This window comes from Mytilus galloprovincialis, chromosome 6 (genome assembly GCF_965363235.1).
Source record: "Mytilus galloprovincialis chromosome 6, xbMytGall1.hap1.1, whole genome shotgun sequence".
Classification (NCBI taxonomy): Eukaryota; Metazoa; Mollusca; class Bivalvia; order Mytilida; family Mytilidae; genus Mytilus; species Mytilus galloprovincialis.
In genome coordinates, this window is record NC_134843.1 from 48,756,021 (window position 1) to 48,900,199 (window position 144,179).

A 144,179-nucleotide genomic window follows, 5' to 3' on the forward strand; every position below is an offset into this window, starting at 1 on the left:
GTTGTATTTTAAAAGACAAATGTATCAACTAGCTAATTAGCATCAGTTAATGATCTTGTCTGCATTGATTCAACTTAAAACTATTGTCTGATCGGTTGTCAGGTGGAATTTTTGAAAATTCATTAACATTTAAAAAAAATCTAGTGAAATATTTCGTGGAAGGGTAGACTAGATTTTTTTAGTGGTTGAAGACTATAAACCCTAGTTTTCACACACAAAAAATTATAATTTTTCGAAGATATGCTTTTTCATTATCCAACTTGAAAGACTGTCGTAAAGTACTTTCAGTAAAAAAATAGCTATTCGAACACACCTACTCTGTTTTTGTGATTCATTAGATAGGTATTTCACTTGACCCATATATTTCATCTTTTAGTACTGTGATCTTTTTATGTTATAAAGTCAACCTGTAGCTTTTATATATAAAAATGATAGAATCTGAAGCGAGACGATGTATGAAATATTCTTGCTTTGTACGATATCAAGACAAAATATTCAACTCAAACACGCCCTAACATAAAAAGGTGCACTCGATTTTCTCTTTTCGATACAATTGTTACCCATTTTTTTTGAATTTTTTCTTGAGTCACATAATGGAAGGGCAGACACGAAAATTACTGAACTAATAGATTGATATGTTTTCCGTCCGTGGTAATTTTTTTAAAAAAAAATCGGATTTATGCATTTTCTACATCCAACTTGAAAGATACCCATGTCGTCGACTTGATATCTAATTGTTCTGTTTCACTATGTACTAAATAAATTAAACTTATGCAAATGGTGTTTTTAAAATAAAACACGTCGTAATTGAGAAGAAAATTGTAATTTTGTTTGTTTCTATTAACTTTTAAAATTTTTGTCACTATAGTAATCATTACAGTAAGCATTTATCGCCTTCTCCAACAAAGAGCTTCGATTCTTTTGTTCTATTTCAACCGGGTTTCCGACTGTACCAATAACCATCGGACAAAGTTAAAGAATAGATTTCGATAAACATAGTTAGACAACAATGATTCCGTTGCAGGATTTTCTGGTGTGTTTCTTGTTTTAGTTTGTTTGAAAATTAATGTTTTTTTTACCGTTTACTTATATCATCTGTTAGATTGATCAACATTCATTTATATTTTATAGAAGAACAGATAACTACGTATAATGTTTGTACAAATAATAAATTATCATCAAAAGTTTGGTTAAACTTACGGAATAACGTATTTGACGCTGTGACCCTTATCGGTATATCATTTATCAAAGACCTCTGGATTCCCTACAACTCACTAGTAGATTGGCAAAGATTAGTTTGATTGCATTCCTTATGACATTAAGCAATAGAGATAGCATTACAATTGACATACTCTGTACGCTAGATGCAACCATTAAGATATTGCGAGAATAAACAAGCGAATATTGAGTTAACAGCATACGAGTGAAAATGAACTCTGAACAAATCTCAATAATAACATTAACGGTACCAATTTTCCTGCACCAGGTGCACATTTCAACAATACATGTCTCTTCAGTGATGCCTGGGCCAAAATATTTGAAAGTAAGGTTCCTTATACTGTACTTACATAGCATTTTCAATACATATTAAAGTCTAAACGGTTATAAGAATCGTTAGGATAATGTCCCATTCACGTATGCCTTTTCACTCTGTTATTCTAATTAAACGTGTATGATACCTATTTTCGTCATTAGTGGCAATTGATCAACGAAACTGACACTGTGAGGAACACTTAGTGAAGGACATCAGGGCAAAGGTCTGTGTAAATCTTTATGAGAGTGCTCAAAAGAAAATGATGAACAAAGAGTACTTTGATATATTTACTAATATCCCAAGGGTTTGTTTTCTTATGTGCAATATACGATTCCGATTCAGTGCATAAGAAACATGCACCTTGAACAGGTACCTGTCCACTTTAATAAAACTCTAATGTTGGGAAGCATATATATTGAAAATTCTTAAAACAGTATCAAAACAAAAGAAAATCTGAACAGAACAGTCAAAATTACATCATATTCTTTTTTGACACGGTCAAAATTTGCTGTCTCCTATTTATAAGCAAACCTGTTAAAAAGTGGGACTCGAGAAAGCGAAGTAACACAGGCACTATACATTATGTTTCGCAAGTCGACAATAGTTTTGTTAGGTCAAACGACTTCAGTAACAGAGAGACCATCGACGCACCTGTTTGCAAGAAAGAGGTCCTGAACTACTGAAAACATTATATTTTTATGGAAAATACGATTATTGCTACATCTTGGAATTTACACAAAGTAATAAGGTGCGTCTGCATGGAAATCACGCTAAAACACTAACTTTGGTACTGATGAAAATTTCAACCATATGTTTATTATTTTCATCGTTTATGGTTTATTCAAAATAGAACATATGTGTATTAAACTGAACTCTTCAAGTTGAGTTTTAGTTAGAAATTTTTGTCACCCAATTTATAATATTTTATTGATATCTGTACATTTGTTAGTTGGTACCTTATCCCGCCTCGGTTAAATACGAATAGAACATACTCATTCAGCTGTTAGTTTTGTTAGCATTATACATACAATTTTACATACTTAAATTATAAACCATTTCAGTAGTTACAAGTATGATTCTTATATCATTTGCATACCTATAAATACTTGAATTGGATTGGTCAATTCGAATTTTTCTCTTGGTTTACACTTCGATAAACCATGTTTCCGAAACTACTTTCGTAATCTATTCATGCCCGATACACATTCTTGCAGGGATACTGGGATTTTCAGCAAATTGCGATTATAAAACAATTGCATAACAGTTGTTTCTATTCTAATGCATTTATAACCAAAATTTTCAAGGGAAAGATTATTTCGTTTTAGATTCTGATGCATTTATCGGACATTTATATTTTTTAGAAAGTAAGATGGCGGCGTACTCCTTAGTTACGACATGCCATTGTGCTTTTGATGGCAAATATAGCAGCCATCAAACAAATAATGTAAATTAATAATCGCGTATGTTTGGCTGAAGAATTATAAGGATTAATCACCTTTTTTTCTAGAGGTTTTTGATGTGTAAACCGGGTCTCTTACCTCCGGTCCTCTAGAAAAAAGGTGTTTAATCCTTATAATGAATAGATTCAAAGCTGTCGTCATAGCTGTTGAAATTAAGAAATAATGATTTCAAAGTTGAGAGGATTAAAAAAAATGTAATCATATTTGATGATATTTCATATGATCACAAGTAAAAGACACTTATATATGGATTCTGAAACCTACACATGAACATGTCTTCACATCAAATGGAATTTTCGCTAATATTCACATAATCACAAAATACGTTAAAATTATCTCGACTGAATAATTTCTGCCACTGATTTTGATATAATCTAATCTAATTATTTTTGAGGCATGTTAAACATTCTATACTCAGAGCGGATAAGAAATACAACTGTATAATAACCATTTACAAACGAGGAAACTACTCTATCGGTTTCCAAATGCTACCAGCTATAATAATAAGTAGTAACAATTACATTGTTTGAAATATATTACATGAAAAACATTGAGAACAAGATAATTCCGAGGGCAGTTAAGTAGAAACTGATTGTTATAACTGCATTATTGTCGTGCATTTGGCGAAAGAGTATTGAATGTTACGTAACATGCAGCAACTGTCTGACCTCCTTCCAAACTTATTGTTAGATGCATTCACGCTATTCTATAGGTGCATATAATGACAAGGGTTTAGATTTTATATCTTTGTCGAAATTCAGACGTTTTAGGTAAGTACACAATTAAGAATTGAAAGCTTCTTTTTATAATAGTTTATTGGGGTGTAAACGACTTGACCGAAGCACATTTTGTATGAAACGCGGAAGCAATTGGTATTCAAAATAAGCGCACGATCAATGCTTTTAAAACTAACAAAATTATAAAAAGTGCCAGTCAATTCTTAATATCACATATAGATGCTACAACAAGCTTTTCTATACATTGTAACGGATAGCACGTACAGTCATAGCTATTGTGTTTTATTTGGATACACAATTTGATATTGAAGTGCCTCGCGATTATTTAATCGTCATTACGGATTTAAATGAAACATAAGAATAACCAAAGTACTTAAGATAAAGTTTTATATATTTCACTGAGTTTTTTTTCAAGTCCTTGCTGAGATAATATCTATCAGGTTCAAAAAGCGTTAGATTTTCAATCATTTTGCGGTTCCCTTGACAAAGTAAATATTCACGGTTTACTCACTGACCTAAAAGTAAACATAAATAGAGAAGATGTCATTTTACCTCTATTTATCTATTTTGGAGGTGAAATAATACGACGTAATAAATAGTTGCAATCATTTCAATCTATGATCGAGTTATAACAAGGGAGTTATTTCTAATATTGATATAAAAGTAGACCTTAAGAAATACCGAACTCAAAAGAAAATTCAAAACGTAAAGTTCTTCATCAAATGGCAAAATCTCAAACACATTCAATTAATTGAAAACAACTGTCATATTTCTGATTTTGGTACATGCGTTTCCATATGTAGGAAATGGTTGAAAATATCTTTGGGTGATGTTCTCATATTTATCTTTGAACCAAGACGTGTCCTAAGACCATCATATGACACGTCTTTGTCATAAGTCTTGTTCTTTATGCTCTCTGAACTAAGGATATATCGCATTTTTCGTCCGAACTTAAGGCAGGATATCTTCATCCTAACTTTCAACATCTCAGACAATTATTTTTAAACACCATCGGATATTAACTCGAATACAAAAAAATTGTAAAAATAATTTTAAACTTTGAAATTCGTGTGTCATGAGACGATTACACTACATATATTATTCTTATTTCATGAATAGCAATCCTTTTTTGATATTATTTTATATTTACTAGGGATGGCAACGAGTACTCGAGTACTCGGGTACTCACTCGGAAGGCCGAGAACTCGAGTACAGTTTTAGTACTCGGATACTCGTTTGCCTGTTATACATCTAGAGATATTTCTCTTCACATTTCAACTCACTTTAATTCCGTTGAAATATCCCCTTCGTAATATTAAAAAAAAAAAAAATTAACAACATAAATATGTTTATCCTGAGGATACCTTTTGTTATATTAATACCAGCAATGTCCTTTTCATGTGCACAACTGGTAACTAAAAATATAAATTTCAAAAAGTATTGCGTCTGAAATTGTAGACTAGATCATATTCTAAACAAGAACAAAATCAAAGTGACCGGCGGTGAACCCTACGCAACTGATTCGAGACCTTTTAACGGTGCTTGTACACGGATGAACACTTTGGATCAATAATAAACTAATCACAAACCGTAATTTTTTTTACCTTTGTTTGTTAATCAAGATTTCTATGTAAACGTGATTAGTATGAGATTAATTTAATGACTCTGTATTTGAAACTTATCTATAATTGTTTAATTTACAATTTCAAGATAGGCGAGAGCTACATTCAATCCCATAAATGGAAAATAAACTGACAACGTCATGGCTAAAAAACAGAAGAAAATCAGACAAACGATAGTGCAAAAAAAAAAAAACAAAAAAAAACCATCAAAAGTAAGACTGAGCAGCACGAAAGAGCGCAAATAATTTGAAGTCCAACATTGCTGTGGATAAATTAATGGACAAGTCGTATTATAAAAAATATCAACTCCCCAGGAACAGATGATACATATATTGTCTACTTTGTCGGACTTTATATGCAAAACATTTAGACTTATATTTGAATTTGGTTCTTTAACACATGCACACACATGATAGGTTATTTGTAAAAAAAAACCCAACGGCGATCAGTAATTCATTGTTTATTTGACACAAAAAAAAACAGAGGATCAAACAATGTTTGTAGTAAGTTTGTCTACTGCATCCCTACTTAAATCGAAACTTTTCAATAGACGTTTCAGATTCATCCGAGTAATTGAGAGTACTCGAGTATCATGACCGAGTATCCGAGTATTAAATTTTAGATCTTTTGACATCACTAATAATTACATTTGAAATTAGGCATTTAATTCTATACATGCTATGATAAAATTCGAAAAAAATGTTGTTGATTTAGAAAAAAAATATTCTTTTACAATTTAAAATTTCGCACATGGCATATGTTTAGGACGTCCTTACAGAAGATGCGTATGCGATGGTTTCGAGACGCAACTTAAAGAGTGTCATAAGATGATACTAAGTCCATCCTAAAATTGGTCTTATGAAGTGTCTTAGGAAGAATCTTAGGATACTTCCGAGAACACATCTCCTGGTTTCATAGCTAGCTTTATCTCTCACGTGTATGAAAGTCTCATAGAATTCCATTATATTGACAATAATATGCAAACAAGACAAACAGATATAATATGAATATTTTTGAATTGATTGACTATAAAGGGGCATGTAAAGTATTGGAATTATTGGTCCCACCATTGGACTATTTAAAATGAGTTAGTTATTTACACTTTTGATGAATGTGAGCTAAATTAAATATTGGTATGCGTCTTTGGGACAAACATCTATAATGTTGAACTATACGGACGGCATCATGATTTGGTTGATCGTCATAAAATATCTGTGTCACGAATGACAATGGATATGCAACGTGTCCATTTCCTCCTTTGTCTCGATTGTAATCCCCGAATAAGGCAGGTCAACTAAACTTTCTTTGATTGACTATCATGACGGGTGTCACAAGTGGACAGGAACTGCGTATTTGATGATAGTGATTATGCATTATTTTTCGCTATTGTATCACGTTCTGTTTGATTGTCTAATGTAATTGTAGTTTGAAACAATTTGACAAACCCTTCGCCCTGAACATTTCTTGTCAAACTTTTACATCCAGTAAATTTTTAACGCTAGATAAAGTATTTGCACCGATGATTTATAAATTCATTGATGTTGCAAAGAAATAAAAAAAAGCTCCCCTATCGTTTGATTCTTAATTATCATATATTATTTATCAACGTACCGAAACATATCGTTCATTTGAGATTCAGCATTTTGACAAAATTTATCAAATTTATAGCATCCCATACTATCAAACTAATGGCTTATATGTTTCAATATATCTATTTATATCCATGAAGAAGCCTTGGTCTAGTTCTCATTTCATGAATTACTACTGTAACTTTATATCACGCACGATATTTTTTTTTCATTGTTGAATGAATGGTGTATCATTACAGAAGGTGTCTAAACGATTTACTGATAAAGATGTATTGAAATTCAATGCTCTGTTTTGCCAGTATATTGACTATTTAAATGAAATTACCATAAAATGAAAGCTTTTGAATGAACAAGAAATAAAGTTAATGCATTCAAGGCAACACATAATAAATTACAACACATAAAATGCATAGCCTTCAAAAATACTTTTTTAAGCTATTTGTCAAAATATAATCTTTTATACATAATGATCATTTGTGGGTCAGAAATTATATTCGGATTGCAAAATAGTTGATAGGATTATTACAAGTGTTCTCATAAACAAGTATACTTTTCTTATTTATAAATGAGAAAAAAACTCTTCGGGCGGTAATGTAACAGTGTAACAGTGGTATCAATCGAAAATTAATGAATTAACAGCAGTTCAAAGCCAATAACAACGAATAATTTTGGGTCCTCAATGCTCTTTAGCTTTTTGATTGTTTGGCATTTTATCTATTTTGATCTGAGCATCACTGATGAGTCTTGTGTAGACGGAACATCTGTCTGGCGTATATAATTATAAGCACCTTTGATAACTATTTGGTATGTTGAAATTGAGAATCTGTCAACGTTATTTCAGATTTACTCATCTAACATAAAGTAAATTTTTGAAATAAAAAAATCAAAACAACACAAACAAACGTATATGTTGACGTCTGTTTTGTATTTGTTTTATTACGTAGTTGGGTTTTTAAAAAATCAACGTTCATCGTTCATCTTTCATATAAAAAGGAGATTTACGATATACTAGTATATATATTTAACTATTTATGTGACTGCATCTTACGATCCTTTACGATCAATAACTTAGCTAATCAGCAATCAACTCCGTCTTCATGCTTAATATAGCATGTACTGTGTTCCAACTCTAGATTCTTCTGACGAGGAAAGGTAATACTAGGCCAGCGGCAGCTTTATTTTTAGTTCATTCTTGGTGACCGAGAGGTCTAGAGCGCATAGGTCAGGCAGTGTTGCCTTGATATCCCATATAGCATGAGTTCGAATCCTACCGAGGGGAGAACAAAAATTTGCTTCCGCAAATTTGCAGATTTACCATTCTTATGCTGATAATTAGAGGAATTATAGATTGAGGAGAAGATATCAATCCTGTCCATCATTCCCTGAATATTTAAAAATCAGTTTGGGAAGAGTAAAAGCTAGTTTAATAAAACACGGTATTTAGATATGTAGTTTTTAAATGACATTTCTAATGGGTTAAGTATTGAAACTAAGACAGTGGTAAGTGTTCAATAATTGCTCACTTCTACTCTATTATACTTTGGAGGATAGGTGTCCTGATGGCAATCATACCACAACTCCTCATTTTATATTTTTTGTACTGAAATTAGTATATCCCAATTGAAATTACTGGAAAAGTACGGATAGTCCTCAATACACTTCATAGTAAAGTTCTTTTGATAAATCAAGCTGCACTGCACTGAAATTGTTTTAATTTTTATTATTTTGGTGAAAAAAGAAAGGTATTTGATAATGATGATGAAACAGAACCACGGTCACTGTTCTATCTGGTACCTGGTGATGCATCTATTTTGTTTTGCAGATTTGTTTAATATTTTGATATACCAGTCAATCCACTCATAATTTGGAAATGAAAAAGATTAAGACAACAACTGTTCTGTTCAACCTCTTCTATTGTATGCTATTAAAAGAAGAATTAGTTGTGGCAGACGGGGTCTTTACGTGGCTTCAGAGGGATAGATATGATGAAATTGTTGAAAAATATATCAATGCCATAAAGGGACACAACTGTGCAAGTAGATCAAAAGCTGATATGATGATGAGGGATGATATTGTTACACAAATTCCGAAGGCAAATGAGCTTCTTAGTAAAGTTTTCTATTCAAATAGATCTGCGTTAGTTCATATGCATAATATGGCCCTTAATAGGGCATTCTTCATGAGTTATATATTACAACGAATGAATAGTACTGAAGACTACTCTATACAACCGAATGTTCATTATCTCTACATGTCAGTAACAGCAGATATTAATGCTAATCCATATGTCATTAACGGATCATCCATAATTTTTGACAAAGATGTCTATTATCCGAACTGGTTGACAAACTTAGACTTTAATAAAACTATTCCGTTATTCGGCGTAAAAGGTTGGCGAAAAGACAATACCTTTGCTCAAGGAAACTTCATACGGGAACCAAATCGACGAGTTGTCCAAGTTAAAGATATTGGAGCAGGAAACAACAAAAATTATACTAATGAAAGGCATAAGATGAATCCTTGGTACCAGTTTTGGTTACCAGACTTAGACAAGCATGAAGATAAATCAAACAAATTTACTTACAGCATAGGAATTCGTTATTCTAACGTTACTGGAAAATTCATTAAAGAAGAGTTTGATGTCTTCAATTTTTTTGGTCCAAACTTGCCAAGTCAGAACGAAAAAGACAATGGCAAAATGCCAGTTAGATTCACTGTTCCATATTTTGATTGCGGAAAATCAAACAAATGGGTAGTCAGTGCAGTATCACCTATTGTTGATTTCTTCCCACGATATTCCAACTATACTCATATGAGACGGCAGAGGTAAGTACTCTATGAACACTTGAGGCTTTCATAATTTAATTATGCATATACATGTATTGTGCATTGATTCAGATTAAAACTTAAAGTGTTGTGATTCTAAACAGATAATAAGGAAAACATAACAATAACAGAAATCTATTGATGATATTTAAGACTATTAGGATTTCTGACACTTCTCCGTTACTAAAGATATTATGTTGCCAATAAGATGTCCTCGGGTTGCTATTTCATTGTAGTTAGTACTTGTGTGATGGATATATAGATACGCAGCCTCGTCTGATCCTAGTATGGACTTACTTCATATTGGAAGAGTGTCACGCTCTTAATAATCGTCTTTGTGATGTATTAACAGCAACAGAAAAAAAGACAATGAACGTGTTGCCCGCCGTGTCATTTCGGTGAAAACTACAAAAGCCAATATATTGCATAGGGGTCGTTGGTGTCTCATGAAGACAGAATTAAAATTTTAAATACTGATACCTGACAGATAAATGTCTTGTTGGTGTCTCATGAAGACAGAATTCAAATTTTAAATACTGATATCTAACCGATAAATGTCTTGTTGGGGTCTCATGAAGACAGAATTCAAATTTTAAATACTGATACCTGACAGATAAATGTCTTGTTGGTGTCTCATGAAGACAGAATTCAAATTTTAAATACTGATATCTAACCGACAAATGTCTTGTTGGTGTCTCATGAAGACAGAATTCAAATTTTAAATACTGATACCTGACAGGTAAATGTCCTGTTGTTGTCTCATGAAGACAGAATTCAAATTTTAAATACTGATATCTGACAGATACATGTCTTGTTGGTGTCTCATGAAGACAGAATTCAAATTTTAAATACTGATATCTGACAGATAAATGTCTTGTTGGTGTCTCATGAAGACAGAATTCAAATTTTGAATACTGATATCTGACAGATACATGTCTTGTTGGTGTCTCATGAAGACAGAATTCAAATTTTTAAATACTGATATCTGACAAATAAATGTCTTGTTGGTGTCTCATGGAGACAGTTTTCAAATTGTAAATACTGATACCTGACAGATAAATGTCTTGTTGGTGTCTCATGAAGACAGAATTCAAATTTTGAATACTGATATCTGACAGATACATGTCTTGTTGGTGTCTCATGAAGACAGAATTCAAATTTTTAAATACTGATATCTGACAAATAAATGTCTTGTTGGTGTCTCATGGAGACAGTTTTCAAATTTTAAATACTGATACCTGACAGATAAATGTCTTGTTGGTGTCTCATGAAGACAGAATTCAAATTCTATGGTCATCTGAAAGTTGTTACATTGTAGATTTATGATGCATGTTGTTAGTTTTGATTTTCATGAGCCGTACCTTCTCCTTTGTGTTAAAAGCAGATCATCATCAGAACATTATAATCCTAGAAAAAAAACCACAAGCTAATTAACAGCGCTGATATGAATAAGTATTATTTCTTTGTATAGATTTGTTGGCGTTGCGGTTATGGATATTCATTTTGCAAAAATTGATTTCAATGCATGTGGAATCAGCCCTGGTAATCCTGGACCAAGCTACCTTGCCGGGATAGCAAGGTGTAAGTCAAATACAGGGGTAAGAAAATATCTTTATTCTGCAAATTATGAGAACAACACTATAAATTGAATGTGTCCCAAACGATTTTCTAGATTTACCTTTATCAGGCACACCCAAAGCCAAATATTTGAAAGCCAATGATGTACAAGAACTGAAACACTGAAAGAGCTGTACAACTAAAAAAAGAACCTACATATTATAGCCAAATCCATCCAGTCAACTTAGCCTTTTTTGTTGTGGTCGAACAATTTTATTCAAAGTACTGTTGACGTCATAGTTTTAATTGGGATCCTCATCGTAGTCTTCGATTAAGTAATGTTCATTTTATTTGTTCGGCTAGTTCGACAATCCTGACTTTTCTCTGTTTCGAAAACTCGTAAATATGAATTGAAAATTTTCCATCAATCGACGAACATTGTATATTTAACTGCATATACACGTGCAAATTATGTGACATGAACATCTATAAACTGCTATCCGCACCAGTTCCCATTACCTATGATAGTAACGTCAAAATTTTTCACGAACTTCAATAATGAACAGTAATGACACAAACAACGACAAGGTACATTAGGTATTATTCATTATCATTTTCAACCGAAAAAAATCAAGTCAAAAGTAAAATCACCAAAATACTGGACTCCGAAGAAAATTCAAAACGGAAAGTCTCTAATCAAATGTCAAAATCAAAAGCTTAAACACATCAAACGGATAATAGTTGATACAGGCAAAGTAGTCCTCTTAAATGTCTTGCAATATAACAGTTTAAAAAAAAACAACAGTTTTTGTTTAGAAACTCTTGCACATTAATTGAACTGTATACATATATATTTGTATACAGTGTAAGCATTTGAGTGGTAAAGGATACAAGCGTGGAGGATATATATGTCACTGTAAGAATAAATACGTATATCCTATGGATATTCAAGGACCATACAATGGAAAACTGATAGAACAGGCAACCAATGCGGAGTATGCAAACAGTTTTGGTTGTATACGTGGTGATCGTAAGTTGTAATGTACATGACAAAAATAATGTTATTTATTATTCATGCATGTGTTCTAATTTTAAATATTGTGTATTTGGTCAAATATGTTATAAAATATGTTCAAATTTGACCTAACGTGGAGTTTAATACAGAAACGCACATTAAATCATTTTCTTATATACTAGTCAACAAAAGAAACGATACAAGCCAATGTATTTACCATATATAATTAAATTGTAAACACTGTGCCGAGTTAAATAATTGCCCAACATGTCTAATGTTTACAGACTGTTATTTTCTTATCAAATCTATTGATTTAAGACAAAAAGCGATATTCTGCTTAAAAGTTTGAATGCCTTTGAAGATTTTTGAATAATCAATTCTCATCTTCGAAATTTGGTGCCGACTTTTGTCAACATTTTCTACAAAATGAGTTGACCCGTCTGTTTAATAACACGATATTCTATCACTTTCCAAAGTATGATTAGCATTTTTTTAGCCATTGCGTTGTCAGTTTACTTTCAATCTTTGAGTTTGACTATCCCTCTAGTATCTTTCGCCCCTCTTTTTACATCTGTTTACTCACGCTGTATTGATAAATTGTGTTTCACTTCTATTTGTGTGAATTTTAAATTTACTAGAGAGATAAAGGAAAAGAAAAATAATTGCTGGAGGAATTTTAGTCCCAGAGGGTTTCATCACCTTAGTTGTCTTCCTCACCATTATAATGATTTAGAACGATGTTTTTAGAATTCCGCTTTGACAAACTAAGACATTTTTAAGAAACTCTTTAAAAGAAAGTTGACATAAGATGAATATTGCTGTTCTTTCCCTGTGTCTCTTTTGATCATATAGCTTCTAAAGTTTCTAGAATATGATGAATAATGAAAGAAGACAACAGGAAACGAAATGAATTAAATACCAAAAAGACAGAGGCTACAATGTGGAAAATATAAACAATGTAAATGGTCTCTGTATGAAAAATATATCAAGGCATTGGCAAATTTTCAGCGATTCTGCAATTTCTCCGAGTAGCTATATGCATGTATATTGCGAACTGATTTTCTCACACTTTGATAAGAGACACATTCATGTTACGTAGAAACAATAATTCATTTTGTTTTAATAGATTACCGTGTTCTTCCTATTGTTGACCAGAAAGCTCATGTCACTGTTGAATTTGGAGTAGCCAACATAAATGTTCGGAAAAAGAGATCATTCGAGTCAATGAATGAAACAACTTCATTTATATATGGCAACAGAACACGGAAGAAAAGAACCACTGATTTTACCAATAGATCTAAATTTGATCAAATGCGTTTTAATCGAATGATAAGAATTTTTCGACAGAAGGTGAGTATAAATAAAAACAATTGCAATTCCGTACCTGCAAGTTCTCTTCATTTACCTGGTGATGCCGCTTATGACGTGGAAAATCAATTCAAATCTCAAGGATCAACAGCACTAAGACTATCACATTTTCTCAGCTTGTTCCTAGAAAATATTCAGGCCACAGACAATTTTGGTAATTTAAGAGGTGGTGGCAGATTGCATCAAGATCATTTGTTTGGAGAAGTCTTAGCTAATGTAATGGCAGACTATAGAATTATATCTAGTGGAATTTTCTTTGAACCATACATTTTCAAAAACCAGGATGGAACCTTTAAAGAACTCTTTGGTCCGTATGCATTCAAAAGTGAAGGTGTTGCTAAAGCTATAGACATGGCAGGTTTACCAAGAAAATATATTTTTGAAAACTGGTATCAGAATATCAAAGAGAGATGGAAAACAAATACGGAAAAACTCGAAAAATATAAAATGAATCAGCTTGTACGTTCAGACGTCAAAGGAACAAGTGCAGTCAAATTTGAATATTATCCGATCGCTTACTTTGCTCCAAAATATGACGATGGTATGTGGTCCAATCCAAAGTTTAAATGTGATAGAATGGTAGATAATTGGGTCATGACTTATAGCATTCCATTCTTTCAAAGAGACTATGTAGCAAAGAAAAATATATTTGCGTAAGTACAGTCCTATAAACAGCTATAAAATATCTTTATATATTGATTAAGTTCAATAGCAAGTTGAACATCAAACAAAATACAAGATGTATGCGTTATAATGAATAAAAAAAGATACATAAATAATACGCTAATTACAGGCACCAGACTATCCTATAAGTTAATAATATATTAACAATTCTTAACTAGATTTTATAAGATTTAAGATTCATAAATGAAAATTGACTGTTTTCGAAATTTTAAGTTGTTAAAATTCATCTTAAACAAAGAAGAGAACCCCATATGTACAAAAAATACCGTATTACAGTTTTCAAATGTTTATATACCGAATGCAGCGAATCGCCAACCAGGTGAATATTCCCCGTTAACGCTGGGAAATTCAAAGAAAAAAAAGGTACCAGAGTAGCAGAGAGAGATGGAATACAACACAACGGTGTTATATGAGATGTTCTAAATAATTAGACGTTACTTAGTACATTTGATAAACATGTAGGAGATACATAGCGGGTAATCAAAAAAACAACTCGTCTAGCACTACAATATCATCGGCAATTGGACTTTCAATTATTCAATGATTTTTTCCAGAAGGATTTTCAAGCCAAATATTTATATTTTGTTTGCTTTTTCAGTGAAAACGATATTAAATTAGTTTAAGTTCTTGTCCAATTTCGACAAGCGACAACATATTTCCACCTTTTAAGTATCGTTATTCATGGTATAACACTTTTACGTGAAGAATTGAAAACATACCACTGAAATTTTAGACACTAGCAAAAAATACATCTTTCGAATAATATGATTAAGCTACATTTTAAAACAAGCAGCTTCGTAAGCAACAAAAAATGCAGTTTGATTTTTTTCTCCAGAAAATGATTCAATTAAAATATTCCGCTATAGATTATGTTACAGTCATATTATTATCGGTTCGAGGATTTGAACAATATTGTTATAGAAAAATTTAGAAATGCAAAAAAAAAACTAAACGTTAAGAAAGACATAGAACACAGAAATAATATATATGTACGATTGTCTACACTTTTTACAGAGGAGTTGTTACGGTTGATGTTCCTCTTGACAACCTGGAAATAAACCAATGTCCTCAGTCGTTTAATGTTGCCAATGCCTTCAAAAACACAGCGAGATGTCATATATCTACCGAGGTAAATGTTGTTTTAGACGAAAATTGTGTCTATTCGTTTGTCGTTAGCCTTCACTCAGTTAGCATGATATTACTCTATTATTACACTCAGTGTATTTTATAAATTTTGAAATTTTACTACATACTTTATTTCGTACAGGTTTGCATTTCTAATATTTTATTCATAACATCCAAGAAAAAACATTGTAAGAGAATAGGTTTGAGGGAACAACCATTCAACTCTGAATTTATATTTTCCTTCTCTGGTTAAAATGTTTATTTCCTCAAAGTTTAGTAATTCTAAAACCTTCAGTGTAAAATGGTTATTATCTAATAAATAATTGATAAAGCATATTTTACGCTTATGGTGTGTTTAGTTGAAAATTAAAGACCCATGCAGCCAACATTTTTTTTTCAGTGTCAGAAGATACCCGGGTATAAATACTCACGAGGAGCATACCGATGTGATTGTAAACAAGGATACGAGTACCAGTTTGCTGATGGAAAGACTTTTATAGAAGGAAGTTTAGTCGAGCTAGAGTATGAAAAGAAAGTTAGAGGACTGTTTAGTCGGCAAGTTATATGTTTTTGAGCTCCGACTTTAAGTTGCAGCATGTTAAAGAACTAATTGATGGTTTAACATAAATTGAGTATGATATTCAATAAATAACTGCATCAGAGGCCATCATACGATCATCTACAAATCAGTGAAAGTGTACACTGTACTCGTTTGTAACTAGAAGTGTACATGCATCATCGTTAGACAAATAACAATTATTTAAAAAGAAGGGGGAAGGAATTAATTTAACCTATGAAATTGAATCAAAAGCAATCATAGTTTTTATTATTGAACCAAACTAACATCTAGACTACTCAAATAGCGTGATCTAAACTACTGTTGGGATAAATATTGCATTATAAAACAGAAAATGAAAACGTCCTAACAATGAGTTCATTTCATTTTGCACTTAAGATGGTACCAAACACCTCGACTTAAATTAATTTGGCTCTTTACATTTCATAAAATAAAACATAATTATTTACTTTGACCATTTGACAAACATATAAACATTTCAAAAATCTTGAACTACACTTTATCGGAAAATTTCAATGGATACATAGCAGTTTGACAAACACACATTTTGTTCATTGAGAGTCTTAAAATTACCGTTACAAACGAACGTGATTGACGCGTTCAGCTGATTTTTACAAATTTTCTCCCTGTCGTGTTATGTACCACCATGCTAAATCTTTGCCAAAACTTAACTAACACTGGACTTTAAACATTGCATAAAAGATAAATTTGATTCTTTATTGCTAAATTCGTATCAAAAAAAAAAAATAAAAATACAGTAACAGATATACATTTTAGTGTCATTGAAAACTAGTGAAAATCAGTTGCCGAAATAACTTTGTAGATTATTCGCAGTTACATCATTTGTTCCTATTTTTAACAAAGAAATAAATGTTCGGCAACTTTAAATGCGATCCCTTTCATTTTGGTATTTGTCTTTGCATATCTACAAAATATGCATGTAGTGAAATTTGGTCATTAAGAGATATCAAATACAGATACTTTATAGAAAAGTAACAGTTAATTATCAACTTCTTGATTTGCAGGTTTGATTCACTAGTATGCCGCGTTCAAGGTGGAGCCACTACAATCAATTCTAACTGCATATCAATATTGAAAGTGGTAATTGTGGCATTTATGATTCAAAGATTTACAGAGTAGCACTCAACTAGAATATTGGTTTCCTATGTAATGTATGTCATTATAAAAAAGATACCGTTTTTCATTAGTACTGTAGATGAACAGAATTAAATAATTGTATCTTTAAAAATACACTTGGAGGAACTACGAATAACCTAAATGATGTGTAGTACAACAACCAATACCCGACACCTCCACGAATTTGAAGCATGAACAACGAACAACAAATGGTACCGATAGCCACACTTCTTACAGACATAAGAGGTGGTGAGGTTAACTAATATCATGTCACAATAAGCATCACCTTTGCATATCTGAAACATATGTCGTAAAAGTGAAATTAAGTAAAAGAAAGAAAAACCTGCAATTTGAAGCAACAAACAGGATCTACGAATTTAAGAACGACACATAAGATGGAAAGAAGGTTCAAAATGAGATTGATACAACAGAACGATAGTAAGATTGGCGAAAAACTGCCCTCGTCTTTCATCAAGATCTGCATTTGTTTGATATGTTTAAGATTTTGATTTTGCCATTTCATAACAGCCGTTCAAAATCTTTTTCATTGATGTTCGGTATTTTTGTCCTTTTATTTTTTGTAATTTCTTATTTTTTTAGTAAATTGTATATGCTTTTTCGTTTGATAAAACAGAACAGACAAAAAGGTATCATATCTTAGATGGTAGTTGTCTAAATATAGTAAGTTATAATGTTTAATCATATAGACATGCAACTAGTTTACATATAAAACATCTTTTGCGAATTATGCTTATGAGCAAGGCCTGGCTATATATGATTTGTAATATTAATAGGCGATGACACTTGTCAAATGCTTAACGCTAATCAATGAATACAAATTGTGGTTTAAAGAATTATATATGTGAAATAACAAAGGTTCACTTGCATACAAACGTCTTTTATTTTTATAAACTACTTACAATACAGTGGGTGTTTCAGGTTTTGTATTTCAAATGCATGTACATTGATTTGTTGCCATGTAATTTTCAATTAAATTCATAGAACAAACAGCATTATGTTATTGTTTCCTCCCAGAAATTATTGGGGGATAGATTATGTTGCATCCTGTTCCACACATACCATATTGTATGCTTTTAAAACCAATATGACATGGAGTTTCAGCGAACCTTTGATAAAAAAAAATCATAGAACCATTGTAAAAGTATTAATTCTTTCACAATAATAAAAAATAAAGATCGACAAATTGATTGCTTGTTTACTGTGAAACGAGACCCCAATAACAAATATTAGAAGTATGCTCAATTTTTGGATATAAGAGACATCATCGTGTAAAAGGGATGAAATGACAGATCCTCCATTGACATATATATTAACATGTACCCAACTAAAACATCCAGAAGGAAAACCAGTTTCTCCTTTAAATACACTATGCAAGTTTGCTGGAAAAGGAAAATAAACTGCGAATAAGTTCTGCTTTAATCATATGTTTTGGTATGTACGGCCTATTGTTTTTATTTCTAAAATAATGAAATAATTGGATAAAGATGTTTAATAGTAATGACTCTTCGTTTATATGAGAAGAGAGGCGACACATAGCAAATAAACTCATCATAGATGCCAGGATTGGAATTTTGTATTTGTACCAAACGCGCGTTTCGTCTACAACAGACTCATCATTGACGCTCGAATAAAAAAGTGTTAAAAAAGCAAAATACAGTTCGAATATGAAGAGCATTGAGGACCAAAACTTCATATAAGTTTCGCCAAATACAGTTAAGGTTATCTTTTCCTGGGGTAGAAAAGCCTTAGTATTTAAAGAAAAAATCAAAGTTTTGTAAACATTTAATTTATAAGTATGACCACATCAATGATAATTCATGTAATCACAGAAGTGCTGAATACTGGGCTGGTGATACCCTAGGGAAGTTAAAAAGGCCATTCATTTTAAAACACGAAATAATGTTATGTGGCGACCCTCAGACCTTTTATAGTTAAGGGAACTCTGTAATTTTAAATTTCAGTTAAGGCCGGTTAGGTCCGGATAACTTGCTTCTGAATCCCATATTATACTGCTATATATAATTGTATAAATCCATTTTATTGTCTCTGCTTCAATGATAAATAATAAAATGTGTTAAAACCGAATTAAGAATAAGGTTTTAAGACAAATGTAGTAAAACTCCATATGGTTCGTGTCACAAATAGAAAATGGAATCCCAATCCCCAATTTTCCTAAAAAAAAAGAAGAGTTTTGACATATGAAATATCAAGGCTAGACACATAAAAGATATAGAAACTATCTAGATGTAAAAAGATGCGGTATGAGTGCTAATGAGACAACTCTCTAACCAAAAAGTTTATAAAAGTAAACCATTATAGGTCAAGGTACGGTCTTCAACACGGAGCCTTGGCACGCACCGTAAAGGGCAAAAAAAAAAAACAAGGTTCACAATCGTTTGGGTTTAACTTCTATAGGGTGCAGGCTTATAGATGAATTAAGATATAGCCTTTCTTTTTTTAAAACAAGTCAAAAGCTTTAGGTAAATGAATTTAGTTCAACGATTAACCAATTAAAGGGTTTATAGTTCCCTTAGATTACACTGCAACATAGCGTTTAATATACTTGTATGCTGAGTTCCCCTAATCCTCCCACACGTTCTGTGGTATTACGTTTGGACATGTACAGTATACCACATCACTAAAAAGTATGTGTGAACAGATATAGTGACATCTGAAGTTTAGCTAGGTATAAAACCAGGTTTAATCCACCGTTTTCTCTAGTAAATGTCACTACAAAGTCAGGAATATCCCCCGTTTTCTCTGGAAACGTTAGAACAATAGACTGACGTCAGAGAAATGGGTTAAGGTTATATAATACCAGCTTGATCACCCGTAACCGACATGGTATATTAATCCAAAGGATGCTAAGTGAAAAGCATTAAACTTAGTAAATTGTAACAGCAAAGATGCAATACATAACTTGTTATGGAAAAAAAACAGAAAGATCGAAATATATTGATTGCCTGATTGTTTCACTTTTAGATTAGTTCGAGATTGCAATTAAAAGCACTAACGGTTTTTATTATCTGTTTCCGCCTCAAATATATTCCTAGATGCAAGTTCTTACGAAGAGTATATCGATGCGATTGTAAAGTGGAATATGACAGTTATTATCCATTCGATTGATGTGTTTGAGCTTTTGATTTTGCCATTTGATTAGGGACTTTTCGACTGTAAAGTCCTGTTGACTTTCTCTTTATATACCAGCTGGACAAAACTTCATGACATAAATTTCTTTTAATCGGAAAACTGGTGCTCGTATCCAGGTTCACAATTACATCGGTATGCTCCTCGTGAGTATTTATATACAGGAATCCTTTTGAGCTAAGAGCTTTTTAGCTCTCTTTTCATAAGAATTTACCTAAAACTTCCGGGAAAAAAATTTGGTATGATATAGCCTTATTCACTATGCTAGTATTTGAAATATTACAATATTTATGATTTGATTACTCAAGTTTACTTTATAAACGATTGTGAAAAAACATAAACATCGTGTTAAATTATTTTGATGTATTTAATTTCCGGAATCGAACCGTGTTCGATTTGTTCGATTTGATCCGTGTTCTATTTAAATTTGGGCACAACGTTTCATATGCCATATGGATAATTTTAATTGATATGTGTGATCTGAAATTCATTTCATTCGAAATAGATAAAGCCTATTTTCTATATACGGAAATGCCTGTACTAAGCCAAGACAATTGTTTTCAATTCGTTTTAATTGGCTTTCTTTTCGTTTTGAATTTTGCTCGGAGTTTAGTATTTTTGTGATTATATTTAATTCGATACAAGTACCCGTTTTCCGATTGAATGAATGTTATAAAAGAATGTTTCATTTAATTTATTTGAACTTTTAATTTAATCCTGGTATCTATGATGAGTTTATTCTTTCCCATTTGATAAGGGGCTGTCCGTTTTAAATTTACCACGAAGTTCAGTATTTTTGTGATTTACATTTTATGCCGAGCTAGAATATGAAAAAAAAGTCAAAAGACTTTTTGAGTTGATAAATCATACATTTTTTCGACTCATATTTTAGTGACAGCATAAAATCACACGCATAAAGAAAAGGTAAAACATAATGAGATAAAAAAGAATTAATGTGTATTAAATTAATTTAATACAGAACATAGAATATTGAGAAAAGCAACACTCATTTTACGTATTCAAATCGGACAATATGTGTTTAAATGTAGCACTAATACAATAGTTTGGTCTGCACTGTTCATTAAACAAAAAGCTATGAAACTAGACACAACAACACCTGATGCAGTTTCTATGTAGACTTTCGTTTGTATTTCCGTCGTTGTTTATCCTTTTCCCCCTAGGCGTTTTCAGTTTGTTTTTCGACTTACAGTTTTAAATAACTTGTTTTTCGCTTTTAAATAACTCTTTTATATCTTTTTTATTTATACCTTATCACGATCATACTGTCCTGTTTCATAAACCTTCTACGTATCGGAAGAAACAGCAATATTTAAACATTTGATTAGAGAGACTTAGAATATATTGAAATAGACACAGTTTAAACAGAGTCTCGGTCATCTCCCTTTAAACAGTAAAAATAAGAGTAGTAATAAAGGTATTTTAAACTACTAACAGTTGATATATATGACATCTGACAATTCGGTTGTATATTAAAAATAAGACTATGTTATGAATTATTTCAGTTTTATTGTTTTATAACCACGGTAATTATTTTAAAATAATATGGAACCTGCTGCATATAGTACGAGGACTATTGTACATTTTAGGAATCATTCCCTTATGCATATCTCTGATCCCTTTGGCCTCGAACACAACTTTAAGATATATTTATTGTCGAAATGCACGTCTGGTGCAATAAATTGGTACCATTAATGTGATAATATGCCTAATAATTAAAACTTGGTGTATATCTGGGCTTATCATTTTCTGTACGCATGTTACAATTATTCTAAGATCTTCTAATGTTTTTTCAGAACAATTCATTTTATATCAACTATACAAAAACTGCGGATTAAAAATTGAAATGTAATCAGAATAAATAGGCAATTTAATATTCGAAAAAAAGAGTTATTACTTTCCAATCGCGATCCAAGTAGGAGTTGTATTTTTCACTGATTCAGCTGAAAAAGAAAATCAAAATGCTTTCGTTCATATGTAAACAAAAAATTGAAATCATAAATCACAAGCATTCGCCTTTCAAAAAGGGCTAGTCGACTCTTAGCTGATGAAAATGGAAAGTGCTCTCGCTTTGTAGATTAATTCATTTACTAGAATAGCCACGTGCATCAATCAACAAATTTTACCACACACGTGAGGTCACAGGTTATGAAGTAGTATATCTCGTTTAACGTTGTTGTTTACGAAACTCCAGAAGATTCGACTATTTATAGATAAAAGTTACCTGTGTACCAATATCATGAATATGCATGATTAATGACCAGGCAAAATCTAATTGCAAAAATAGAGAGGACAAATCCGATACTCTACGGGATTGAAGGACATTTATTAGGTTTGGATTGTCCTAACCAATCAATAAACTTTGATTATTCACGTCTCGTAATATCTTCCAATCAGGTAGCAAGAAAAATTCACGCACTGACTGTCCATCGTTCAATTCTTAATATCGACTCCTAGGAGTCGATAACAAGAAAAAAAAAAAACACCAACTGATAATATTGAGGAAAGAATCAGAATCTATCAGAAATAGGTCAAACATTTGGTGAAAAAACGATCATAAGGGTATTTTCTTCTTTTGTAATGTTATGTAGAAAAGTTGAATGTGGCACCCTCTAATGTTTTTTTTAATGCAATTAACTTTTTACTGTGTTCGTGTATATTTATCTTTTGAACAACTAAAAGGAAAAAGGAAAATCATAAGAAACTAGTTTTCTCTTATCTATGAAACTGTTGCTGCCATATTTCAAATAAACAGTAAATGAATCTAGACGCAAAGATACAAATTATATTTTAAAAAGTACAAAAAATGTTGAATAATATACTTACCACATATGCCGCATGTAACTGGACATTTTTGTCGAAGATATGCATCGCCACAAACATGTCCGTCAGCACAGTCGATGTATGTAACATCAACACATGGCGGAGTTGTTGTTCGAACTAAAAATAACGTTCAATAAAAAAACTTACATCTTTCATGAGTTTTCATTGTGTATTGTTTTAAGCAGTATAGGACAACACAAAGTAGTTCCAGACGATAAAATTGGCTGACTAATTGATGTATCAGACAAGGTCATTTTGATGCTGAAATTGAGCTCGGTTAAAATTCACTACACAAAATTTATCATGGTTCTGCCTATGATTTTTGTGTCCCTCTTGCTTCCAAAGAATCTAAAATATTAACGCAACTTAGATTGTAAAATGTAATTTCAACTAAGGTCATCTTAATTGAAACCTTAGTTTCGAGATAGTTTTTAAAATTTATAAACAAAAAAAGAAAGAATTGTTAAATCATCAGTACCGCAGTAGTAGCTCCTGAGTCGTAAATTTTAACTGCTTAGGTTACACGTTCGTTTGAAAATAGTTTCGATCTCAGCGTATTTGGAATCTAAAGTGCGATTCACCAAAGATATATAGGATAATTAATGCGAAAGATTGTCTTGTAAAACAGTTATCAAAATTTGGAACGTTATAAATGTTGTCAAACCCCCAAAATATATATCTTATCACATTTTGATAGAACTTTTGTCTGTATGTAAATAAAGTAAAAACTTTCATAATGAAAGAACTTACCACATAGTTTACATGTTACTGGACATAATCTTCTCAAGTAAGTATCCCTACAGATATGACTGTCAATACATTTAATAAATGTAGAATCAATACACTGTGTCAACGAATTGGGTTGTGTCGAGGTTTTCACTATTAGAAACATAAGTTTGACTTTTAATTTTAGTTCTGATTTACTTGAATACTAAATTTGATTAAAAAGAATATCCAGTAAATATATTAAAAAAATGCCTGTATATGACAGTTGTTATCATTTCGTTTAATGTGATTAATCTTTTGATTTTATCATTTGATAAGGAACATTTCATTTAGAATTTTTATAGCTAGATGCAACATTTTTCCCCTTGAAAAAGGTATATTTGAACAATTGATAAAATTGAACATGTTTGCATTCCAGGCATAGATTACCTTAGCCGTATTTGGCACAACTTTTAGGAATTTTGGATCCTCAATGCTCTTCAACTTTGTACTAGTTTGGCTTTATAAATATTTTGATATGAGCGTCACTGATGAGTCTTATGAAGACGAAACGCGCGTCTGGCGTACTAAATTATAATCCTGGTACCTTTGATAACTATTGCATTTAACTTTTGAAATATTTACATTTAATTACTGTAGAAACATGTAATTTCCTGCATCCTTTTGTATAATCGTAGAATCAGTTTGTTAAAAGAATGAGACACACATCTGTGTTGACTATTTTGGGTTCTTATTATTTATTTAATGATGGCATTGTACACTTATTTTTTAAATCATTAACCACGAATTTTGAGAGCTAAAAACTTAATAATAAACACAAGATAATGCACATGTTCATAGCTATTCTTCATAAAAAAAAAAGACATATATATATTGTTTTGAATAAGATGTCGCATATGTAATACTTAATGTCACCTGTTTCTATTTCCATTCATGCACTATAATATTTGTACCATATTTTACAAACCCGGAATAGTTGTTAGTTTGGTATATAAGTTTGTAACATTTTTCACTGAAGCTATACTTCCGCCAATCAAAGCTGAATTAACTGATGACGTCTGCAGGTATCCAGTTTTGCAAACAATTGTTGGACAGCAGTCTCCCGATTTCTTTATTTCACTACATCCAGATGGCAAATTTGAATAGGTAGGGCATCTAATAAGATAAACATCATAATTAGTTATCAAAGGTACCAGGATTATGATTTAATACGCCAGACGTCGACCTAGAGAGACAATGTAAATTAAATTCCTTCCCTCTGTAGGCAGATGAATTTGAGTTCAGGAAGGTCTAGGATAAACGCCAATTGGATATCAGAACAACAAACAAATAAACCAAAAAAGAAACCTTAATATACACGAATGTCCATATTATATGAATTGTAAGCTCTAAATGCCAAATTTTCTAGAGAGTTTAGAATGAGTAAAACTAAGAACAAAATAATCTTCTTTTTTCAATAATAAAGAAACACACCAAGAAACAACTACAACTACGTTATTTGACAATGCCAGAGGAGAGTAGGCTCTCTATGTAGAAGAGAAGCAACTGATACCAAAGGGACATGCAAACTCACAAATCGAAAACACATTGACAAATTCATATCCAAAAACGATAAAATCGATCGAAAGACAAACAAAATCATAAAAAAGCAAGATCGAAAACTAAAGACTAAGCAACACGAACCTTACCAAAAAATCGGTAATGATCTCAATTGCTCTTGATGGAAAGCTAACTCAAAAACTGTGTGTCAACGTGAATGTAATCAATGTATACTTGATGGTACGAGTATCAGGATTTATAAATTTAAATTAAAACACTCTATATTATTTTCGGAGACAACTAGAGAAAACAATAAATCGTCGGTTTCAGACATATTCAATTCTACGTACGAGATCAAGACGTTTATTTTTTATTTTTCAATCTGAAGTTGTACAAACGCCATAGTATATACCGTGTATCTGATTATCAAAAGTCAAACTTCGACAGGAATCTTCACAGTCAAGTCTTATAATACCAAAGGACAAACTTCAATTCATCTATTATAAAAATGTAACTGCATGACATGGATGGAAGGTAGTCACATTGACACTCATACCACATCTTCGTATATCTATGTGTAGGGTATTATTGATAAGGCCTTCAACTACCGGTCAACCGGTTAATCGGTCGAACGATTATACGAGTAACCGTAGGCAAAAGTGTACTATTTGACAATACTACTACAAAAGTATTGCATGTTAAAACGCTTGTTGAAACGTTCAAATCCGCTGCATTTGTGTGCACCTGTCTAAAGTCAGCAACCTGTTGTTCAGTGATTGTCGTTTGCTGATGTGGTTCATGGGTGTTTCTCGTTTTTCATATAGATTAGACCGTTTGTTTTTCTGTTTGAATGGTTTTACACTAGTTATTTTAAGTCACACTTGTGAATAGCTAATGACCAAAAAAGGTAATCTATAATCTTTTATGCAATGTTGCATAATCTTTTTATGCAATGTTGCATAATCCTTCTATGCAATGTTGCATAATTTTGAAAAGAAAATTTCAAATGGCTTCAAAAGTGCCAAAACAAATTTAAAATGATTCAGAAATACAAATAATGGTATAATATTTCTCAAAAATACAAAACAAGTTAAACAACTGCCATCCCCTAATGTTAAATGGATGGTACATTTTGTACATTTAAATAGTACTTTGTTCTAATAATTTGGTATTGGTTCCCTGTGAATGTAGTAATTAGATATGAAACAACTGTCACAACTGACAACTTACATATTATAACATCTATAGTATCCATATAAACCATCATCACAAACACATTCAGTATCACAACCAACCTGCCATTTATCATCTTGACTGTAAACTTCCCTATTGAACACGCACTTATCTGTAAATAATAATTATCTAACTTATTACTGCTGAATTAAAATTCTTGTGCGAAGTTTGGATATATCAACTGACAACCTAAAAACAGAGTGTCTGCAACAACTAATTTTTATTAACAGCTTTCTTCGCACCAGATGATAAATATGCAAGTTAAACAGTTGCAATCAACATTTGACTATTCACTGAAAGTCATATTTTGTGTGAGCTTGTAAACGTTTATGAAATTATAAATCCTGAATATTATTCGAGAGACGACATCATAGTAAGAACACAAATTAAACTAAAACATGCAGTGTAGGTAGAACGCTATTTCAGTCTTAAAACCGTGGAAAATGAACCCGTTTAAAAACCGTTTTGAACTCTATCAATTAAAACAACAAAGAACTTATAATTAAAATAGCTATAAAAGGAAAATTCTAAATAGAAATTATTATTTGGCAAAACTTTTAGGAATTTATGGTCCTCAATGCTCAACTTCGTACTTAATTAGGCCTTTTAAAAAATTTTTGAATCGAGCGTCACTGATGAATCCTTTGTAGACGAAACGCACGTCTGGCGTAAATATAAAATTTAAATCCTGGTTTCTATGATGAGTTTATTAAGGAAAAGTAATTCCTGCTCAAATAGTGACGCATGCCATATTGGTCTTCGAAAATCGTCTATAAACATAACAGGAAGATAACAGGAAGTGGTTAACAATCCTCGGGTAGATATTCAAGAAACTTACAAATTTGCTTAAATCTGTATCCTTAGCTTTGAATTAACAAAAACTACAGTATGCTAACTAACGTGCTCCAGAAGAACAAATGGAAACTGCGGCGACAACATGTATATCTTATTTATTTCCGGGAGTCTAACAATATTTCAGTGTTTATTTAAGTTACATACCTTCCTTACCAGGAGTCGAGGTTATATCTACAAATAGATAGTAATTTGTCTTTAAATATTTTGAATTTCTTAACCTGAACATGTAATGGAAACTTCACATAATAAATTGGTGTTGTCAAACTATTCCAACATCTATATGATCACACAAAGTACAGAAAGTGGTATTACAACAATTAACATCAAATTAGTTTGGGTTGTATTCTCTAAAGGCATTCATAAGCAACTCTAGTCATTTTACAAAACTAGATATAACGCACCATTTGGTATGGTTTGATACATTTTACAACCTGGCTGGCTCTATTACATTACCAACCCATCAACCAAAATTATCAACAATTAATTAGAAATTGGCAGGAACAGTAAAAAAATAAAGAGTTTAAATGATTTGAAACAAAATTTGCATAGCTCTACACTTACTACAAAGGTTACAGTACTGCCTGCAATTATCTTTTGCCCAGGGAGCATATGTTGCACAAGTATTGGGGCCATACTGATGACAATTTCTTAGTTTGTCAGCACATGGTGGAGGAGTTATCTCTCCTGGTCGGCCTGAAACACACACAAAATACAATATTTCCAATTTAATCATTTAAATATAAATTATTTACCAATTGATATTGCTTATGTTTTTCCTTTGTAGAAAGCTGATAAAAACATTTAAGTGGAGACTGTTTTAAGTTTTCCAAAGCTGCAGAGTTTGTCCCCAGTTTTAAGAAGTTCTTGTTGCTCAATCTTTATATTTTTGTGTTATTTCCTGCTAAACATTGCATTTCTGTTATCTTTTTTTAAGGTGTTGTCTTTCAACTGATGGTTTCTAGTTATAACCAATTAAGCTTTAAAACTACAAGACAAGAACCACGAATGGCATATCATATGAGTTGTTTCCATGAGGCTGAATTCAAAATATATTCATGGAATATACATAAGCAGGACTGGTTTAAGTGAAAGTAGGAAACGCGAAAAAAATATATACATTTAACAATAGATCTACAAAACTATCAGAAAAAAGAGTGAAACAAAAATTCATGTGTGATCTTCCCTTATCATTTTGTTATTTCTAAGGGAACCGGAATATAATTCATACTTGCTCCTTTTCCACTTATTGATCCCGTTCCTTCAAACGAGCTTGCTATTGTTTGAGTATGTTGGTTTGTGCTGCATCGTGGCTGTTTGCAGCATTGCTGTGATTCTTGAACCAATGAACAATTATGTGGTAAATTAAAATATATTGGGCACCTGAAATAGATAAATATTTATGATGTGATAGATTCATATCTAAAATAAAGGAATTAAATAATTCTATTTCATAAAAGAAACTTTAAATAAAGTTTATCATAAATATGCAACAGAAACCAAACTCCACGTTGCGAACAGCCGGTCAAAATACTGGATTTGATGTGAATAAACTCATAATAGATACCAGGATTAAATTTTGTATTTACGCCAGACGCGCGTTTCGTCTACAAATGACTCATCAGTGATGTTCGAATCCAAAAAGTTAAAAAGGCCAAATAAAATACAAAGTTGAAGAGCATTGAGGACAAAAAATCCTATAAGTTTTGCCAAATACAGCTAAAGTAATCTATTTCTTCGGTAGAAAAGCTTTAGTATTTCAAATATTCAAAAGTTTTGTAAACAGTTAATTGATAAATATGACCATATCAATAAGAGTGTTTTATGACTGGAATCTCATTTAATACAAAACATACGTTTTTTTATTCTTAGCTGTGTTCATAAGGATACTGAAAAAGTGTAAATATCCATAAAACTGTATATCCATAAAATTCCGACCTATCAGTTTAACCTTAAAGTATGACTTTTGTAGATACTGACCATTTAAAAATATCTATACTTTTTCCAAAAGTTTATTTATTTTACAATGAACATGGAAAATAAAAAGAGTTTACAAACTAGAGGCTCTCAAGAGCCTGTGTCGCTCACCTTGGTCTATGTGCATACATGAATTAAACAAAGGACAAAGATGGATTCATGACAAAATTGTGTGTTGATGATGGTGATGTGTTTGTAGATCTTACTTTACTGAACATTCTTGCTACTTACAATTTTCTCTATCTATAATAAACTTGACCCTTTAGTTACAGAAATTTACAAAAATTTACCAAATTAATCAAAATTGTTGAAAATTAGCTATAAAGGGCAATAACTCCTTAAGGGGTCAATTGACCATTTTGATCATGTTGACTTATTTGTAGATCTTACTTTACTGAACATTATTGCTGTTCACAGTTTACCTCTATTTATAATAATATTCAAGATAATAACAAAAATTGGCAAAATTTCCTTAAACTTACCAATTATGGGGCAGCAACCCAACAACAGGTTCTCCGATTCATCGGAAAATTGCAGAGCAGATAGATCTTGACCTGATAAACAATTTTACTCCATATCAGATTTGATCTAAATGCTTTGGTTTCAGAGATATAAGCCAAAATCTACATTTTACCCCTATGTTCATTTTTAGCCATGGCAGCCATCTTGGTTGGTTGGCTGGGTCACCGGACACATTTTTCAAACTAGATACCCCAATGATGATTGTGGCAAAGTTTGGTTTAATTTTGCCCAGTAGTTTCAGAGGAGAAGATTTTTGTAAAAGTTAACGACGACGACGGACGCCGACGGACGCCGGACGCAAAGTGATGAGAAAAGCTCACTTGGCCCTTCGGGGCAGGTGAGCTAAAAAGTACAGTATAAACATAGTTGTGTTCCTCTTGGCTTTCATTGAATGCATTTGTTTTCATCTATCGATAATTTATGATGGCAAATTCTCATTCGTGTAATATCACTCTTTTCAAGAAAGAGTTCGAATTTGAAAAAGTTTTATTTTTATTTCTATATTTTATTTTAAATGTATGTTTTCTGACCTTAAAGACAGAATCAAGTCACAGGAACAAAACTTGAATGTTGTGCGAGTAAAATTCGTATAATATAAGGAGATTTGTCAATATAGTATTAGTAATATAGTACTTATTGCTACATGTGTATCTTCCAGTCTGTCCATCTATACATTCACATTCATAATCACATCCATCAGTCCATGTTTCTCCTTCCTGGTACGTTGCTCCTTTATAGTGGCATTTTTTAACTGAGAAAAACAAATATTAAAAAAATACTTTCTTATATCACAAAAGTTCATCCCTCCCCCTGGTTTGAATCGTCGTCTGTTTGGCGACTTTGATTTTTATCTCTGAACTTCTGTTAAATAAACATGCAAGGTATTATACACGATCGTTTTCTTAATAATTTAATATTTTTTCATTTTTAAACGATTTTTGTTGAAATACATGATGATTAACATGTCCTATGCAAAGGCTAACGGTTGTTTGAAACTTAGCTTTGCAGCACTGCACCCCTACACTTTTTTCGATTAACTTTTGACAGTCTGACTCTAAAAGACGGTTGTATTTATACATCTTACACCAGCTATCCTATTCGGACCACATTTGACTCTAATAAACAATGAAATTTAAATATACGTCTCGCACGGTCTCGTGGATTTGTAATTGCTATATTACGTGCATAGAGAAAAATCATGTTTAATGTCTCAATAGATTGAAATATTACTTGATAGCTTCGATGTTTCCAGAGATTGACCTTCACCAGGAACGCCCTAGGTTAATAATTATGTGAAGTGCGTATTTATACATATCCCTACAAGCCTTTTTGAAAGCCGCTTTTCATTTTGTTTCAAAGATTTTAACCCACACTAGATGCGAATGTTTATATATATTGTACTCTTCCTTTCATAACTTTTAGATAACTTCCTATCGTTTTCTTCCTATTCAGTAGTGGTGATAGATTCAAACTCAGGCTGCTATGCGATAATATTTTTTGAAGATTCGATTTCAATTTGTTTTTTACTGTTTCTTATATTATCCGGTCACTTTGATTTCTTGTATTCTTATACACCTTGGAATCTCTAGAATTGTCAAAATAGATGACAAAATTCTTTGCACAATAACTTAGCATTAGTTGGATATGTCATTCATCCAAAGAAAAAGAACTTTTTTATGTTTACTTACAGAATCCGACATCGCCTGCAAAAAATAATAAATAAGATTTTAATATATTTTATCAAAATTACATTAAACAGTATTTTACAGTAGCCAGCAATACTTTTCGTAATTTTCATTAACAGGTACTAGTACATAAATGTATCCTAATACCAGTAGCCAAACGAGTGCCACCCATAGAGCAAACATGGTTACTCTTTCGATACACAAAAGTTGCTCACTTTCAAAAACGTTTCCTATCTTTGCTTATTATATTCTTAATTGAACAAATTAAATGAGCTATGTTAATGACTTTTAATAATAAAATTCGATAATCTTCTTTTTTTTTTTTTACTTTTTACTAAGAATTTAGCCGTTTGAATGTCCTGACTGTGGGAAATCTGTTTACAATGGTACCATCATGATTTTATATAACAACACTGCAAAACCTCTGCAAGGCACTTTATTTTATTTTATTTTAATTTTTTCATTCGTTTGTCTTTATTTAATTCAATTTTTTCACCATAACTTTGAAAACTTCACTTCTTATTTTCAAAACAATATAATCTTTTTGCATACCTCAATAAGAAAAGTTTTTGTTCAATGTTGCAATACAAAACATTCGCACCAGTATGATATACGCGTTTCATGATTGCTATTTTCAAACTCACAGCACGGAGCAAATGCTCCCACTTCACTGCAAGTTAAAGCGGCTAGCATGTTCCTATTTCACTCGCCAGTTTGAATATTAATTAAAGTAAGTTTTTATATTTTTTTTATAGAAATAAAAGAAAATTCTGGAAGAAATACATGGCAAAAATTTTAAAATATGACCACCAAGTACATGTATGTACAAAGCTTTAAATTATACACACAAAAAAAAAAAAACAATCGCCGAAGTATAAACACCATGAATACGGTTTTGAAAACCTTTTCAAAAGCAATGATACATTAATATTGGATTTAAGAATTTGAATTCATTAAGATAAATATACTTTATGATGGTTTCGTCATTTTAACGGTACGAGTATTATCAAATCAATAAAGATAGCTTTAATGTATTTTAACTGTAATATAGCATACACTTTTTTTTAAAGGCAGCTACCATGCAAAATAGGTATTATCCTATAAGTTAAATGGCAAAAATTGTATTATCTATAAGTTAAATGGCCAAAATTGTATTATCTACAAGAGCATGTACATTCTTGTTATTAAATATGATATCGTTTTAATCACAATGCTGTACAGTATTTTGCCGCGAAACTTAGCTTTTTATTTACCACACAATCCACAGTGCAGTCTACAGTTTACTTCTGACCACGCATAGTAACGTGGATCATGGCAAACATCTATGCTGTAGTCAGAGCAGGTACTCAGTTTGTTTGTACATGGCGGTGGTGCTGTCGTGTACAGAGCTAAAATGGAAATAAAAGATTGTCTTCCTAGCAAGGGAACTAAAAAATAAACGATCCAAAATTTACAAAATGAAGTTTGCTGATTGGACATATTTCAGAAAATTATATTTTTTCCAATTTCGTTTGTTTAAACAATGATTATTCGGTGAGAAAGTCTGACACGCTCTGTGTGGGAGTTATCGACTTAAACTTCACCATGACAACTAGACTACGTAGTTACACATCATACACAGCCAAAACGGACGCACTTCGCAAGGAAGTCGTGCTTTTCAGAAGGAGAACATATCATAAGCATTGGATTTGAATGATAAATGTATACTCAAGTCCCGGGTACACTTAATGTGCAGAAAAATGTTCAGTAGCTTACTGGCGTATTAAATTATCATCCTGGTACCTTTGGTAACTATTTACACCACTGGTCGATCCTAAAGCTGGTGGACGTTTCATCCCCGAGGGTATCACCAGCCCAGTAGTCAGCACTTCGGTGCTGACATGAATATCAATTATATGGTAATTTTTATAAATTTGCTGTTTACAATAAACAGATAAACACTCGTGGAAAATAGTATGTCATAAATCAATTACAGTGGTCAGTGACCGGAAATTTAATTACACGTGTATTGTCAGATAAAGTATTCAATCCATTTAAATCCCAGAGGTCATACTTTGATATATTTGTATTAGTTCGAGATAAAAAATGAATTTTGAATGCTTTTGTTAACCTTGGGATCGTAAATTTAATTCGACTCAACCGAAATTTCGACTCATCCAATTTCGACTAATCAGGAGTCGAAATACATACATTTATAGGGAACAAAGTTCGGGACCACGTGAAAACTTCGACTCAACCGAAATTTCGAGTCAACCGAGTTCGAGACAACGAGAGTTAACTGTGTACTTTGAATTTTTCGAAAACTAAGGATTTTCTTATTCCAGACATGATTAACTTAGCCGTATTTAGCACAACTTTTTAGAATTTTGGGTCCTCAATGCTCTTCAACTTTGTACTTGTTTGGCTTTAAAACTATTTTGAACTGAGCGTCACTGGTGAGTCTTATGTAGACGAAACGCGCGTCTGGAGTATTAAATTATAATCCTGGTACCTTTAATAACTATTTACTGTACTGTTGTAGAAAATATGGATCGTTGTTTGTTCCTTATATTAGTCACTCGTTTTTCGGTTATGACTATATTACAGCTGATATTTTGTAATGTATTTTTGTAAATTTTTCAAAATTTTTTTATAAAGCGACAAAATTTGATATTCAAATTCTGTATAACGCTTGAGGGAAATGCGCATTAATGAGAGAGACATGACTTTCCTAAAAGTTCCTATGAAATCTTCCTAAAATCTGTATCTGCAGCTCGCCAAATCACGTGCAATTACAGCCGTTGTCTACATATTCTATTTCAAACATTTGTATGAACTATTTACGTTTATCTTATATATATATTTAAAAAAAAAACATTCATTCTACTTACGTGCACAAAATTGACAGAACCTCTGACAATTTTCCGTTGCCCATGGAACATAGGTAGTACACACGTTTTTATCATATGCATTACAGCGGTCAATTTTGTCTTTGCATGGATCGACTGGTCTTGTGACTGTAGTGAATATGTTTTAAACAATCAAGCTTCGTTAAACTATGCATGATTTGTATTTGTTGAGATAATGGAATATTTCAATGATTTATAGATATAAAGAATTCGAATTATAGAAAAACTGAAATATTTCAAGAGCATCTTAAATACTAATTTTGACTACATAGAGTTGACCATAAAAACTTAGCATACAATGAGGCCAAAGTATTATGAAGACTAACCGACAGACATGAAAATTTTGCAAGAATCTAACTATATATTTAGTTATCCTATTACTCATTATGAATCAAAATTTCATATGATAAACAAAAATGTATTATTTTAAAAGGAGAAACTGGACCTGAAAATGAGACCAAGGATAATGGACAGGTGAGATCTTCGTAACGTTTGACTTTGAATTCAATATATGAAGGCACGAATCATCTAGACATATAAAGCTTGGTACAAATATGACAATGAACAATATTCATTTGACCACACACATTTACATTAAATGGTCATGACAAACAAAAAAGCAATAAAATAGACAAGTATATATAATGTTTAGGGAGTGGCTGTGGCTTTCATATAAGAATTAAGCAAAATGGTTACAAATTCATGTATAATTGTTTACCACAAAAAGTAAAATGTTAGATATTGATGTTATTGGTACTAACATTGATTTTGATTTTGAATTAAATAAAACATAACTGTATATAGATTGCTACAGATATGAGAACTCATTATTCTACATTTTGTCGATACTGTTTACTTATATTTTAGCAAGGTCATTCGTTTCACAGACTATTTATATCGTCTCTACCTTAAAACCGTTGAATGTGTACTGAATGATACTTTAATTTAGGTTGGGAAAACATGATGTATGTCTTAGTTGTAATAGGCTTTGAAGCAGCTTTCAGTAACCGTAAGTACTCATTTGCGGTGCTTTCTGTCTTCTGTTTTCCTGTTAGTTGTGTGTGTGTGTCTCTTTTGAGGCAAGCCAATTGCTACTGATTTTTACAGGTTTTTTCTTTACATTTTGTGCTGTTACACAAGTATCCTAGCTAAGGGTATATATTGAGCACTCATGACATATTCAACCCCGCCACATTCCTTATGTGTCTGTCCCAAATCAGTAGTCTGCAGTTTCGTGGTTGTCGTTTGTTCATGTCTGTCGTACTAGTTTTTGTGGATTGTTTTTTTCGTTTAAACTATTTTACATTTTTCTTGTCGTAGCCTTTTATAGCCGACTATATGATTTGAGGTTTGCTCATTGTTGAAGACAATGGTTGCCTTTCTTTTCGTACATTCACTTCATTTTAACTCTTATGGGTAGTTGGTTCATTGACAACTTTCCCACATCTCTGTATTTTTATATGTAGATAAATATTAACATACTTAAAATGAAACAATGAGAGAATCATCAGCGTTTTAAGCGGATATATTTTGCATATAGGTATCTTTCCCTAATCAGTATTTCAATATGTGTATAACCAACAAGCAATGGATCAAATTATTTTACAAACAAAATCGACTTTGGTCGGCAGCCATATTCTTCTGATCGCAAGATTAGTCCATCTATTTCTCTAACCTTGGCAAACCAATTATCAATTGGGCTTGATCATCTGATAATTGCCACAAGAATGTGTGCAAAAGATTACCCAATAATTTGGTATTGTATCAAAGAGTTAACAACCCAACCAAAGATCAGAACAGCCCAAGGCCACCAGCTGGCCCCTAAACAAAAAATGTGTAAAACAACCCTTCCTCATTACCTCTAGCATAAGAAAATGAGTTTTGCTATCCACTTCGTTATGCACTTTCACTGAACGACCCCAAAGAACAGAAAACTGTTTTGGTGCATTATGTAAGTTTGTCAAGATATTATTCGAAAAATTATTTGTCAATTAAGAATAAGATAATTCATCGGAAAATTATCTTATTCTTAATATGTCATTTTGAATTTACTACATCGTATTATGTGTCAAAGTTACATAGGTGTCCCTGATATGTTTCAGTGTCTAATATGGTGCAATTTGGTGTTTATCATACATCAAGTTTATGATTTATATTCTACTTTCCAGCATTGCTGGAGTGCAAAACTTTGTGTTCTGCATATAATTTGCATCAAATTTAATTTTACATATCTTGAAAATACTACCACTTCGTTGGCTATCTTGTTGGCTATCTTGGTAGCAATTGTCTTATGGACGATGAGTTCATTCAAATTAATACTCAAGTATCCTTTCGACGAAAAGGTTATAGTGACCTTTTATTTTTTGGTTCATTGCTCGGCTATTTTGCTTATTTGAATGTCCATTAATTGATTTCCAGCACTTGCGAGAAGTATTATTCGCCAGAATTTGCGGGAAATACTATTTTATATTATCTTACATGTAAAACACATACCTGTTGTTCCAGCTATTGTTTTTACTGTAAGTAAAATGTAAATGAATAGAAGAACTTCCATTATGCAAACAACGCGTGTCTATCGGAGATTTTAAGAGGTCAGCAGGTGAACTTGCATATATAGATAATAAATGTTCTACGTTTTATCTTGTAGATGTGTCTGGTTAGGTTATTTAATGTATTATTTTGGCTTAAGATTTGGATCACTAACCTATATCTAAAATATTTCAATAATTCCTTTTTTAATAACAAAAGAAAATTACTCAACAAAAACTAATATATGAAACGATTTAATTAATCCATTGTGTTTTTTTTTTATATATATATATATGAAAACAAAAGCAGCACTGACAAGTGCAGACAGCATTGGATTTATTTAGAGTTTTTTTATGATTTCTTACTCTAGATTAGCTTTCACGACAACGGAATGTACTGTAGACAGTAATTAGTGTTTGTATTACGTCTGTGGTAAGTCCTTCGACAACAATTACTGTAAACCAACTTATTTTCGCTAAATTCACACGCAGAAAAATAACGCGAATATGTAAAACAAATCTTTCCGTATTCAACTACATCAAGAAAATTGGTGAATCGCGAAGAGTCCTCGCGAAGAGTCCCCGCGAAGTGTGATAGAAAGGATGAAACGCGAAATAAAGTATCCGCGAAAATAAGTTGTTTGACAGTATTCGGAAGGTCTTTTTTCGTACAGTCACCAGTTAATTTAGATATTAATATTTGAATAATACATTATAATTATTACAAGTACAACTGGTTTTCCCTTTAAAAAGGATAAGAAGATACCAAATTGACACTAAACTGTTCGCAATCAAGTGGATTGTATTGTTTTAAGTCTGGTATCCGTAATGAGTTTTTATTCATATTTCCAAACGGTAAAAAGAAGAAAAAACTGAAAGAGAAGGAAATGACTTACGTCTACATACTTAGACTATTTTCATATTACCAACTTTTGACTCCGGATTATATAATGTTTTGACAGGTTAACGAACTCTAGGGTGGGACATCTTTGCACTCGATCAAGTAAGATAAAACCACAAATGTAAAATCAAATATAAAATCGGTGCATAGAAGGTAACTGGGTCAAGATAGGGTTACCAAGTCAGGAATATGACAGTTGTTATCCATTCGTTTGATGTGTTTCAGCTTTTGATTTTGCCATTTGATTAGGGACTTTTCGTTTTGAATTTTCCTCCGTTTTCGTTTTTTTTTTGTTATTTTACTTTTTACGGTAACATGAAAATAATCTATTATGACATTTATTTTTTGTTATTAATTTATTAATATGGAAAATTAGACAAACAAAACACAAATTATAAATCGCAAAATCAAACTTTATTTATAACCGATTTTGTCAATTGAATCTCTATCAGGTGAAGCTTCGATGTCGACCATCATTATTATCGTCCAAACATTATTTGAAATATTTTGCACACTAAAAAGCGTATCAAATCATCATATAAATTTTGAAAATGCATCCTTCATCATGTTAAAACAAATCAGAAGAATTTTGTCGTACACTAATATTCTGTTTCCATTCCGTGACAAAGTTTATGATCAGTAGTTATCTGGCTTTTTTACACCACAAACTGTAAATATAAAAAAAAACATACAATACAGTTATATTGTCATGTGTTCTATCATTAACTATATGGTTATTTTTTGTTTCTAAACATCGTATCGTAGGGCTTTACGAAGTGTATTCATATTTGTTGTATATCTATTTCGTTTCGGACAGATATAAGTAATTTGGTTTCTTTTTGTATTTTAAACACATGTCTCAAAATCATGACAACTTAACATTATTCTTATTATTAAAAGAATGTCTTTTTTAAAGGAAATGTATGCATTTAATTATTTTATATAATGATTTTACCATTTTTGTTGGTTTTCTTCATGACCATTCTTGTTTTATTATTTCGAACCACTTTTCTGGTACAAGTGAATTCTATGCATCTCCTGACTGCTGTTTCTCCTTCTTCTAGACATTTACCTTCAAACTTGCATCCTAATTAAGTAAACAATAGCTGATAGTTTCTACAGTGTAAATGTAATTGTTAAACATATGCGACAATTATACTTTTGTTGTATCTCTTACAGGTTTTTTTAATTTCTGTCTATCTTTTTTACTAATAGTATACAGCTACGAATACTGAATATGCCACATATTGAAATTGTATTTGCTATTGTAATAATAATTCGTAATTACGTTTTTATATATTAACTATAGATTGACTCGAATCCGATCAAAAAACGGGAATGATCTCATTTGTACCGGAAAGGAAACATTTTGCTCCACTACTAATGACATATCGTGTTGCTGGTGGCAATATAAATTAGGTGATTCCTGAACCGAGGAAGGGAGGACGGGAAAGGTGGAAAATCTAGGCAGTCATTTTATATAATGAATGAATGATTCGAACTATGGGTTAATTTTGTTGGCCGGCCTATTATTGAATGTTCGTTGTGATTCATTTGCAATCATAACACATCTCTTTTTATTTGTTTGAAATATTTTACATACATGGACAATTTCACAACGAAGATAAAAAAAAAAAAACTGCTGTAAGTTGACAATTTTAGTAGCAATAAATACCCTGTAAACCACATAATTTGCCTCACATTCTCATTAAGAAAAAATCACACACCTAATTAAATGGGCATTTAAAAAGTCAGAATGTGAATATATATGTTCAAACTCTAGTAATTTTTTAGTAGCAATAAACAAAAAAATATATCAATTGGACATGCTTTGATACTAAATCTGCCCTTGAATTTTTACTAGATAACATTTTTGTTCGCTTTGGAGATTCCGTATATCGTCAATAATGACGACTTCAGTATGTATACTAAAGAAATGTATCCTGTTGAACTTACTTTAAATAAAGCTAATACTAACAATGACCACTGCCCTTTCCTCGATCTTGATATATATATATCATTAACGGAAAGCTTAATACTAAAATTTATGATAAAAGAGATGATTTCTCATTTCTTATCGTTAATTATCCATTGTTAGATGGTGACGTTCACTTGTCACCATCTTACGGTGTTTATATATCTCAACTTGTACGATTCGCTCGTGTATGTAACAATGTTTTAGATTTTAACGAGAGAAATTTATGTATTACAGAAAAATTATTACACCAGGGTTTTCGATATGACAAACTAGTCAAAACATTTTATCATCGGTATAAGGACATCATTCAGAAATATAGCTCAACATGCAGACTTCTTATACGTTCAGGTATTTCACATCCAATATTTTATGGAAATATTCTTTATAAAGCACAAAAATGTCAGTATTCACCTCAGAAGCTAACAAAACCTTTAAATAGACTAATTAAGAAGGGATGTAGTTACGATACTGTTGTCAGATCATTAAAGATTGCATATTTTGGCGTTAATATTGTTTCACTTATAGGGTCTTTGCATCGGAACTAAACACATTTATTATTAATGAACCAGTTGTTGGCATGACACGGGTTATGTTCTTCTCATATATGTTATGATGGTATGATACTAAAACCCTCACAGGGAGGATTGTGCCTGATATTTATATGATGAAGACATATCTTTTTAATCAGTTTAATTGAAGTCTGGAGCTGGCATGTCAGTTAACTGCTAGTAGTCTGGTGTTATTTATGTATTATTGTCATTTTGTTTATTTTCTTTGGTTACATCTTCTGACATCAGACTCGGACTTCTCTTGAACTGAATTTTAATGTGCGTATTGTTATGCATTTACTTTTCTGCATTAGCTAGAGGTATAGGGGAGGCCTCAGGGTTGAGATCTCACAAACATGTTTAACCCCGCCGCATTGTTGCGCCTGTCTCAAGTCAGGAGCCTCTGGTCTTTGTTAGTCTTGTATTATTTTAACTTTTAGTTTCTTGTGTACAATTTGGAGTTTAGTATAGCGTTCATTTTCACTGAACTAGTATATATTTGTTTAGGGGCCAGCTGAAGGACGACTCCGGGTGCTGAAATTTCTCTTTGCATTGAAGACCTGTTGGTGACCTTCTGCTGTTGTCTGCTCTATGATCGGGTTGTTGTCTCTTTCGCATATTCCCCATTTCCATTCTCAATTTTATAAGTTACCTCTCTTCGTTTCTTCAAACCATGCTTTCTGAAAAAGTTCATTTACCCGACAGATTCTTGTCACACATCTTTTTGTAGTAATTGATTGTCCGTTACCATAACACTTACCAAAGCGTATACACCCTGCAAAACATTATATATTGGTATTGATGTGTATGAGGGGAAAAAAACTCCACAACAGTTGCCCTTGATATTTTAACGGAGTTGTTTTAATAGATATATATATACAATCTTATCAAACTTACAATCCTGTGTTCACGATTTGCTTAAAAGGATTCAACAACACTCTGTTTTACTTTTGTTCATGTGATTATTGCATCAGCGTACCTACAAACTTTTGAAGGTGTGCATCATAAAAGACATGGAGAAATTTCATAAGTATGATTTACTTGTGTCTAATCCATTTTGCTTTAATTCAGAAAATAAAATAAAACTAAACATAAAAGACAAACAACAGTATCTCGAAAAGTCTTTAAAACAGAAAACAGAAGCTGTCGTTTTAAGATTGCTTTAACCGAATCATGAAGATATGAATTAGATTTTAATTAGACGGTGTATACAATAACAGTATTATTTGATAATCTTTAATTAATTTACTCATAAGACGACAACACATAATAACTATATATGCTGTGCTGAGTTTTTAGAACTTCTCCTTAAAAGCAAAGCAAATTAGTTGTTGAAACCATTTGCATGGTAAACCAGTCGTTATACAATCCAATATCAAACACCAACACATTTGAAGCAGACATATATAGTTTCACACGAAAAGCAGGGGTAGACGCAGATACAGGGGGTGATGTGTTAAGCTTACAAGTTAAATGTAAGTTCAATCTATATGTTATGTGAAAGCATTAGAACGATACTCTCAAAAGGATGTAAAAATACATATGTTCAAACATTTGTTTTAATTTATTTTTTGTTAGTCATGTATTTTTTCGATGTAAAATAATGAAAATTGTTGTGGAAACACCACTATAATATTATATGGTACAATGAGACAACTCTCCACCAGATACCAAAATGACAAAACAGGTTAGCAACTATATGTCACATGTCGGCCTTCCACTAGTTCTTTGTCCAAATATCAGCATTTTATAAAGCACAAAATATCTGTGTTCTAAACCTAACAACTAAATTACATTTTAAAGTTGGTCCTTTCATTGTTTTAAATAATATGACACAGGATTATGTTTTGTTAAAATATCAAACTAGGGTATCAAAACCATATCATCTACATGACCTGTGTAGACTTCATATGTTTCAACGACGAATTGTTATTTGCTATTCTAGTAGTGAGTATTCTTATAAACATTAGATTGAAGGGGAAAGGGTTAGATATGAAAATTTTTGATACTGAATTGTACAGATTTCTGAATATCGTATGCCTTAAATACCGTTGAAACAAGTTGCGTACCAAGACACGTCTTCTTGTAAGTCTGAAACTTATATTCAAACTTTGATACATTGATTATGTCAAATGCATCAAATAAGAGTATAATATAATACTAGGTAACTCCAAAAAAAAAATTTTTTTCGAAGACTTATCGATAACAAAATCAGTACAGCTTAGTAAAAAAATACCAAAGTAAGAGTTATTTCTTTACCAGACTATGAGGAAATCTGTCAATGATAATATTGTAGGAAATAGGATTACAGAAACATATGTGGATACAAATGGGAATTTTAGGAAGAGGTAAGTTAAGAAAAAAGAACTGTTGTTAGCGATACATTAATACTAATGGATAGGTTAGATATTTTGGATACACGCTGTATTTACTTGGTGACAAAGATATTTTAATGAAGTTCCATCCGTCAGTAATACATTGCTTAGTGACACATCTATACTCCCATTTCTCATTAAGCGCTCTACAACCTTTTGCATAGCCACAACCTTAAACATAAATTTAATATTACAGTAAAATAATCGTATTTCAAAAACAGAACTAACAAATATTCATTGTCTTTTTTATATTAATCCGGTACAGATATATGTGTGTGCTAGTTTGGATTTTCTTTATCAATTCACGCTATTGCGTAACAATCATAACAATGTTGATGAACACTCCTCATCGTCATACTTGACAATAGACACTTACCGCCAAATTCCGGATGTAGGGATAGTTCTGTGATGAAATCATCGTTCATCTTGGTGACTTTGCACTGCCGTTTAACACATGGAGCGGTCCGTCCTGACTCGCCATCTTTTAAACACTTTGTTCCACCTTTTCGTCGTTCTAATTTGCAAACTGAAGTTAAAGAACGTTTGATTTATTGTTATGTCAATTTTGTCTTTTTATTAGAAATGCACTTGTATAGACGATATATTGAAGTGTAGTGTTCCTTTAAAACATCGAATAAGAAGAAAGCTCAAAGTATAAATGAGCAAATCTTAGTATAAGAATTATTGAACTGATCAAACTGTGCTCTTCCCTCAAACAGTATACGTCTAGTAAATTGTTCTACAATTCTTATTTAATATAACTATCTTAAAGTAAAATCACAAAAATACTGAACTCCGGGGAGAGGGAAATTTAAAACGGAAAGTTCCTAATCAAATGGCAAAATCGCAATCACAAACACATCAAACGAATGGATAACAACTGTCATCTTCTAGAAACTGGTGGATTAAACCTGGTTCTACAGCTAGCTTAACCTCTCACTTATATGACAGTCGCATCATATTCCATTATATTTACAAAGATATGTGAACAAACAAAACGACATAATAGGTAAAACTGTCAAAAAAGGGATACAGCAGTCAACATTGTGTTATAATCTTCATCACTATAAAAACAAAGAAATATGTAACAAAGAAGCACAAAAGTCATATACTAGAATACAAAGCACATTAGAAAAATGAAAGACAAGAATACACACAACAGCACAATGACGAGTGATGAAGTATGCATGAACAACATTTCTTTTTCATTTTACATTTAAATGCCTTTGATGTTACTTACGTTTTCCTGATACTTGTGACATGAAGCCACGGTTAGTCAAGATGCATGTATATTGCACACAATCAGATACCCATGTTTGGCCTGCATCGTAACATTTATCATCCATGTAACACACTGCAAGTATATATTAAATATTTGGTTAATTATTTACCAACAGACAGAGGTTCAAACACGGACCTTTGTAATGACATTTATAATGCTGAGAACTATCAATATAGTTGTTCATAGAGATTTCGAAGTATATTTATCGAAAAAACATACTTTAAATTTCATTAACTTATTCTCCGATATAGGTTACCTTTGTTGATATAACCCCTCAGTCGTTTTCTTATTTTTTTTAAATATAGTATTTGTAAATATTTTTTGTCATTTACGAAATACTTTCTTATGTCACAACAGTGCCCGTTAGTTTTATAAGCGATTTATAAACGATACAAGTACACACCCGTGATATCGCTGGTCCGTAACTGAATTAAAGTATACAACTATGCCTAAGCCTTATTTTAGTAATTGGTATTGTCATCTGATAAAGTCATGTCGATTATAAGATACACAGTTTTCTCTGCTTTCAAATCTTTCTGTTTGAACCCGTCGACCTGGAACTTGTCAATTATTGGTAATATTAATTATTTGGAAAACAAAAGGTCCTGGCTATCCAGGAATGGAGTATGTTTTAATCAACATCATTGTCCCATATTAGTTATCTTAGAAAGTCTTGCTGATTGCTGAATAAAACTACAATAGGGAAAAATTTGACAAAGATTTGAATTTAGTAGTGTCGGCCCTTTGATTATGACCCGTGTATATAGCAAAATCCTAAATACACCGTTTGGTGGTGCGCCTGTCAAATGTGGAACGTACAGATAAGGTAATAGGTAACAGGTGAATATATATTATTGGTATCGATATCGGATTCGACCCGGAACTTGTTAATTATTGGCAATATTAATTATGTGGAAAACAAAAGGGTCTGGAGTGGTGTAATTTTTAATCTACACCATTGTCCTATATTAGCTATATATAGAGTTGAATTCTTTGATTTGTCGTTTTTACCCGATGACGGCTGACAAATTGGACCTCGTAATTTTAGTATTATAGATTGTTGCAACGCTTTTTGTCAAACAGCAGTGACATCGTTAGATATGTAAATCCCGTATGGTAGCATATATCGTCAGGGATCCAAAAAATAGTATTGTTGATACGTTTTTAATTAATCATAACCGGAAGTTCTATTATTATTTGATTTGAACATTCTTTTGAAATTAGTTTGGTTCCAACGCCCTATGCAAATTTGAACTAAAATTAATTTGTCTATGCTTTATATGTCCCGTTTCGCCTGAGCTCCTCATGTATTTTAAAAGATACTAGTATCTATACCTTTTATTTTGTTTCAAACAAAATAAATATTATATTGATAGATTCAAAAATATCAGTGAACTACGTTGTTAGGTGGGAGTGAAAAAGGGATCTTTACTCACTAGAATAGAATGGCTTCATCGAACCAAATTCACAAATATACATTTTACATGAAATATCATCATCGTATATTCCAACGCCTTCTTCGTAATTAACACCGTTTCGGGAACAATTCATTCCTGAAATATAATTTAATGTGCCATAATCAAATCTTGTTTGATTCCATAATAGAGTTTTCAGTTGCTGAAAAAAATCCAATGGAAAATGAATTCAGTCGATAACTTCATTTGTAATACTCAACTGGACTATTTGATGGCATTTATATTTGTGAAATATATCCGTTTTCAGATATGTATAGTACTCATTGGCTTTAATTTTTTTTAAAGTTTGAGCTTTTCTGATATAGTTTTTGTTGCTGTATCCTCATATTTGTTTTTCGTTCATTGTTTTGTAAATTAAGCAGGCCGTTAGTTTTATCTTTTGCATGGTTTTACATTTGTCATTTCTGAACCTTTAACAGCTAAATGTGCGGTATGGGTTTTGTTCATTGTAGAAGGCCGTACGTTGACATATTTATAAAGTTGTTAACTTCTGTGTCATTAGATTTCTGATGGAGATTTGTCTCATTTGCAATCATACACATCTTCTTATTTCCTTAATATAGAAAATCGCTTCCGATTTATTGAATTTTAAAAGAATTGTTTTCATTTATATGTCTTATATAATATTCTGGCAGCATTCAAACGTAGAATGAACTAAGGTCAAAATAATTTGATGTGTATGTTACTTTATTATTCAAAAAGCTTAAAATCTAGTTAATTACCACAATTTAATTTGCCTATTTTTAATTCGTTAGTCAATAAATAGATAAAAAGAAATATAAACACAGTAAATAATAGATTCATACATGTAGATTCTCAGATAGATCAGTATATTAAAACACAAATGAATAAATTACCCCTTGGCATTAGAAGTATAATTTGACAACAGATGTTTCATGTAATTTTTAAAACAGCCAAATAATCGAAAGCAAACAAAGTATGTATTATTTTCTATATTATTAGCAACAGTGAAGTAAAACTTAAGCGGCTATAAACAGTCTGTTTTTGTAAATATTGAAATATGTAATTTCATAGTATTGTTTATCTTTTTTTTAAATTTTTTTCTAAATTTTAGAATAATTCTCAAATCACAAAAATGGTCAAATAAATAAACAAAAATTAAATTTTTTTTTTCTTCAACGTGAAAATCTTACCAATCCCAATATTGATACTGGCATCAAACGTATCATCATCCAGATGATCATCTGATAAACCTGTCCGGTCAACGACCATAGAGGAACTGTAAATATCATCTTCGTTTGTCGATACTGTAATGTAACAATTCAATGAACTTCTACAATATTTACTATCTGCCGCCTGGCTCATGTTTATAATAATTTGCACCAAATTCCACATTAGATTCCATCATAAATACTTTGGACAAGAAACTAAAAAGATCAGGAGGAGTATTTGCAACAATACAAGTTGTTAGACGAAAAATTTTCTGAGCACTTTTGGCGAGGAAAATATCTTGAACATACACAAAATTTATATGTTTTGACAAAAAATATACGGCAGAAATAACGTTTATTCTTCTTATAAAAGAAAATGCACGAAAAATCTGCTATAGTTCTTTAGCAAACAGAATCAAGACTATCACGTATATCACCCTTCCGGAAAGATATAAGAATTTGAAAAAGTAGCTCCTATACACATATTGGTCTACCTGATGCCATATGCAAAGCAGCTTGTCAACGTATATTGAGGGATACGCGAGCTGAATAGCGAATTTTATCACCTAACTTCTTCGTGAATAATCAAACGTTTATCAAGGAAATATCCCTTAATCAGTAGTTACCTCTTCTATAAATCTTGAAGCCGAAGTATAAGTTCAAATTTGATAACTTTGTTAGTAAGAGAAAGAAAGAAAAAAGCGACGGAAAGTGTATGCCTTATAGTTTTCGTAAGCAAGGTTAAAAATGAATTTACAGCACATTATATAAAAAAAGAGAAGTACACAAATGTATAGTCAGTTTATAGACAATATTTACCTTTGTTTTCATCAGGGAATCCAATATCATCGATTATTCCTCCACCAGTGGGGACACCATCGTCGATAACCATCGCTGGACTCTGGTCAATACTGTTATCGACCATATTACCAGTTTGCACTGGTATAACATTAATATTTCCCAAAGGGATGTCGACATTGTTTTGGGTGTTATGAGTATGCACTGGAGAGTTTGAAGGATCTTGGATAGTATCGGTTAAGAGATATGCTTGGGATCCAGTCACAATGCATAGACATATTCCAGATAGCAATATTTCACTGATTTTCATCTGTTAAAGGAATAAAGTAAAAATGATACAAAAAATATAAACAACTCGAATAATATTCTTTATTCATTTTAAGGCTAATCCAAAAATAGAACACACAATGAAAATTGCGGGAAAAAACTTGATGTCATTTCAATATTTTGTCCTCCCAAATAATAAAATTTGTTAACGTTTTTTTAAAGTATCTTTCGTGTCTCAATAATATATTGTATTGAAATTGTAGACTCTTTTACTAAAAGTTAACCATGTTGCCTCAAAGTCAGTGAATGTTAAAAACTTACTTTGTATAATGTTAAGATGCTCCCTTACTTATAACACATAATACATTTTCCCTCTTTATATATGACCATGTGTTAGTCAAATTGACGTACATTGCATATCTGGAGAGTTGCCTTATTGCTTTTTGATTTGGGTCTAGAGGGTTCAACACCAAATTTATGAGTCAATACTTATAAGGTTGAATAAAATTTATAAAAAAATGTTTTTCATCACAAAAGTTCATTTCACTTAAAATTGATATTGTAGTGCCGCCTTTTAAATGCTTGTCAAAAGAGCACAGCAAGAGACTCTTAAAATTCCATTGAATGGGAGATAATATTTAATATATCACATTAAACTTGAAAATGTTTCGTTTATCACCTGTTGAATGTTCCTAAATTTCCTAATCGGAAGTTTTGTTTTCAATAAAATTTGTAATTTTGTGTCTGTTTACCGCAAACAATGAAATATACCCCTAGTTACCATAATAATGTTTACCACAAACAATGAAACATACCTTACCATAATAAGTCATTGCTCATTCCAAATGCACTAATACAAAGCGTAGGTGCATCAGACTTACTTTTTAAATAAGATTTCTTTATGTGAAATGTTTTATAAACTATGTTATTGTCAGTAAAAAAGACAAACCATACACAAACAAAACAATAATACATTTCAAAGGTTTTTCGAATGAGGTTTAGGTTGTGGGAAACGATACAAGAGCAGAAATGTTCAGTTGGCTAACATGTCATTCTACCATAATTTAAATACAAAATATCAACCCCGTTTTGGTGTGGTTTAAATTGCTTAATTTTTAGTTTGTCATGAAGCGTTTTGTAAATTGATGTTTGTCTTTTCATTATGTTGTCTTGATCTTATTGGTTTCTCTTCCACTTCAGAGCGTTGATTCTCCTTTTGGTATTTTCCGCCTCAGTTTAACTTTGAAATATTTATAACTACCTAGTCCAACTCGTAAACTTTTTATTATTAACTAATATGTCGATACTATTGTTGAAACCGATGTTGTTCACAGAACATGGATAACTGACTGAAGACTTTTGAGTCTTTTAAAATTGAAGGTATTCATATTTATTTGATTGACACCGGAATGAAGCAAACTGAGATATCTCCCTCACTAAATAAAATCATTTACACATATCTAAAGAACAAAATTGTGTATTATCCGACTATGATTGTATTTAATCATTTAACATATATATATGATATCAATTACCGCCTGAATTTGACAAACATTTGGGAATTGAAATATGGAAAATTTCTGAAGAGCTACATATTTGTATGTAAAAATAAGGAGATGTGCTATGATTGCCAGTGGAGTCAACAGTCCATCAAAGTATGTTAACAATTTGATGATACTGTACGGATTTCAGCAATTAACAAACCCATTCTGTATTGTTACCTGTTAGGCCGGAATGAATGAATGTGAAACAAATACCCCAAAAAACTTGAGGGTACAAAAATTACAGAAAAATTTAAACATTTTTTTTTCATTATAAATTTTATTTTTAACACCATCAATTGTTACTTTATGGTATGGTACAAAAGTCAACCAAGAAAATTGATTCGTTTTGGCCACAGATGACTTTTTAAAATGTGTATATCATTGAAGAAAAGCTCCAAATTTCCCCCTTTGGTGCAAAAATGTAATTTTTTGGCATTAAAATTTAAATATCTTTGTTTTACTCATCGGTAACCTAAATTTTTTATTATTATTTTCAAATAAGCTACATACTTAGACTAAACAATTGTAAAGTTTAGGCTATTTCTGTAATTTATTTCTTTTTTTATTTCGCTATTACCTACCTTTCTCCTATTTGTTCAATAGAAAAAAAGTACCTGAACAAAAATGCATGCTTTTTTCGAAGGTATATTGTGAGCTTAAATAAACGGTGTCTTCTTTTTAAAATTTTTTTTTTCCCATTAAGTATATGATAAAGTTCATTTATAGAAAAAAATGCGAATAAAAGAATCGATGTATACCCGCGAGCACCCTTAATAAAATATTTTCTGCAGTTCTCCTCATACCCAGTAACAATCTATGTTAATATAATTTCATATTCAGTATATGTTTTGCATTTATAATTTAGAAGTTATGTTCTATTGACCTACATTGCTAATGAACCAAAAAATGTAAAGGCACATTTTTTCAACTTTAAATGTTTATGTTGAAATTCAAGAAGTAGTTAACTATATGTATGGCAAGCCGTTCTCGTCAAAACTATGTTTAAACCATTTTTCGAAAAATTTACACACTGAGAATTACAACAAAGCACACTGAGATTTAAAAGCTTCAAAACGCACACTGAGAATTGAAAATTACACACTGAGTATTGAAAATTACACACTGAGAATTAAAAATTACACACTGAGATTTCATAAAGACGCACTGAGATTACAAAAATGAAAAACGCACACTGAGAATTGAAAATTACACACTGAGATTTTAAATAGACACACTGAGAATAAATAAACTGAAAACACACACTGAGAATTTGTAATTACACACTGAGAATTTAAAATTACACACTGAGATTTGTGCGCACTTTTTATGCGCACATATCTAATTAGCATACTTAATCTGAATCTATTACAAGCTTAAAACAACAAGGGGACAGAACTCGTTAGTCCTTCGATTTTGGTTCCAAATTATTCATAAAAAAAACTAGAGAAAAACGTAACAAGAACAAGAAAATTACCCACTTACTCTTATTACAAAATATAACCAAATGGTGAAACACTTTATTAAAATTATAAGAAAACATTGGAACAATCTGCAAACGAATGCAGTGAAATGTTTACTCAAGTGTCTATTATAGCATATAAACGTAACAAAAATATAAAAGATTAACTAGCGAAATCAGGGAAACAGTTGGAAGACTTTTGAAAAGGGACACATGTTTAATTACTGGTAGTAATGATCTGAATTATAGGCAACAAACTTATGAATATGAGCGATGTTAAGTCTTGAAATTTATTACGAATTTTGGTTGAAGGAATCGCATTTCATTATAATGACAAGAGTTCTTGAGATCAAGATATTAATTTGTTGAATTATTCATCTCATGAATATTCATTAGTAATTTGCATATTAATCTCAGTGTGTAATTAACAATTCTCAGTGTGTGTTTTTCAATTTATTTCATCTCAGTGTGTCTTTTTAAAATCTCAGTGTGTAATTTTGAATTCTCAGTGTGTGTTTTTTTATTTTTTTAAATCTCAGTGTGTAATTTCGATTTCTCAGTGTGTTATTTTAGGTTTTTAAATCTCAGTGTGTATTTTTTTCGAAAAAAGGGTTTAAACATAGTTTTGACGAGAACGGCTTGCCATATATATGTGTCTCTTTTGTAAATAGATTTATTCGCATGTGTAGTTTTTATGACTGCACTGCAGCAAATACTGAAAGTGGGACATCTATATCTCCATACGATCTGATACATGTACATACTTTTCTGTATAAGTCTTTGTTCTTTAAATAGAAAATTCGATACGACATTCCGCTCTTGTAACAAAAAATATGACAGTGTATACATGTCGACGAATTAATGTGTTGACATAAGATAAACGTTCTCTTGTGGAAACGATGAGGCACTTTGTTGTGATAATTTTACTTATCTCATTTTTAGGCTTAATACCTTTATCAATTCTTTGAAATGAAAGATTGATTTTAGTCATGCAGACATTATTTTATCAACACTAATCAAATTTCGTAACCCGGAGTATATGATTTTCCGAATAGAACTTTTAAAAAATATTGGAATTTACCTGTTTATTTATATGACATATCATAATTTTGACGTATCGAATGCACTTTAATTTATAGAATTAGTTTCAGTATGTTCTAATTTCTGACTGCCAAATCCCACATTTCCTTTTGTTTACTATGTCAAAATTGGGTAGCATGGTATAGTATATATTAGTATGTAAAGGCAGTGTATATATATCATGTATATAGTGAATATAATATATTGAGAGGAAGTATTAATACAATCATATACAGTAAGTGTGAACATGATAACGTTTTCACAAGTCTGTATCAATAGCAGAATGGCATGTGATTCCCTATTTATAAATTCGAAAGTCTTTTATATTGTAGTCGTACTTTTTTTTAAAGACGATGAATTGCACACCATGTTATCAAATTAACTCTTTACCATTCGGCAAAAATTGCACTATTTTTGCCGCTGAGGAACGATCAAATTTCAATCAATCATAACTATCTTATTACTGTTAGTAGGCTTATCAACTAAGAATTTTTATAAAATAGTTTTTCAGTAATATTAATGACAGGTTTGTAAAAAAAAATATCATCTTTGATCACGTGATAATCAGTCCAATGTCACGTGACAACAACAAAAAACTCAGAAAATTGTAAAATTTCGATACAAAATGTCCTTTTTTGAAGTTTATTTATGGAAATAGTATCAACAGAGCATTCAAATACAATGTTAGAAATAACATCTCTAAGAAAAAGAACCCTGCATGGTCTATTTATGTGATAAACAGCAATTTTTATAGCCAAACATGATATGTGGGTGATTTGGGTCAAAATTGCTATTTTCGAGCTTTCTGGGTAAAAAACGTATAATTATAGCTAAACTGTGCAACTGAAGTGCATCCACACTTTAATCCCTACAATCATTTCAAAGACAGAAAAACAAAAGTCTTGCCGCTTCAGAATCCCATAGTTATCGATTTGTAATAGATTATCTTAACATGTATGTCTCTATTACTCTAAAAATGACTATAAACAAAAGACAGACAATTAACTTTGTCACAAGGAAAAAAACATTTTCAATTTGAAATTAGAATTAAAGTAAAGTTATTTAATATTTGTGTTGGTTTTTATTAAACTGCACATTCATCCTTGCGAGATGCGAATCCGGATCGCTTGATTACTAGCCTCAGATGCATCCCCTCAGCTACGGAACCAGACGGTTCATCTTGATTAAATTCATACTTATTTTCAATGTTATTTGTAATATTTATTTTTATGTTGACCTTTCACATACAAATATTATATTGTAACAAGATATTCAGAAAGACGTAAAAACTTTATTTTTTTTACATCTTTAAAAGAACACACAATGTGGGATGGTCTGTACACCAGGGGGTAAGAGGAGGAAAAAAAGGGGGGTTAATTATGATTTTAATTCAAAAACAAGTAACACAAGTAGTAAGAAATGCATTTTATTTATACTATTTGGCCTCTGGAACCACAATATGCACGTTTTTACTGGTATGGGCAGAAATTCTAAGAAATAGTTGCTGAAAATTACTGACATGTTGACAATGTTCACTGTTTGTATTCGTTTTTCGTAGAAATTAATAAAAAAAAAAAAAAAATAACTCAATGAACCTTCATTTTATAAAGCTCAACACAAACCTGAAAGAAAAAGATCCATAACGGACCGATTTTTGCGGTTTATAGCAACCAAACACAATATTTTCATAATTCGACATTAGCACAATTCTAAAGTTTTTTTCTATTAAATTTTAGCTGATTTTTTTTTCAAACGATGATAGCTTAATTGCTTTATTCAACCACAAAGATCAACCCCAAAACACACAACTGCAATTTTAACGTGTAGCGGAAACTCACAGGTTTCATTTAAGCCCTTGGTGAAATTTGTTGATAGTCAAATGGCAAAGAATTTAAGGTTTGAATCCAAATTTTACGCAAAAAAGTGCTTATGACCCGAATTCGGGTCATAGGAACGGTAAAGAGTTAAATACAAAGTAAAGCAAAAATACCTACTGATAATAAAACATGATGAACCAGACATAACGGTTCAATATTACGGGGTTTTCGGTCTCCTCTACGCCGTTAGTTAAAGACAAGCCATCATTAGGTACATGCTGTGTTTTAAAGACAAAAAACATCGTTTGGTATGTATGATGTAGTCCCTGAATATGCTTTTAATATATCTAAAAATTGAGAATTCAAGAATACCTGAGGCATTGTTTAACAGAACCCAAATTCAGTTATTTCGTAATTACACTGTTGTGGTGTACATTAAAGCCCAATTAGTATAGCTATTACATATATACTCCATATGCAAGTCTTTGGTATTATTGATGTCTATATTGGGAAAATGGTACTTTCAAAATAGACATATCCCGTTTAAATTGAACCGGGTGTGAATATGTGCATTGCTGTAGAAATGAAAGTATATCTCTAGAATAAGACATTACAAAAAGGTTTCTGCAGTTTCCAACTTGGATAATAAATCAAGTAAAACAACATCATTCAGCCTCCGAGTGTATCTCGCGAGAACGTCTAGACGATTTTTTAAAAGCTATAACTGTTTAACTTATTTATTCAAAGTGTTATGACTTATGTCAAGACTTACAGCTTTTCACATGTTTTAACGTTTCTTCAATATGACACTATCATCTACAAAATCGTACAATTTTTCATGCTTCTATAATTTTACGATCATTTATTCAATTTTTTTTTTAATTTTATTTCTAACAGTATAAATGACATAATAAAATATCAAGTAGGTTATCCTTAAACACAACTTATTTGAGTCAACCGGATTCAAATTTTGAATTTACGTGGTTCCGCGCGAAAACTTTACACAGTGTCGGGCAACAAAGGCACACATCTTGCTGTCCTTTTCTTTACTTGATCTATTGTCTTGATGTTAAATTTTGTTTGGTGGATCCCATACTATTCTTGCATATTACATTGTGGGTTTTACTATGGATACATATATGCAGCCGTCTTTACAGGTGTTGTTAAATTTGTTGAAGACAGTTCCCTCTAGAATTACGCTCTGTTCTCCATTATGTAGGAATGAGCGATCTATCTGTTGGTTTAATGATTGACGCCGTAATATTCCAATTTATGTAGTGAGATGGTTTGGCACCTTGTCAAATGCTTTTGCAAAACTCTAGTAAAATGGTATCTACTTGGTAGTTTATTTTTAATTTTGGTGCAATGTCGTAGAAGGTTACGTTTAGTAGTGGTTTCACAAGATCGTCTTTTGTGGAAACCATGTTTTGCATTAGAAATTCGAGTGTGGTCCATTATGTTAATGTGTACGATATTTTCTGAGGAATTTCATGTGCTGGATGTGAGAGATAATGGTCTGCACTAAAATGCTAGGTACTTTCCATCTATTTTGAAAAAGTTGAACAACACATTTGCTTATCTCCAATCTTGTTGGACGTCGCCAGTGTTCAGTGATGTTCGATATACAGCTCTGTAAGAATGGGAGCAAGTTTGCTTGCTGTTGCTTTCAGTATAAAAGATGGTATTGAATCTGGACTAGTGGCTTTATGTGATTTAAGATTTTTATTTAACAATTTGTGAACTCCATTAGTGCTAATTCTAATATCGTTCATGGTAGACTATGAACTTGTTCCTTAATTTAGGAAATTGTTTAGGTTGTCTTAAGTAAATACTGACTAAAATTGATTATTTAGAGTGAAAGTTTTGCTCTTATTGTCATTTTGGAGAAATCCCATTTTAAGTTTTAATAGAGCAACTCCTATCCATCTTGGTCTTTGCTCTTGACATATGACTATGATTTCCTTGCGTTTTCTTTATAATCAGAGCTACCTTAATGTACTTCCTATTAGATTTCCTGATTTCCAATTATACTTCTTGTACCTAAACATATCCATACATTTCTTTAACTTGTTCTTGCCTTTCTTTTGGACTTATTAATCGGTTTTAGACCATTACTGACACTTAACTACTAAACTAAAGCATAATGAGGCATTTCTCATTTGAGTCAGTAAGATCTACAAGTTAACTTTTGTTTTATTCTCGACTCCTAGGAGTCGAGATTAAGAATTGAACGATGGACAGATAGTGCGTGAATTTTTCTTGCTTCCTGATTGGAAGATATTACGAGACGTGAATAATCAAAGTTTATTGATTGGTTAGGACAATCCAAACCAAGTAAATGTCCTTCAATCCCGTAGAGTATCGGATTTGTCCTCTCTATTTTAGCAATTAGATTTTACACAGGTAACCTTTATCTATAAATAGTCGAATCTTCTGGAGTAAACAACAACGTTAAACGATAATAATTCATAGCGTGTGACTATGGAACGCGGGAAGCACATTAATAGATAATCACAATTTGTCGGGGATAATGATGGATTATCGGTCGACCATTATAGATGTACGGCGTAAAGTATACTTTACGGTCGACCATCATAGATGGTCTAATTAATGTGAATCGCGCGCAGACAATGATAGTTACTTCTTTGATAATGCATTAACAGTCGATAAGGTGAATTGTTTCGAAAATGATAGTTAACCTCGACCAAGTGAATTAAAACACAAGTCGTAAATTCGATAATTTTAGATAAAACCGGAAATGCTAGCCAATTGTAAAATCGATTTTGATTGGCGGTCAACTTTTTCTTTGGAAGTTGATTCCTTGAAGTTAATTCCTTAAAGCAAAAGTTACCCTTTCTTAAACATGTTCAACAGGTGTTTTAAAAAATGAATTTCGGACTTCACAAATTGAGACATCCTTGTATTGATTATGATGGTAAAGTGCATCGGACTATTCGTGCAACAGAATGAACACAAGAGGAACATAGTTTCCAATTTTCAATCCACGAATATTGAAGCTTCTTGTAAAATTTTAAAGTTCCACACATAAATAAAGTTTTGTTTTATCTATCGTTTACACAGTAAAATACCTTTTATTATCATATACATGTATATTTGTATTTTTTCTTTAAAAGGTTTGATTTTTACAGGTAAATGCATATTACAGGTGGCTAGATTATCACATGTTTACCTGTTATATTGCTAATAGGTGTCAGAAGTTAAATTTCTATAACAACTGGCCCCAATAAAGACGTGACCTCACGTGTTTGGTAAATTTGCTGATTGATGCACGTGGCTATTCTAATAAATGAATTAATCTACAAAGCGAGAGCACTTTCCATTTTCATCAGCTAAGAGTCGAATAGCCTTTTTGAAAGGCTAACGCTTGTCATTTTTTGTAATAAGTTCTACAGTTACTATTGAACTTTTCATCGGAAATTATACTCAGAAAGATTGGTTTATTTCGCGTTCAGCATTCTTTTTTCTTCAAATGTGTCTATGAGAAGCGTAAGTAATAATTGTTTGGTCTATTTTTTTTCTATATTTTTAACTTGTATATACTTGCGCTTGTTAAATTGCAATGTCCATGAACTCTTCTCTTAATATCATATGTTTTCTCTTGTTATTTTGATATGTACTTTACCATTTCATAATACTATTCAGAGAAAATTTTCAAATTTCATGGTCTATACAAAATGGTTTATATACATTTAATATATATTATTTTTATTGATCTGCTTGAAAAATTAATGGTTTTGAAATAATAACTTAAAAAAATAAACCCAATTCGTTTTGAAGGACGCAATGGATGAATAAATATCTATATCAATCCTGTTGACATGTCCTATAAAATCTAAGTCATTTAGTATATAGGTATTGACTTTTACCATAGCTTTCGTGTAAGTAACTTGTTTATATTATAACGTTTCAACAAAATAATGTATTTTTATTATTCAAGTTTGAATATTGTACAGAAGATTGGTTGACAATTTTAATCAAAATAATATAAAACAATAAAATAAAAGAGAATTCATATAAAAACAAAACTATTGAAAAAGCTTGTAAAGATAACTGTAGTAACATGTTTGTTGGACCATGAATTATTCTTTCCACAAGGAATAAGCTTTTGTTTCAAAAGTATTGTGTTGTTACGTATGAATATATGAATATGGGGTGGGGGGTGGGGGTTGGGGGTGTAAATTGTGGGCAAGTAGATGATTTGTAACAAGTTTCAAATGTTATTAGCACTCATTTCCTGCACGAGAATCTCAGCTGAAATGACATAATGAAACCGATTATCATTGTTGTAAACAAAACAATTAAAAATGATCAACATGATGTACAAACGAATAAAAGAAAAATTTTAGTTAGACAGCAACCCAACGTCATAAATAACAAAACACATCTTAGTATCATTCCATCTTAAACATATTTGCAATATCTTAAAAATATCCATGACGAAATAATGAATTTTATTGAATAAATATGCTTCATTATTAGTTTCATTCTCTTCGTGAAATATAAAATTTAATGTACATTTACACAAATTGATGTTGTCATGTCACGTTGTGTACGGAACGGAACTTGTATGACATCCCGATTCCGTTGCGGTCGAGCAAATTGTTGTACTTCCCTTTGCTAGATTTTAAAACTTGCTTTTATGACACCTGGGCTACACCGCCTAAACTGTGTCTCGCGCCCAATACCACTCCGATAATTAGGTGATATAAGAATATTTAGTGTTGTAACACAAGATGAACGGTTATGTGGCATATTCTTAGAATATCTTCTAGATTCGCAGTTTCTGTTCGTCGTAACGGATGATTCGACATCAACCACGCATTCACAACATTGCCGTCTGTTTTTAAAATACGTCTTGCATTTTTAATATTGATGTAACTATAAAAATTTTGCTTATTTCGTAAATCAGGAATTAAAATTGATTTTAAAAACACTAAAGTTACAACTTGTAAAGGCAAGTTTACATACTTTTTAACAATGCATAACATTTTCCATTATTTCAGAGAAAATTCACTTTGAACTTTTTTTCATCGGTTTAATAATAAATAATTAATGTATTAATTATAAAAGTATAATTCAAGTGATAATGTGTCTGGTATTTTGGGAATAAACATCAATTCGCATAGTTTAAGGTAAGTAGCAATAATTGAATTCGCTTTTATTCTATCCTACTGGCGGCTCCAATTTTCGGACCATGGCGGTCGTCACCATTATAGTTGAATATACAATGGAGCATTGCAGTAAAAAGAATATTCTGATGCCTGCATAGTGCATAGAATAAATTTCACAGTTGAGAAACATTCGGTTGTGTTACGTAGTTTGGGATTTTAATGAGGTTGATATAAATCTTTATTCGTGTATTTAATTTTAAACAGCGAATTTATTTGTTTCTAAAATTACGTGAATTTATATTAAACAAGAATGTGTCCATAGTACACGAATACCCCACTCGCACTATCATTTTCTATGTTCAGTGGACCGTGAAATTGGGGTCAAAACTTTAATTTGGAATTAAAATTAGAAAGATCATATCATAGGGAACATGTGTACTAAGTTTCAAGTTAATGTAACTTTAACTTCATCAAAAACTACCTTGACCAAAAACTTTAACCTGAACTTCGCACTATCATTTTCTATGTTCAGTGGACCATGAAATTGGGGTCAAAACTATAATTTGGCATTAAAATTAGAAAGATCATATCATGGGGAACAAGTGTACTAAGTTTCAAGTTGATTGGACTTCAACTTCTTCAAAAACTACCTTGACCAAAAACTTTAACCTGAAGCGGACGGACGAACGGACGGACGAACGGAGGCACAGACCAGAAAACATAATGCCCCTCTACTATCGTAGGTGGGGCATAAAAAAACACTTTAATATGTATATGTTCATCAGTGCTTCTGTACTGTTGTATAATGTGCAGTAGTTGCTTCACAAAAGGAATCAGTATTTACTATAATCGCCATATATAATAGTCCATTAAGTAGCCAAACAAAATATGTCTGTTAAAACAAATACAAGTACTTTTGAATTCGAATTTCTTTGATAACTGATTAAGATTTATTTTACAGAACATAAATTCCGTTGCCAAATAAAACATATTGATTTTTAAAAAGCTTTAAATCAGATCCATTTCATTGTTGCTCTGTAGCTGCATTTCCATTCCAATAGCCTTCTGAAGTTCATGCATGTTCTTCATAGTGATGCTTCTTTAATAGATGTTCGTCGTATTTTTCTTAATAATTAGATCCTTTTGAAATATAAGCATTTTGTTGGTTATCAATACCGTATTTCACCCATCAAAGATCAATTCCAGTATATCTTTAACATATCATTTTACATTGAATTGGAAGTTTAAGAAATTTTCGTTGCATCTATATCGGCTACAGCAAATTAATTTGAGCTCATGAATACCAATAACAAAGCTTTACATTGGTAATTGTTACTGTTTGGCACGTTTTTAGAGGTTGCTCGTAACTTCATAGCTTCTTGATATTTGGTACAATGTACAAAGTTAACTTTCGAAGCTGATTATACGGTATGGGTTTTGCTCAATATACTTCCTATAGTTGCTTACAACGTCATTTGAACTATGGTTATAGTTGTGTCATTTACAATCATATCACTTCCTTACTCTCATATTAATTTTTATACTTTAAAATTCTCTGTTGTTTGTTGTATAATTTCCTTTTAATAAAATGGTCAGATAGAGGGGCATAGGTATAAAAATATGTAAACATAAGCACATACTGCATCTTGTTTGGTGCGTCTGTAAAAATAACTGCACGCGCTGGTTTAAAATCGAAGCGTATAAGCATAAATATTAGAAATCACAAGCAGGCGTGTAGCTACGTTTACGTCAAAATGGCCGGGCGTACACTTGCATTTTGGTAAAAAAATATTGTAATCTCAATAAATTAAAAGGAACTGGTTAAAATCATATAATCATTGTAAATCATTCTTCAATGGCTTGTATAATTGCGAATAAAAGTAATGAAATTTGCTTTTCAATCAAAAGGTATCGTATTATACATTTGTTCATTTTCTGTCAAAGCCGGTCTGAATCTACTGTGAATTGTATTTACTTTGCCTTTGTTTAAAGCTATTCATTATTTGTTGAGATTTGCATTTCTGTCGAGCGTGCGACATTTCAGTCGCGAAAGCGAGACATAACGATCCTAGATTCGTTGGCGGCGTCAACATTTAGGTTCATCCTGTTGTTTCAAAGATTTTTTTTAGATATCAATAATGTTGTCAAACATTCATGAAATTTTACGAAAGTTGGACATATATTTAATTTTCCTGTATTTACTGATAAAAGGAATTTCTCTTTGCAATTACAGCCGATTACATTGAGTGTGTAGTACGTGAAGGTAATATCTTTGGTTAGCTTGCTTGCTAGCTGAACAGTGAAGTCATTATTAGGTTAGGTAAACCACCCTCCTTTAAGAGTAGCCTAGTCCTACAGACAGATAGATTGGTTATCTGTTGGACTAGTCTACTCTTAAAGGAGGGTTATTTAACTAACCTAATAATGACTTAACGGTTCAGCTAGCAAGCAAGCTAACCAAAGATATTACCTTTACATTCACACTAAATGCAATCGACTGTAATAAGTAGACACAGTCTAGGGTTTTAGTTTGTTACACATCAATTACTTTGTCAAGCCTTGATCGAATTTTATGAAACTTAGCAAAAGCTTTTTTATGATTAATGTCTGAAGCAAAACTTTAAATAACTTGAAGAATTTTGTTTTATTTTTCAGTTTATGGACTTATTAGACCGTTGGTTTTCCCGTTTGAATGGTTTTACACTAGTAATTTTGGGGCCATTTATAGCTCTTTTTTTCGGTGTGAGCCAAGGCTGTGTTGAAGGCCGTACATTGACCTATAATGGTTTACTTTTATAAATTGCTATTTGGATGGAGAGTTGTCTCATTGGCACTCACACCACATCTTCCTATTATATTATCTTTTTGCAATTAACAGACGGTCTGGTATTATTTCTTTACATGATAAATTTGTAAACCTTCATAGATTGTCATGAAACTTTGACAGAAGAAGATAAAGAAAAAGTATCTAAAGAAAATGTTCAATTCGTTTTAAATCCTGGAATGGACTGATAAATGTTTTTTTGCGGGAAGCAATTCCAGGCGAGAACCAGGGTTCCACAGAACCCTTTACGAATTTTATAATACACCTGAAAATCTATCAAAATTAATTATCTCATGTCCATTAACGAGATTTGTACATAAAAGGGGTCTTGATTGTGTGATTGCTTTACCCAAAGACTCCTTTTAAACATATTCTGAAGTAACTGGTTTGGACATTTTCTCTAAAACCAAACCAACACAATGAAAAAAATAAACATAAAAGATAAACAAAATAGACTCTAAAGTATGTTGCTATTGATGAGTTTTTAATGACAGAAATGATATCTCATTCTTGAAAACTCTTTTGCTTCAGGGGGCTTCGTCCCTCGAATCCACTACCAACATGTGCTATAACCTGGACACGATGGGGCCCTCAGACCTCTTGTCGAGCTTCGGGCGTACACTTAAAAATGGCCTGGCTACGCCACTAACGAGACTAGTTCAGTGATTTCAAAAGCAGCGTCTGGTAATTTTCATGTATCATAATTTACAATCTAAGCATAACAAATCTTAATTCGATAGTATTTTTGCTTTCCATTGTCTTTTCTTGGTGATACTTTTTCCTCTAGAGGCTAGTTTAAGATATTCAGACATACAGGTAAATTGATACCCTGCGGGACTCAGAATCGGTAAGACACAACATTAACTATAAAAGAGTGTTAGTCCTACTTCGATCGAAAATGACAAAGTACTATTTCTTGATATACTAGTTGATCTTTAATTTTAATGTTTGCAAATTTGATCATCTATATACTTTTTTCCGTTTGTGTCAAAGTTTAAATAGTAGACATCAAATGAATAATGAATATATTCTACGTGATGCTTACTGATTTAAGCTATAAATGTTCTTTAACAATTACATGACTTTTAAATGTATGTTTAGATTCTATATTTTTATGCTCTTTTTTGGACTTGAGCAGTACGGGGTGGGGTGGGGTGGGGGGATGTGTTGCTTTCTCTTTGATGTTATTTTTATATTTCACAACATAATTTTGTTAACAGGCCTTGTGTGAAATATTTGTAATATTCTAGTTTGTTGATAATGAAGCTTCTTATTTCAGAAGAAAAATTATGCATGGAAGTCATAATATGAAAAATTAGCCACAGTGCGATATAAAAGTTCTGATGATATATTTTGGTTTCATGCTCGCAAGCGTTTTAGTATCTTTTTGCTTTTATGTGTGACTGAAAGTTTACTGTTTAAAAGCTACAATTTGAGCAGAAATGAGAATTTATATTATATTTGCCTCCGTCGTTGTCGTCGACAGTCCGTAATCTTATTTAAAAAAAGTTTCACCTATGAAACAACAAAGCCAACTATTTAAAAATTGTCACTAATGTTGTTTGATGTATTTTCTACGAACGATCTTCTTTCGGATCTTATGTATCAGAGGCGAACGGGAAAATGGCTACCAAAGCTGAAAATACATTGAAGGGACAAATCGCAGCTTAAAACTTTTTTTTTCTAAAAAGAATTTAATGAAGATTCGATGTACTAGTATGCTTACTTTGATGTTGCTTTTATCATAAACACGAGGGAAGATCAGTCAACATGACCGAAATCGTCAGTTGACTTAATTTGAAGTTAAGGTTATTATCCTTATAAATAACTTGACCTTAAAGCACATGGGCTCACGTCTTGGAGATAATCTTATTCTTTGTAGTACGTAAACAAGTCTCATATCTTTATTAGACAACTTTCTGTTTGTGTATAGGCGTTCATAATGTATGGACTATCTTATAACATCGAAAAGTTAAATAAATTGAGTTTTAGGTATTAGATGCCACAACAAATACAATGAAATAGTAGGAATTGTTTAAGTTTTTTAATTGTGAGTATGAATGTTAATCATGTAAAATCATCTTTTAGTGAACTAGTATATTTTTTGTTTTATAGTTCAATCAATAAATTCTAAGTTTTAAAATCAAGTAAATAGAATAGAGAATGGACGATTTAAGCTTCCCAGTTGTGAACTTTCCATTTCTATGTAGCAACATTTCAGCAGCACCTGTATACGGAGTATATATATATATATATCTCCCATATGATACGATATTCCCTGGCTTATATTTCCTCGATAGAGGGTTGAGGCTTGCGGCTCCCAAGGAACCTATTACACCTAGAGTTCCAAATGATTAAGTTGAAATCATCCCTTCGTAAATTTTACGGACGCCATCACGAGTTAGTTAACCGTTTTTAGAATGTATAACGGATATGTTCCTAATGTCGTAACTACAACCCGTTCCCTTTCCATGAATGTGACCTACCAAACTAGACTGTTTACCGGGTTTGTAATAACATGAGTAACACGACGGGTGACACATGTGGAGCAGGATATGCTTACCCTTCCGGAGCACATGAGATCACCCAAGTTTTAGTGGGGTTCTTGTTGCCTATTCTTTATCTTTCTATGTTTTGTCTTGTAGACTATAGTTTGTCTTTTTCTTATTTAGCCATGGCGTTGTCAGTTTATTTTCGATCTAGGAGGTTGAATGTCCCTCTCGTATCTTTCGCTCCTCTGGTAAACAGAAGGTATTTCCGATGTTGAATTAAATATTTCTATGTATGTTCTGTTATTGGAATAATGTTGGAATAAAGATTGGTTGGTGTTCATTTTAGTTGGTTTGTCGGGAAAAAAATGTATTCCTCTATCGAATGCACCGTCCCTTCATGGTACGATGGAAGAAATGATATATCTATGATTATTATTATTTTCTGTTACCTGTTTTAATAATTACATGAAAGAAACTTTAGGTCTTTATTTTCAATGATTTTATTTAACTTCAGAATATTCTTTCCCAAAGTCAACTGCAATTACTGATAAATCATGCGGTATGAAGCTAAAAATGGTAAAACAAACAATGAGATCAGCAACGGAAACGGAACAGAAAAATACAAGTATGATCAGTTTGCTGTTGATGATGACCAAAATGGAGGACTTGATAGTGAAAAAAGTGATACTGGTGTCAAAATGGAGAGAAGTTTGGGCCTTATCAGCGGGACAGCTATAATAGCAGGCACTATGATAGGTACAATTTTACATTTATCTTTTTGAAATCCATTTTGGGTAACAGTAAATAAATATGATCATGCATACACTTTTTTTAGAGGAATATGTATTCTTATTAGTTACATGGATGAAAAAGTACTTTAAAAAATAAATATTATTTATTGACGTATACATAACTTGTAATTACAGGTTCTGGTATATTTGTATCTCCTAGAGGAGTTCTGTATGGAGCAGGTTCAGTGGGAATGAGTATGGTTATTTGGCTTGCTTGTGGAATACTGTCGATGTTTGGTAAGATTTGTGTTGTTTTTGATTATTTATATGGTTACAGCCTAATCTATTACTTACACTTTTCTCATTTGTTTTTAATAATAAATTGATACTTGTTCAGTCAGCGTTTTAGGGGCGTTTTTTCGTCTTCAAGTGTGCGTTTTTCACGAGATAAAAAATAGCCCATCTTTAATGCGACTAAAATTAAGTTATTTTTCACATTTTTCATTATTAATCGGGTGTTTATAGTTAATTGTTTATGAAATGTGAGTGGCGTTTATCGTTAAATTGTTTTATGTAAAAATGGCTACACACTTTGAAAGAGGGAGTACAGATTTGATACAAGACGGTGTAGGAGATATCATTGTTTCAGACACATTAAAACTGTACAACTCACTTCGATGAATTAAACGCATGTTAATACAAGCTGTAGATTGCAAGATGTATCTTATAGACTTATTTTTTGTTTATTTTAGGAGCACTGACTTATGCCGAATTAGGATCTACAATTCCTCTATCAGGCGCAGAACACGCTTACTTTATGGAAGCATTCTGTCAAGATAAAAAGCGACGTAATTTGTTTGGACGAATTCCTGCGTTTTTGTTTGACTGGATATGCATTTTTATCATCCGAACAACTATGTTTGCTGGAATGTGTTTTACTCTTGGTACATATGTAACTCAACCTTTTTACCCAGATTGTGCGCCACCACTTTATTTGACCAAACTCGTCACTGCCATTGCAATGTGTAAGTTTACTTATACCAATGTTGAAAATAAGCCGACGTATCATTATTGATCATCATTGCAGTAAGTCTACAGGTACAATATGAATTAGTCTTTGTTAAATCAACAATCAAAACAATATAGTAATTCTATAAAAATATAATTCTAGATATTTGTTTGCTGCTTTCTGTTCTATGGTCGGGTAGTTGTCTCTTTGACACATTCCCTATTTCCATTTTCAATTTTATTGTCTAAAAGAAGATAAAAGCTAGATTTAACAAATTCTATGAAATATTGTGCACGTGTGCGATAATTAATCCATAATTTTTAAATAATGAATCGAAAGCTCCTATAAAATGCCTTCAGACAAAAACAAATGAAGGAATGGGGTCACCGTACTTTTCTTTCAATTAAACGATATAGAACATTTCTTTATAAACCAAGTAACCGAATTATATTTTTATCTTTAATCTAGGTTTGAATCTATTCTGTATTTTTAACTGTTGTTATCTTAAGTAAAATAAATTAAATATAACTATCTTCATTTAAAAGAGAAGTCTAACAAATGATTTGCTTTCTCCTTTAATAGTTCCACACCTAATTCTGTCTTACAGAAGGTTTTTGAACTTCTTTTATTCTCTCTTTATCAGGTTTTATGATAATATGCTAATATGTCAATTCATTTCAAAGTGTTTCCTTATAACGCAAGGGTACATTTTCTTTTCTAGTTATACTATGCTTTATAAACTGCATGAGTATCAAGTTTGCTGAAAAGATTCAAGTGTTTATGATGGCCGTGAAATTAGTTGCTGCTGTTATCATTGTTGCTGGTGGTTGTTACAGTCTGTCTCAAGGTGAGGGAGTGGTGAGGTGGAGTTTGGATAGAATTGATTCTTATTAATTAACAAATATGTACGCCTCACACTATTTTAATAATAAGAAAAAAACTGTCGCTGTTACTGACGAATCACTTCTGACAGCACATATGGTTACTTTAGAATTTGCGTTTCAGCCAAAGAGCTTATCTAGAATAGTGCTAAGATGATTGCATAACAAGAAAACACTTTTTCAAATATCACATATCTATAATAAATACAACCACAGATAAACCAAAATTGACAAATGCAAGACATGACCAACAATTTCAGTATTTTAAGCATCATGAGTAGTATTATCAACACAGTGTACCGGAACGTGGGTGTTATTTTCACTTTTGTGAATGAAAAATCTATTGCTAAAGTTTAGTTGGAGTGGGATTGAAGTTAAAACATACAAGTCAAATGTTCAAGTTCTGATATAGAAAATAGAATTAAAACTCTTATGAATATTCTAAATTTTGAAAATCAAAATTAGTTTCTTCTTTGCAACATGATGATAGTGGTATAACAAACAAACCAGAGAAATTTCACGCCATAATGAAACATTTGTTAACGAAAGTGATTTCCTTTAATATCTAAATACAGGAGATACAGAAACCCTTGCTAGTGGTTTTGAAGGGACAAGTACAGACACAGCTATGTTGGTGCTTTCGTTTTACAACGGACTCTGGGCCTATGACGGATGGTAAGCTTGATCAATTATGATATTAGTTCATATCAAACTTATAATTTCAAATAATTCAAAGTCTTATAAATTAAGCAGAAAAATGAAATATGTCATATTTCGTCAATTCAAACGGCAGGTTTAACTTTTCCGCGCTTCTCTTTTGCTTATGAAATGAAAAAATCATCAAGGATGGCAGGCTTATCATTGTGTATGCATGATGCGCAATTCGTTTTCAAAACTCATTGGTGACACTCTAAGTAACAGTTAAAGTATAGAGGGTGACATTTGTTGTATCGAACAAAAAATATGTAGATTTCAGGTAGTTGTCAATATTTTCGTAGTGGATACTAAAAGTTGAGCATTTTGAAAAATTAACAGGGTACTGACTATAAAGCAACAGTGATGTAAATTGATTGAAAGTTGGTACGTTTAAGTTTGTGTCACACTGCCTGTCATGGGCTTTGGCTCTGTGGGTTCCTGATCAAGTTTAACCCAGAAATTATCATATAAGGAATAAACAACGTAATGCTTTTAACATGTTATTTTGATAGCAAACGCAAACATAAAAAAAGGCAATATTGTTATGTCCTTCGCCTTTCTTGTTGATAGATGTATGCTACTATGATCTTGATTGGTTGGTTAACGAGTATGTTTTTATTTTTTTAGTATCACTTATTAATATAACGTAATTTGAAGCATTTAACCATAAAAGTGTCGGTATTTTAGGCTCTTTTGAGAGCATCTAATTTACGCCCTGTTTTTGTGGTTAATACAAAAAGATAGCTTTCAAACATTTAGGAGCTATTTCAGCAATTTAACCTTATGTCATGGAGAAACATGATAACATTTAGGATATCCAATAAAATTAACTGGCATCATTGTGCAATTGTAAAAACATAACTGTCATTCGATTTTTTATTAGTTAATCAATTCATTCACATGCAGATAATGTACAAAAAAATATTTCACAATTGTATAATATACACGTATCTGAAGATGTTAAATGAGTATTGTACCTATAAAGTTTGCCTTTTCATTTACTTTTAACAGGAACAATTTAAACTTTGTCACTGAAGAATTAAAGAATCCCAAAAAGTGAGATAATATTAATAATATGAGAAATTTTACCACTTTATTTAAGATGGCACAACTTGAAAAGGATTTTTCATCAGAAAATTCAATATCTTCGATCTTTACTTCTTTTTGCTTCATCTTATTGAGAATCAGTCGATGGAAATATTTGAAAGTTATTTTTTTTTATCTGGGTGTTAAACGAAATTTAAAATGAAAATATGTCGACATTTTTCATGGCAGTTCCATTAACAAGATGAATTATTCATATTTTCCTTCGTACCATAGCGTTCAACTCAAGTACTCACCTGTTGTTGTCACTGGCTTTTTTATAATACAAATCGGTTTTTTGTTTATCGGGAAGAGGTTCATGTACAATGTAGTTAAGTTAGTTTATATTTTCTAACAGTTTTCCAAACCGATTTCTATTCAGCTTCACCAATATTTGTTAAACCTCAAATTTTGTCCTGATCTTTTTTTTATTGATACCGGTAATTAGTTTTGACTTTTATATGTTCTTTGATCATTTCAGAAACATACCAAGGGCTATATGTATAGCTTTGCCGTTAGTCATGGCTGTATATCTATCAATAAATGTTGGGTATTTTGCAGTACTGCCAAAACAAGAGATTTTATCATCAGACGCTGTTGCAGTGGTTTGTATATACATTTATTATTTAAGTCGCGATACCTTTTGTTTGGGAACACGTGTATAGCTTTATATTGTAAAACTAAAAAGGAAATACGTATATGAACAATTATAGAGTAAAATTTATTTTACAACAGTTATATTACTCATTTAAAGTTATTTTATTTTGCTCGCAAAGTTAAGCATGTATGAAGTCAAAATGGTTGTCGTCGACTTCAATAGTTTTGATATACAGTCAAAAACGGTAAATGTAATACAGTAGGAAAATAATTTTAGAAAAACAAATTTAAATATTTTGGCCAAGAGCATCTCTGCAGAGACATGTATTGTCGAAATGCGCATGTTGTGCAGGAAAATTGGTACCGTAAATGTAATTAACGTATATAAAATTCCTTTTCTTTTCAATCATCACTTCCCTGCCATTTGAAACTACAATGGTAAGCGGTGTTCAAAGACAGTTTATTTATTAAGTAAACATATATTGTGCAAATTAAGAAATTTTCTATTCCTTGTTGCCTTCACTGTTGTTTTTAAACTGTCCTTTCGTTTATAATGGTTTATTCGCTGTGGTTTCAAGTATATGACAAAAACCATTTTGTTTTCAGTTATGGGGTAAAAGGATACTAGGTGTTATGCAGTGGATAATGCCTATGTTTGTTATATGTTCCTGTTTTGGCTCAGCCAATGGATCATTATTCTCAAGTGGGAGGTACGTTTGTAAAAATCTGAGATAAATATAAGTCCCTTTGGTATATATAATTTTCATAGTAAATTGGATTGTTTTCGTATAAGACCAATAAGACTTATTTATTTTTTAGTTCAACAATGATTTGTATTAATAGTTTTTTTCCTACTATATAAATCCTTTTGTTCCAACAACATTGTTTTTCATTATTATTTATTTTTATGTATGTTCGGTTTCTGTTAAAATGTAGTATATAATGAATTTTGCATAAGTATAGTTTGTGACAAACAAAATACAAATAACATAAAACACACGCATTTTACAATAATTATATTTACAGGTTGTCATACGTTGCAGCTCGTGATGGCCATTTACCATCTGGTATATCATTTTTACACGTGCAAAGACATACTCCAATTCCTTCCATGATCTTCACGGTAAATAACATTAAGTATACAATACATCAATTGATAATAAACAAATAAATTAATATGCAAACATAGTACTCCAATGCAGTCCCTATAAAAGTATCAGTACACGATGATGCCAATTTGGCTATATTTCAAACAGTTGTAACGAGATTGGACACTTAAAAGAGAGACAAAAGATAAAAAAGGGACATGCATAAATCGAATATAAACTAAATACACCGTTGCTATATAAGAAAAATTACAAAACTATATTTAACAAACCACATCATAGAAAAACTATAGAGTGAACAACTCGAACCCGAACAAAAACTGGTGGTTATTTCAGGTGCTCTGGAAGGGTGTGCAGATCCTGCTCCACATGTGGCACCAGATTTGAATCACATACACCGTGCCAATATCAACAGGCTTATAATGACGCAGTAGTTGTTATAATAATAACCCAATGATCGATGTTCTAACATAAATATCTTTCAGCTGACCCTTTCGACACTGTTGATAATTCCATTTGATCTTGGTGCTTTAATTGGAATCTTTAGTTTTACTTCATGGCTATTCTATGGTGTATCAGCAGCAACAGTTTTATTGTTGCGATACAGAAATAGGCACAAGAAATTGGACTCGTATAAGGTAAAGTAACCATAAAGTTGCACATGATTTTTAAAATAAGATAAATTTAATTAGATTAAAGATCCGATACATCACTTTTAGTTTCTCATTTAGACTATTTAATTGAATTTAAGATTTCTTAAGCTATGCTTCCTTTATTCTAGAAATGTTTCAGCCTTTTTTATCTTCATTTGTATACTAAGCATGCTAAGTTATATGTATAGATATTTATTTTTATAAACCGAGTAGATCTAGATCTAAAATGGATCATGTTTCAAATGCAATAAACGTTCGAATCTATGAATTATCATTATCCATGTTATCATGTGGTTGTCTCATTTCATAGTGGTGATCGATCAAGGTCGTTTTGGTATCTTTAAATCAACATCTTTAAACTATCTGTTTGGAATCCTTGAAAGAAATTCTCGCCTGTGTTCTGTCGAAAATAGTGTTCTGGATCCATATACACCAATCAAGGAAAGTAAAATGAAAGGAGTCTATGTGCGATTATATAACCTATGTGGTATTGGAATACTTATTCTGCTACGATAGACGTATTTACTTTCAATACACATTTACTTCTTAATGTATAATGAACTATGTGTTGTGTCTTTATAATTTTATTTACATTGATGTAAAAGTATCATGGTCTAAGTGCCAATGAATTGAATAAAATTGACCCTATTCATCATTCAATAATTAACAAATGAAAAAAAACACATTCCCTGTTGAGGCAGATTGAATACTGTTTTTCCATAGTATTTGAAATGATGTTCTTGACGAAAATCCAACTTTGGTAGCAACTTTTTATTGACATTAATAAATCGAGTTCAACAAAATAAAATTTGTAAATGGTTCCCAGAATTTCATGAAGGTTTAGCAAAATAAAGTAAAGATGTAAAAAATAACCCTTCTTTTTTATTAATTTAAGAAACATCGTCAGTTCGGATAATTTTCTGCAAAAACTTGTTTAATTATACGAATTCTTCTTGTACGATAGCAATTGTATGAACTTTCTATGCATATCATGTGCAACAACTGGTTTTAATTCTTCAGCAGATCGAATGTTATTTTCCCCATAGCAAAACATTTAAATTGCTTTTTTCTACATATGGTCAAGTGTGTGAACCTTAAATCTCCTACAGTAACATTGGAATTAAATATACTTACAAACGAGCTAACATTTACATTTAACTTGTTTAATACACACACGAGCAACAGAAATAAAGGAAATTGCAATATCTATTTCTTATTGGATTAGAATGATCGAATAGAATCAATATTGACAGAATGATTTTGTAACATTTGTAGGGATTCTTCTAGACTTAATTACTTTCCTATTAAAACATGTCCAAAAGAGAATAGAAGAAAAGAATGCAACGTAAAAGAAACAGAGAAAGAGATAACTTGTATATATACATATGACAGTCCTGCTTATTAAATAACTTTTGTGTTTTTCAGGTTCCGTTGTTCATTCCAATAGTAGTGATACTACTGTCGACGTTTTTAGTTTTAGTTCCACTGATTTATTTACCTAAACCAGAGTATAAATATGTTGTTTTATTCATGGCAGTTGGACTTTGTATTTATTTTCTATTTGTATATAGAAAAATCAAAGTGCCTTTCGTAGGTAAGTTTAAACGCTATACTTAGAGGGTTCAAGAAATTCACATTTACATTTGTATTGTTAGCTTGATGAACACACTTAAACAATGACTTTAAAACCTGTTTGGCACATAATTAAAACAGTTGGAAGGTAAAATCAAATACGAAGTTGAAGAACATTAAAAACCCAAAATTCTAAAACTCTTGTTCCAAAAACTGCTAGACGATCTTTAGGTTGCAGTCTTGTAATTGACTGCTCTATAGGCTTACATGCAAAACAGCTGATCTTTGAAAATTAAAAAATTAAAAATGCTACATAGAAAATTTGTTTCATGTTCATATTATGTATGTACTAATGTGAAATTGTGATTTAATCGAGAAAAAAAAAGAGGGTCATGCCACGATGAATAAAAAGTTACGTAATCCTGAAGTCAAAACATTTTGTTTCTACTTTTTGTTTGCTATTTTTACTAGGCCGCACCACTTCCAGTAAACATGATATCCTTACACTTTCATGGATTGATATCCTCCAAAAGATGCAAGATTTTTTAAAGTCTATATATATGTTTCAATTCAGCATAAACCTATAATCAAACAGAAAAAATTGAGTTCAGAAAAAAATTCAGAAAAAATGCACTATTTTGTTTCCCTGCATGTTTTGACATGCACCGGAAACTGGAGTTGTAATACAAGACTGGTACCTTTATTTCTGGGAAAAGAAAACCCTTAGGACTTCCAATAAAATTTTATAACAGTAGATTTACAGGAAAAAGATATTTCATAATATTTCATGTCTACACAAATGTGCTGAACACTTAACTGGTGAAAAGTAAAATCACAAAAATACTGAACTCTGAGGATAATTCATTAAGAAAGTCCCTTATAAAATGGCAAAATTAAAAAGCTCAAACACATCAAATAAATGTGATGCAATCGAGGATAAACGTCCACCAGCAGTGGCATCTTACCAGTGGTAAAATAACAATAAAGCTTATGAATTAGTATACAGTCCGTAACAGAGAAGTGATCGAATTGATGTTTCTTTACCGTCAAAATTAGCTACGTTATTGACAAACTTAATTGAGTAGTGACCGAACTATTGGTACTTTAACGTTAAAAAGATTGACAATGCTGACAAACATGTGTCGATAATCAAGTTTTAATACCGATAATATTGAAAATAATTCTAATAATATGAAACAAAATATGTCCATGCACCATTTCGATTGGGCGAAAAGTAATCATTTCTTCAAAGTCAGAACAGAAAAAATTTATGGGAGGACGTCTTGATAGTATTATTTCCTTTACAATTTTACCCAAAACTAAAAGAAATATACTGGTAAACAATTAAAAAGGTGTTTGATAGGAATGAAGTCCTTTATTTTTTCGGACTACAATGTGTACCGTATGTGTGATGGATTTGAATTCAATCAATAACTTTGAAATGTTTTCTCATATGTATACACAAAAGGGAGGACTGGTATTTGTACTTCTGTTAGAATATGTCTTCGTCTGTTTCACATGCCAAACTTTTTTCTAGTACAGTTTAAACGGGAAAATTTTGTTGACAATTTTTTTTTCATGACAAAATATTGAGGCAGCAGATTTTTTAAGTCAAAATCAGGGTCAGGATATTGTTTTCTAAAAACTACCAGGCCCCTTCCTCCATGAAAATTAAATGGTCCGTGGCAAAAATCAAAAATTCCCACATGTTCAACTTCAAAATTTGACAAGATTCTATTCTTAACTGTCGGATAATATACTAGGATAACATAGAAAATGTCCTGTATGGGACGATTCTGTACTCATACTTCACGCATAGTTGGGTACAAGTGTCCTCGTAGTGAACGCACCCGACTACGCGTGCAGTAAAAAGTGTACTCTTACGTCGGATACCGGGCAGTTTCTTTGTTATATCTGTACTTTATCAAATACATGTACATGTTAATATTTACTTAATATTAAATAGGTAAAAATTATTGCTGAAAGCCTGTTCAGGGTTTCTTTCTTGTGTATGATTATATAATTTTTCACATGCCTGAACTCATTGACGATAATGTAAGGTGCTCTATTAGAAAAAAAATGGATTTCTAGTTCGGGTCTGAAAAAGAAATTTCGCCTTTTCTTGAGCCTGTTTTGTACATTTAGTTTAACAGATATGATCCAATGGAAATTTCCACATGGAACCTTCGGTAAATAGGAAAATGAAAAGATATGGGGTAATTTACAGAGAGACCACACTCCATCCATGAGAAAAACGGAGGGAATTTAAAAATCTAGAGGTCTCCACAAGGCTTTCTACAAGGGTGGAATCTAACTCCTTCTGAAAAGCTCTAAATCGCTCCAACGTGTATATACGTTTGGTCATCAAGAGATTCTGGTTTCTCTTTTTATGTGTTATAAACCTTCAATTCGGATTTGAATTTAATTTACCGAAACATTTCCGTACATTAAATCTTAGGACGGTCAGAACATTTTAAGGACGCAACAGATCGAAGTACAATTTTAAGTAGTACATACAATAATTCAGCTTCCTGTACATGTTCATGAACTCCTAAATTTTGAATGTTGATTTCTTTAAAAAACACCATTTTTTTACAATAAAAAATCTCAAAATGTCCGTTAACAATGAAAAAGTTTGACCATGAAAAATCACATATCTAAGAAAAGCAGTCGTTTAATTGATTATAAGAAAGTTTCAGTATATCATGTCAAATTTCTTTAATTTGAGAGTTTTCCTTCAGTTACAAATGTAGCTCCATGTCTGATGGCGAAATAAAAATGAATGTCTCAGAAAGTGGTGAATTAGTTTCCATAAATGACAGATGAATCGGGCCAAGCTTAGTAACTTACAGTAAACAGACTACTGTAACATTGACGCACTCGTCGAACTGTTTAAAAGATTTGTGTTTATGACCAAAAATTTATATACAACTTCATTTATAAATTAATCTGAATTTCATAGCGCGTCGTCACAATAATGAAAGTTATAAAAAAAAATCTATAACCAGCAGATCTATACTTCTATAAAGAAAGTATTCTTGTACAAAAGGGTATTTATTATAAAATGGTCCTAACTATAGAATAGATAGTTTACCACAGAAATCTTAAACGGAAGTTTCGACAATTTTAAACAGAAGAGATTTGAAAATAAATTTAACTTTAAATAAACACTGAAATAATTTTAATAACTCGAAGGTGTAAAGAATAAACCAACAATCTCAATCTTTAAAAGTGTCTTCATTGCATTAACCGACGAGTTTATGTTTACAGTAGAAACAGTGGATGTGACTCCAATAAATTCATTATCATTGTAGTCATGAATATTTATCGCTTATATTAAATTGATAAAGATTTTATCGAGGTCGCACCAACTGTTTCTACAGCTAAGATCAGTTACATGTAACATGATCTCGTCGATTCGCACGTCGAAGCAATTGTTTATGACAGAACACACATTCTAGATTATGTATTTTTGTTTCCGTCAGTTCGAAAGTATTTGATCATTTCAACTCCTTTGTATTTCATAATATGTGTCATGAACAAAGACATATGTTCGATGTTGAATAATGATTTCCTCGTAACAAATGATAGAAATTTCGGAGATCCCGTATTTGATCCTTTACCGTTAAAATGAAAATGCCAATGACAGAGGTTTTATTATAAAAAATGTTTTACTGTGTTAAAAAAACTTCGACTTAAACAATGAAAACTTACACGTTGGACATGAAATATTTTGTCGATGAAGAAAATTAAATTATGTCACGTTTGTCGATAACGTAACTTATTCTGACGGTAAAGAAACGCGAATTCGATCACTACTCTGTTACGGGCTGTATCAGACGAGCGTTTGAGATACACAAGACTCATAAGTAACAACTTTTCGATGATTTTTGCTTATTTGTTTTTCCTATTCGTTGCAGATTCAGCGACTCGACTGATGCAGAAACTTCTAGTGGTAGTGCCGCCTTCTCAGGAAAAAAGCTATTAGATTAATTTCAAATATTTGATGAAGAGAGATTATGTCTTTAAACTTTCAAATTGTCAACAAATATGCTCCATTTCCACGCGTTATTTTAACCTAACTGCCATGAATTAGCCGTGCAAGATTGTGTGATGTGATAAATTTCCACCACGAATGACTACTGTATAGCCAGTCAAGGTCTTTAAAAACTGCCATTTGTACACTAGTTTCCAATAGTTAGAGCTATTTGGTTCAAGTGTATATTATAAGTGAATAGTGAAGTAAGAAAATTCTCTAGAATCAGCATGATGTCATTACTATGACCCATAAGCGCATTGACTTCGGTTCCTCCATTTATCACATAATATGTTATTTTAGTGTTTTATAATTTGTTTGTAAACTTGTTTCGTCTTAGATAGTCGTTTGAATTCAATAAGTTCAACAGACTTGTTACCTTGTATCAGTAGATTGGTTGTTTTTAACAGTTTTGAGAATATCATGGGGAAGAACAGACTAATAAGATACAGAAAAACCTGTATAAACCGGCCGGCTATGGGACTATGAAAAAGGTCCGATTTAGACAGCGGGTCGGTTAACCAGGTTGCTTTTTTCATATAGATATTATGTCAACAACTAACAAAGTACGCTTTTGTTGTAAAAAGTGGTCAATATTTTAGCAAATGCATATCAACTTTTTGCAAGAATAAAGTAAATCCTTTTTCGCAAAAGAATTGATCATGATTGAATCTTGCGAATTGAAATACACAAAAGGGATTACAAATACCGATATACAACCCAGTACAATATATCGCATTCAGCACACTCGACAGGCATAGATAACTTTATTAAAACATTTTAAAATTTTGTGTCATAAATGCTCTTCAACTTTGTACTTGTTTGGCTTTCTAACTATTTTGATCTGAGCGGCACTGATGAGTGTGGCGTATTTAATTATATGCCTGATACCTTTGGTGACTATATAAAAAGAACGCAATTCTTGATCCAAATATTCTTACTTAGTAAAAACTGACATAATGTTGATTTATATAGTAAGCAGCTGTAGTTTGACCGACTTTATTTAATTTTTTTAACTCAGTTCATTGGAGTAAAGATCTCAATCGTCAAAATTTCAAGATCAATCTTCATCCCAATTTAGAATCTTGGTTAGAAAAACCAAACAGTAATTGACATATCGCTTACCTCAAAATAATCGTTTGACACTACTGTTTAATAAGACGTTTGACTACCTTACTTTGTTTGAAAAGTATACGAATTCCAACACAAAATATATGGTAGATCGATCATTTTTCAACAGAATTTAGACATTCACTACAATATAATTATGGCAGTCCTCACTTCTGTATTAATCTATTCATAATGACGGATTTCATCGTGGTAAATACAGCAGGAATTGTTGAGAATGTTGGAAACAACAAATTTCGCTGCAAATAGCGCTTCAATAGAAGTAAATAGTTTATGCCAATTAGAGGTAAATATACAAAGACAGCAAGTAAGAACTTCATACGAGTTTCATAGCATTTTATGCTACAGTCACAAAATATGGGTCTATTGCACCTTTAGTTAACTTTTCCCTGGACGAAATATTTGAAAAAAGGACAAAAAAGGACAAAAGACAAGCCTATCAGATAATAACTTGATTACAGACAGAGGCTTTTTCTAAATTAACAAAAAAAATGTTTCCCAAACTGCTACTATGCCTGTGTTGGTCAATTTATTTGATCCTCTAACCAAATTAAGAAGGACTTTTTTATCTCAATATACAAACATACATAAGCATATTTCAAGCTCTATATCACTAGTAGACTAAACTTGTTTTGAACAAATTAAAAAGAAAAACCATCAATTCTACTATCAACAATATGGTTTAATCGACAGGTTTACGTGTAGACATTCCTTACGAAGGTAAAACCCAGAAGAGCATGTTGGACGCATTATATTTACAAAGTTTTATTTTACCGTTTTTTACCTCTTATAAGGAATAAGAGACAATCGAGGAATAATTTCCTAACAGGGGAAATGTACATTATAATTTGGATTGTTTAAAGAAAAACGTACAATAAGAAATATAATAACAAAAATCCCTAATCAAATGGCAAATTCAAAAGCTCAAATAATCAAACGAATGGATAACAACTGTCATATTCCTGACTTGGTACAGTCATTTTCTAATGTAGAAAATAGTGGATGAAACCTTGTTCTATAGCTAGCTAAACCTCTCACCAGTATGACAGTCGCATAGAATTTCATTAAATTGACAACGATGTGTGAACAAAACAAACAGCCATTATAGGTTAACATGTTAAAAATAGGAATACATCAGTCAACATGCACTGTGTTATAATCTTAATCACTATAAAAACAAACAAATATATCAACAACAACAACAAAAAAACACACATTAAACAAATACATTAACAACCCTTTATAATCACCAAATACGCATTTCGATAATGAATGTCTCTAAAAGTGATGCACGGGATCCATGTGTTTGAACAACCAAATCTGGAACAGCTTATATATCACAAGGAACAAAAAGTATAGCAGGGCCGGGCAAGGTACACTATGGCGATACATTCCTTAGTGTTTAATACATTTAAAAGTGTTGAATACTAGTATAAGACAAGCTTCGCGAACAAACCGAAATACTTTTATGCCAACAAAATGGTTCGAGAACTAATGTTTAAGTAATGTGCGTATTGTTATGCGTTTACTTTACTACATTGGTTAGAGGTATAGGGGGAGGGTTGAGATCTCACAAACATGTTTAACCCCGCCGCATTTTTGCGCCTGTTCCAAGTCAGGAGCCTCTGGCCTTTGTTAGTCTTGTATTATTTTAATTTTAGTTTCTTGTGTACAATTTGGAAATTAGTATGGCGTTCATTATCACTGGACTAGTATATATTTGTTTAGGGGCCAGCTGAAGGACGCCTCCGGGTGCGGGAATTTCTCGCTACATTGAAGACCTGTTGGTGACCCTCTGCTGTTGTTTTTTATTTGGTCGGGTTGTTGTCTCTTTGACACATTCCCCATTTCCATTCTCAATTTTATATTTGCCTATTGACAATCAAGAAGACATACAGTTAAACTATACAAAGAGATTAATAATATATGGTTATAAACCTGGGTGTTCTGTATTTGTGTCTTATATCGAACTCTTGAACGATGAGTGTCATATGTGTACACTGGGGTTGTTGATATTGATTGGTAATCATTGTTTATATGGTAATATGGCCGCCTTTTAAGTATTTTATTAAGTTATATGATTTGAATGAAAAGATGGTCAATCTAGAAAAAAAATCCCATGAAGTATAAACTCATCATTGTCTTCTTTGTTCTATTACTACTTCTGATGTGTATGAAGTATTTTAGAATATGACAGTAGATTCACATAAATACAGCACAGATGCCTTTTCTTTTATATAGATAAATGAAGATAATATGAGAGGACAATTTCACATATTTCTGTTTCTACGTAAATTAAAATTCTAACAACTTGATAAAATTCCGGGTAGCTATTAAAATGTATTAAGTATTTTATCGTCCTTTTTAATAAATGTCATACCTTTACCTCCTTGAACTGCAAACCATCTAAAACTGATCAATTTACGGTTCATTATATATAATTATTTGACTTGACAAACCCATCATGTATCATTTTACCGGTATTATCTTAGTAGGATTTATTTCATTTTCCCTTCTTGGTCTTCAAGTTCAGTCCTTTGCCGAAACCATCTACTATGAAGAAGATTCTTTATCGACAGGTAAGATTCGTTTGTTTTCGTACTCATTCAATTAATCTTCATAGTTTTATATTGTCATTATTTTGCGAATAACGCAAATATGAATAGCTTCTTCACAGCAAGTACAGTGTAAAATAAAAATGAAAATAATAAAAACAATATGATAGCAATGCTTTAAAATCACGTATACCTATGCGTGTCTGACTGTATAATAACCCTTAATGAAATCTTGTGGAACGTTGATGGCATTTTATTTTTACATCTTTTAAATTACATTTACAAATTCCGATTTTGAACTTGTCAAGTTCGTGTTGTTTATTCTTTAGTTTTCTATGTTGTGTCATGTGTACTATTGGTTTTTCTGTCTTTTTCATTTTTAGCCATGGCGTTGTCAGTTTATTTTAGATTTATGAGTTTGACTGTCCCTTTGGTATCTTTCGTCCCTCTTTTAATCATGTTTATATCTTCTAATGTTAAAAATATTAAAAAGCATTGATTTTATCTATTTACTGAATACTCACAATGTCCTTCTTTTCTCACCTTGTGAACACCAATTCACGGCCGCTTTGTGTGAAGGTAGAGTTTTTTTCAACTTTTTAAAGGGTTAATTGTTGATTTTGTAGTTTTAATAGTCGTTTCGTCGTCAACTACTTTTCTATCCCAAATTCATGTATTTGGTTTTTATGTTATATTTGTTATTCTCATTGGATTTTGTCTAATGCTTAGTCCGTTGCTGTGTGTGTTACATTTTAATGTTGTGTCGTTGTTCTCCTCTTATATTTAATGCGTTTCCCTCAGTTTTAGTTTGTTACCCCGATTTTGTTTTTTGTCCATAGATTTTCGAGTTTTGAACAGCGGTATACTAATGTTGCCTTTATTTGACATTATAATTTGACGTAAAGTTTGTATCCTTTATTTATTATAAATTATTTAAAGACATTGTTAAATATGTAAGTCGTACATCATATAGTGCGGTGACAGAAGTGTAAAAAGTCGTCTAGATCGCGAGTTTAATCTCCCCAAATAACACACGGCTAAAATTGGTCTAAACTTAAAGACAAAAATGTCTTCTTTAGTTTTTGCCCTGTCGTCAGAATTTCGTACGGTCACTTTTTTCTAAAAAGTCGTTTTAATGACTGGTAGTATATTGGAGAGTTTCAACCCCCCTTTTTCAAAATGAAAAAAATGGGGATGTTTGCTTACATTTAATTGAAATAGTTTTTCCTGAAGCTATTTTTACATGTCAAAATATGCTATTCAGTATTTTATTTTCTTCTAATCTATAAAATTTGTGAAGTTCAGACTATTTAAAATTGAGGTAATTTTAATTGCAAATTCAGACTCAAACTTTAGTTTCTTCTTCATAGTAGTAATAAAAAAATTCCTATAATATTTTAAGCATATAGTATTTAATAAAACTAATAAGTGATAAAAATTTCGGAACCAAAATATGAAAAAAAACTTAAGAAATCAATGGAAAAAGAATGGAGTAAAAATCTTCATTTCAACACGGAACTCAATCACTTGCCTTCCGTCACGTTTTGTGTATTAGTCAATAATTTGCTCTCAAATGATATATATGAAATTACTACCTTTTTCGCGATTATATACACATATTTTCAATTAAAGTGCACTGTTATATGCCATATACTTTGTTTGTATATGTTTATATTCTATGTTTTTTTGTTATAAAACATCAAATATACTTTGTCAGAAAAGTCTTATTGTAAAATCAAAATAATGACGGATAGTTTCAGTAAATATTACGTGATATGTCAAGTCCTTTGCAACTTGCTCGATTTAAGTCCAAAGAACAGACAAAAGTCGTTAAATTTTATGCAGTAAATAAAAAAATATGCTAAAAAACCTCGATTGCAATTTTAAGTCAGTTTACCAGTTTAGGGAAGTCGACTTTTGTATCTGCATTGCATAAAAGATTGGATGAGGGGAACATCAAGATATTTCATGCGATAGCTGTTAATTTGAAGAACTCCGTGCAGGAAGCTTGACGACATACAATTATCTTACTGTTGTCCCTCATTTTCGGGTATTCAGTGTACACGTTCTAGAATGCAGTCGTTCATCTGGGGCGTTTGTATATTTTGTTGCAACAAAACATTTTAGAAAGATAAAAAATACTCAAGTTTGAATCAGATGAGCGCATTAAAAATGTTTTATCCGTGTCAGATAATGTTAAAGTTGAAATAGTTTCCCGTCCATCTTTTTAACTTCAAGCACTCTGTCATTTTGGTTGCATTACAAAATATTTGCTTAAAACGAAAAAAAAAATCCAAACCCGTGGAAGCAGATATTTCAGAACACGATACTGCTTTTACTAATTCTATTTTGGCTATTGACAACGATTTAATGGTCATTCCTCATGGAACCGTTACTTGATAAATATAGATCATTTCTTCAGGCTAATTCTAATTTAAAATATTCTACATGAAAAATGCAGTCTAAACTCATTTATTTCTATAGAAATTCAGTTGTCAAACAACTTCAACAACATATAACATATAACATATTATTTAGTAGCAAATTAACTATTTTAGATGCCATATAAGCTTATAGTCAATTGAAAACTGACCTCAAAATCTCAATGTCAAACTGTAATAGACACAAATAACGGACAGATATTTAATTCCGCTGCAAGTTTACTTAGAAAAGACATCGAAACTCCAAAGAAGACTACCCAACTTTGGATGAATTGTTTCTTCCTTCTTAATTCAGTCAATGCATTCGTATTTATTGCAATTCACTCTATGGTTACTCAATGAAAATGCATACAGCCAAGACTATTCTCATGAAATGGCACCAGAGAAATTGTGAAAATGCTAAGCAATTGTTGAGGCAATCTTTTTTATTTCACCCCTTTTCATTTAGGATTGGCTTTACAAATGTACCGTGAGTTTGGTTCAAAACACCTTGTTGAAACATTGAATGCCAATGGATTTTATGCTTCTTAAAATAAAGTGCGACGCTATCTAATGTGTTGCCAACCATGAAATTGAGCGAATTCAAGATAGTGTGTACTTCTCGTATGATGTTTCCCCAGCATCTTTGCAGACAAGCATATTGATGTCATCACACCTTCCTAAACCCCCTTATAGATCTCTGTTAAATCTTGGATGAATTGATAGGGATGGTTTGAAGCTGGTAATTTTTAGGAACAAATGTCTTCGGACTTCCTACAATACCTTGTCTGTACTTGTAAAGAAAAACTCAAAATAACGTGTTTGCTTTGAGCAGAACCTTTCATGTGCAGACCTGTGGCCATGAGTGAAATGTGTAGAAATATTAAAACATGTCAAAATGTTAGAAATTATTATAAATTAAGGAATGTATCTCCCTAATGCAAAGCTCTGATTCATTTCACTGATTTGGCTATACTTTTCGGAACTTTTGGATTATAGCTCTTCATCTTTAATATAAGCTTTGGATGTCACATATTTTGGCCACGAGCATCACTGAAGAGATATGTATTGTCGGAATGCGCATCTGGTGCAGAAAAAATGGTACCGTTATTGTTATTGTGACAGTTGATGAAAATGAACATGATGGAGATAAGGGTTGATTTGGTATAAAAGCTTGTTGCACTGGTACACACGAATCTAGTCCTGAGGTTAGGGGATCGTTGGCCTTAAAAAGTTAAAACCCGCCACTATCTGTATGTGTCAGTTTTAAGATACGAGACGGTAATGCAGTGTTTGTCGTTTGTTTCTATATACTATATTGGTTTCTTTATTATTTATTTTGTACATTAATCAGGCCGTTAGATTTTTTGTTTGTTTTACATTATTCGTTTCGGGAATTGAAGACTTTGCAGTATGACTTTTACTCATTGTTGAAACCCGTACGGGTTCTATAATTGTTTTATGTCTCATTTGGTCTCATTTGGAGAGTTGTCTCATTTGCAATCATATCATATCTTCTTTTTTTATATGGAATACTTTTGAAGTCTGTGGTACGTTGCAAGGGAAAAAAGGGGGGATATAGTTATAAAACCTATAATGTAATAGATAGTAACCAGAGTTAATTACACATCAAAAGATAATACTATGGTAGCAGTAATAATTGTGAAGAAAAAAACAAAAAGCAACGAGTAGTCTATAAAAAAACCTGAAGTATCCGCAAATTCAATTTGAGGTCATATTTGACTGTAGTGTTCTATGGCTTTGGTTTGATACCTCACCAAATATGATAGTTTAAAAAATAATTTTAAAGTATTGTCCTGCATGACACTTGATTTTTACCTGAAATTGATATTTTTCTAAGGTTTAGGTGCTCTTAACATTTAATAGGTTGAAAACTTGATTTTTGAAGTTTTGTTTATATAACGTCGTTTTAGGACTTTTTTTGATAAAAAAAATCTCTATGATTAAGGTTTATGTATAAAAACAAACATTACTAAAGCCAGAATAGTATCATTTGTATTTAGGTAGAGTTTAGAAATAGAAAAAAATGTCAAAATTGAAACCCACCCAAATTTTCACAAATTTTTACATATGACTTTTGACCTCAATTTAAAAAAAATGTGACCATATCAAGTCCTGACGACAGGAACATTCTTATAGTACATGATTTCCTCTTTCCAATGATATATTATGTAGGTGTGTGTTCGGTGGGGAGATTAAATTCCAAAAAATCTGCTTTCAGTCACCGCACTAATAGTCATAACATAAAAAATCAAAAACTGCAAATTGACACATACAATTTGTATCCTTAATGTAAATTGTATCATGGTATTCACATTTATTTTGTGTATTTAACAGATAACTGTACAAACTGTTGGTATGGATGTGACCAAATGACCGGTAATTGTTCAGGACAATGTAGCCATGGTCATTACAGTTACAAGTGTGAAAAGGAATGTCCGTCCTGCTATGATTGCAATAAGACTACTGGAGACTGTACTGCATGCCGGAATAGACACTATGGATCTAAGTGTGAATATAAATGTCCTGAACATTGTATGGTTGGATGTTACATTTCTGGAAAATGCTATGTTTGTAATGAAGGCTATTGGGGGACATTCTGTAATCTTACATGTCCTTCGCCCCATTGCAGAAATGGATGCGAAAGATATACTGGAAATTGTACAGCCTGGGGTTGCTACGGTGGATTCTGGGGAAATGAATGCAACAGAACTTGTCCTCAAAACTGCTGATACCCTGATGGTAACGGATTTTGTCATCAACCACACGGTACGTGTCAGACATGTGAATCGGGATACAGTGGAAGCAGATGCACTGAACGATGCAATTACGAAAAATGCAGTTTGTGTCAATTTGATGTGACCACCTGTTACAATTGTGTTGATGGATGGCATGGAGACCATTGTGATAAGAAATGCCCTTCTCATTGTAGCACGAAAAGTTGCTTGCAGCATACTGGAAAATGTCGCAAATGTCAAAATGGATTTTACGGTCCATACTGTGATGGCATGTGTCGCACCACATGTGACACATGTTCTGATGCCTTTACATGTGACACGTGTAAACCTGGTTTTCATGGTGAAAATTGTCAAGAATTGTGTGAAAACAATTGTAAAACCTGTCGGCGTGACGGAAAATGCAAAACGTGTAAGAATGGATACTTTGGTGACGGGTGTAGTTGTCGTATTTCGGAATGTACCAATGTCACAAATGACTTATGTACTGATTGTAAAAAAAGTATTGGTTGGTATCCACTTAAAAACGGTTGCTGCCCTTGCAGCGAACATTGCATACGTAATAACAATGGGCCACTTTGCAATCAGACGGGTTGTATAAATGGATGTGCAGAAAAATACTATGGTGATCACTGCATAGAAACTTGTAGCGATAATTGCGCCGAAGGTAATTTTTCAGCTTGTAATAATGAAACGGGATCATGCGAGAAGGGTTGTAAGCATGGCTGGCATCTTCCAATGTGTGACTTCAATTGTTCCTTACACTACCCTCACTGCAAAAATTGCCATGAATATACGGACAGAAATAACGAGAATCCACGAGCTACTTGCCATATATGTAAATCTGGACATTATAGCGAATTTCTTACAAGTTTCTGTAAACCTTGTGAAAACTGTATTGACGACGAATGTGATGGTGCAATAGGTTTCTGTACTAAAGGTTGTCGTCAGGGTTGGTATGCCAAAAGAACTAGGTATCTTTGCGAAAATTATTGCAGTGAAAATTGTGCTGATAGAATGTGTGACGGCATAGGTGGTGCTTGTATAAATGGTTGTGGCCTAGAGTTTTATGGGAAGCACTGCGAAACGGAATGTCCTAAAGAATGTCTTAGTGCTACATGTAAAAATTCGACTGGAGACTGCACGATTGGTTGTAATCTAGGATTTTACGGATACAGATGTAATTCTACATGTCAATCAAGATGCGGTCACCAAGGATGTAATCAAGAAAATGGTCACTGCAAAGGTACGGATAGTTCATTCATTTTATGTTTATCCCTATGTGTACTAAGCTCCACTTTTATCTAAAACGACTTGATATCGTGCAAAGAAGATATGATACCAACTGGAATGCTAATATAACAAAACAAATCGAACTCCAAGAAAAATTCATAACAGAAGGTTCTTTATCAAAATGCAAAATCAAAGCTCAAACACATTAAAACGAACATAAAACAACTTTTATATTCCTGACTTGGTTAAATGTCCTCGACCACAACATACATTTATCAGGTCAAGAGCAATAACTCCAATGATTCAATTTTCTTTTAAACTTTTTCATACAAATCCGGCAACAAGCATAAGCGTGTACATATTTTAAATAAACATTACTAGTACTCCTGTCAAAAAGGTTGATCGACGCTGATAATCGATCCAAGATTTGTAACGACAAAGCTGTGACATAAATTTCATAAAAAGTTTAAAATTTAGGAGCCCTTGAAAGCTCTTAAAGAGCTTTTTTTTCTTTGCCATTTTACATTTCATGTCACATTACTCACGAAAACGAGTTGATCGGCGCTGAATATTGAATTTATCCAAAACTGCCCAAAAAAAAAATTTGGATGTAAATTCATGAATATCGGATATGCAAAATTGTGATCGCTAACTATGTGTTTTTTTTTCATAATTATTTACATTTCTACATTTGCAATTTTTTTTAGACTTCTTTGTAAATATTATCTACAGCGAATCAAGTTGTATATATTATATCTATAATAATCTTTGCTTTAATTTTAGTTTACACTATTTTTTAGAAATATCATTTACACTGAGATCAACATGTTTTCTATTAAATGTAACACTAGTATAGTATAGTATTGAACACACAATATACTTGTACTTTTAGAATAAACAGTAAATTACAGGACAGACTATGAAATCCTCCATCACATATAACTGACATCTACTACTATAATTACATGAATTATGCCCTAGCTCGTCCGGGATAGATTGAAATTATAAATTATATAAACCTGTTCTGGTCCACAAGAGACAACGTAAGATTGGGGTAATTGTTATGTTTCTTTCATTTTACTACAATATGTGTATTCTCTTTGCAGACTGTATTAGTGGCTTCTATGGTAACCAATGTAGACAGAAATGTAACAGTACATGTGAATCCGGTTTATGCGACTTCATTACTGGGTTCTGCTTGCATGGTTGTACGAGTGGTTGGGAAGGGGTATTTTGTGAAGGTGATTACATCAAAACTGAGTGCGTTAGCAAATGATTAGATAGAGTAGCATTTCTTCAAATGCGTGTTTGTACATTTTTGGCACTGCTGAACAGTTTCAACTGAAGATGACATAATATGCTCAATATTCAATCAATATACCCAACACCAATTCGATACGATATATATATATAAAGAAGATGTGGTATGATTGCTAATGAGACAACTCTCCACAAGAGACCAAAATGACACAGAAATTAACAAATATAGGTCACCGTACGTCCTTCAACAATGAGCAAAGCCCATATCGCATAGTCAGCTATAAAAGGCCCCGAACTGAAAATATAAAACAATTCAAACGAGAAAACTAACGGCCTAAATTATGTACAAAAAAAAAGAACGAAAAACAAATATGTAACACATAAACAAACAACAACCACTAAATTACAGGCTCCTGACTTAGGACAGGCACATACAGAATGTGGCGGGGTTAAACATGTTAGCAAGATCCCGACATTGGAAGTGATACAGTATTTCCATGATAAAACATACATTTGATAATGCATTTTAGTAAATAATTGATAATTTACTAGTAGTAGTGTAGTATCACTGAACACCCAAAGCCCCTTGAGTGTGAGTGCATAATTATAACCCCCACCCCTTTTCAAATGGGGCCCTAAATATGAGGGGGTTATAAAATATTGGGGTCAAAGTTTTTTTTCTTTTTAAAAATAAGAAGGGGTTATAAATATTTTGAGGTGAAAGTGTAAGCACTTTATAAATGTTCACTTTTTAAACACTCTAATAATACACTGATGCAATGCGAACCTTCACACCCTATTTTGAATAACTGTCACTCCTTATAGATTTACACTTAAAAGCATTAGCTACATAAACAGATGTTTTAACAAACAAAAAGAGATAACTATATCTGGTTGCAATGTCGAACATACTTTCGAAAGAAAGGAGAACTGTAAGTAAATGTTAAAAGAATCCAACATATCTTTCAATTGATGCATGCTTCGGTTATTTTTAATGATGTACCTTTTTTTATTATTTGAAGGTTCAATTTTTACCAGGAGAAGAAATAAAGAAAACACATCACTTGATAGCTTGGTCCTTTGCATACCGACAAGCAAGGAAAGGTCATTGGATACAGTTTGCAATTGATCACCATCGTTTTAAAAGACGTATTCACACGACTGAGACGATAATTACACCTATTTTGTCTCCAGAACATAGATTGAAAATATACAACTTAATTACATTTAATATACACCATACACACTATAACCCCAAAAATTTAGAATAATAGTTTTTACCATCATTGTGACACTCCCAGTATTTAAATAGTATAAAATCACTGTTAAAAGTTGTTCACGACATCAGTTTCAGTGAAACAAAGTTACTGACAACATGCAGAAAGAACACAAAGATTCTCTTCAGCGTAATTACGTGAAATTGGTTAAAGAAACGCCGGTGGATGTTGTAACAGACCATCTATACCAGGCTGGAATACTTACTGACGAATTGAAGGAAGATATTTTACAACAGTCGAATTCGTATTCAAAAACTAGACAGCTGATATCTACTATTCAGAGAAGAGGTGCACAAGCATTCGAAAGTTTTTGCTCTGCTCTTACTTTAGAGGGAAAATCAAATCTGGTTAATCTTTTGAAAAGTTCAATAACTGATACTTCAGGAGTGAGCAAAAATCGATGTATGTTACCTATAGGTGGAGACATATTTGTTGTTCCTAACGAATGGTGTGATAAATTGTTGATCCATATTCGTAAATACGAGAAAAACTCCACAGGTGCTTATATTCCAACCAAAAAAGGAATAGCTTTGAATTTACCACAATGGGTGCTTTTGGAAATGTATGCTAGTGACATAGATGATGCTATAGGTCAGATGATTGATGATGTTGACGGAAATCCCGAAATGACATTTCATCTTGGTAAAGGTGTGTACGTTACTGTGAATAGAATATATCCAACCGTAGACGTGCGACAGCGTTGGATGATTCCCAATTCAAGCCAAGTTGTTCCAACAAAGAAAGGTATTTCTTTAACATACGATAAGTGGGAAGCTCTTAAAGGAACATTTACTGAAGTAAGACAGGTTGTACCAGAACTGGAAAACATTGTTCCTTGTATTTTAGGAGAAGATCACCAAGTACAAGAGAGCATGTTAAACTGTTCAAGTTGTAATCCATTCGGGGAAATTTTGTAAACAGCTGTGTATAAAAGCATTGACTTCGTGTTATATTGTCATTAGGTCTTTTACTCGTTCGGGAAACAACATGATGTCAAGAACAGTATCATGTGAGACTGGATTAGTTGATAAAACTGAGATGCCACCTATAACGTTTTCTATGGGAGGTAGAATACCATCTCAGTCAAGTGTGGTTTCAAATATATCGTCAATATATGAAAAATACACCATGCATATAAACATTATAAAATGGACTGGAGTCGTTGTTCTACTGGCATTAATGTCTACAAGTTTAGCTTTGACCAGTGGAATGATTAAGAATAGTGCGCATTATAACTATACAGACTGTAAAAAGATCAAAGGAGCAGAAGATTATCAGAGCAGTGGAATCAACAACATATCATGTGGATATCTAAAACAGTTTGATTTACCAGAACAATATAAAGTGACTATCTGCACCCACCAAAAACAAGTTTGGATAGGTATTCGACATTTCATCGGAAATATAACAAGTGGCATATTTTTAAACAAAAGACAATGGAATTACCTACTGAGAATAAGATCAACTATTAACCAAGCCTTGAAAAGAGCCGACAATGTGAACAGATCATAGACAACAGCAATTATTTATACATATATTAGTTTTTGGTTTAAAAAATAAACTTATCTAGAATATGTATCAAGTCTTTTTTGTTTTTTTTTTGTTTTTGTTTTTTGTTTTACTGTGTATAAACACAAGAAATCAAAATCATTCTGAACGGTTTTCATGCATATAGCAGTAAATATCATAATGCCGCATTGGAAGTAATTCTCAATAATGGCTAAAAAACGAAAAATGACTCACACACACACACACACACACACACACACAATCCGCAATCAATTAACATTTGAAGAACAAATGTGTTTAAATATCCAACTTACTTTAAAATATCTTTAGTCAGAATGAGTTCATTAAACTATGAGGACTACTTACACAAAATATGGTATGATCTAAAACATCCGGCATCATTTACAGGTCCTGATAAACTGTATCGCATAGTAAAAAAAGATGGAAAATTTAAAATAGGAAGACATAAAATAAGGCAATGGTTACAGGATCAGGACTCGTACAGTTTATCCAGAAATACAGTGCGTAAGTTCAGAAGAAGTAGATATGTTGTCAACACGATAGACAGTTTATGGGAAATAGATTTGGCTCAATTTGATAGCTTTCAGAGTGAAAATTTAGGTGTGAAGTATTTGTTGTTTGTTATTGACGTCTTCTCAAAACATTTGTGGATAGAAAGCCTGAAAGATAAAACACATAAAAGTGTGCTGAAAGCTTTAAAAAAAATTCTATCTGGAAGCCGAAGACCAACCTCTATCCGTTCTGATTTAGGTAAAGAGTTTGTCAATAAGTATGTACGCGGTTATCTTTCAAAAGAAGGGATAAACACATACTATTCTCAAAATGAAACCAAGTCAGCTGTTGTGGAGCGAAGTATCAGAAGTATTAAAACAATCATGTACACATATTTCAGACACAAACAAACGTATAAATACATTGACGTTATACAGGATATGGTGGCGAGTTATAATAAAAGACCGCATCGTTCACTAGGTGGATATACCCCGTCCGAAGTGAACAAACAAAACGCAGATGAAGTTCGACTGAGTGCATATTTTGCCCGAAACCCTAGCAAAAAAAAAAAATGAAAAGAAGAGAACTAAAGATGAGCAAACAATGTCATCAAAGGGAAAAAAGAAACCAGACAACAGCTTCAAATACAGAGTTAATGATCTGGTCAGGATTACATTTAAACGTCATCCGTTTCAGAGAGGGTATCAACAGAAATGGACAGAAGAGCTCTTTAAAATTCGACGTCGATATTACCGAGATCGTTTGCCCACTTACTTACTCAAAGATTTGTTAAATGAAAACATACTTGGTTCCTTCCATCATCCAGAACTTCAGAAGGTTAGAAAAGACGAGAAAAACACGATATGGAAAATCGAAAAAATATTAAGAAAGCGGAAACAGAATGGGATTAATCAAGCTTTGGTACGTTGGCTTGGCTACCCCAAAAAATTTGACGCTTGGTTACCGATGTCTGATATTCAAAACGAATAAGTAGTTTCAAATCTTTGTTTTTCTTCATTCGGTGCCAAGATGAGTATACGCATGGTTCTTAAATCAACAGATGGAAATCTTCTTTTTGAAAACAACACAGCATGTAACTTTACAATACAACTGGATAGACAAATAGATCTAACAGGATATTGGATGGTGGGGTTGACAGAAATAAGTATCACGTATAAAGATACTTCGAAGCACATAGAGGATATCTACGTTTATTCAAACATCTGTGAAGAGAGTTTTGTGGGGTCCTCAGAGAAACCCCTTCTTCGAAAAGTTTACATAAAGAAAGAAACAACGGAGCAATATACTGTAAACAAACAGAAACACTATAAAACAAACTTAATATTTGGCGTCCCCTATTTTGTCCCTGTACGTCTAGGGCGACTGAACCAAATCCATATCTATATAACTGATGAAATTGGACAACCGAGCTCATTCATCAACAAGAACTGCTGCGTGACACTTCATTTAAAAAAGTATCCGTTTCTGCAGTAATGTTCAATTCACCATACGTAAGCGATGTACTAGCTTGGGAAGAATCAATAAAAAAAGCGAGTAATCGAAAGAAGCGTGTAAACAATCAGTCAGGAGGCGGTTTATCGAAACGTTACAGTAGGAAACGTCGGTTTGTTTTTCCGAAAAATAAATTACCGACAAACGAACCTAAAGTAGAACTGGTGGCTTCAACTGTTGCAATTGAGGACCGCGCAGAATCGGAACTAAAACACCAAAAGCAAGACAAAACTCCGTACATTGGAAGGAAAAAGTCAAGTTCAATGTCCAAGGGTATAAAAGGAAAAAACTCAAAAAAAACAAAGCATTTCAATCGTCAACTCAAAAGGAGTAAGAGCACAGAAAAGCTCTAAGAAAAAAAAAACTCTCGGGAAGAGGAGAAAACAAAACAGAGTTCGCAGATTAGATTTCGACACAACCCCATCCATTTTCGATAGAGTAAAGACAAAATAATGGCTTATTTGAACGATGAAAACACAGACATTAACATACCAATGGAGCTAGATTTATTCGATGAACCTAAAAATCAAGTAGCGATCGACAGGATTTTTTATTCAGAAACAAGACCGCTTTCTAACTTTACATCATCAGATGCTTCTACAGTTGAATTTTTCATTTCTGGACAAGGTCCTGAATACATGGATTTGAGACGGAGTAGACTGTACGTTCGTGCAAAGATCGTCAAAGGTGATGGTAGTGCCTTTGATGACACGGATACGACAAGTATTGTTAATTTACCACTCCAAGCCATGTGGTCACAAATCGATGTGTATATGAACAATAAACTTGTCTCCGTGAGCACTTCAAACTACCCTTGGAAAGCTTACCTTAAGACGATTTTGAACAGTGGTTCAGACGAGCAGAAATCACAACTCCAGTCACAGCTTTTTATGAAAGATATCGGCAATTTAGCTTCTACAGATGGGAAATCAGGAGCAAACACAGGTCTAGTCCTTCGTCGAGATTTTATCAAGGCAAGCAGAGAATTCGAAATGGAAGGACCGCTTTTTGAAGATATATTTTCATTAGACCATCATTTAATTCAAGGTGTTGACCTCTCGATTAAGTTGTATCGTACTACCAATCCGTTTTTTGTCATATCAGGTGAAGATGGTGCTGCCTACAAGTTAGAGCTATTAGACTGTGTTTACAAGGCCTGTAAAATTAAAGTCGATCCTGGTATCCTCGTTAATCATATGAAACAGATCGAAATAAAACCTGTACGCTACTATTTCCAACGTACTGAAGTCAAAAGGAACACCATCAACAAATCCTCAAGTGAGTTCATTTGGGACAATCTATTTACCATTCGCCCTAGTACTCTGGTGGTTGGTTTAATATCACAAGATAGCGGTAACGGTTCTTATGGGACAAATCCGTTCTTTTTTAATCACTACAACGCCACTGACGTAGGTCTATATGTCAATGGAGAGAGCGTTCCGTCAAGACCCTTAAAACTGGACTTTGGAGATAATCGACAATATGCAGTGGCATACACTAATTTATTTGAAGCCTGTGAAAAGTTAAATAAAGATGCCGGACTTACCATTTCCAGAGAAGATTTTGGTAAGGGTTACACCTTATATGCTTTCCAATTGGACCCAAGCGGATTGGGAGAGGACTATATAAACTTGGTTAAACATGGAAATGTGAGACTTGAAATGAAATTCAGTACTGCACTTCCTACAGCCGTTACCTGTATTGCCTTCGGAGTATTTGGTTCGTTTCTGGAAATAGACAAATCACGTAACGTTCGTTACGTGCAATCATGAATGGATACGAGTTAGAATGTGCCATCAGATCAAATCCGTGTTTACAAAATTTAGTGAAAGGAGTGTATGCTAGAAACAGCTTACCAACGGATGATATGACACAGTACCCTAGTGCCTATATCGTTAACAGCGACAGCGCCGATCGACCAGGAGAACATTGGTTAGGCATCGTGTTCAAGAACAAATCTGAAGGGATGTTTTTTGATAGTTTCGGGAACCGGCCAGAATATTATGGTGAAGAATTAAATCTCTTTTTGAACTCTAACGTGAGAAAGTACGAATGTTTTAATGTTCAAGTGCAGTCGAAGAACTCTTCTCACTGTGGTTTATTTGTTTTAACTTTTTTAATGTTGATTGTATGTTTAAATTATTCATTAGAAGATATTGCATGTTTTTTTCATTCAGATGATGATGTTAACGACCGTATTGTTCTTAATTTTGTTAATACGTATTTTAGTTTTTGTTAATAAAATATAGAGTCATTTTTCACAGTATTTAATTGTCTCTCCTCAAACCTATCCTCGCACACATACTTTAGACACCGTCATGGAAACGTCGACAACGCTTCTACCTTTCCAAAGTCCATGCACTTGTATGGTATCGGGTGCAACGCAAAGTGGGAAAACAACTTTTGTTATGAAACTACTAAAACATTCATCAACCATGTTCAAGATACCTCCGGTGAGAATCGTCTATTGTTATACTGAGTTTCAACCTACTTTAGAACAAGCTGAAAATACAATACCCAATTTCGACTTGCACGAGGGGTTACCATCTCGAAGTGATCTCATTGAATGGACAAACCCTGAGAAGCACACGGTCATTGTTCTTGATGACATGATGAGATTAATAAGCAAAAGCGACGACGCTTTACATCTGGTTACGGTTCTATCGCACCATCGAAACTGTTCTGTGATTTACATCACACAAAACCTGTTTGAAAAAGGAACACATTTTAGATCCATAAGTTTAAATATTCATATATTCGTCCTGATGGCTAATAACAGGGATAAAAAACAACTCCTTGCCTTTGCAAGTCAGGCTTTTCCAGGTGAAGTGAATTATTTCAAAGAGGCGTACGAAAAAGCTATTAGCTCTGTTTCAATTGGTGGATATCTCATATGTGACTTATCACCGTATACGGATAAAAGGTATCGGTTACGAACGTCGATCTTCCCATCTGATGACGTCACAGTAGTGTATACACCAAAGTGAATAAAAGTAGAGAACACTACCACATGACATCATTACGTTAGAAAATGTCACTCAGAATCAGATCATACAGTACATTTCTTATTTTTTTGTATCATGCCGAATCCCGACAACGTAAAGTGTTGATTCAGTCTGCAACGAATGAGCAAATCGATATTTTATCGGAAATAGCATTGAATATTTACAGAGGTGTTTTGCATATGAGTCCTCATCATATAAGAAAACTCCGACCTTACCAGTTGAACATTCGTGCCCTGTGTTCCCGATCGATTGCACACAGGCGAAAAAGGAATATTTTGGTGAGACATCCGATTCTGATAGCACTCTTGATCAAACCAATTTTGCCCCTGGTGAACGAACAGTAATGGCCCAGGAACTCATGCTGATATCAAAGGAACGTTATGATCGTTTAATGAAACAGACATCCCTAACGAACAAGAAAGACACAGATGGGAAAAAAATGGATCAAGATACCTACGAAGGGGAAAAAAACGATAGTACGTTGCTGTCAATGATAGTACATTCTATACCTAAAAGGATGAACAAACGTGCTGTGGAACTTTACAAGTTCATTGTGGCTCAAGATCAAAACGAGCTGAGTCATAACGGGCAAGGTGAATTGGTCGTTAATGGAGAATGCATTAAGGGGTCACACATTATTGATCTCATTCGCCATTCTGTGTGTCCTGGGGAAAACACGCCAATTGGTGAAAAAACGTTCAAAGACATTTTAGAAAAACTACATGTACCTAAAAGGTTAATAACAGGAAAAAGAAAGTGTCAATTCAAACAATCAGGTGGACTGTTCGTTAAGAGAAGAGGAGGAAGGCGTGACGTTGTACCCGGCATGCGAAATACGAACGAAAAGAAACACTGGTTAAAATATTGAATTTATTTGTTTTGACAAACACTATCTACATTTCTCAATAAATTGTGGTAAAACAAAAATGTCTCTCTTTAATCAATATCCGTAAGGAATGGTGTCGTAATTGTCTAGTAAAACTCGTTTATTGTATGTGATACAGTACTTTTTGTTTTCCTCTCGACTATATATTTTTCTGTGCGTTGCAAGGCGGGTGATTTTGCTTGGGTTAGTCAGTGTTTTATGCACACTCCTATCACGAGAAATCATGCTTTTAATAGCATCGAAATTCACTATGTTTGAATTCGTAAAATTCAGAGTAAAACCTTTCACCTTGCATGTTTCTGTACTTAAAGTTCTGTATGCATAGTTCTTAGGGCCTCCACATACAAATTCCACAATGTGACCTTCCTCTGGTGATATTTCGGACGTCAGTTCGCCAAGGTAATTTCCAAGTGTTGGCTCTTTTGTGCCTTTACGAGACAAATACACACAGCTGTCGGTATCGTAATATAAACATTCACTACCGACTAAGTCTAACACCGAGTACAGTTTTAACCGTGCCCACATTGTGGTGAATATTGCAATGAAAATGTTCGTTTTTACATCCACAGGTGGAAATAGTGAGTTTTGTGACCATTCTAATTGTATGGTATCGTTCGAAACTATGTGAAAGTTTTCTACCATTTTCGTCGGATCTGACAACACCTGAAAGAATTTATCACATTCCGTTTCGTGGAAGTATGAATGCCTCTTTAGGATCAGTCTCTGGCCAAATTTTCCCCAAAAACTGTTAAGACATAACTTCGCCAAACTTCTCAAACCGGGGTTTTCTTTGATGTTATCATAGTCAAGATGTATGCCTTCGTTTTCTCTATAGAGTCGAATGTATTCTTGCTTTTCTAATTCTGTTTTGCACTCTTTTGGAAATCCGGAACTCTCCTGTTTTATCTTGAGAAACAATTGCACATAGTCTGAAAACAGACCCCCGGATTTCGTTTCTTTGTCATATTTTGTAGTTTCAGGGAAATGCCATATCTCATAAATCTTTATAATTTTATATCCTTTTTTAACGGCTACAAACACCTCGGGTGTAGCATAAGTACCGATGAATGCTCGCGCTTCCTCTGAACACGTGCATGTACTTCTGTTTTCCGCTTCTACACAAGTCCTGCAGAGAGGAAAAGTGAGTTTCTTGTTGCATCGATATGGTAATACAGGGTGGTAAAGTCCTCTTGGTGGCAGTATTTTCAATTTACACAGTCCAAAGTAATTATGTATGTCTTTGAAATCGTTCGTTATGATTTCGGGATGACCAAGAGGATATCGAGAATATTTATTAGTCCATGGATACAGGGATGTAAAGTCTACATATTTAATCTTTTCTCCAATATCTGCTTTGCAGTACATTTTCGTCCCGTCGCATCTTCCGCCCATGAATGCTTCCCTCTCCGAAATTCTCTCCACCAAATCCAAATTATCAATGAACGTTTTAAGATCGTCTTTTTTGTCAATATCTTGTCTAAATTCATGCTCCCATATATGACGATATCTGTATCCAAGATCTCGAATAGTTGACTCTCTCTTTTTTGTGACAACATATAACTCCTCCATGGATTGTTTAGTAAGTGGATGTTTCGTTTCCGATCTATCTTTTGGGTAGCATACACGACAACCATGAAAACAGCAACTGTAAAAAAAAAGAAAATTGAACAATACCATGAACGTTTGAGCATGCAATGACACACATGAGTATGCAATATGGTACACCAACAGCAAAACATTTTACCGAACTTTTTATGAAATTAACACACGTTTTCGGTACCATGAAATATTTATACCCGTAAATGAATACGTTCTACACTACGCGTAACTTAGAACGCGTCATGAATAACGCGTAACTTATAACATATGATGGAATACGCGTAATTGATTACGCGCGCGTGCGGAGGGCGGGCGGCGGCGGCGGCGACCAAATTTTTAAGAATATTTTAAGGCACAACTTCATTCACAAACTCACCCTAAAAATTCGTACACTGTATTGGTCTCCCGACAGTAACCATCGGTGTGATAATTCGTCCCTGGTATCTTGAATTCACCTCCATTCAGAGCGTGTTGTATATGAATCTTGTTCTGTTTCTTGACCCATTCCAACCAAGCAATCGATATTTTACTGTGATTGTATCTTTTGGTATATCCCTCAGAAGGTACATGTGCGAGGGGGCTCTTGACGAATTTTCTTTTTCCGAATCTATGTTGAGGGTTTTCAGATAAATAGGTATTGGACGAATACCAATTACCATCATGCCACACGTCGAACCCCTCTTCTGTAGGTTTCATACGTTTCCATTCGACATGGTCTGCAGTGAGAGTAGTTACTTGTATGTCATAGTCCTCGGTTAAAAACTTCGATTTGTATATTCCCATGCATACACTGGCTATTGTAACGTAATCAAGTGGATCTACCCCGCCTGGATACGTTATTTTTACATGTCCGGTTTCGGGATCGGTGATCTCGGTTTCTGTTCCAGTGACTTGTAACATTAGATTTCTGAATTTCAATAGACCTTCTCTCAAAATTGTCGTGTCACTAACACAATACGCCTCCATTTCTTTTGCAAAGTCGAAAATTTCATTTTGGCGTGACTTGTGCCAAGTTAAAAAGTTTTCTCTGTCTGATGTATTCATGTAATCGGCTCCATAATACCTGGTGGGAGGGTAGGAACCAACGTAATTTTGATTTTCCTCTCTGTTGAAAAAATGGGGAAAATAGCCTTTTTTCAATTCCGTCAATCCAAACGCTTTAGGAATTTTCGAAAGTTTCATTGGAAGAAAGTTTAAGGAGTCCAACACCTTGATGTTCAATCCACGTTGCACTAACATGTACATAATTTTACTCCCGTTGAAAATTATTTCTGGACGGATGGAGTTGGAGAGTAACCATTCAAGAAGAAAATAGTTATCGTAACCACTTCCGTTGTGACTGAGGACAATCCCATTTTTATATTGGTCAGAAAATACTGTTCTGCAGAATTCGGCCGTTGCGGTACTACCTTTGAACAGTTTCATTCGAAACCCACAAGTGTTAGCACAAGGTCCGCCTTTGAAAACTTTCTTATCACGTTGAGAACAAAGCGGACAACGAACACCACAATACGAACATTTAGTATTGTGTAGTATTGGCTTATCTTTACAGAGGTCACAAGCCGTCTGCATACAAATAAAGTTTACTGTGTGTTCGCTAGAACCACACCAAGATTTGCTACATGTCTGACACAGTTTACATTTTTCACATTTTTTACCTTTGCCCGTACAATTTTCACACCTTGTATTTGTAGGTTGGTAGCCGTTTTCGCACTGTAATAATGTATCTTGCTTCGTTTCGGTGTCGAAAAAAATCATAACATTATCGGTAAGTTCCTTGGTAATTCTTCTCTGATAACACAGGTGTTCTCCCGTGTAATATTCGTTGCAGCAAGGACATTTCCATTCCCCACATTGGTGAATGGCGGGAGAACGATCGTCCCAAACTAGTATTTTTTTGCATATTTTACATTGATATCGTTTGTCGCATTCCGAATGTAATAATCCTCCTTTTCGTGTTTGTTTTTTCTCTACGTGTTTTCGAAAGCATTCCAGTGATCTGCAAATCCTGTTGCATGTACGACAAGACATTATACTGGACGTGTTTATACAGTCCGAGCTGCAGCAGACAGTACATGTTGTTTCACACGAATGCTGGTCTCTATTGTTGTACGGTTTTAAGCATGTACTACAGAAATAATTGCAGGAAAAGAAGCCCGTGAGACTAACAATAGCTGTAAAATGTTGGAAATCATCTTGTTCAACCAGATAGAGAAACACTTTTTTGCGCAGTGAATCGTTTTCCCCGACTCGAATGAATTTATTCCCTAATTTAGCTGAAATAACAAGAATTTGTATGTTTAACAGTCTTTCAAAAAGCTCTATTTCATTGATATTACACGGTTTTTCTGTACTCACTCCAACCAATTCACAAAGACGTCTAGAAAATAAAGTACATTCTTTCCTCCCCTTTTCTACAACGTGTTTATAATACCAATGCGGGTGACATTTGTGCTTCAAAACTTTATCTGGCATGGAACTAGAGTCTCCCTCTGTAAGAAGACGCCATTCTACGGGGGAAACTAGTCGACATGTTTTCAGAAAACACACGACTATAGCCATCGGCATGCACATAGTCGTACTGGGTATGTTCACAATAGAACGTTTTCTCATTAGACTGTTGTTTTCCCCCGTCAATTTGGTGATACGGAGTCGCCCGCCTCCCGATGGAATATCTATTCGACCCACTGTAATCGTACAACTGTCGTCAACAGGTAGTTCTTCGTTACTTTGTAACACCTTGCTTATTTCGTCCATCACTATTGATGAGTCCATTTTGTTCAGTTCACGTAGAGAGACTACAATCGGATCAGTCAAGCCGTTGTGTTCTATGATCACACGAGCGAGACTATTGGCATCTGAATCTTGACGTACTGTATCCAGGATATCGTCGAACAAACCATGTAGGTCTTCTGTTATGTCTGACAATTTCTTGTCGTGCAATTGACTGGTAAATTTGGCCTGAAAAGTCTTGTCAATGGCTCCAGTTTTAGCGTATGTTCGCTCTTTTATTTGGCTAAATGTGTATGCAGGTTCACTCTCAATGCCCGCCCCAAACTGATGTGTAGAGATTGCTTGATTTTGGGATGATACACGAGATTTTTTGTACATGGGCACATCAGTGTCGGTGTTTCTTCTTGTTGAGTATGAACAATCGGTGTTTTTTTCATTCCGACTTCTTTTTATCGTTTTCCGTGTAAAGGAATTTCCTGAATTAGTATCCATATGGTTAGAACTAGAATGTGGATAATCAAATAGGCCCATGTTGAATTCCGTTATCATATCGTGCTCAAGTGCGTGTAATTCGTACTTTACTTGTGTACTAGACACCTCGTCGCATATTGAACACTGAAAATGCGATGGGTTTGCTTGCCTCCTTAAATGGTTTAATCTGGAAATTACGTAAGGGTCATCATTCATTCCATAGGCGTGAGCAAACGTCAATAATTGATCAATCGAAGTAAAACAATTTATGATATCCTCTAAGACTGGGCAGTCGTTCATCTGAAAATAGGATACAGGTTTTAAACCTAGATAGACATTTGAAGTTGAACCATCATCATAACCTACCTTCTTCATTGGCACAAAAACACAAGTTTGGAGAAACATCTGTTATTATGACGATAAGGGACTCAGTACTGGCTTCCAGATTTTTACCAATAACCATTCATTTTAAGATTCAGGAATGAAGCAATGCATGTTTTGTTAGTGTGGGTGTGTATGTGTATATGTTTTTTTTTGGTGAGAGTTGCTTACGTTGGAATCATGTTATTGTTTTGATAAAGCTGTAAGATTTTTTTTCATTGGTATTTAATGTCTCACTGCAATACCCAGATCCAGTCTTCTGTCTTGTATGATAAGATGTTCGTAAACAATTCTTTAGAACTACTGTTTCATTAGCCCTACCCCCCCCCCCCCCACTTATCAATATTTTCTTTTCGTCAAATCAGCAAACAAACCAGCTGTTTCCACCAGGTAAAGAAGAAAAAATCTAATTTAAAAAGCTATTGCTCATTTACAAATAAAGAAGAAATAATCACAATTTGTACATTCAAAAATATGTTTATTACATATAACAAATACAAAAAATACATTACAAAGACTCAAAATGAAAATTTATCAGTACAATCATGTCTAATTAAGAAAAAAAAATGAAGAAAATAACTAAGTCGTGTAAAGATAAATAAATATGTTAGAATATTTTAATAAGAAATAAGCGATAGAGAAAAAAAACATGGGTTATGCTTTTTATATTTATTTATTGTTAAAAAAATAAGTAATCAAAATTGAATAAGTAAAAAAAAATTCAGATTTTTACATTACTAAAAGAATCACCCCCCCCGTGAAAAACAAAGTTATCTCTCCCTCCCCACATGTTTGACACATTAATACTTTCCTTTAACCATTTAAATAAAACATGTGATAATACAGCAAATACAACTACAATAACATTTATAAAACACAAAAAGTACACCTGGTACTGAATCATTCATAACAAAGCATAACATCATATAATACTAACTAAACTAATCATAAAAAAATAGGTACACCCAGATACTGTTTTATTCATACATTAAAAAAAAAGCTTCTAATCATGAAATAAAATAAACATTTACCACAAAATAAAAACAACATTATTACACACAGATAAAATGTTTATTCAAGGTCACATTATGAAAGAGTAAAATTGTTTATATTATTTTCTGTAAAATTTATTTGAAGGACTTTTTTTCAATGGATATCAATGTTTACTTCCTAAAAAAAAACAGTAAAAAAGTGGTTCAATTGTATCAATATTATTTAAACCCGTGTGAAAATATTTGGTAAAATAATAAAAAAAAATCCAGTTGTTTTCTACTTAAATATTTGAAATTAATAATAATCAAATTAAAAACATTAAAGGATGTTCTATACATTGAAATTGTAATTTGCTCAGTGTTCAAGACAGTACAATATGTTGATCAATAGTTACATGTCGGATCCTTTCACTTGATGGATAGCTCCCTCATTAGCAATCATACCACATCTAATCTTTATAAATGTAACCCTAAACAAATGTTTTAACTTAAAACCACACACACACACACACACACACACACACAAATATGTACATACAAAAAAACTATTCTACACTATATTGAAATTATATCTGTGGTTGTAATAACAATTTTGATTGAAGATATAAAAAAGATATAAAGAAAAGTGTATATACATACATTTAACCCTTATATTTATACATATTTAAAATGTTTTTATTATGTTTTATTTTATCAAAATTTGAATACCAATATATTTGAAAATATTAATAGATACTGTACCAAGGGAAGTAATCCCAAAATGATAGTCTCCCCCTTTTTAAAATTATTACTTTTATACAAGGGGGGCATGATTGTGATTAAAAAAAATTATAGGTATTGCATGCAATGACCCAGTCATTAGTATAATAATATGAGAAATCCTTTATTTAAATGCATTTCACAAAAGAGTTTGTTAAAAAAAAACCACAGATATAATTTAAATTTTAAGTCTAAATATATTTACATTACATTTAACATAAAAAATCACAAGTTTGGTGTGGAGGTCCACCTCCTCATGATGGGTCTGTGGGGTGTTCTCAGTGAGACCCTTCTCCTGGCCACCTTTTGCCTCCTCTTGACCACTCTGATCACCAGAATGGTTATCACAGTGAGTGTAATTCCAGCCACTGCACTGATGAGTTTATCTGGAAAAAAATATTTATGATAAGAGTAACTCGATAGTTTTATGTGTTAAAAATAAAAACACTGTGTATGATTTTCAACTTTTTTCTCATGAACGTTTTACTCTCTAATGTGTAATAAGTTTTTTTTGTTCTGATATTTGATTACGAATGCTCCGTGTTGAAGGCTGTACCTTGACCTATTACGGTTTACTTTTATAAAAATGGTAACTTGATGGAGAGTTGTCTCATTGGCACTCATACCACATTTTCATATACATTTGATATATCTATATAAAGTTAGAGGCATATATATGTCTCTGATAAAAGACTTACTTCTAGATCAGAGACTTTTACAGATGTGCATTAATTCATTTAATAACAGGAGGGCACTGTAAACATGTAAAAACTTGAAGTAGTCTTATCTTCAACATCCAATGCATTTGTAGTAACACAAGTAACCCTCATCTCTAAAGTCTACATCTTTCTTATTTTTTATAATAAAGTCTCACATATAACAAAGGATTTTCCTACATGATTATAAAATTGTAGAGGGAAATATATACTTTTTTATAACATGGTTGTAGATGAGGGGATGTATATGTTCTTGCTTTTCACATTTTTTTATTCTTTCTTTATTATGAACATACCAAGGATGGTCTCTTTCTCCTCACATGGAGGTGGGGTTGCCACAGACCACCTGAAGGCAAATGTGGCCTTTTCTTTTGCTTCCTCCCCAGTCTCTGTGCTTTCTTCTGTCTTCTTCATAATAATCTTCTCTTCTCTCTCCACACCTGTCTTCTTTCCCAGAACTGTTTTAAGAAAAGTGTAAGAATTAACTTTACATTCCACTTGTTTTTACGAACCGGATGTTTCTAATAAAATCAAGGAGCCGTTTCAAAACAATTTGTATGTATATAAAGGCTTGTATCATATTCAATTTATAAATACAGCTTCTTTATTATGAATCTAGCTGGTATCATATTCAAATCATAGGTGTTTTTTTTATGTAGCTTGTTTGTATAGTTGCAATCAGGAATAAAAAATTAAAATTTAAATATAAAAATCCCTTACCACTCCTCTAAACACTTCGGAAGTTTATCGGAAAGGGGTCATCTCAAAATTCATTTAGATGTTGATATAAGCTGTCATCACTTCTTGGATGTTGTTAAAACTTTTAATTGTTTACCTACGACTGGGACATTTTCTATCATCGTTTTTATGACAAATGAAATTTATTAGTTGGATACACTCGTTCGTAAAACGAATTTTGTTGGTAAATTTGACAATAAATTAAAATAAATATTTTTGTATAATTTTCTGGGCATACGTTTAAGTATTTAGTTGTAATTTAACAGTGGTTTCGAAGATACTTTGAGAAATAAATATACTTTTGTGTCTATATGCAATAAACAGAAAGGGAAAAAAAGGGGGGGGAATGATTAACGACATCAAAAGATACAATATATATATTTAGACAGAGATTCATAATAAATCTTACCTTCAACTTTGCACCCATTGATGCTTATGCCAGCCCCTGACCCAACCCGTACTACTGTTGATGGGGACTGGCATATCACAATGGTGGTGGGGTCGTACACTGTGATGCATCTCACACCCCTTCCACATCTCAGCATGGTTTCGGACACTTTATTGCAGACTCGAAAGCCACGGACACATGATTTCTCTTCCTTTGACAATACGAAGGTGGCATTAATATACATCAATAATAGTCCCAATGACAAAATTACGTGACGTCCTGCCATTTTGATTTCGCGGTCAATAAGTATTTCGCGGTCAATATGCGATAACGAGGGAGGACGGATACACGATGCATGCATTTTTTACTATTTATTTAATAAGTATTTTTTATTATTATATGATTTTAAAAATAAAAAGTGAATAAATGAATATTTTTACGGAAAAACTATTCGAATCTAACTTTTACACATTTTTTTTTATCTTGTTTTTTCCCCCCAAAAAAATGACCGCGAATGACCCATTTACGCAATATAAATTAGGTCGCCCTAATTTTGGTTAAAAGTTAATGGATTGAATTTCCTAAAGTACAATACATGTGCTAGATAGATTAATAAAATTTAGGTTAATCATGAAACTCTGTTAATCACTATTTTGATTGATGTTTCGTGATGGGAAAAAAAAACGAGAGTAATTTAATTAGACTGTATAAAGGACAAGGTTGGTCTTAACTTGATATAAAAACAACTGAAAAAAAGTAAGAATTTCAAACTACATTCGACTCACCTTAAAGCTAAAACTTGATTCCGAGAAAGGTATGTGCATTAATTGATAACTTTACTTTTTTTTTGTCTTAAAATAAGGGTTTCAATTTTTTCTTTTCTTTTTTTTAAATCAATATTTCGATACAGTTTTAGACAAAATAGTTTTGATTCCAATCAATTATAAGAATATGTGAAACAAAAAGATTTTTTGTGGTTAAACAACTTTGACTTGCTTAATTTAGAATAAATATTATTTCTAATAAATTTCTGAACTTCAAATGTATATGTATATGTGTGCGTATGTGTCAATTTACGAAAGTTCTGATGTTTTATACTTTTTTACAATAGAAAAGAAAAATGGTAAATTTTTTACCAGACGAGGATTCGGTATACAACTGGACCGAGTGAGTACATATTTGATTTATAAACATTCAAAGTTCATTCTAAAATCGTTACCATCGATTTTATTCTTTTTTTTGATTTATTTCATAAACATTCATGGTTTTTTTTCAATTTAAGTTCTTTTACATAATCAATTTGAATAATGGAAGTTTGATATCTTTTCAATTACCTATAACACATTTTAGTTTATGTACAAGAAAACATTAATGATTTATCTCTTTTTTTAGTTCGCAGACTGATTTATTTTTACAAGACTTTCCATGGAGTGGGGGAGATGAGAGAGGGGAGGAGAGTAGCCCCATTCATTTTGGCACGGTATTTAAAGAAGAACCAATATCGTAAGTTTCCTTGTCTCTTCTTGTATTTTTGTAGGAATATTGTACCTAACTAAATGGAAATTAAGAATTTGGGACACGAATGTATCGACAATAACATTATTTTTTTTTGTAACTCTGAGACATTTCAATATAATTAAACACATGCTATTTCGGAGTAATGGATAAAAATGTCAGTAACTGCAGGTATAAACTTTTGCTTAGTCTATATTTTTTCACGAAAATAAAAAATATTGGATGTATATATATATATATATATGCATTTTCTATCTGTTATGTGAAACTACAACATTATATCTTCACAAAAATGGGAATGTGCTGTTAACATTTATATCCTACTTTTTTAGTTCATTTTCATTCCAAGAATAAACATAAAAATTAACCATTCGTTGATATTGAGAACTTGACGATTAATTTTGTAGTGGTGTAAAGAGATTCTATGAAGTGGAATCTTCAAGAGAGAGTTCACTTTTATCACCAGAAAAAAAGAAATCACCTAGGTAAGTTTTAGATATGTAAATTTTCGGTATATGATGTACAAATTTGCAGTTACGTCCAGTCAGAATAGGGGCGATAAATATGATGTCTGGTGTAAAGAAAGTGTCACGCTTATTGCACGTTAAGAAACCTTGCAACAGCTCTTCCAGGGGATCCGTAGGTAACCTGTTGCAAGGCTGAATTTCTGTCCCTATGCAATATACTCTCCGATTTCCCGTGGTAATCTACATTTCTCCGACCTTGATCTCCCGCGGACCACCTTATTACAAAACCTATCTATTGTGTTTATTGTTAATTTATTTTTGACCTAATGAACATGAAATCTTTTCCAACAACCAATGAATCAATTTTGTATATATTGTATATGATTTTTTTTATTCAGCAAAAAAGGGGTAAAACGACGGTTGATAACAGAGGATAAAGAAAATGATCAGAAAATGAAAAGGTAAGTTGCTTTTTTATTGTTTTTTTTTCCATTTGTTTACAAACCAAAAATCAAGATTTAATGTCATAACGTAGTATATTTATTAAACATATGAAACCGTAACACGAGATATGACCTTAATCATTATTAAAAGTAAAAAAAATGGGGTAGGATACTTTAAGATTAAGCGCTGAACAAAAAAAAACAAAACTCTCTGGCTGATAATCAATGATTATCTTTGAACGTTGTTAGATTGTAACAGTGAGAAAAATAGAGAAAGAAGCATTAAAAGGAAAAGATATTGTAACCATCAATGATACAGATACACACAACTACATTGTTTATAGGAAAAAAATATCGAGTTATCTCTCTTTATACATAGTCTCAATTATATATAAAAAGCATTTTTTTTCATAAAGGTGTTATTTCTTCAATATGCGTTTTCTGTCTTAAATTAATAGACAATGATATAACTGTTTTTGCTGGATCAGTGTTTGTTTTACATATGTCTACTTTGTTCTTTTTATTTTTATAATATTTGTTTTTCAGAGAACAACTGGATAGACATTCAGATAGTATAAGACCAATGTGTTGGGGGGAAAAATCCTCCCAGATAAAACAATTAACAGAAGTGATAGGGAAAATGGAGGAAAATCATTCTACTACTATTCACATCTTAAAGGGTATGATTACCCAGTTGGAGAAAGAAAAGCCAAGAAGGCAGAACATTATTACGCATACATTATGAATAAAGTATTTGTACTTGTATTTGTATTGGTTTTTTTTTTAATAACACATTCAGTACTAGAAATGTATTGCTCAAAGATTACATTACGTTAATTTCAATAAGTCATTTGCTCATACTGGAAAATATCGAACATAAACAACAATTAGACACATTACAAAATCATACTTACATTATAGTTTAGTCGCTACACGATTTTATTTGTTTTCTTAAATAGAACCCACAACTATTTATACTTCTTAGTATATAAGGATGGGCCAACTTCAGGTGTTGAATCATTTAAAAGGAGTGGGTTACACAGATGTTTAAACACTTGTAGTATATTTAAGGAGTGGTTGCTTAGGTGTTTAAAGACACCTGTTTGATTTAAACGTGTGCTTTTACACTGGTTTCTGACAGTGTATTTAGGAGTGGTTTGCTAGGGTTTTAGGACATCTGTTTTAACTTGTGCTTCTTGAAAAAAATACAATGCGTTCCTTTAAAGGATTGGGTTTGTCATATGCTTAGACACCTGTTTCTGATAAAACGTATATAGGAGGGGGTTCACACAGGTGTTAAAACATCTGTTTATGTAGCTAATGCTTTTAAGTGTAAATCTATAAGGAGTGACAGTTATTCAAAATAGAGTGTGAAGGTTCGCATTGCATCAGTGTATTATTAGAGTGTTTAAAAGTGAACATTTATAAAGTGCTTACACTTTCACCTCAAAATATTTATAACCCCCTCTTATTTTTAAAAAGAAAAAACTTTGACCCCAATATTTTATAACCCCCTCATATTTAGGGCCCCATTTGAAAAGGGGTGGGGGTTATAATTATGCACCCACACTCAAGGGGCTTTGGGTGTTCAGTGATACTACACTACTACTAGTTGTTCAGGGTAAATCGGTTTCATGCATATAAGTTTTCTTACTTACACTACATAACTTTTTGGGGAAAAGCAAAGTGGTACGTAGTTTATTTTGAATAAGACTATCTAATATATCGGTAGAAACATGCTTCAAAATGATTACTATAAGTATGATTCGATTTTTTTCAGTAAGCATACCGACAACGAATGTTGCCAGTTCATTGTCAGTAGGTATAATGGTGCTTATCGTTATACTTTCTGTCCTGGTTATAATCTTACTGGTCACGCTGATTCGTGTTTGGTGTATTCGAAAAAGGTATGCACATTTTAGAAAGACTTCACTTGCATTTAACATTTTTTTCTGTCACAAATTGAAGCAAGATTTTTCATTTTCATTAAAGCAAGAGACTGATTATTTATTTTCACAACTATATTTATAATATTTGAAAACATACAAATTTGTTTATTATAGATAATACATGTTAAATCAAGTCATTATATGTACCATTTAATCAGAATTAATCATCATCCTCTGCAGAAATGAATCTTCTATATTACAAACTGCATATCCATGTATTGCACATATATATACATACACAGTATGAAAGTTTGGTTGTATCTAGCCTGTTTAAAAAGTATTGTCAAACATGTTTTCGCCGAGCGGAGCGATGCAAAAATATTTTTTGAAGGGTTTTGAAGCCACTGAAGGCCCAAGAAGCTATAGAACAAATGATGCAACATCATGCTTTCTTGGTGTTCCCCAAACCCTTTCTTAATCTGAAAATGCAAGTTCTGTTTTTAATAATTTTTTGATAATATTTTGGTCTCAAAGCAAAATGTATAGATTCAGTGTAAGACTCAGGTTTCTAGGGACAACAATAAAAGACCAATATGCATGAAAAAGCAAAAATGTAATTCACATAGTTAAGTCTGTGGCTTGGTTTTTTTAAACTCTTGATCAAGTTAATAACAAAATAACAAAATTACTAAATTACAAAAGAAATGCAACACTAACAGAATTTACAGAAGGGCAATCAATGAACAAAAGACAAATAAATAAGAAACATTGATCCCGAAAAATCAGGGGCTACGTTTGAGGGAGAACAGAACTTGCATCTTGTAAGACAATCGCCGTGAACAAAATTTGATATGGAGACAAGCGTTTGATTTTGAAATTTCCTACATGAGGCATTTGCACCAATGTACTTACGGCCCTGTAATAAAATTGAGGTAAGTGTTCGAAAATGTACCTCAAGTTAAATGAAACCAATTTGCAGACATTTCAAGTATATTTGAATAATATTTATTCTTTTATTATTAAGATATTTAAGAAAGTGTTTCCCGATTTTGTTTTGAAAAAGAGATCTGGTGCCATCTCATACTTTTGATTAGACCTGCTGAGTTATTTATTTTCAATACATTGCAAGTCAGGTAATTTATTTTCAGACTACCACAGAACAAACCAATTATTTTTGTGATTATCAAGGCTGAGTTATTTATTTTCAAAATCCTCCTAGCCCCCCCCCCCCCCCAGAATATCAAATGGTCGTCCCCTAACTCTGCCTGCTCTGTATGCAGTGCATTTGACCACCCACGAACAAGGCATAATTGATTCCTCATTGGTTTCATCTTGAGCTATAAGATGATGTTATACTGTCATGGAATATATGTTTCTGAGCAGGTCATCTTTCTTTCAACAAAACAGAAAGGATGGCAATGTTAGTTGTTTTACAGCAACACATTTTTAGTTACCGGTGCGGTTAAATAGAAACAGACAAATAATTTGAAATAAACAGCTGGTGAGTTACCTACGGAGCCCCGCTAGGGACATGCAAAGAAAAAAATATATATTGTGCGCACAACTTAATTATATTGTGTGCACAAATTAATATATTGTGCGCACAACTTAAACATATTGTGCGAACAATATGATATGATGTGCACCCAAAATTAGGAATACAGTTTTCACTTGACCATGAACTCATTTTATTAATCATTCAACAAGGTTAGATGTTCGTGGTTTAGACGAAATCTCAGATACCAAATGCAATAGTTCTTCTATATTTGGTTGTATGAAACGATTTTAATGTCTAAATGGCAACTTGATAGGTGTCATCTGACCTTGACCTCATTTTCAGGGTTAAGTGGTACGGCAAAGTAATTTTTTGTGTTTTTGATGTATTTCTAGGATACTATAAGCATTTAGCTAGATATATTTGGTGTACGGAATGTTTGTATGGTGTAATTGTCTATCTTGCAGTAATATTAATCTGACCTTGATTTTATATTCATGGTTCGTGTTATTTGATTCTTGTTTGGTCTGTTTTTCAGATACTATAAGGAATAAGTAAACTTTATTTGTTTTAGTTTAAACAGTATTTATTAATGAAAAATGTCAAGACAAATATTACAATGTTACATAAAGTTCAAATATGGGATTCGGAAACAAGTTTGGAAAAACTTTTATAAATCCGTCTCCCTAAAAAAAAAAAAAAAAAAAAAATCTATTTAACATACAATATTACGTGCCAACAGTATATTCATTTTATGGTAGCATATGATACATTGAATAAATAAACACACACACACACACGCAAAACAAAAAATAATAATACAAAAAAAATACAAAAAATACAAAACAAATAAAATAAAGGAAAACAATAAAAAGTGAGGGAAAAAAAACAAAAAAAAACAAACGACAAAAACAGTCAACTCTTTTTTACTTTTCTAGACAGTCACTGGAACCAACACACACGTTCGACCACAATCAATTACAACGGACAATCCACTCGATTTTACATCATATTTAAAAAAAAAGTATAAATATATAATATATATACATATACTAGATTAACTTTTAAAACGTTTTGTTTTATTTATGTATTCAGAAACTTTATGAAATATTTGCATATTGTCCTCGTCAGCTTTTAGACCATCCCCATATAAGATAATCTTAAGATTAAAACAAGAGATCGTCCCGATAGTATCCCTTCGAATTTCAATATATTTTGGACATTTGAAGAAATAATGAGAAGTAGTTTCTACTCGACCACAGGAACACAGTCCGTTCTCGATTAGATTTTTTTTAAATAGATGGTCCCTTAGAACACTACTCTGGAGCCTTATTCTTGCCAAGCATATCTGTTCTCTTCTACAGCCGAAGTGAAAATACAATGGTATTTTATTAATATTTTGGGAGAGATAAGTCTTAAAACCCGATTTTGATTGATTTAGACGGATGTCGTCAGGAATATTGTTCCAAAGGTATACTACGGCTGGTAGAAATGACTTTTGATAATAGCTTGTTCTGCATAATACAGTTTGTAAATTTGAAGACCCCCTGGTCCTGTGGTCGTGTAGATCTGGTCTCTGATTTGGGACTAACACAGAAAGATAATCAGGACAATCTCCGTGAAACATTTGATGAAATTTTAATAACTTATGTTTGTCACGCCGAGACTGGAGAGTTTCCCAACCGGTTTCATCGTACAGCAACTGTCTCGATGTTATCTTAGTACCACCTGTAACGATTCTTGCTGCTTCTAGTTGTAAGTTTTCCAGAGATGTTTTCAAATAATTAGGTATATTATCCCAGACAATGTCCCCATATTCTAAGACTGGGCGAATGAAAGATAAATAAATAGTTTCTAAATGTTTCCTTTTAAGTTTAAACTTTAACTTCCGGAATAATGCTAATCTAGGAATAGCCTGATCAATAATAATTTTTACATGATTATTCCAGCTTCCATCTTCATTTATAATAACCCCTAAATGCTTATGCGACTCAACTTCTTTTATGATATTAGTATCCATATACACTGGCGGGTGGTGGGGTTTTTGATGCCTTTTTGAAATGGTCATTATTTCTGTTTTGTTTGGATTGAAATTGACAAGCCATTGCTTAGACCAATTATGTATTTTCTCAATATCTTTATTTAACTTTTCTGCCGCTTCATATTCGTTATCAACCACTATATAAATTGAGGTGTCATCAGCAAAAAGTTTTATATCACATTCGATGTCATTAACTATGTCATTTATATAAATGAGAAATAAAATAGGACCCAAGATAGACCCTTGGGGTACCCCAGCTGAGACATGTTCGTTATTGGACGTTTCTCCACCAATGACAACCTGTTGCCTTCTTGAGTTTAAATAGCTTTCAAACCAAAGTAACAAGTTACCATTAATTCCTATTTTTCTAAGCTTATATAGTAAGCCTTTATGCCAAACTCGGTCAAAAGCTCGACTAATGTCGCAGAAGATTACCCTGACCTCTTTCCCTTCATCTAATGCTTTACCAAAATCTTTAATAATACATAGTAGTTGGTTTACTGTCGAATCACCAGGGATGAAACCAGACTGGAATTTTGTTTTATGGAATGATTGTAATGAATATATATTTGCCTGACCTTGACTTTATTTTCATTTTTTAGATACGATAATAAAGGTATAGTTTAACTGTATTTAATGTACAAAATAATTATAAGGCACGCATGTTTTATAAGGTTTGTTTCTCAGATACATTTGGTTCTTCAAAACAACTAGAAAATCTCGCACACAAGGGCGCGCTTCACCTGGCCCATAAACAGAAATATGTACTAGTTCAGCGATAATAGACGTCATACTAAACTTCTTAAGTGTTTCTCGTTTCTCGTTTTTTATATAGATTAGGCCTTTGGTTTTCCGGTTTGAATGGTTTTACACTAGTAATTTTGGGGACCCTTTATAGCGTGCTGTTTGTTGTGAGCCTAAGCTACGTGTTAAAGACCGTACATTGACCTATAACGGTTTACTTTTATAAATTGTGACTTGGATGGAGAGTTGTCTCATTGGCACTCATACCACATCTTCCTTTATCTATCCAAAATATATAAAAGAAACTAAAATTTAAATTCATAGAAGACCAACACAAAAGCCAGAGGCGCCTGACCTTTGATGGACACAAAAATGCGGCGGAGTTAAACATTTTTGTGAGATCTCAACCCTCCTTTTTTACCTCTAGCCAATGCAGATAAAAAAATCAGCAATACCGACAGTAAAACTCAGATTAAAAGAAGTCCGTGTCCGATGTCAGAATAGGTAACAAATGAAACTTAACATAATGAATGCAAACAATATTCTGTAAAATTGTATAATGAAATCGATGAAAAATAGATACTATCAGTGACCTCTTGCCCTCTCTTCTTTTAATCAGAATGAATCTATAACTTGGCCTGAAACATTTGTACACAACTCTTAAAAAAATCATAATTAGCATACTGTTCTATGTCGGAAACTTGTTATTTAGTGGTAGTCGTTTATTGGTGTGGTTCATATATGTTTATCGTTTTGTTACAGTCATTTTTGGGCCTTTTATAGTTTGCTGTTAGGTGTGAGCCAACGCTCCGTAATGAAGACCGTACTATAACCAATAATTGTTAACTTTTAATAAATTATGATTTGGACGGAGAGCTGTCCCGTTGGCACTCATATTGCATCTTTTGATTTATATATGTACTCAGTTTTATCTCTATTTGATCACAACTTCATGGTGAATTTCTTAGACAGAACACACCGTCACATTTCAATAACGAACAGTACATTTTGGGTCAAAACCGTACTTAATCATGAACAAACATAGTCATCTTTAATGATAAAAAAACTTGTGTACGTGTATTCAGTTTTCAGTGGATTTGAGTTACTCTACACTTTTACAATGATACGATTAGAGAAACCACATTATTCATTTAAGTTGATGACACTAAAACTTCATCGTAAACTATAACCAAATCATTTACCATAAACAGAGACGGATGGATGAACGGACGTAAAGACTTTTAAATATAATGGCCATCTCTTTCGTCGACGGAGCATAACAAAATCAAAGTCGTGAATTGAGGAACATGTCAGTCTTGTGTCAATCAAAACAAAATCTTGAGATTTTCAGAAATAAAGTATAATGCATAAGTGCAAATAGTAGTTGTATATGTGTTACAAGAAAGTCTACATAGGTTCGAAAGTGTCCTCGCTCTATTGCCAAGTCTGTTTCAAACCGTTCCAATAAACTCTGATATAAAGTGGAGGCTTCCGACGCATCTGTTGGTGAACCAAGTATCAGACGAAATAAACGTAATTTATTCAGTATCCATGTCAGGTGTCGATACAAATGCACTGATGATATTTTGCTAGAGTATTTCCATGTTATCTAGCCCCATTTCAAAAGAAATCTTATGTATTTCTCCATTCTGTCACTTTAAAAAGGAGACATTGAAGCCCCGTACCATGTGTAAGGTCAAATAATTTAACGCACACTATATTATGTTGTGCGCACAATATGTTTAAGTTGTGCGCACAATATATTTAATATGTGCGCACAATATATTCAAGTTGTGCGCACAATATATTATTTTGAGAGGAGAGGACGTCTATAATGTTGTTATAACTTGTGTCCAATCCCTTTTGCTACTTATGCAAATAAAATATGTTTAAACTAAATTATTTTGTGCGCACAATTTATTTAAGTTGTGCGCACAATATAATTTTTTTTCTTTGCATGTCCCTAACTATCATTTTAAGTTGGCCTTTTTTCTTATTACAGGAGTGACAGTGCAAATGTCGTCACATGAACAAATGTTGACGTTTGAAAGGAGAACCAAAAGCTAGCCAACTGTGTCAATACAAGTGGATATCTTAGCATCAGATTAAAAAAACTGTCCATTTTAGATGTATGACATATATGTTCGTGTTTAGGTTTCTAATTTGTTGAACCATATCGACAGACAGAGAAACTATTATAATCGAATTTTTATCAATTCTTTATTGTACTCATACCATAATTTATTTACTGTTTTATATGTATTAAATGTACTAGTAAATCATACAGTACGTTATTATGTTAGTTTGTAAATTGAAGTACACTTCAACATTTTACACGTAAGTAGATTAAGTGCATAGTTCAAAAAGATGTATCTGTTTTTTAAATCTTCTTTTATTAATCGAAAGTCTTGCTTTTTCATATGTAACAATTGCATGAACTAAATCGGGAAGTTGATGAAGCCTTGTTAAATTTAGTTATCCAAAATAATGTTATACTGAAATGATATTAACACAAGTTTACAGGCATTTTATTACGTTGTATTTTTACATCGAAGACATTTGAGAACCAATGTAAGTTCGTTAATCGTTGGAATTCAATACAAAGCTTTACCCCCAGTGGAGTTTGATTATTTGATTGTTTTCCTACATACCATTTTTCGTCTAGACGAGTGTTACGTGATGTCATCGACGTCGGTTTGCAATGCAATCAGTTTAAGGTGTCAGACCACCAATTAAAAATCCCTATCTGTTCAACCAAATTTTGCAATTTTCACAGCTTTCTAAATATTTTACCTTAAGTTTAACTTCACAGAAACCAGGTATATCCTTAATTGTACATGTATCAGCTTTCTACATGCCAATTTTCACCATACCTTTAAAGCCTTCTAACAAAATAACTGACCATCAAACAGAGGTACTCAAAAACAAAAACCTGGTTTTCTGGAAATCTAAAATTAGTATACTATGGAGCGCATTAATCCTCAATTTTTAATGCAAACTCATAGACAAGTAAATTTTGGCTCAAAATGATCTAGATATATTTCTCTTTCACCAAAAGTTTCATTTCTGCAAATTTGTTGGTTAGTTTAAGTAAACAAGGACATCAAAAGCATTATTTTGTGTCAGAGTAGGGCTACTTTTACGTTCTAAATTGGAGGGAGTAATTGGTGGTCTGACACCTAAAATTGGACTACTGTGAGTAATAATTATTATTGATGGGAATAAATATCCAGCTTTTTATCACGTGAGCGTGTTCATTGTCAGTTGTCTGGTGTAATATACCATATTGATGACAAAACATTAAACATAAGACGATAAACCGTTCTGAAATTTCAAATAAAAAAACAACATGTATACAAGGTCAGACTTTTCTTTTATAATTTTGCATGTGTTCTATGGCAAAATATACTGATAGAATTAATTGTATTGTTTAAAGAATGTAACATTGTAACAGTTAACACTAATCTAGTCTAGTCATAATAAAGATCCGCTCAAGCTAAAAAAAACAGTAAATTGATTTACATTATCACAAAACTATAAGAAACTATTGTGTTATTTTATTTTCTTTGTGAAGTCATCTCAGGTTTAATTACTTTTGCCTGCAGACAAATATTCAATAAATCTTTAAATAAAGATACCATACATCTACATTTAATCTGATTTAAGGTAATAATTTTGAAGTACAATTATAGGCATGTTCTCACACTGACCAGTTAATGGTTTTGATTTAAATGATTTTAAATCTGAGACAAAATTATTTTCTGTTATGCCTGTTTAATGAAGTAAAAACAAAAATATTTGTACTACAGTGATGAAATCAAAACTTAATGTTCGCTATATTTGTTTCGTATCATATTTAATTTTTAAATGGCATTAAATGACTGAAGGACCACAATAAGGCGTAAAAACAGTTATTAATAACATAATTGTATCGCTTACTATATGTAATCATTGACTACATAAATTCATTCAAATGCAGGGATGAAAAAAAAATGTTTGTTAAATTAGATAAAAATCGAACAAATAAATTAACACCGATTGGATACTTACTAAGTCGATGATCATATAAAACACAGGATGTATCCATCAAAATCTTTCCGGATTGATTCATATTTCGTGGATTTACCCATTTAAATGATCGATAAAGTACTTCATTGTATATCATTATAAAGTAACTTTTGATTGATAAAGGAAAAGTCGGTTGAGGTAAGTGAATATTCTTATCTCATTTCTATATCTTTGCTAGTTTTATGTTTTGCTTAATCAGTCCGAGATTTTAACTAAATATCAATCACAGTGTAAATTTTACCAATTTTTTTAAATACTTAAATTCAATATTTACAAACACTAATTGACGTCGAAGTCACATCGGTGTCCTGTCTAGTCATTGTGACATATTCATTTTTTTAACATTTTCATGGTACATACGATTTTCGTAAGTATACTATGGAAATCAGTCTTTTTAATTTTCAGTATTAGGTTATGTTTTCCGTTGTTTTGTCTTTTGGTCCTTTTACGTTGTCACTTTATTGTCGGTTTATAAGTTTTAATGTCAATTTGGTATCTGTTGCCTGTCTTTAAGGAAACAAAGGTAATTGTATATAAATTTATGACATATAATTGCTACAAGATCTTAAGAAAACTGAAGCAAAAGAACAACACTTTTTCGGCATGTTTTTTTTTGTTTTTTTCATCTCAAGTATATGTGTTTGTCATTGTTTATTCGTGTAGAGGTTTGTGCTGTAGAGGTTTGAATCCGGATCATTTATTTCACATTCCAATTTCTGATTTCCTTGTTTGTTTGTATAAGACTGGTTGGATATATCTGATAATTGCGGTAGCTGAAAAGGTAGATGTATGGCACGCCTGAACCACTTTTATTAATTAATCTTAGATTATCTCAGATAAACTAAGATTATCTCAGCTTAATTAAAATTCGAGAAAATCCTAGTTTATCTCAGAAAATACAGAAAATTCATTATCTAGAGAAAATCCCGGTTTATTTTAAAATATTAAGAAAATTTAGGTTTATCTGAACGATTTTCAGATAATCCTAATTTATCTCAAGATAATTAATTATCTGAATTTCAGATAATTCATTATCTCATTTTCCAGATAATTTAGGTTTATTTCGGATTCTAAATATACCAAAGTACAATGTAACGAGTGTTATGATTGGACGACAATCGTTTACCAGATTTTATATAAAAAATACCGTCCTTTTTTAGAGGAGGGGCGACATTCTGCACACGGCACGCTTTATCAAACTACTCATGGTGTGGACATCACCGTTATTCACCTGGACAAGCGAAATTTGTTGAATCAATTAAAAAAACAGTAAAATACAGATGGGCTGATTATATACAATATACATCATATACTTTGTACATACTTAATAAACAAATTTGTTAGCTCTCTCTTTGACGCTAACTGACTGTTTATTACTGACGGCTAATTTCGACATCGCCGATAATAATTGCTCTCATATTTTAATTTATTCAGTCGGTTTTAATCTTTTAATCATGGCAACGGTTTTGTAAAATATTTAATTTTAACTATTGCATTATTTCGTCATGTGTCAGTAAACAAAATAGAGATTAGTACACTAGAAAGAAGACAATCAAGTAATCCAATACACAAATAATGCACGATTCAATTATGGAAAAAAACAATTATTTCATCATGGTTATTCATAAGACATAGTTTTCATTTTGTTTTTTTCAAAATAATTAAATAGTACATAAGTCAGAGTTTATATGCCTTAAACCTTAAAGCGCCAGTTTTAAATTGTAGGATATACATGTACATTGTCGGAATATAATGTATATGACTAGTACTCGCTAAGAAACATGAGAAAACCTCTCCGTTCTGTTTCTAAATCTTGATAAAAAAAGTTCAATTTTTACAGGTAAATACCGGGTGACATGATTGTCAAAGCTTTACCTGTTATATTGGTAATATATATACAACTGCCCCCAATAAATGTTGATATAACAGGAAAAAAGTAATAAAAGTTTTTTTAAGACTGTTCAAAACAATAAAATTAATTCTTGCACGAAAAAGAAATTTTGAAAGATTTATATTCCTACGGTTTCTGTTTTCTCTTTTTCTCTAATCTTTTATTCTAATTATCACTTTTGACTCGAAAACTAGCATATTTTGACACAAGACATAAAATCACAATCCAGTGATAGGAAATTGTTTCTTTGATTAGATCCTGCTCACAGGAAATAAGCCTTCTACATTAATTAATTCAGAGCTCTTCAAAATTGATGAAGAACATATAGAAAAAAAAGAAAAGAAATTTAAAATGTGTTCGTCAATCCATGTACAGAGAAAGAAGGGAACTTATCCAGTTCAACCAAAAAATTAATTCGAATTCACAAACATCTTGGTGTTTTAACAAACAAAGATGTTTCAGCATATTGTTAAAGTATTAAAAAGTATTTAAATAACTCTACCAAGTTGTAAATTGCTGGTCCTAAGCATGGATAAAGGAGGAGGAGGGGAGTCAATTATTTAGTCGATTTATACATTTATAAGTAAAAATAAATAAATTCATAAAATTGGCAAGACACGATAAATTCAATAAATTCATAAAATTGGTTAGCTGCGGAACCGTAGCTCTTAGGTCCTTATGTTATTTTTTGACTATGGTCCGCAAATAGTCAAAAAAATAACATAAGGACCTAAGAGCTACGGTTCCGCAGCTAAAAATTGGTAAGACAAGATATGTAGAAAAATAAGTCTGAGAAAAAATCCCATGAATTTGGTTTATAATTTTTAAATGTATAAATGATTTGGTCAATTTTAGAGGTCAATGTCTAACTCTCCCTCTACCTCTATTAGCCACAGCCGGTAATAGTTCAAGTGGTCGTTGTGACAAACCAGACACCTTCTACCTAATGCTTTAAAAATTTTACTGGTCTAGTGCTATGGGTAATTTTAGATACCATGCATACCCCTACTTCTGGTAACCATGACCCACACGGAAAAATCAATAGGACATTCATCGAGTAACATCTATGACTATAACAAGTACCTGCTTAACTTAAAGACCTTCACCATGGACATGATATAACTATATGACATTCAACAAGTTCCTTGTATAATAATAGAAATTTAACACGTACCTGTTATACATATAGAATATTCAATAAGTACCTACTATACCATTAGGATATTCAACAAGTACCTGCTTTAGACATAGGACATTCAGCAAGTACTTTCTATAACTAAAAACATTAAACTAGTTCCTACTACAATAATAGGGATTTACCACGTACCTGATATAGATACGGTATAGAACATTCAAAAGGAACCTACTATGCCAACATGATATTCAACAATTTACTGCTGTAGCTATAGGACCTTCAACAAGTACCTGATATATGTAAATGACATGAAACACCTACCTATTGATACTATAGGACATTCAACAAGTACCTTATTAAACTACATGAAATTCAGCAAGTACCTGCTATAACTATATGACATTCAACAAGTAACTACTATAACGATACGAATTCAACAACTTCCTACTATAACAATACGAATTCAGCAATTTCCTACTATAACAATACGAACTCAACAAGTACCTGTTATATCATAGGACATTCAAAAAGTCCCTACTATAACTATTGGACAATCAACAAGTTCCTACTATAAAAGTATGTAATTAAAACTTTCCTGATATAGATATAGGACATTCAACAACAACCTACTATACCAATGAGATATTGAACATTTTCCTGCTATAGCTATATAATATTTAACAAGAACCTGCTATATAAGAGGACATTCATCAACTACCTGCTATAACTATTGATCATTCAACTAGTACCTACTATACCAAAAATATTCAAACCAAAAGGATATTCAAACGATACCTGCTAATGGTATAGGACATTCAACAAGTACCTACTATACCAATAGGATATTCAACAAGTACCTGCTGTAGATATTGAACATTTCAGAAGTACTTGCTACAACCATAAGACATTAAACAAGTTCCAGATTGGTGATAGATATACAGATTGGTGATAGATGTATAAAGTGGTGATGAATATACAGAGTGGTGAAAGATAGATAGAGTGGTGGTAGATATACAGAGTGGTGGATGATAGACAGAGTGGTGATATATATACAAAGTGGTGATAGATATACAGAGTGGGGATAGATATACAGAGTGGTGGAAGATATACAGAGTGGTGATAGATATACAGAGTGGTGATAGATATATAAAGTGGTGGTAGATATAAAGAGTCTTGATAGATATACAGAGTGATGATAGATATACGGAGTGGTGATAGATATAAAGAGTGGTGAAAGATATACAGAGTGGTGATAGATATACTGAAGGGTGATAGATATACAGATTGGTGGTAGATATACAGAGTGGTGGTAGATATACAAAGTGATGATAAATATACAGAGCGGTGATAAATACACAGAGTGGAGATAGATATACAGAACGGTGGATGATAGACAGAGTGGTGAAAGATATACAGTGTGGTAGAAATAATACACAGTGGTGATAGATATACAGGATGGTGATAGATATATGGAGTGGTGGTAGATATACAGAGTGGTGGATGATAGACAGCGTGGTGATATACATACAGAGTGGTGATATATATACAGAGTGGTGGAAGATATACAGAGTGGTGATAGATATACAGAGTGGTGATAGATATATAGAGTGGTGATAGACATACAGAGTGGTGATAGATATACGGAGTGGCGATAAATATACAAAGTGGTGAAAGATATACATAGTGGTGATAGATATACAGAGGGGTGATAGATATACAGATTGGTGGAAAATATACAGAGTGGTGATAGATATACAGGATGCTGATAGATATATAGAGTTGTGGTAGATATACAGAGTAGTGGATGATAGACAGAGTGGTGATATATATACAGAGTGGTGATAGATATACAGAGTGGTGGGAGATTTACAGAGTGGTGATTGATATACAGAGTGGTTATATATATACAGAGTGATGATAGATATACGGAGTGGCGATAGATATACAGAGCGTTAATAGATATACAGAGTGGTGATATACATACAGAGTGGTGATATATATACGGAGTTGCGATAGATATACAGGACGGTGATAGATATACAGAGTGGTGGATGATAGACAGAGTTGTGGTAGATATACAGAGTGGTGGTAGATATACAGAGTGTTGATAGATATACAGAGTGGTGATATACATACAGAGTTTTGGTAGATATACAGATTGGTGGATGATACACAGAGTGGTGATAGATACACAGAGTGGTGATAGATATACAGAGTGGTGGAAGATTTACAGAGTGGTGATAGATATACAGAGTGGGGATATATATATATATAGAGTGATGGTAGATATACAGAGTGTTGATAGATATACAGAGTGGTGATATACATACAGAGTGGTGATATATTATGGAGTGGCGATATATATACAAAGTGGTGAAAGATATACAGAGTGGTGATAGATATACAGAGGGGATAATAGATATACAGATTGGTGGTAGATATACAGAGTGGTGGTAGATATACAGAGTCGTGATAGATATATGGAGTGATGATAGATATACAAAGTGGTGAAAGATATACAGAGTGGTGATAGATATACAGATTGGGGTTGGATATACATAGTGGTGGTTGATATACAAAGTGGTAATAAATATACAGAGTGGTGATAAATATACATAGTTGTGGTAGATGTACAGATTGATGGTAGATTTACAGAGTGGTGATAGATATATAGAGTGGTGGTAGATATACAGAGTGTTGATAGATATACAGAGGTGTGATATACATACAGAGTGGTGATATATATACAAAGTGGCGATAGATATACAAAGTGGTGAAAGATATACAGAGTGGTAATAGATATACCGATTGGTGATAGATATACAGAGGGGTGATAGATATACAGATCGATGGGGGATATACAGAGTGGTGGTAGATATACAGAGTCGTGATAGATATACTGAGTCATGGTTGATATACAGAGTCGTGATAGATATACTGAGTCATGGTTGATATACAGAGTCGTGATAGATATACTGAGTCATGATATATATATACAGAGTGGTGATAAATATACAGTATGGTGAAATATATATAGAGTGGTGGTAGATATACATAGTGGTGGATGATAGATAGAGTGGTGATAGATACACATAGTGATGATAGATATACAGAGGGGGATAAATAAACAGAGGTGTGATGAATAAACAGGGTGGTGATAGATAACAGAGTGGTTATAGATATATAGTGCGGTGGTAGATATACAGAGTGGTGATAGATATAAAGAATGGTGGTAGATATACAGAGTGGTGGTAGATACACAGATTGGTGATAGATATAAAAACGTAGTGGTAGATATACATAGTGGTTTGAGAAATACAGGGTGGTGATAGATATACAGAGTGGTGATAGATATACAGAGTGGTCGAAGATATACAGAGTGGTCGAAGATATACAGAGTGGTTAGTGATAGACAGAATGGTGATAGATAGACAGATTGGTGATATCTATATAGTGTGGTGATAGAAACAAATAGTGAGGATAGACACAAATAGTGGTGATAGATATACAGAAGGGTGATATATATATACAGATGGGTGGTAGATATACAGAGTGGTGGTAGATATACAAAGTGGTAATAAATATACAGAGGGGGGGGGGGTAAATATACAGAGGGGTGATAGATATAGAGGATGATGATAGATATACAGAGTGGTGATAGACATATAGTGTGGCGGCAGATATACAGAGTCGTGATAGATATACAGAGTGGTGATAGATATAAAGAATTGTGATATATATACAGAGTGGTAGTAGATATATAGATTGTTGATAAGTGCAAAAACGTAGTGAAAGTTATACAAAGTGGTTTTAGAAATACAGGGTGGTGATATATATATATACACAGAGTGATGATAGATATACAGAGTGGTCGTAGATATACAGAGTGGTTGGTGAAAGACGGAGTTGTGATAGATATACAGATGGGTGGTAGATATACAGAGTGGTGGTAGGTATACAGAGTGGTAATAGATATACAGAGGGGGTTAAATATACAGAGGGGTGTTGGATATACAGGGTGGTGATAGATATACAGAGTGGTGATAGATATAAAAACGTAGTGGTATATATACAAAGTGGTTTTAGAAATTAAGGGTGGTGATAAATATACAGAGTGGGGAAAGATATACATAGTGGTGGTAGATATACAGAGTGGTGGATGGTAGACAGAGAAGTAATAAATATACATAGTGATGATATATATACAGATTGGTGGTAGATATACAGAGGGGTGATGGATATACAGGGTGGTGATATATATACAGAGTGGTGATAGATATATAGTGTGTTCGTAGATATACAGAGTTGTGATAGATATATAGAGTGGTAATAGATATAAAGAATGGTGATATATATATATACAGAATGGTAGTAGATATACAAATTGGTGATAGATGTAAAACGTAGTGAAAGATATACAAAGTGGTTTTAGAAATACAGGGTGGAGATATATATACAGAGTGATGATAAATATACAGAGTGGTCGTAGATATATAGAGTGGTAGGTTAAAAACAGAGTGGTGAAAGATATACAGAAGGGTGATAGATATACAGATGGGTGGTAGATATACAGAGTGGTGATAGATTACAGAGTGTGGATATATATATTAAGTGCTGGTAGATATACAGGGTGGTGATAAATATACAGAGTGGTGATGAATATACAGAGTGGTGATAGATATATAGAATGGTGGAAGATATACAGATTGGTGATACATATACAGAGTGGGGAAAGATATACAAAGTGATGATAGATATACAGATTGGTGGTAGATATACAGAGTTGTGATAGATATACAGAGTGGTAATAGATATAAAGAATGGTGATATATATACAGAATGGTAGTAGATATACAAATTGGTGATAGATGTAAAACGTAGTGAAAGATATACAAAGTGGTTTTAGAAATACAGGGCGGAGATATATATACAGAGTGATGATAAATATACAGAGTGGTCGTAGATATATAGAGTGGTAGGTTAAAAACAGAGTGGTGAAAGATATACAGAAGGGTGATAGATATACAGATGGGTGGTAGATATACAGAGTGGTGATAGATATACAGAGTGTTGATATATATATTGAGTGGTGGTAGATATACAGGGTGGTGATAAATATACAGAGTGGTGATAAATATACAGAGTGGTGATAGATATATAGAATGGTGGAAGATATACAGATTGGTGATACATATACAGAGCGGGGAAAAATATACAAAGTGATGATAGATATACAGAGTGTCGATAAATATTAAGGGTGGTGGTAGATATACTGAGTGGTTGGTGATAGACAGAGTGGTAATAGATATACATAGTGATGATATATATACAGATTGGTGGTAGATATACAGAGGGGTGATGGATATACAGGGTGGTGATATATATACAGAGTGGTGATAGATATATAGTGTGTTGGTAGATATACAGAGTTGTGATAGATATACAGAGTGGTAATAGATATAAAGAATGGTGATATATCTACAGAATGGTAGTAGATATACAAATTGGTGATAGATGTAAAACGTAGTGAAAGATATACAAAGTGGTTTTAGAAATACAGAGTGGAGATATATATACAGAGTGATGATAAATATACAGAATGGTCGTAGATATATAGAGTGGTAGGTTAAAAACAGAGTGGTGAAAGATATACAGAAGGGTGATAGATATACAGATGGGTGGTAGATATACAGAGTGGTGATAGATTACAGAGTGTGGATATATATATTAAGTGCTGGTAGATATACAGGGTGGTGATAAATATACAGAGTGGTGATAAATATACAGAGTGGTGATAGATATATAGAATGGTGGAAGATATACAGATTGGTGATACATATACAGAGTGGGGAAAGATATACAAAGTGATGATAGATATACAGATTGGTGGTAGATATACAGAGTTGTGATAGATATACAGAGTGGTAATAGATATAAAGAATGGTGATATATATACAGAATGGTAGTAGATATACAAATTGGTGATAGATGTAAAACGTAGTGAAAGATATACAAAGTGGTTTTAGAAATACAGGGCGGAGATATATATACAGAGTGATGATAAATATACAGAGTGGTCGTAGATATATAGAGTGGTAGGTTAAAAACAGAGTGGTGAAAGATATACAGAAGGGTGATAGATATACAGATGGGTGGTAGATATACAGAGTGGTGATAGATATACAGAGTGTTGATATATATATTGAGTGGTGGTAGATATACAGGGTGGTGATAAATATACAGAGTGGTGATAAATATACAGAGTGGTGATAGATATATAGAATGGTGGAAGATATACAGATTGGTGATACATATACAGAGCGGGGAAAAATATACAAAGTGATGATAGATATACAGAGTGTCGATAAATATTAAGGGTGGTGGTAGATATACTGAGTGGTTGGTGATAGACAGAGTGGTAATAGATATACATAGTGATGATATATATACAGATTGGTGGTAGATATACAGAGGGGTGATGGATATACAGGGTGGTGATATATATACAGAGTGGTGATAGATATATAGTGTGTTGGTAGATATACAGAGTTGTGATAGATATACAGAGTGGTAATAGATATAAAGAATGGTGATATATCTACAGAATGGTAGTAGATATACAAATTGGTGATAGATGTAAAACGTAGTGAAAGATATACAAAGTGGTTTTAGAAATACAGAGTGGAGATATATATACAGAGTGATGATAAATATACAGAATGGTCGTAGATATATAGAGTGGTAGGTTAAAAACAGAGTGGTGAAAGATATACAGAAGGGTGATAGATATACAGATGGGTGGTAGATATACAGAGTGGTGATAGATATACAGAGTGTTGATATATATATTGAGTGGTGGTAGATATACAGGGTGGTGATAAATATACAGAGTGGTGATAAATATACAGAGTGGTGATAGATATATAGAATGGTGGAAGATATACAGATTGGTGATACATATACAGAGTGGGGAAAGATATACAAAGTGATGATAGATATACAGAGTGTCGATAAATATTAAGGGTGGTATTAGATATACTGAGTGGTTGGTGATAGACAGAGTGGTGATAGATATACAGAGTGATGATAGATATACAAGGTGGGATAGATATACAAGGTGGGATAGATACACAGATGGGGATAGAAATAGAGTATTGATTGATATATATATATATATATATATATATATATATATGAGAGCCCAGGTGGTCGTGTGGTCTAGCGGGACGGCTGCAGTGCAGGCGATTTGGTGTCACGATATCACAGTAGCATGGGTTCGAATCCCGGCGAGGGAAGAACCAAAAATTTGCGAAAGCAAATTTACAGATCTAACATTGTTGGGTTGATGTTTAGACGAGTTGTATATATATATATATATATATATATATATATATATACAGAGTGGTGAAAGATCTACATAGTGGTGATAGATATACAGAGGGTGGTAGATATACAGATTGGCCGAAAATATATAGAGTGGTGATATATATATATATATTGGTGGTAGATATACAGAGTCGTGATAGATATACTGAGTCCTGATATATATACAGAGTGGTGATAGATATACAGAGTGGTAAAAAAATACATAATGGTGATAAATATACAGAGTGGTGAAAAAATATACATAATGGTGATAATTATACAGAATGGTAAAAGATATGTATAGTGGTGGTAGATATACAGAGTGTTGGATGATAGACAGAGTGGTGATAGATATAAATAGTGATGATAGATATACAGATTGGTGGTAGATATACAGAGTGGTAAAAGATATACAGAGGGGGGTTAAATATGCTGAGTGGTAATGTATATACAGGGTGGTGATAGATATACAGAGTGGTGATAGATATATAGTGTGGTGGTAGATATTCAGAATCGTGATAGATATACAGAGTGGTAGTAGAAATAAAGAGTTGTGATAGATATACAGAGTGGAAGTAGATATACAGATTTGTGATAGATGTAAAAACGTAGTGGTAAATATACAAAGTGGTTTTAGAAATACAGAGTGGTGATATATATACAGAGAGGTGATAGATATACAGAGTGGTCGTAGATATGCAGAGTGGTTGGTGAAAGATAGAGTGGTGATATAGATATACAGAAGGGTGATAGATATACAGATGGGTGGTAGATATACAGAGTGGTGATAGATATACAGAGTGGTGATATATATATATAGAGTGGTGGTAGCTATACAGATTCGTGATTGATTTAAAGAGTGGTGATAAATAAACAGTGGTGATATATATAAAGAGTGGTAATTGATGTACAGAGAGTGGTGATAGATATACAGATTGATGATAGATATAAAAACGTAGTGATATACAAAGTGGTTTTAGATAAATAGAGTGGTGATAGATATATAGATGGGAGAAAACAGAGTGATGGTCGATATACAGATTGGTGATAGATATACAAAGTGGTGAAAGATATAAAGAGAGGTGATAGATAGACAGAGAGGTGATAGATATACAGAGTTGTAATAGATATACAGAGTGATGAGAAATATACAGAGTGGTGATAGATATAAAGATTGTCGATAGATATACAGAATGTTGGTAGATATACAGATAATTGATAGATATAAAAAGGTAGTGATAGACATACAAATGGGTTTAAGATAAACAGGGTGGTGATAGATATATAGATTGCGATAGATATACTGAGTGGTGATAGATATATAGAGTGGAGGTAGCTATACAGAGTGGTGATAGATTTACAGAGTAGTGATATATATACGGAGTGGTGATAGATATACAGAGTGGTGATAAATGAACAGAGTGGTGATATATATAAAGAGTGGTAATAGATGTACAAAGTGGTGATATATATACAGATTGGTGATAGATATAAAATCGTTGTGATAAACAAAGTGGTTTTAGATAAATAGAGTGGTGATAGATGTATAGATGGGATATATATACAGAGAAATGATCGATATACAGAGTGGTGATAGATACATAAAGTGGTGAAAGATATAAAGAGAGGTGATAGATAGACAGAGGGGTGATAGATATACAGAGTTGTGATAGATATACAGAGTGATGAGAAATATACAAAGTGATGATAAATATACAGAGTGGTGGTAGATATACAAAGTGGTGATAGATATACAGAGTGGTGATAGATATATAGAGTGGTGGTAGCTATACAGATTTGTGATTGATTTAAAGAGTGGTGATAAATAATCAAAGTGGTGATATATATAAAGAGTGGTAATTGATGTACAGAGAGTGGTGATAGATATACAGATTGATGATAGATATAAAAACGTAGTGATATACAAAGTGGTTTTAGATAAATAGAGTGGTGATAGATATATAGATGGAAGAAAACAGAGTGATGGTCGATATACAGATTGGTGATAGATATACAAAGTGGTGAAAGATATAAAGAGAGGTGATAGATAGACAGAGGGGTGATAGATATACAGAGTTGTGATAGATATACAGAGTGATGAGAAATATACAAAGTGATGATAGATATACAGAGTGGTTGTAGATATACAAAGTGGTGATAGATATACAGAGTGGTGATAGATATATAGAGTGGTGGTATCTATACAGATTTGTGATTGATTTAAAGAGTGGTGATAAATAAACAGAGTGGTGATAAATAAACAGAGTGGTGATATATATAAAGAGTGGTAATTGATGTACAGAGAGTGGTGATAGATATACAGATTGATGATAGATATAAAAACGTAGTGATATACAAAGTGGTTTTAGTGGTGATAGATATATAGATGGGAGAAAACAGAGTGATGGTCGATATACAGATTGGTGATAGATATACAAAGTGGTGAAAGATATAAAGAGAGGTGATAGATAGACAGAGGGGTGATAGATATACAGAGTTGTGATAGATATACAGAGTGATGAGAAATATACAGAGTGGTGATAGATATAAAGATTGTCGATAGATATACAGAATGTTGGTAGATATACAGATAATTGATAGATATAAAAAGGTAGTGATAGACATACAAATGGGTTTAAGATATACAGGGTGGTGATAGATATATAGATTGGGATAGATATACTGAGTGGTGAAAGATATATAGAGTGGAGGTAGCTATACAGAGTGGTGATAGATTTACAGAGTAGTGATATATATACGGAGTGGTGATAGATATACAGAGTGGTGATAAATGAACAGAGTGGTGATATATATAAAGAGTGGTAATAGATGTACAGAGTGGTGATAGATATACAGATTGGTGATAGATATAAAATCGTTGTGATAAACAAAGTGGTTTTAGATAAAAAGAGTGGTGATAGATGTATAGATGGGATAGATATACAGAGAAATGATCGATATACAGAGTGGTGATAGATACATAAAGTGGTGAAAGATATAAAGAGAGGTGATAGATAGACAGAGGGGTGATAGATATACAGAGTTGTGATAGATATACAGAGTGATGAGAAATATACAAAGTGATGATAGATATACAGAGTGGTGGTAGATATACAAAGTGGTGATAGATATACAGAGTGGTGATAGATATATAGAGTGGTGGTAGCTATACAGATTTGTGATTGATTTAAAGAGTGGTGATAAATAAACAGAGTGGTGATATATATAAAGAGTGGTAATTGATGTACAGAGAGTGGTGATAGATATACAGATTGATGATAGATATAAAAACGTAGTGATATACAAAGTGGTTTTAGATAAATAGAGTGGTGATAGATATATAGATGGGAGAAAACAGAGTGATGGTCGATATACAGATTGGTGATAGATATACAAAGTGGTGAAAGATATAAAGAGAGGTGATAGATAGACAGAGGGGTGATAGATATACAGAGTTGTGATAGATATACAGAGTGATGAGAAATATACAAAGTGATGATAGATATACAGAGTGGTGGTAGATATACAAAGTGGTGATAGATATACAGAGTGGTGATAGATATATAGAGTGGTGGTAGCTATACAGATTGGTGATTGATTTAAAGAGTGGTGATAAATAAACAGAGTGGTGATATATATAAAGAGTGGTAATTGATGTACAGAGAGTGGTGATAGATATACAGATTGATGATAAATATAAAAACGTAGTGATATACAAAGTGGTTTTAGATAAATAGAGTGGTGATAGATATATAGATTGGAGAAAACAGAGTGATGGTCGATATACAGATTGGTGATCGATATACAAAGTGGTGAAAGATATATAGAGTTGTGATAGATATACAGAATGATGATAAATATACAGAGTGATGATAGATATACAGAGTGGTGGTAGATATACAGAGTGATGCTATATATATCACCACTCTGTATATCTATCACCACTCTGTATATCTACCACCACTCTGTATTATTTCACTTCACCTCTTTGTACATCTATCTACAGTCTGTATATCTATCACAAGTCTGTATATCTTCTACAACTATGTCTGTCTATCACCACTCTGTATATCTTCCACCAATCTGTATATCTATCACCACTCTGTATATATGTTAGACTCAGATCGACGGCCGGTCTCTAATCAACGTCCGATCCTCAAATCGGCGGCCAATTCTATCCCCCTCTAATCGATGTCCAATTTTGGCTCCTCTAATCGACGTCCAATTTTTAGCTTTTCTAATCGCTGTCCGTTTTAATGGACCTATGGAAAGATCCAAACGCCGATGTTTACAGGTTATGATATCAATTTTTATGTAATTTAAGAGCTTATTAAAAACAATGAGACATGGTGAGATTGCTAATCGGACAACTATACACCAGAGTTGAAATGAAGTGGATGTAAGCAATTATATAGCACTTTACCTTTATAGCTTGCTGTTCGGTGTGAGCCAAGGCTCCGTGTTTAAGACCGTATTTTGACCTATAATGGTTTTCTTTGATAAACTGTGACTTGGATGGAGTGTCTCATTGGCACTCAAGCCACATTTTCTTATATCTATAGGGAACCGTATGCCCTTCAACAATGAATCATTGAATGATAAAGTCGGCAATTAAAGCTCACGACATGAAAAATATAAAACTATTATTATAGAACTAAAAACTAACTGATGACAAAAAAAATCTGAATAACAAATATGCAAGACATAAACCAACGACAACCACTAGACTACAGGCACATAAAATATTTGTCTGGGTTTAACATGTTTGTGAGCGCTTAACCTTCCCATAACCTGAAACAGTGGTGTAACAGCACAACATAAAAACATAATGTCAATTTACTTTGTATATTTTTCACTCCAGATGTAAAACAAATTAATTTGTTGAAAAATTTCTTACATAGTCCAAATTATAATACTCTAACAGTTGGCATTTATACTTCTTTATTTTGTCCATTGTTGAAGACTGCGTGTTATCCTATATATATTTCGTTTTGTTTTCTTTGTCGTTGGGTTCTTATTTAAGTCTACCCACATGCCATTTATCAGTATTCATGTACATGTATAAGTGTTAGTGCAGCAATTTGTTATTTTATTATTAATTGATATTGGACATCGATAAGAGAAGACTACAATATATCGGACGTTGTTTTGGCAATACATGACGGCATATTGGACGTCGATTAGAGTATCAAACAATTCAACGTCGATTTGAGAATTTAACGTCATCACTGGTCATTAAAGACCGGACGTCGATCTGAGTTTAATCCCAATTTAGATTATTTTAATAAAATCACCACTCTGTATATCTATCACCACGCTATATCCCCTACACCCCCCATTGTTTTTCTCTAGAAACTATGGAATAGACCAAGCCCCCTTTTTCATTTTTATGAACATAGTGCAACTCGATACTTTGCGGAAAAGATGCGCCTGTTTCTCCTCTACAAGACCTATATAGTCATACCCCGTGAAACCCCTATTATTTTTCTCTAGAAGCCATGGAATAGGCCAATCCCACCCTTTTCCGTTTTTTTCAAATTTTTAGCCCTAGTTTCAGATTTATGAACATAGCGCCACTCAATTTCTTGCGCAAAAGATGCGCCTGTTTCTCCTCTACAAGACCTATATAGTCATACCCCGTGAATCAGAGAATTCAAATGACACAATTCGAAATCAGTAACCATGCTCTTAAAATAAAGAAAGGTAGATACAGGTGGGTTCAGGCAACAGCTAGAATTTGTGATCTTTGAAAACAAAGTGAAGGACGTACTCTTCTATCTTCTAAGTGTTCATCTTCAAGTGAGAGAGTTTCCATCATTTCAATTGTAGCTAAAAATTCCCCCCCCCCCAAAAAAAAAAACATAATCCCTATTTAGATTATTAATCACAATTTATTTGGCTGATGTCCAATACAAAAGTCACACATTTAATACAATTTAATTAAATTTTAAATATTGTTGAAAACAACTACAAGACATTTAATATTTATACTGTTTACTGGCTTTGAACAAGTTGAACTAGGTTATAAACTGCTAGTACAGGTCGTCCTTGTGTGTCCTATTTATTGGTATTTTTTTTATCTGTATTGTGTTGATATCAACCTTTTTCAACAAATTTTTATAATAAGTTCTGACTTCGGTCTTATCCCATGTGTACAGTTTCAGTTTAAGGTAGGGTTTGGCACTAGAACTTTTTTAGTCCCTTCTAATAATGCCTGTGCCTACCCCACGTCAGGACATATAGTGTCATTGGGTGGTTGTCTTTGTTTCTGTATTTCATTTTGTTTTTGTTGTAAGGGGACGACCATTTGGTATTCTGGGGGGTGGGGGTGGGTGGGGGGCAGGAGGATTTGTTTTTAATCGGTTATTTATTTTTGTAAACTAAGAGGACAGATTATTCATTTTCTGCACTATTGAAGCAAGATTTTTCATTTTCATTAAAGCAAGGGATTGATTATTCATTTTTACAACTATATTTATGATATTCAAAAACATACAATTTTTAAATGATTTGTTTATTATAGATAATACATGTATAGTCAAGTCATTATATACCATTTAATCAGAATTAATCATCATCCTCTTCATATTCACAACTGCATATACATTTTTTAAACATGTATTGCATACATACATAGTATTAAAGTTTAGTTGTAACTAGCCTCTTTTAAAACTATAATAATTGGCAATTATAATTCGCCGAGCGGAGCGAGGCAAAAAAAAATTGAAGGGTTTTGAAGCCACTGAAGGCCCAAGAAGCTATACAACAAATGATGCAAAATCATGCTTTCTGGGTGTTCCGAAGACCCTTTCATAATCTGAAAATGCAAGTTTTTTTTAAATAATTTTTTGACAATATTTTGGTCTCAAAGCAAAATGTATAAATTCAGTGTAAGACTTAAGTTTCTAGGGACAACATCAAAAGACCTAAGTTGAATGTGCATGATAAAGCAAATATGGAATTCACATAGTTAAGCCTGTAGCTGCTGGTTTTTTTTAAAAAAAACTCATGATCAAGTTCATAACAAAATTACTAGATTACAAAAGGAATGCAACACTAACAGAATACAGAAGGGCAATCAATGAACAAAAGACAAATAAATAAGAAACATAGATCACGAAAAATCAGGGCTATGTCTGAGGGAAAACAGAACTTGCTTCTTGCAAGGCACTCGCCGTGAACACAATATGATATGGAGACAAGCGTTCGGTTTTGAAATTTCTGACATGAGGCATTTGCCTCAATGTAGTTACGGCCCTGTTAAAATAAAAGTTAGGTAAGGTTACCTGAGACAATATACCTCAAGTTAAATGAAACCAATTTTCAGACATTTCAAGAATATTTAAATAATGTTTATACTTTTATTATTAAGAATTTGGAAAGTGTTTCCCGATTTTTTTTGGGAAAAAAGATGAATTTATGAAGAATCTGGTGCCATCTCTCACGATTTAGACCTGCTGAGTTATTTATTTTCAATACATTGCAAGTCAGGTAATATATTTTCAAACTACCTCAGAACAAACCATTTATTTTTGTGATTATCAAGGCTGAGTTATTTATTTTCAAAATCCTCCTCCCCCCCCCCCCCCCCTAGAATATCAAATGGTCGTCCCCTAAACATAAATCAAGCTGTTTGTTTGCATATTATTTTTTTTTACACTCGTCGTCTTGGGTATAAAAAAAAGAAGATGTGGTTCGATTGCCAATGAAACGACTCTCCTCAAGAAACCAAATGACACAGAAATTAACAACTATAAGAGAAGACGGAATACTAAGTTGAAAACTTGTGACAAATCCATTTGTCTGTTTTGAACAATAAAATATATTTAAACTAATAACTATATGTCACCGTACGTCCTTCAAAGCTAGAATATGTAGTGTTGCTATTTACTGAATTTACTCTAGTTCTGTACCGTTTGATGTTGGATTTTTTTTGACGGTGTTGTCCATGTACCATTTTGTAGATCGTACTCCTTGAGCATATGTTTTATAGCGACAAGCAACTAGAACTGGCTATTTTTTTCAATTTAAATTGTCGTCAGCTAGCACTTTTTCTATGCTGTTTTCGGGCTGATTACAGATGTTGTTCAGTAGTCCAAGTACTCGGATATGTAGTTGGGCTTCTATTGGTAGTATTCCGTTTAGGATGTTGATAGTAACATCTGCTACATAAGTTGGCAATGAGAGTATAAGCTTATTTATAAGTAGTTTTTTTCTAGAATTTTTCGATTAATTCTAGTTTTTGTTAGTGTTGGCTCTTATCTATAGATAAGATACGTAACCGAATGACACATGCAATTTAAAACTTAGTTTAAACAGTATTTATTAATGAAAAATTTTACAAGATTAAGTATTACAATGTTATATGAAGTTTTAATCTTAATTAGCACATATTGGTGCATGACTTTTAAACATTGATTTATGAATAATATTACATTAAAAGTGTATTAAAAATGCTTTATTAAAGCAGGAAAGTTCATAAAATGTTATTATAATTTCGTAGATACATTTGTTCCTGATTGCATATATACGATCGCCCAATGTGTTCAATTTGGACTACCAAAGTGGGGGTCCCCATTTGTAAAATAAATTATAACTCACTGACACTCCATGAATTTAAATGTATTTCATTTAACGGTCAACAAAAAATATTTAGAGTAAAAAATGTCAAGAAACCGTCCAGGACCTCCTGAGTGCACTCAGGACATCATATGTAAATAAACTCATCAAAGATACCAGGATTAAATTTTGTATTTAATAGATACTTTAGTGGGCGTTGAGGGTATGCATTCAATAAATAATTTGATTTGTTATCTAATAATTTTTGTTTGAATAAAATCAATTGAATATTTAAGAAATTATTGAAGTTTTTATTAGCACGTGCCGTTATTTGGGATATGTCATGCAACCCCTAACGGGAAGGATTGTGCCTGATGTTCATATGATGAAATCATAATCTTTCAGTCAGTTTAATTGAAGTCTGGAGCTGTCATGTCAGTTAACTGCTAGTAGTCTGTTGTTATTTATGTATTATTGTCATTTTGTTTATTTTCTTTGGTTACATCTTCTGACATCAGACTCGGATTTCTCTTGAACTGAATTTTAATGTGCGTATTGTTATGCGTTTACTTTACTACATTGGTTAGAGGTATAGGGGGAGGGTTGAGATCTCACAAACATGTTTAACCCCGCCGCATTTTGCGCCTGTCCCAAGTCAGGAGCCTCTGGCCTTTGTTAGTCTTGTATTATTTTAATTTTAGTTTCTTGTGTACAATTTGGAAATTAGTATGGCGTTCATTATCACTGGACTAGTATATATTTGTTTAGGGGCCAGCTGAAGGACGCCTCCGGGTGCGGGAATTTCTCGCTTCATTGAAGACCTGTTGGTGACCCTCTGCTGTTGTTTTTTATTTGGTCGGGTTGTTGTCTCTTTGACACATTCCCCATTTCCATTCTCAATTTTATGACTGATGATCATATTCAATACTTATAGTATTTATCATGTTCATGCTGTTGATTAGGTCTATACGAATCCTTGATTAGGTCGTTTGATTTTTTACTGCTTAGTGAAGGTTATCAACACATACTAGTTAACCAAACAAGAAAGGTTTTCTTAGAACAAAAATAAAGATAAAAGTTGCAAAAAATGTTAAATAAACGTTTTGTTTTGTTTGTATTAATATTAACGCCTTTTGAGAATTTTAAGAAATCCATTCAGTTTATTTTATTTGAAAACGTTAACAAATATAGATCTAATTCAATGCAAAATGTGGCGTCCTTTAAGGATCAATACCCCGTTTAACAAACTAATAAACAATATAATAGAGTTATAAGGTAATGAATATTTCAGGTATTGTGCATTTATCATCATCATGATTAGATTATCTAATTGACAAAAAAACTTGACTTTATATTTCAACTTACTAAATACAATATGTAAAAGTACTAAAATGTAACATTAAGCAATAAAATGGATGATAAATTCCTGCACCATATTTCACTGTTTTAATAGAGAAAATTACGGAAAGAAAAACGCCGCGTGATATCTTTTTTTATATAAGATTATAACTTTCTAAAAGGAAACTCTTTAGAACTTCTAAATAGTGTATTTCAACTGTGCTAAACTTATTTCAACATTTATTATAAGTAATGTGTCCTAGTTAATTGTGCGAATGCCAGATTTATGTAACATATTTCATTATCTTTAAAAGAAAAATACGGATATTACATTCAAATTCTCTTAAAAGAAACTCTCAAGACAAACTTCTCAAGTGTTCAATCCCTCTGGTCTTCATTATTATCGATATACTTGTAATACATGTACATTCTGAATGAATCAATTGGTTTTTTTTTTATAAAATTTATAATTTTAAACGTTCTAAAACGTTTCCCGTAAGAGCCTCATCTTTCATTCTTCTCTATCTGTATAGATGCACCATTGTCTCTATATCTATCCCTTATGACCATAAAATTTTCCTTCAATGTGTCGTGACTTTCTATTGGCTCCTTTTTTCAGTTAATCAATTTTCTCAGAATTTTTAGATAATCCCGGATTTTCTCAGAAAATCCCGGTTTATCTCAGATAAACTAGGATTATCTCAGCTTAATTCAAATTCGAGAAAATTGTAGTTTATCTTAGAAAATATAGAAAATTCATTATCTGGAGAAAATCCCGGTTTATCTGAAAATTCTGAGATAAACCGGGATTATCTGAAAAAAATCGAGATAATCCCGGTTTATCTGAGCTTAATGAAAAATAGTGAGATAATCCTAGTTTATCTGAGAAAATTCTAGTTTATCTGAGATAATCTAGGATTATCTATAAAAGTGGTTCAGGCGTGCCATAGAGATGTGAGTAAGATTATCAAATATGTTCCTATATTGTAAACGTGTATGATGGAAACAATAGTAAAATGACAATAAAAATACCCAACTCCGCGGAAAATTCATATCGGAAAGTCATTTATCAAATGGCAAAATCAAAATCTAAAACACATCAAACGAAAGGAAAACTACTTTCATATGTCTGACTAACACTTGTTGAGGGTTTCTTATCGTCGAGTTGCAAGTTGCGAGTTAAGAAAGTCGAGTTGCGAGTTACAAAAGTCGAGTTGCGAGTTACGAAAGTCGAGTTGCGAGTTACAAAAGTCGAGTTGCGAGTTACAAAAGTCGAGTTGCGAGTTACGAAAGTCGAGTTGCGAGTTACAAAAGTCGAGTTGCGAGTTACGAAAGTCGAGTTGCGAGTTAGGAAAGTCGAGTTGCGAGTTACAAAAGTCGAGATGCGAGTTACAAAAGTCGAGTTGCGAGTTAAGAAAGTCGAGTTGCGAGTTAAAAAAATATTGTTTACACCGAATTTTCAGGTTTGATTCACATTTGATAAACAAAACATGCATGCACCTGAACTTAGTTATTCCCGTGATTGTGGGATTTGAAACAGTTTATGTGATACTTATTTATTAGAGTCTAATATAAGTTAAGTTCTGGAAGCATTTAAAAAAAATAATGTATCCTTAATGGACGAGATCGATCTTATTTAATTCAATGCGTTTACACTACAACAAAAAAAGAACCGATCTGACCATAAATTACCTTACGTAAACAAATAATCCTAAAAATAGAATAGTAAAGGAAATTCTGCATCTCGCGCAAACTATAACACATTGCAAAATCATTGAGAAAATAGTTTGCTCATTGGAATTTCGTATGGACTTATTAATCATTATTTTGGATCGTACATCACAAGTCATTAAACAAAGATATGTGTGTACTCAAGTTTAAACCTAAGTGACTCAGTTTAATAAGTTACCCAATACTTTCAGAGGCGGATTTAGGAGGGGGCGGGGCCAGGGGCCCCCTTTTTGGAAAAAAAAAGTGTTTGCTTATATAGGGAATCACTGAAGCGTGACTGGAGCGGGCCCCCTCTTAGGTCAGTCAGTGGGCCCCCACTTATGAAAATTTCTGGATCTGCCACTGACTTTAAAAAAATACGTATGAAATCACGATGTAGCAATAATCATTTTATACTTTCCAATTAAATCTTACCTGTAAATGGCGCAAATATAGTTTTTGTCGAGCCTGCAACTTTTGTTGCAGAAAGCTCGACATAGGGATAGTGATCCGGCGGCGGCGGCGGCTACGGCGGCTACGGCGGCGGCGTTAGCTCACTTCTTAAAAGCTTTATATTTTAGAAGGTGGAAGACCTGGATGCTTCATACTTTGTATATAGATGCTTAATGTTACGAAGTTTCCGTCAGTCACATGTCCAATGTCCTTGACCTCATTTTCATGGTTCAGTGACCACTTGAAAAAAAAGTTCAAATTTTTTGTAATGTTGAATTCTCTCTTATTATAAGTAATAGGATAACTATATTTGATATGTGCGTACCTTGCAAGGTCCTCATGTCTGTCAGACAGTTTTCACTTGACCTCGACCTCATTTCATGGATCAGTGAACAAGGTTAAGTTTTGGTGGTCAAGTCCATATCTCAGATACTATAAGCAATAGGGCTAGTATATTCGCTGTATGGAAGGACTGTAAGGTGTACATGTCCAACTGGCAGGTGTCATCTGACCTTGACCTCATTTTCATGGTTCAGTGGTTATAGTTTAATTTTTGTGTTTTGGTCTGTTTTTCTCATTCTATATGCAATAGGTCTACTATATTTGTTGTATGGAATGATTGTAAGGTGTACATGTCTAGCCGGCAGATGTCATGTGACTTTGACCTCATTTTCATGGTTCAGTGGTTATAGTTACATTTTTGTGTTTTGGTCTGTTTTTCTCATACCATATGCAATAGGTCTATTATATTTGTTGTATGGAATGATTGTAAGGTGTACATGTCTAGCGGGCAGATGTCATGTGACTTTGACCTCATTTTCATGGTTCAGTGGTCAAAGTTAAGTTTTTGAGATTTGGTCTTTTCATCAATACTATTTTCCATAGGTCAACTATATTTGGTGTATGGAAATATTTTATGATCTTCATGTCAGTCGCGCAGGTTTCATTTGACCATGACCTCATTTCCACGGTTCATTGCACAGTGTTAAGTTTTTGCGTTTTGGTCTATTTTTCTTAAACTATAAGTAATGGGTCAAATACATAATATGTTGTATAGAAGCATTGTTAGCTGTACATGTCTGCCTGGCTTGGTTCATCTGACCTTGACCTCATTTTCAAGGTTCATTGGTCTTTGTTTAGTTATCTTGGTTAATGTTAAGTTTATGTGACAGTTGTAGCTTAGCTTTATACTTAGGACTATCAACATAATATCAATGATTAGTTTAGAAGGCGAGACATTTCAGCATGTGCACTCTTGTTACAATAGTATCTTTGACAGCTACATTTATAAAATAAAGAATAAAAATGGGGAATGAGTCAAAAAGACAGCAACCAAATCAAAATATACAATTCAACCAAAGGTCATTAGGTCAACAAATTAACACAGCGAAAAATCACACACCTAGAGGGAGCCCTGAGCAGGCCCGAAACACAATATAGATAGATAAAGAATGTAGACGCCATTCTATGCTGCTAAATATAAAGATGAACCAAAATTAAAATGTATACAAGAGCAACAAAGGCTAAAGGTTCCTGAAATTGGTCAGACACAAAAAAGCGGCGTGTTTAAACTGGTTTTATTCACGCCCATCATATCCCCTTCATTTTTAGCCAATGCATAAGACATATATAATTTTAACATCCTCAATTTTGAGTGTCACTGACAAACAATAAATTTTGCAGTCCCTAACGAATATTGCCCGGCTCCGCAGCTGCCCCAAAAAGCCCACTTTAAACGAAATCTGCAGAAGGGGTGTTTTACATATATGAAATATAGTTTAGTTGCTATGTCCCTTTACGTTTAATACGACGGTGCTATGTATGAAATTTAAAAATAATTAAAATGCAAGCCATCTGCTGTATTTCAAAAGGCTATCTGCTTCTTCAGAAAATACTAAACGTAGTGATTATCTAGTCCATTTTATTTTTACAAGAGACTCAGATAGAGTCCAAACCACAAAAATAATCAACAACACTATATACAATTCTATAAGAAATCACCATTCCGAAATGTTATCAGTTACACCAAAAAATTGAAATATTTTAGTTTCCACATTTTTACGCAATTCGACTTTTGTAACTCGCAACTCGACTTTCTTAACTCGCAACTCGATTTTCTTAACTCGCAACTCAACTTTTGTAACTCGCAACTCGACTTTCGTAACTCACAACTCGAATTTTGTAACTCGCAACTCGACTTTCGTAACTCGCAACTCGACTTTCTTAACTCGCAACTCGACTTTTGTAACTCGCAACTATACTTTCGTTACTCGCAACTCGACTTTCGTAACTCGCAACTCGACTTTCGTAACTCGCAACTCGACTTTCGTAACTCGCAACTCGACTTTCGTAACTCGCAACTCGCAACTCAACTTTTGTAACTCGCAACTCGACTTTCGTAACTCACAACTCGAATTTTGTAACTCGCAACTCGACTTTCTTAACTCGCAACTCGACTTTTGTAACTCGCAACTATACTTTCGTTACTCGCACATCGACTTTCGTAACTCGCAACTCGACTTTCGTAACTCGCAACTCGACTTTTGTAACTCGCAACTCGACTTTCGTAACTCGCAACTCGACTTTCGTAACTCGCAACTCGACTTTCGTAACTCGCAACTCGACTTTCGTAACTCGCAACTCGACTTTTGTAACTCGCAACTCGACTTTCGTAACTCGCAACTCGACTTTCTTAACTTGCAACTCGATTTTCTTAACTCGCAACTCGATACTCGACAACAAGTGAATCTCTGACTTTGTACAGACATTCCCCAGAAACGATCCAGGTAAATGTGTCCGTCATTATCGAAAATGTTGCTGTACTGTAAATTGATGATTTTAAATTAAAAATTTACAGCACCTTTACTCTCCATAAATGTATGGGTCAATGAAATGAAAACAAAATAAAACCATAACAAGACATTTAAAAGGTCAACAAATTGTTTCTATCGTATACAGCTGTCTACCCCACAAAAAAGAGTCACGACAAGCTGTGAGTACATTTAACAGACATTATCACGTATTTGCATTAAAAAGAGTAATTTTTTAAGCACTAACACACTATAATGGAAACCCTTATAACACAATTATGGATACAAAAGCAGTAACTGTTAACATGTCTGACGTGTTGCGGGCTAAATAGTATTTCCTCCCTGTCAATTATTAGAATGAAGGTTTATGTGGACCCTTTGGCTAAAATAGCTTTATTTTCACCTCAAAATTTACTCACAGTGCAGACAAACCTGAGCATCTGGAATTTTCTTGAGGCATAGCATGCCCTGGATATATAAATTTCCAATATGTTTCATGTTTTAGAAAAACAAAATCTTAACAGGATTTTGCAGTACACTTTTTTTCATTCCTCCAGAAGGTGCCAAATAAACTAAGTTGGGAAAGAGGTTTGAGAACTTCCCCACAGGTAATAATTGAAGAGAGCTGTATTAATTAACATGGACAATAGAGGGACAATAGACATGATTTAAAATGACAGTAATTGGTGATTTAAACTTTGTAACTGAGTGGACCATATCAAGCGAA

General features: G+C 32.6%; 5 protein-coding genes, 1 long non-coding RNA gene and 1 pseudogene across 9 annotated transcripts; 4 read left to right on the plus strand and 3 right to left on the minus strand.

Annotated features, from left to right (window-relative positions):
• The first annotated feature begins 8,806 nt into the window (after nt 1-8,806).
• On the plus strand, nt 8,807-16,818 carry LOC143079763 (uncharacterized). Of its 2 annotated transcripts, XM_076255341.1 has the most exons (6): nt 8,807-9,768; nt 11,240-11,366; nt 12,190-12,355; nt 13,467-14,361; nt 15,407-15,521; nt 15,918-16,818. In XM_076255341.1, the coding sequence occupies exons 1-6, from the start codon at nt 8,813-8,815 to the stop codon at nt 16,089-16,091; spliced, it is 2,433 nt and encodes an 810-aa protein (XP_076111456.1). In that variant the 5' UTR covers nt 8,807-8,812; the 3' UTR covers nt 16,092-16,818. The 2 variants fall into 2 exon arrangements, with proteins under 2 accessions (XP_076111456.1, XP_076111457.1); XM_076255342.1 differs by lacking the exon at nt 8,807-9,768 and having other exon boundaries at nt 11,010-11,366.
• Nucleotides 16,819-21,906: 5,088 nt separating this feature from the next.
• On the minus strand, nt 21,907-37,286 carry LOC143079764 (uncharacterized). The gene is made up of 13 exons (XM_076255343.1): nt 37,156-37,286; nt 34,645-34,770; nt 33,028-33,162; nt 31,778-31,792; nt 30,723-30,840; nt 28,822-28,973; nt 28,155-28,286; nt 27,738-27,764; nt 26,736-26,850; nt 24,934-25,121; nt 23,991-24,119; nt 23,244-23,357; nt 21,907-22,360 (listed from the first exon to the last, which is right to left on the minus strand). The coding sequence occupies exons 1-13, from the start codon at nt 37,214-37,216 to the stop codon at nt 22,311-22,313; spliced, it is 1,362 nt and encodes a 453-aa protein (XP_076111458.1). The 5' UTR covers nt 37,217-37,286; the 3' UTR covers nt 21,907-22,310.
• Nucleotides 37,287-38,483: 1,197 nt separating this feature from the next.
• LOC143078164 (uncharacterized) lies at nt 38,484-48,028 on the minus strand. The gene is made up of 9 exons (XM_076253115.1): nt 47,741-48,028; nt 46,904-47,017; nt 45,711-45,827; nt 44,233-44,346; nt 43,369-43,518; nt 43,050-43,163; nt 41,270-41,392; nt 39,047-39,178; nt 38,484-38,759 (listed from the first exon to the last, which is right to left on the minus strand). The coding sequence occupies exons 1-9, from the start codon at nt 47,844-47,846 to the stop codon at nt 38,728-38,730; spliced, it is 1,002 nt and encodes a 333-aa protein (XP_076109230.1). The 5' UTR covers nt 47,847-48,028; the 3' UTR covers nt 38,484-38,727.
• Nucleotides 48,029-52,224: 4,196 nt separating this feature from the next.
• Nucleotides 52,225-77,489, plus strand: LOC143079765 (b(0,+)-type amino acid transporter 1-like). Of its 3 annotated transcripts, none has more exons than XM_076255346.1 (13): nt 52,225-52,304; nt 64,849-65,090; nt 65,261-65,362; nt 65,818-66,090; nt 66,796-66,921; nt 67,531-67,630; nt 68,663-68,707; nt 69,216-69,339; nt 69,938-70,041; nt 70,358-70,454; nt 70,923-71,075; nt 72,516-72,684; nt 76,583-77,489. In XM_076255346.1, exons 2-13 carry the CDS (start codon nt 64,889-64,891, stop codon nt 76,648-76,650), a joined length of 1,563 nt encoding a protein of 520 aa, XP_076111461.1. In that variant the 5' UTR covers nt 52,225-52,304; nt 64,849-64,888; the 3' UTR covers nt 76,651-77,489. The 3 variants fall into 3 exon arrangements, with proteins under 3 accessions (XP_076111461.1, XP_076111462.1, XP_076111460.1); XM_076255347.1 differs by lacking the exon at nt 52,225-52,304 and adding an exon at nt 57,710-57,785; XM_076255345.1 differs by lacking the exon at nt 52,225-52,304 and adding an exon at nt 63,736-63,892.
• A 2,762-nt stretch (nt 77,490-80,251) lies between these two features.
• On the plus strand, nt 80,252-116,417 carry LOC143079768 (uncharacterized; annotated as a pseudogene).
• Nucleotides 102,394-105,683, minus strand: LOC143079767 (uncharacterized). Its single transcript, XR_012979477.1, has 3 exons — nt 105,551-105,683; nt 104,700-104,861; nt 102,394-104,073 (listed from the first exon to the last, which is right to left on the minus strand). It is a non-coding gene; the product is annotated as an uncharacterized LOC143079767 (long non-coding RNA).
• Nucleotides 106,586-108,699, plus strand: LOC143079766 (uncharacterized). The gene is made up of 5 exons (XM_076255348.1): nt 106,586-106,696; nt 106,922-107,032; nt 107,452-107,529; nt 107,910-107,972; nt 108,501-108,699. Exons 1-5 carry the CDS (start codon nt 106,650-106,652, stop codon nt 108,697-108,699), a joined length of 498 nt encoding a protein of 165 aa, XP_076111463.1. The 5' UTR covers nt 106,586-106,649.
• Nucleotides 116,418-144,179: the final 27,762 nt, after the last annotated feature.

Bases quoted from the DNA above. Each gene is read 5' to 3' on its own strand.
- LOC143079764 (XM_076255343.1), bottom strand. From the start codon at position 37,216: ATGGAAGTTCTTCTATTCATTTACATTTTACTTACAGTAAAAACAATA. The intron at 34,771-37,155 runs GTATGTGTTTTA...TATTCACTACAG, and splicing joins AACAATAGCTGGAACAACAG to TCACAAGACCAGTCGATCCA. The intron at 28,287-28,821 runs GTATGAATTATA...TGTGTGTTTCAG, and splicing joins AATAAGTGGAAAAGGAGCAA to GCCGACCAGGAGAGATAACT.
- LOC143079765 (XM_076255346.1), top strand. From the start codon at position 64,889: ATGCGGTATGAAGCTAAAAATGGTAAAACAAACAATGAGATCAGCAAC. The intron at 66,091-66,795 runs GTAAGTTTACTT...TTTCTTTTCTAG, and splicing joins CGTCACTGCCATTGCAATGT to TTATACTATGCTTTATAAAC. The intron at 70,455-70,922 runs GTAAATAACATT...AATATCTTTCAG, and splicing joins TTCCTTCCATGATCTTCACG to CTGACCCTTTCGACACTGTT.
- LOC143079763 (XM_076255341.1), top strand. From the start codon at position 8,813: ATGAAAAAGATTAAGACAACAACTGTTCTGTTCAACCTCTTCTATTGT. The intron at 14,362-15,406 runs GTAAGTACAGTC...CACTTTTTACAG, and splicing joins GCAAAGAAAAATATATTTGC to AGGAGTTGTTACGGTTGATG. The intron at 15,522-15,917 runs GTAAATGTTGTT...TTTTTTTTTCAG, and splicing joins GATGTCATATATCTACCGAG to TGTCAGAAGATACCCGGGTA.
- LOC143078164 (XM_076253115.1), bottom strand. From the start codon at position 47,846: ATGGTCGATAACAGTATTGACCAGAGTCCAGCGATGGTTATCGACGAT. The intron at 41,393-43,049 runs GTAAATACAGCG...AATGTTTTGCAG, and splicing joins TAAAATATCTTTGTCACCAA to GGTGTATACGCTTTGGTAAG. The intron at 38,760-39,046 runs GTAAAATCATTA...TTATATTTACAG, and splicing joins GAAGAAAACCAACAAAAATG to TTTGTGGTGTAAAAAAGCCA.
- LOC143079766 (XM_076255348.1), top strand. From the start codon at position 106,650: ATGGTAAATTTTTTACCAGACGAGGATTCGGTATACAACTGGACCGA. The intron at 107,530-107,909 runs GTAAGTTTTAGA...TTTTTTATTCAG, and splicing joins GAAAAAAAGAAATCACCTAG to CAAAAAAGGGGTAAAACGAC. The intron at 107,973-108,500 runs GTAAGTTGCTTT...TTTGTTTTTCAG, and splicing joins AATGATCAGAAAATGAAAAG to AGAACAACTGGATAGACATT.